At 40.9% G+C, this 144,179-nt stretch overlaps 4 protein-coding genes and 1 pseudogene across 12 annotated transcripts in view; 2 read left to right on the forward strand and 3 right to left on the reverse strand.

Moving 5' to 3' along the window:
* Window positions 1–11,596: 11,596 nt before the first annotated feature.
* Window positions 11,597–54,472, reverse strand: ZNF471 (zinc finger protein 471). Its single transcript, XM_003944028.4, has 7 exons — window positions 52,342–54,472; window positions 48,566–48,778; window positions 31,239–46,821; window positions 25,883–25,970; window positions 20,054–20,180; window positions 18,193–18,288; window positions 11,597–13,906 (listed from the first exon to the last, which is right to left on the reverse strand). The coding sequence occupies exons 4-7, from the start codon at window positions 25,913–25,915 to the stop codon at window positions 12,282–12,284; spliced, it is 1,881 nt and encodes a 626-aa protein (XP_003944077.2). The 5' UTR covers window positions 25,916–25,970; window positions 31,239–46,821; window positions 48,566–48,778; window positions 52,342–54,472; the 3' UTR covers window positions 11,597–12,281.
* Window positions 54,473–54,525: 53 nt separating this feature from the next.
* ZNF667 (zinc finger protein 667) lies at window positions 54,526–93,547 on the forward strand. 6 transcript variants are annotated; one of them, XM_010331920.3, is made up of 7 exons: window positions 54,526–54,637; window positions 58,441–58,553; window positions 59,623–59,809; window positions 70,683–70,774; window positions 72,261–72,387; window positions 74,845–74,937; window positions 90,143–93,547. In XM_010331920.3, the coding sequence occupies exons 4-7, from the start codon at window positions 70,742–70,744 to the stop codon at window positions 91,720–91,722; spliced, it is 1,833 nt and encodes a 610-aa protein (XP_010330222.2). In that variant the 5' UTR covers window positions 54,526–54,637; window positions 58,441–58,553; window positions 59,623–59,809; window positions 70,683–70,741; the 3' UTR covers window positions 91,723–93,547. The 6 variants fall into 6 exon arrangements, with proteins under 6 accessions (XP_010330222.2, XP_010330224.2, XP_074241972.1 ...); XM_074385871.1 differs by lacking the exon at window positions 54,526–54,637 and adding an exon at window positions 54,647–54,833; XM_010331921.3 differs by lacking the exon at window positions 54,526–54,637 and adding an exon at window positions 54,889–55,355.
* LOC120362919 (U2 spliceosomal RNA) lies at window positions 59,780–59,937 on the reverse strand (annotated as a pseudogene).
* A 13,681-nt stretch (window positions 93,548–107,228) lies between the features above and the next one.
* Window positions 107,229–125,907, reverse strand: ZNF583 (zinc finger protein 583). Of its 3 annotated transcripts, none has more exons than XM_074385874.1 (5): window positions 125,570–125,907; window positions 123,316–123,414; window positions 118,716–118,842; window positions 118,361–118,459; window positions 107,229–108,927 (listed from the first exon to the last, which is right to left on the reverse strand). In XM_074385874.1, exons 2-5 carry the CDS (start codon window positions 123,322–123,324, stop codon window positions 107,450–107,452), a joined length of 1,713 nt encoding a protein of 570 aa, XP_074241975.1. In that variant the 5' UTR covers window positions 123,325–123,414; window positions 125,570–125,907; the 3' UTR covers window positions 107,229–107,449. The 3 variants fall into 3 exon arrangements, with proteins under 3 accessions (XP_074241975.1, XP_074241974.1, XP_010330226.1); XM_074385873.1 differs by having other exon boundaries at window positions 125,547–125,907; XM_010331924.3 differs by lacking the exons at window positions 123,316–123,414; window positions 125,570–125,907 and having other exon boundaries at window positions 118,361–118,456; window positions 118,716–118,854.
* Window positions 125,908–137,334: 11,427 nt separating this feature from the next.
* The window catches only part of ZNF582 (zinc finger protein 582), a 14,266-nt gene continuing 7,421 nt past the window's right edge, over window positions 137,335–144,179 (forward strand). Inside the window, exons 1-4 of one of the 2 annotated variants that reach the window (XM_074385875.1) lie at window positions 137,335–137,484; window positions 139,077–139,165; window positions 140,372–140,498; window positions 140,782–140,877. In XM_074385875.1, coding sequence (XP_074241976.1) covers window positions 137,346–137,484; window positions 139,077–139,165; window positions 140,372–140,498; window positions 140,782–140,877 — 451 coding nt within the window. In that variant the 5' untranslated portion in view covers window positions 137,335–137,345. Of the gene's footprint in view, window positions 137,708–139,076; window positions 139,166–140,371; window positions 140,499–140,781; window positions 140,878–144,179 lie in introns of both variants that reach the window. The other variant, XM_003944032.4, reaches the window with a different exon arrangement.

The following is a 144,179-nucleotide window of genomic DNA, read 5'->3' on the forward strand; positions in this document are numbered from 1 at the left end:
CCCCTATTTCCCCCCAACAGACCCCATGTGTGATGCTCCCCTCCCTGTGTCCATGTGTTCTCATTGTTCAGCACCCGCCTATGAGTGAGAACATGCGGTGTTTGATTTTCTGCTCTTGTGTCATTTTGCTGAGAATGATGGTTTCCAGGTTCATCCATGTCCCTACAAAGGACACGAACGCATCATTTTTGATGGCTGCGTAATATTCCATGGTGTATATGTGCCACATTTTCCCTGTCCAGTCTATCGTCGATGGGCATTTGGGCTGGTTCCAGGTCTTTGCTATTGTAAACTGTGCTGCAATGAACATTCGTGTGCATGTGTCCATATAGTAGAACGATTTATAATCCTTTGGATATATACCCAGTAATGGGATTACTGGGTCATATGGAATTTCTATTTCTAGGTCCTTGAGGAATCGCCACACTGTTTTCCACAATGGTTGACAGAGGATGACTCTTGATAGGGGATGTGTGTGGGCTAGGAAGGGAGATGTAGAGAGCTGTGGGATTGGTTTTGGGTGCTCCCTCACCTTCTCTCATTCTCTCTGGCTACACAGGCCTCCCATCCTCCAGAATACTATTTTCTATTTTGTAACCCATGTATTTGCACATCCTGCGTCTGAATAGCCTCACCTCAAATTTTCGTCCGGGCTGGCTCCTTTATGCCATACTTGTAATCGCCTCAGAGAGGGCTACCTAACATCTCAGTCAAAAATACCAGCCCTGGTGACCTCTTCAAGTTGCCTTCCTGTGTGAATCATGATCTGAAGTTAGCTGATGGATTTATTCTTGTACATGTTTAGGACCGGTCTCTCCCCCAGGGGCCTTATCAGAACTGGAGAGCTTCGTCCTAGGAGCCGAGGGCCTGTTGGCTCACAGGCAGTGATGCTGTTAACACCCATCATCACAGATGCACTGACCCCTACATGCCCAGTCACACTGGACCCCTGGTCATACTCTTGAATTGTTTCCATCAGGTCTCCTGGCCTCAGTGATGGAATTAAGATGACTTCTATCTGATGCCAAGAGTGACTGAAGTCACAAGCTACAGAAAAGACAAGGTCAGCATTTCTCTTCAAAGCACTTCAGTCTCATAGAAAAGGCTTAGTTTCAGAGCCAAGTGGACATAGCCATGTAATAGCTGTGGCAGACACTGCTAGTAGTCTCTCCAGTGTCTATTTTCCACTCCTTCCACAGCAAAACACTGATGCTCTTCAGGTGGCCATCTGCCCAGCTTATAATGCTCACCTCCCCAGTCTCCTTGTAAGGAGTTGTGTGTCTGTAACCAGTGACATTTAAATACAGATTTTTTGGAGGTTTGGTGGGTGGGTGGAGACACAGCTGGCATGTAACTCTGGCTTGTTGTCATCTCACACAATCTTCTTCTTGCTTGGGTAAAACACAGAATGTCAACAGGTACAACAGCCACCTTGACATCATGAGGATAAAGGTTAAGTTAAAGATGACTAAAGAAAGTTGTGCTAAAAAGCGACACAAACAAAGAAATGATATTAGAAATGAAGAAGTGAACATAATTACAGAAATTTTTAGATTTTTACAAATACAATGATCGCCTTATCTCAACATATTTAAAACATATGCAGGGGCTTACTGCAGTGAAAACTCTAAGTACCAAAACTGACTTAAGAAGAAATGGAAAAATCATTAAATAAGTTCTGAGGCTTTTCCATGAATACCAAAGCAATAGATAATCCCTATCAGTTTTGTTAAAATTTGCAGTGGCTCACACCTGTCATCCCAGCACTTTGTGAGGCTGAGGCAGATGGATCACAGAGGCCATGAGTCTGAGATTAGCTGGCCAACATGGCAAAAACCTGTTTCTACTAAAAATGCAAAAGTTAGACGGGCGTGGTGGCAGGTGCCTGCAATCCTAGCTACTTGGAGGCTGAGGCACAAGAACTGCTTGAACCCAGAAGGCAGAGCATACAGTGAGCCAAGATGGCACCAATGCACTAAAGCCTGGGCAACAGCATGAGACCCTGTCTCAAACAAATAAGTAAACTTAAAATAAATGTCAACAACTTTTGTGTAAATACTGATGAAATGATTCAAATATTTATTATGAAATTGAATATCTAAGCAATTGTGAAAAAGAACAGAGTACTGGCATTACCCAATTTCAAGACATGACACATTTCATAAAATAATTTTGATAAATTTGACTTCATCAAAATTGAAAACTTATACTGTGCAAAAAGACACTGTTACGAGAAAGAGAATTCAGAGACTGAATATTTGCAAATCACATATCTGAATTGTATTCAGAATATATGAAGAACTCTTAAAACTCAACAAAAAGTACACAAATTTTAAAAAATCGGCCAAATTCTAGACTTTACCACGGCAGATATACATATAGCTTATAATCTGCCATTCAGAAAATACAAATTAAAACCACAAACACAAACCTATGAGATTGGGGAAAAATCCCAACAAACCTGCCAATATTAACTGTTGATGAGGATGCCAAACAAAGAATTCTCATCTGTTGTTGATTGGAACAAAAAATACTACAGGCATCTTGAGAAACAGTTTTTTAAGTTCTTATAATATGGATGTAGACTTATCATATTATCCACCGGTCCTGCTTCTAGATATTTACCAAAGACCAGTGAAAATGGATATCCACTAAAAACTTGTTCTTGAATGCTTTCAATGACTTTATTCATAATCACGCAAACCTGGAAACAACCCAAATGTCTAATATTTGGTAAATGGATAAATCAACTGTGGGTTCTTAATATAATAGAATGCAATTCAGCAATAAAACAGAACAACCCACTGATACACACGGCATGGCTAAATGTTACATTTTATGCTAAGTGAAAAAAACTACACTCAAAAGGCTATATACTGTGTGATTATATACATATATCACATTTTATAATGCCATATAAGACAGAATATAGATCAGTGGTAGCCTGGGGATTGGGGTAGGAGGAGAGTGACTAGGAGGGGCATTTTTGATGTTGTGTATCTTGATTATGGTGGCTACATGACTATGAGTTTGTGAAAGTGAGAATTTTATACCTCACTATAAAATGAGTACATTTTATAGTGCAAACCATAAAAAACTCATCAAGTTTATACTCAACATCTGTATGTAAATATTTCCTCCTTAAAAATAAACGTGGGCCGGGCATGGTAGCTGATGCCTGTAATCCCAACACTGAGAGGCCAAGGTAGGAGGATTGCTTGAGGCCAGGGTTTGAGACCAGCCTGAACAATGTAATAAGACCCCATCTCTACAATTAAAAAACAAAAATTAGCCCAGCATAGTGGCTAATTGGGAGGCTGAGGCAGGAGGATTACTTGAGACCAAGAGTTAAAGGCTTCAGTGAGCCATGACTGTGCCAGTGCACTCCAGCCTGGGTGACAGAGTGATACCCTATCTCTTTAAAAGAAAAATATGTATTCCTCTAATTCATAGCAAGTGTTAAAACAACAACAACAAAAAATGTGTAAGCACTCACTGAGATAATATGAACTGAATTTAAAATCACTTCAATTAAAAGACCTTCTCTGAACAAAAGGGCAGTAGGTAGGGAAGAGGTTTAATTATGAAACAATAAAAAGAAAAACACAAGTAGAGAACATAGCCAGTCCTTATTTTTTCTGGAACTGGTATATATTACTAGGATTATACTTGTATATATAATCTCTTCGACTTTATAATCCATGTTTCTCCTAAGTTTTGCCAACACCTCAGTGAGTTAAGTTTCTTTGCCTGAGTTGAGGAATAATCTGGCCCAAATCATCAATGGCCTATGTGATATTGCAGGTGTCTTCCATTACCAATGGGCATATTTCTAGGAAGTGACACAACCACATCCCTCCCAATCTTCATTATTGAGCATCAACTCTTTTTCATTGCCTGCCGGCATCAACTACCTTGGCTTTTTAATTCCAACTACTCATGCAGTGACATGTGAGATGTTAAACAGACAGATGGCTGGGCGCGGTAGCTCAAGCCTGTAATCCCAGCACTTTGGGAGGCCAAGGCGGGTGGATTACGAGGTCAAGAGATCGAGACCATCCCGGTCAACATGGCGAAACCCTGTCTCTACTAAAAATACAAAAAATTAGCTGAGCCTGGTGGCGCGTGCCTGTAATCCCAGCTACTCAGGAGGCTGAGGCAGGAGAATTGCCTGAACCCAAGAGGCGGAGGTTGCGGTGAGCCAAGATCGCACCATTGCACTGCAGCCTGGGTAACAAGAGTGAAACTCTGCCAAATAAGTAAATCAATCAATCAATCAATCAATCAATCAATCCAGACAGATGTCATTTGATCTGCAATGCACTGAATCCATTGTTAGGTTCTGGAATAGAAGACTTCCTCCGCCTGGCCCTAAAGCCTTTGGACAAGCCAAACCAGAATTTTGGAAGGTGAAACCAAAAATGTTGAACATGAGACTTTATAACTAGACGTGGCCGTTAGTACAAGGAAGTACCCAACCATAGTTTTCCTGGCAATTATTGTAGGGAAACCTTTTCCCACCTCTTTATAAAACCAACAATCACAGTGTTTTGTTTTTTTAACCTGCTCTCTTATTGTCAGGAGAAGATCAAAATGGCCAGATGGCAATAAGCTTCTGATTCATTGTGGTCATTACTATATTCCCTAACAGAAGATTCCTCCATTTGGTGCGAAAACCTCCATACCAATGAAACCCAGAAAGATGAGAAAAAGTATTTAAACACTTTAGTGCGAGCCCTTCAGTATACAGCTACTCCTTTTTTATATTTAAAATCCATTATTGATAAATGGGCCACAAATGGAAAGGCTGTTGAAATGAAAAATTTTCCACTAGATTTAATTTTTAAAATTAAAAAATCAATGGTTTTCCATCCCAATCTCTCATATCTCAATTTTTACAGATAGGAAAATATATCAATTGAACCATAAAAACAAATTTACATAAGTAAAAAAGCAACAAATTGAAAACAACAATATAGTTTGTATGTAAAATGTAATAAAGACAGTTTACCAGCTAAAGGGGAAGCAGGAGACTTATTAGCAGGAGCAGATGTAAAGCAGTCACTTTGTCAGTGATTTCCTCCTCTTCTCAATTTTCCGATTTTTTTTTAGTGTGTATGGGGGTTTGTGGTTATCTTGCACCCAAACTTAAAAGTAAAGTCATGTCACAGAAAAACAACTTAGGGTTAAAATATAAGCTAAACACAAAGTGTCACAAAACGTATTTCTTGCTTGTTGTTCACATGTAAAGCAAAATAGTTGGGCTCCCACATACATGGTGTACAATTCATATGTGTTTGCACAATCACCTCTAACCAAACACCGTTATGACGGATAAACTGGTGAGTGCATCGGGTCAGAAACTCTAATGTTGAAATACCAATCTTTATAATGTACTTTGGGTGTTTTGGGGTGAAAGTGTTGATGTACTAAAATAAAGGGAATTGCTCAGAAAGTGATATAACTGCTCAAGAACTGTTATGGCAAAAAGAAATTGATCAGTTAAGAAAGGTAAATTTGTAAATGGTTTCCACTATTACTTATTTCCTTGGATACAGGCGTTCTGATAATTGGACAAACAGCATCATATACTGATTATTTATATTCTTTGTTCATGTTCAGATTATATACCATCCTGCCTCATGACATGTATCCTTTCTAACTTCAGCACATACTGTTGAAAGGAAATGGAATTTTATAAATATTTGTTTATGAGAATGACTCTCAGAAGAATCAACTCCTTGCCTTGATTTGCTCTGAAATGTGTCATTTGATTTGGGGTACAATGTGTATAATGATAGTGTGAAAAGCATTCATTCAGTCCTTGAACAGAATGGAAGAGATGCAAAGAATATTAAAAGGAAATAATCTAATCCAGAATAAGTGGGATGACAATAATCCAGAATAAGAATAACCCAGAATGCTACACTTCCCCACCTTCTTACCATCCCTGTTTTCAAAGAAAAAGGTCCAGTGGAATCCAACTGCCTCAAAACATGATACATTTTACTGGAAAAAAAAAAAAAAAAAACATTTAGAAGGACTGCCTGAACCTCAGTCAGCCAAGTCAGCTTCAGTGAGTAACAGCCCACACGCTGCATCCAAATGTTGCCTCTGTCCTTAACACCAAGGCTTCTTTCTTCTTTTGTCATGCACTCTTTAAGCAAGAATTGCATAACTAAGAAAGAAGAGGGTATGCCACATTCAGAGTGGGTCCGTGGGTCCCTCTGACTGAGGTGGCTGTGCTCAGAGGTCCAATATTCGCTTGTATGGGCATGCTACAGCATCTATAAAAACAAGGAGTCTTTTCCTCCAGATAAACTTCCAGGTGTGCTTGGATGCAGAAGGAAGAGAACACCTTTCAGTTTAGGCTGTGATACACAAGGCTTTACCATTGAGTCCTTAGGGCTACAAAGCTCCAGTTTAGTTTGAAGGACTTAGAGCAGATTGGGATATTTTATGGAATCTGTGGAAAGCTCAACAGAGTAGTAGACAGTCACCTGGGTACCCTTCAGGAATAACCTTCCTGTAACACCACTGTTGCTTTTCTTCCTAAAATTCCCAAAAGGACTGCAACCAAGATGAGTGCATTCTGAAGGAAGGGAAATAACTAACATTGCTGAAGGAACTCTTGGGGATATAGACTTCTGTCACAGTCATTCTGGAGAATTATGGGGGGATTCTTGTCCAAGGCCAGCTCATAGAGTAGGCTCTGCAGGATCACAAGTTTCATGCAAGGGTCATGCTTTTTCCTTTGCAAAAAGGGTCTTGATTTGAGAGTAGCCTAATTGGAGATTCAGTACCAGAGCACAGAATCTGAGCTAGCTGCTACAGTCCACGTAGCTAGAAAGCTGTATGGACCCAGCATGTCCCGTTATTAGGTGGAAAAGATCCAACTGGGTAGAGGCAACTACACACTCTGAGGATGCCAGTGCCCACCACCACACACTGCTGTCACTCCCTTCACCACTAACCTCCTAAAGGTCCCCATAACCTGGAGGTTTTCTTCTGGTCCAGTGATGTATGGATTGTAACAAGATTCTATTTAGCTTATGTTGTAATTAAGAAGGGTCCTATTTACTTCTTAGTCTTGGGGAGTACAAGGAGTCGTAAGTTATTCTTCATATGCCTCCAATCACTGGACACACAGGAACTTCACTAGGGTGGCAGTGCCCAGTGTGGTCTTGTGATTTGATTCAGCCTAGCACAAGTATGTGTTACCAAGGCAAGTAGAAATAACTACAAATGGTCCCCAAAGATGGTTCGACTTCACAATTAGATTATCAGGGTATTAAATGCATTTCAGTTTACCATGGGCCCATCAGGATATAACCCCAGCATGAATTTCAGAAGCATCTGTAGTTTGTGTTTGTTGTCTGCTAGGCTTTAGTCAGGAAACACCTATGCAACATGGTTTAACAGAGGGACTTTAACACGGCAAAGTAGTAGCTAAGGTGTTGGGAAGGGTGACAGAGAGCAGGGAAGCATCTCAGGTTATTAACAGGAGAAAATAGTTCCCAACCCTAGAGCTTGAGGGTGAAAGGGGAAGGTGATTTGACCATAGCATAGGAACCAGGGCCACCTGAAGAAGCCGGACTGATGTACAGGATCTTTCCTAGCAGTAACAGGGACTATAGGCAGGGGTGTGAAGAGGGAGGTGGAACAGAAAAGGTGTGGTCATCGCCAGCAGCACCATCCAAAGTAAAGAGTAGAAGAGAAATACACTGGCTTCTTCCCAGCCCTCATCCTCCAATCTTCTGCTAGTGCCTCCTGCTGAGTGACCCTTACAGGAAACTGGTGGGCAGTAGACTCTGGAAAGTGTAATCTGCAGAGGTTAAATACCTGTGACTTGGCATTCAGCAGGCAAAGAATGGATCTTACAGCAAACAGGCAAATGACTGGCACATGATCCTGCAGAGCCTAGTGTATAAGGGGACTTGGGCAAGTATCACCCCATAATTCTCCAGAATGACTGGGACAGAAGTCTACATTTTCTAAAGTTCTTTCAGAAATATTAGTGGTTTCCCTAAGAACACACTTATCTTGGTTACAGTTTTTTTGGGGATCCTAGGAGGAAAAGAAACACTGCTGTTACACGAAAGTTATTCCTCAGGAATACCCAGGTGACTGTCCACACATCCAGGTCTCGGGAACGGGGTGAAAGGCAAATTTTAGCATGGGGATAACTGGCCTAAGGTCTCCCTGAGCAGACTTTAGGTGCTTTAAAATAAGTAACAAAGGAAAATTTGAGCAGTTGACTACTGATTTCATTTCCAGAGACTTACTAGTAATCACAGCCAGACATCTCTTCCTGATAAACTATCAGTGGTATGCTGACAAAGGCTTAACATCCAGCTCTGCAAGGGAAAGATGAGTGCATGACTTCCATGAATGTATTATAAATTTTACAAAGATGTATATAGTACATATGTGAATATATTAACACACACACCACATTTCTCAACTAGTTAACAAAATTCCTGAAAATGTATTCAGCTCTTGCAAGCCAGTATAAGCCTGCCCAAGAACACCACTGAATTGAAGACTTTGCTTCTGGTTAGCTGCAGCTTCCACAAGCTCCTCCACTTCCTATAATAAACCACTTTCCTCAAACAGTCCCTTTTTGAAATGTGCCCAGCACCCTATGGATGACAAATAAAGCACCTCCTAGAAGTAAAATGCTGTTCTCATATCACAGGTTCAGGAAAAGCTTTTCAGCTGTTTTTGGTCCAGGTTTTTCCCAGCAGGCTTAAATCCAAACAGAGGCCTTAAAACATCCTCAGACAGGCCAGGCGTGGTGGCTCAGGCCTGTAATCCCAGCACTTTGGGAGGCCGAGGCAGGTGGATCACGAGGTCGAGAGATCGAGACCATCCTGGTCAACATGGTGAAACCCCGTCTCTACTAAAAATAGAAAACATTAGCTGGGCATGGTGGCGCGTGCCTGTAATCCCAGCTACTCAGGAGGCTGAGGTAGGAGAATTGCCTGAACCCAGGAGGTGGAGGTTACGGTGAGCGGAGATCACGCCATTGCACTCCAGCCTGGGTAACAAGAGCGAAACTCTGTCTCAAAAAATAAAAAATAAAAAAACAAAACAAACAAACAAACAAACAAAAAACATCCTCAGGCACTGATAAAGGTATCTAAGCAACTTCTAGCCTAGATGTATGAGCTGGGCTTGAGCAAGAATCACCACCCATAATTCCTCAGCATAACTGTTATATAAATCTACCTTCCTTAGAGCTCTCCCAGAAATTTTGGTTATATCCCTGTCTTCAGGATGTGCATACCTTAGTTACAGTTCTTTTGGAGCTGCTCTGCCAGCTCAGCAGAACGAAACGTGTTTACAATCTGGCCGGAGCACGAACTGGGTCAGGTCTAGGGAGCAGAGCAGCAGAAACTCATACACCATCTTTAAGTCTTGACCAAAAGATAACTCATATTCAACTTCCCCCATGTCTCAAGGAGTATCTAATTTGATTTAAATGAACTATGTACAACCAGCAACAACAAATAAGCTCATGGAATAACATGACAGCAGCTCACCCTACCTCCCATAAGAAAAATAAAACAACAGGGAAGGAGTTCCTGTATTTGTGTGTGCATGGTTTCTATTTGTATTGTAAATAAAAACAAATAACTGATACTATAAACACATTTTTAAGCTTTATAAAATTTATGTACTTAATGATGTCACTGTGTTGGTTATAAAATTATATTTCAATTCATAAACTGCAGGACATCTTTGAGTACATAGAGATCCATCTCATTTTCCTAACTACATACTGATCTACTGAATTGATTTTCTGTAACCCATAACTTTACTAGTTCTAAATATTTTGTTTTTCCAAATTTCTATCAATTCTATAACACATGTGCTTATGCATCCATCGTTCTGCACTTGTGCTTTCTGAGAACATAAATTATTAGGTGTAGAATTGTGGCAAAGGGTACTTATATTCAAAATGCTGACAGGTAACACCACATTGCCCTCTAAAATGGCTTTCCTCTAATTTACCCTCTCAATATATGAAAATATGGTTTCTCACATCTGCAACAGTACTGGATATTATCCAAACTTTACATTCACACAGAATTTCTGCTGGTTTGTGTTGGTGGTGATGAGGACTTTTACAATCTGCATTTATCTGATTATTAGTGAGGTTGAGAACTTCCTCTAACTATTTTAATTTCTTCATCCAAGGATTTTTTGTTGACACGCTACACAAGACTGTGTACCTTATCCTTGCTGCTTTCCAACAGCCCTTTTGCAAGGGCTATATCCTTTTAAATGTATGTTTAGGATATCTCTCAGCCTGTCATATGGCTTTTAACTTCGCATACAGTATCTTATATCATGAAAAAGGTTTAAATCTTCTACATAGTCCCGTCATTCTCTCTTCATGGCTTCTGGACCGTGTCCTGCTTACCAAAGACTTCCGGGACCTAAAGGCACAGAAATACTCTACATCCTCCTCTACCATCTTAACAGTATTTCCTCTCATGTCTGTAATCAGTACAGAATAAACTTCTCTATAAGGAGTGAAATGTGATGCTGACTTTATCTCCAGTTGGATAACTGTCAAAGACATTTAATCTCCCCCAATAATACACCAAAAACACTTTTGCAATATAAAAAACTCATGGGATACGACCTTCTTTGTGATACCTAATATAACACTCAACATGAATTTCAGAATTGTCAGTGTAAAAGTAATCTACAAGATTACAATACTGAAACACCCATCTAGGATCATGTTATGGATCTCCATTTATTCAGAGCCTCTGTTCTCCATCAGCAGAGGCTAACAATTTCCTTTTGTATAAAACTAAGTAAATTCACCTATAATTTCATTTATTCCCCTTGGTTTGATATCACAGTTGACTTAACCTCATCAAAGAAGTGGGAGATTTTAAGAGAGAGAGAGAGAGAGAGAGAGAGAGAGAGAGAGAGAGTGTATGTTTTAATAAACTCCAGAACAACTTTACTAATGGATCCTTGGAACACTAGAATAAATCTGTGAACCCACATGTTGAAATGGGACTATATTAATTTCTCTTTCTTCATTTAAACATTAGTGACTTTTTTAACTTGACTAAATATAGTCTTGCATATATTCTCCCCAGAAATTCTAATTCTTTTGTTCATTTTATCCAGAGCTATATAGCCACTTCTTAAAACATGTTCTATGTATCAGGTCATAATTAGTTTCCTCACCAACAATGGAACACAGCCTTAATCATGAGAGTGTCACTGTGATGTTTTATTATAATACTAAATGTTAAGCACACTACATGTGCTCATCACTGTCTACCTTAGGATACTATTTTAAGTCAGGCTGGTTGCCTGTAATCCCAGCTACTTGGGAATGAGGTGGGAGGATCACTTGAGCACAAGAGTTTGAGACCAGCCTGGGTAACACAGGAAGACCCTATCTAAAAACTTTTTTTTAGTTTTAAAAAAAAGATACTGTTTTGGTTCCAACATTTTTACAATTGCCCTACTGCTTTCAAGAGTACACTGCTTAAAAATAATTTACATCAACTCTGAAGAATACTTACCTAACATTTACCAAGCATTTAGTATTAGTTGATAATTTTGCTAAGAACTTTATTATGCATCAAATATTTTAACTAGAGTTTTAAGAGACTAATTTAATTTGCATTTTTGAAAGATCACTGTGGCTATAATATTAATGCAAAAGGGATAAAAGAGGATACAAAAGTTTTAGAATTCATCGGTGTCCAAACTCTTGAATTCAATGACTTCTTTGTTATCTGTGTTGGTGTATCACTAAAATTACACACAGACTTTTTTTTTCTTAGCTCATTAAATATTGTTAATGTTAGTGTATTATATGTGTGGCACAAGACAATTTTTCTTCTTCCAGTGTGGCCCAGGGAAGACAAAAGGTTGTATGATGATTGAAACAGTCCAGATGAAATGACTGTGTTTCAGACTAGGGAACCAAAAGAGTGGATGAATTCCAAAAATATTTAGCAGGTATGTCGACAGGATCCAGTGATGTTGCAGGTGAGGAACAGCTGGATGCCTGAAAGGAACTCACTGATGAGGAAGGTATGCATTTTGTCTGAAGACGTTTGCACATTCTTAACATTTTAAAGACCTCTGTGTAGTATGAATTCTTCCATGTAAAGTGTTCAATCTGGCTGAGGGTTTTTCTTTATTTCTTACATTTATGTTTTTTAACCAATGGGATTTCTCTGATCAACAGTAAGGAATTGATGATAACTAAAGGCTTGGCCACATGCACTACATTCTTAAGGTTCTTTTCCAGTATGACCTCTTTGGTGATATATTAAGGACAACTTTCTTCTGAATGCCTTCCCACATTCAAAACACTGATAGGGCCTTTGGCCAGTGTGAAGTCTTTGATGTTGAGCACAGGATGAGCTATCACTAAAAGCCTTTCCACATTCAGTACATTTATAGGGTTTCTCTCCTGTATGAATTCTTTGATGTTGAGTAAGATTGGAAGTTTGGCTGAAGGCTTTCCCGCATTCATTACACTCATAAGGTTTCTCTCCTGTATGAGTCTTCTGATGTTGGGCAAGGTGTGATCTCTGTTTGAAAGCATTTCCACATTCAATACATTCATAAGGCTTCTCTCCAGTATGAATTCTCTGATGAGTAGCCAGCTGTGAACTGATTCTAAAAGCTTTTCCACATTCTTTACATTCATAGGGTTTTTCACCAGTATGAATTCTCAAATGACTAACAAGGTGTACATTCTGCCTAAAGGCTTTCCCACATTCCTTGCATTCATAAGGTTTCTCTCCAGAATGTACTCTTTGATGCTGAGTGAGTGATGCATGATGACTAAAGTCTTTCCCACAAGTATCACATTCATAAGGTTTCTCTCCTGTGTGAATTCTCTGATGTACAGTACGGGATGAACCAGAGCTGAAGGTTTTTCCACACACATCACATTTGTAAGGTTTCTCTCCTGTATGAATTCTCCTATGTAGAATAAGTCCTATGTGAACACTGAAGGCTTTCCCACAATCGATGCAATTAAAAGGCTTCTCTCCAGTATGATAACTCCTCCAGTGACGAATAAAAGATGTGTTATACCTAAAAGCCTTCCCGCACTCAATACATTCATAGGGTCTTTTGCCAGTGTGACATCTCTGATGTCGAGCAAAAGATGAGCCATCACTGAAGGCTTTGCCGCATTCTTTACATTCATAAGGTTTCTCTCCAGTATGAATTCTCTGATGCTGAGCAAGGTGTGCAGGCTGTCTGAAAGCTTTTCTACATTCCTTACATTTATATGGTTTTTCTCCAGTATGGATTCTTTGATGTTGAATAAGGTGTTCGCTCTGTTTGAAGGCCTTCCTACATTCTTTGCATTCAAAGAGTTTCTCTCCAGTATGTGTTCTGTGATGTTGAGCAAGGTGTTGCCTCTGCTTGAAGGCTTTCCCACATTCTTCACATTCATATGGTTTTTCACCAGTATGAATTCTATAATGAACAGTAAGGGATGAGCTATGGGTGAAGGTTTTGTCACATTCATTACATTTAAAAAGCTTCTTTCCTGCACAGACTTTCTTGCATTTTATTACCATAGAATTTTTGGAGAAGCATTTTTTATCTGATGTGTGATTATAAATACTCTCTTCCATGTTCTCCAGATGGATACATTTCCCAAATTTAGTATATTTGAATTCTGTTTCCTTAGTGAGGGTTTCTTTATGAGTGATTGTTTCTTGCTGGCTAAACATCTCTGGACTTCCCATCTGCTTCTCAAAAAGGTCTTCCCATTTCCAATTTTCTTCAAAAGTGGAACACTCAAGTCCATAGCTTGTAATTCCCTCCATGCATGCATCATCATAAATGAACTGCTTCAGAGGCAATTCCTGTGTCTCATATATAGATTCCCAATCTGAAAGATGTATATTAAAAAGTGAATGTTCCCTTTATCATGGGCCACAACATCATAAATGAACTGCTTCAGAGGTAATTCCTGTGTCTCATATATAGATTCCCAGTCTGAAAGATGTATATTAAAAAGTGAATGTTCCCTTTATCATGGGCTACAACAAAGGAGACATTGTGAAAAAGGTAATTTAAAAATATTTAATAAATCTCACAAAACCTGTGATGTACAGACATGTCAACTAGAAAGTAACCAGGGAGACTCTAAGAAATACAGAACACGGAAAAGGTGATTAAGAAAACTAAATGGGCCAGGTGTAGTGGTTCATGCCTATAATCCAGCATTTTGGGAGGCCAAGATGAATAGATTGCTTGGGCCCAGGAGTTCAAGACCAGCCTGGGCAGCATGGCAAAAACCCATCTCTGCAAAAAATACAAAAATTAGTCAAGTATGGTGGTGCATGCCTGTAGTCCCAGCTACTCAGGCAGCTGAGGTCAAAGGATCACTTGAGCCCAGGAGGTTGAGAGTGCAGTGAGCCATGATAGCCCTACTATACTACAGCCTGGGCAACAGAGCAAGACCCTGTCTCAAAAAAACAAAATTAAACAAAAAACTCAATGTAGGATGAAATCCTAGAGAAACAGTCTGCAATGGTAATATTTCATGCCTGTATTAACCTAACAGACTATAAATTAAGCTTTCTTCATCTACTCTCTTCCACTTGTAATTGGTTTTCATATATAATTATGTTAATTTTGTTGAAATACCAATATTGTATCACTACTGCTGCTCAAAAGTTTCTAGAGATCTCCAGTAACCACAAACCCTAAGGTCTGTGATTATCTTAGGATTTAGGTGAAATCCTACAGTTATCTTTTCATAATCAGAAAATGGTGTTCCCATGAAACCATCTACATGTTTCAATACACTGAATTCTTCAATTCTCAGATTCCCTGAACTTTAATCTGCATATTAAGAGATTTTTCTGTTCATCTTACTTTCAACAGCCTAGTATAATTATCACTTCTTAGACCATCTTTTTACTTTTTATTTTTTTAAAAAGAGTTTCATTCAGTTGTCCAGGCTAGAATGCACTGGCACGATCATAGTTCACTAACTCCTGGGCTTAAGCAATCTTCCCACCTTCTCTTGAGTAGCTAAGATTACAGGTGTAAGCCACTGTACCCAGTGCCTTAAGCTGCTTCTTAACAGGGTTTTATCATTTCCCCTTTTGAGGAAATGAATTTTATAATAACATATAGGTTGACATCACTACTTTTAGTCTCATTCATATTTACTACCACATAAGTAATAACTTTCTTATTTCCTGACCTAGAATATAAGTTCAGAGAAGGAATAAATGCAGTTTAAAAATTATGGCTACATCAGCCGGGTGCAGTGGCTCACGCCTGCAATCCCAGCACTTTGAGGGGCCAAAGCAAGTGGATCACCTGAGGTCAGGAGTTCAAGACCAGCCTGGCTAATGTGGTGAAACCCTGCCTCTACTGAAAAGACAAAATTAGCTGAGCCTGGTGGCACCTGCTTGTAATTCCAGCTACCTGGGAAGCTAAAGCAGGAGAATTGCTTGAACCCAGCAGGCAGAGGTTGTAGTGAGCCAAGACTGCACCATTGCACTCCAGCCTGGGTGACAAGAATAAAACTCCACAAAAAAATACTATTGCTACATCACTTACCATAGATAGGAGAAATCTGGGCATATATAAAAAGTCATCAGTAAAATGTAAAGAAATTTGTATTGAAGAGGTGATACTGCAAGAAAACCAGAGGGAAAGGTGGCTCATGCCTATAATCCCGGCACTTTGGGAGGTTGAGTAGGATGTGCCTTTGCTCCTCCTTCACTTTCTGCCATGACTGTGAGGCCTCCCTAGCCATGTGGAACTGTAAGTCAGTTAAACCTCTTTCCTTTATAAAGTACCCAGTCTCAGGTATGTTTTTATTAGTAGCGTGAGAACAGACTAATACACTTATAAACAACACTTATAACTAAATAGATTAATATACTTATAGAAAAATTAGCCAGGCATGGCTAATTTATTTCTCACAGATCTATAGACTGGGAAGTCTAAGACCAAGGCCCAGGCAGATGTGGCAGGGGCTGGCTCTCTCAGATGGTGCCTTCTTGCTGTTTCCTCACAAAGTGGAAGGGGCAAGGAAGCTCCTTCAAGGCCTTTTATAAAGATAATAATCCCATTCATGGTCCCTCATGACCTAATCACCTCCCAAGGTCCCCACCTACCATCATCATTCTAGAGAAGACGATTTCAACATGAATTTCAGGGGCACACGACCATTGAGACCAGGGCACCCATGCTTCAATAATTGAGGTAATGTAGCATTAATGAACTAATCACCTATAATTTTTCCTACACAGACAGACTGAAGAGAACAATACTAGACAAAGACACAGAAAGCTGAGTCCATCACCTACTGCTTTCTCACATTTTACTTTTTTGTCACATGAAGATTGTCTTCAACTCCAATTTCCTACAGAGAGCCACGATTGTTCCTAATTTTGTGGCCTTTTTTTTTTTAACAGACACTGAGATATCTTTACATACAATAATACTTATATCTACCCATTGACTCAGTATCCTACCAGACTTATAGCTTGTTCCTTTTCCCCTCTTCCACTTGCTCTCTACAGGGCCAATTATCAGGAAAGTTCCTTTCTATTTCTCTGTTTAAGGAAGATGCCATCTTCATATAACACTGAAGTATAAAGTGCATCTAAGCAGAGTCTATTTCCCTTCTGATGTGTGGGTATAGCCATTCCTTGTTATCCACAATGGATACAGTTCAAGACCCCAGTGGCTGCCAGAAACCTGGCATAACAGTGAACCCTATATTCACTACAAGCAACAGATCTGGAAAGCTAGATGAGATTAAGAGGCTAACAGGCAGGCACAGCATACAGCATGGATGTACTACGTAAAGAAATGACTCATGAGCTGGGCAGGACAGAACAGAAAGGTGCAAGACTTCACCATGAAACTCGGAATGGTGCACAACTTAAAACACATAAATTGTATATTTCTAGAATTTTCCATTTAACATTTTTGGAGAGCGGTGTACTGTGGGTAACAAATTGCAGAAGGCAAAGGTTTGACTAGGGGGACTCCTGTATTTGGAGGACACAAAAAGCTTAGAATCCAAATTATCCAAAATGTAAACCCCAAACACTATTACAGAAGGGAAAGAAGAATTTTATATAGGCATAAAATATTTTATCCAAAATGTCTTTTGAAACTTCCATTTCAGTGAGAGAGTCAGAATATAAACATCAAACAATAAACAAGTTAATTTTAGGCTTTCCTGAGTGTTAGGAAGAAAAGAAACAGTGATTTGGTGAATAGTTAAGTTACTGGGTTGGGATGGGTGAATGTTCATTACATAAGGTGGTTAGGGAAGGCCTCTGTTGAGATGCTTTTTTAGCTCTGACTTGATATTCAGGATAGACAGACTCAAGAGAGAAATATTCTGGGTAGAGGAAACAGGTAATGCAAATGCCTGTGCTAGTAAAAAGCTTGGTGAGTCCAGAAAAGTTGACTCTTGGGCTAGATGAACACTCATTCAAATTGACATTTGTAAAACACAGGTGGAGCAGGCAAAAGAATGATACTGCCTGTGACCCAGATGCAATCAGATTTAGAATTACCACCGGACCCATCTAGTCTCCCAAGGCTCTTGAGAAACTTAGTAGCTTGGTATACCTGCAACTCACTTGAAACATACTCTGGGTAATTCACATAATTTAGCAAACTCTGGACTAAAGTATGATGAAAAAGCTGAAAAGGAATAAAGAATGAGGTTATAAAAGAAGGAGCTGATCAGGGAGAGGTTAACAGGATTTAGATCTTTCCTATCTGATACAGGAGAGGAATGAAAGAGTCGCAGGGTACATTATAATTTGTAATCAGCCCCTAATTCAAGAATTAAGAAAGACTGAAGAAATACAGAAGGTTATATAAGTTTGTATGGCCAAGCAAAAGAGAGGATGGTAAGGAGCTGAATAAAGACTTTTGCAAAATAAAAATCTTAGAGATTTAAGGTTCTCTAATCTCTAGAGAATCTTAGTTATTGGAAAGAAGACAGTCAAGTAGAAGAGAAGATATCTGAGGGGCCCATGTTAAGCATTAAAGTTTCAGTTTTCTTCCCAGGCCTGTAAGGCTTATGAAGAGTTTCTGAGATGCTTAAGTTAGAAGGTATCACCTCTAAAAATGGCTGAGCTATTATGTCAAAAAGATTCCCCTCTCTGATTCTTCCACACTCACCTGAGAATGGGCTTCTTGTCATCTCACTTGTCATCTCCCAAGGCTCTCTCCCTTGCTCCAATAAGGAGATTACGTACGGCTTAGAAACACAAAGACCTGCATATAAAAAGATATGAAAATTGGCCATGTTTTGGGTTATTTCAGAACTAGAAATCAGTACCTTAATTCTGGTGGAATGCTACAGCAGGAATACTAGAGAAGAGATAAAGCACATTTGAAGGACAGACTACACAAAATTCTGGAATAGCCTAATGAGATTGCTAACAGTTAACTCTATGAACTCTTTATTAGGGGCTTGAGGGCAGAAATTTAGCCCGACATTTTCTGAATATTATCACCCAGTAGTAAATGAAGTATTTTAAAAGGTCCTTAGAAAACAGAGTTTGAAGTTCTGAGTTACTTGCCTGCTTTAAAAAAAAAAATCAATACTCTTCAGGAGAATATGACAGAATCCAGAGGCTCTACAGTGTTTTATTTATAGCATCCATAATAAAACTCAAAATTACTTGACATAAGAAAAGGAAAAAGTGAATCATGCCCATTAGAAAAAGCAAGCAATGGGACACTCACACTGCAATAACAAAGACATTGGAATTGGCACATGATTTTAAAACAGCTGTTATTATATAAATAATAATATGAAGGCAAATATACTTGTAATAAATGCACACACAGGAAATCTCAGAATAAAAACTCTAAGAAGAACCAAATAAATATTCTATAATTTAAAAAATATAACATCTGAAACTTAAACATTCACTAGAGTCAAGGAATTTGACTATAAATCAACAGCATTATCCAAACTGAGCTGGGCACGGTGGCTCACACCTGTAATCCCAGTACTCTGGGAGGCTGAGGTGGGTGGATCACCTGAGGTCGGAAGTTTGAGACCAACCTGGGCAACATCGTGAAACCCCATCTCTACGAAAAATACAAAAATTAGCTGGGTATGGTGGTGAGCACCTGTAATCACAGCTACCTGGGAGGCTAAGGCAAGAGAATTGCTTGGACCTGGGAGATGGTGAGCCAAGATTATGTCACTGCACTCCAGCCTGTGTGACAGAATGAGACTCTGTCTCAAAAAAAAAAAAAAAAAAAAAAAAAAAAGGAGGGGGGAGAAATTATCCCATCTGAGAAACAGAGAGCAAAGATTTAAAAAAGTGAAACAATCCTTAGTTACCCAGGGCACAATATCAAACAATCTAGCATGTGTGCAACTCAAGTCCCAAAACAGAAAAGAACAGAAATACTTTGAAGAAATAATGGCTAAAAATTTGGTTTAAGATATAAACTTCGTTTCAAGAAGCTCAATGAACCACAAGCATAATCAAAAGAAAAGGGCTTCTAGAGAACAAAAAGCTAATCTAGTCCATGAGGTAGCCCCAGTGCTTAGAAGAAAGGTCCATATAAATTTCCCTAAGAGTAAATGATCTGAAGCCATTTTCACAGTTTGTGTCTTCCTGGTTTACTTTTCACAAGTTAATACAAAGATACAGATTTTAAAAGTGACATTCTGAACTTGTAGTAATCTAGCTATATTCTTTGTGAATGCTGTTATTATCTAGCGGTGATAATAATTCTTCAGGAGAGAGACACCAAGGAAACCCAGGAGACTGGTGAGATTCATAATGCGTCCTATGTTTCCAACTGCCTTAAGGGTGTATGCATGGAATATCTCATATTCACAAAATTCACTAACTCTAAATCTCCAGTTTTCTTCAATCCCCTCAATACCCTCTGTTTCTCAGATTCCATTCCTAGATTCCATTCTGACCTACGTATAATAAAAGCAAATTTAATAATACATAAAAACATAAAAGTTCCTTAAAGGTAGACTATGAAGGAGGGAAAAGATCCTCACCAAGTGATACCAGGCTCTGATAGTTCTCCAACATCATACTCCTGTATAATCGCTTCTGAGCAGGGTTCATCCATTGCCATTCTTCCTGGGAAAAATCTATTGCTACATCCTTGAATGTCACCAAGTCCTGAAGTAACAAATATATTCTTAACCAACCAATGCTCATGTCCAACGATAACTCCGAGTTGATCCAAAACGTCTCTACTTCATGTGATAAATAACTCATAGAAGATAAAAAACACAAATATGAAGATACACCGGAAAATAGTACTTATTGAAGTATTTAACTGCATTGGGTACAATGGTGCTAATCCATTCTGAACACAGGGAAATATGGGTGCGTAACTACTTGGCAGTGAAAAGGGCTTCGAGGAAGAACACATATCTGTATTGAACCTTTAAGAGCATAAAAAGGGCTGGGCGTGGTAGCTCACACCTGTAATCTTAGCACTTTGGGAAGCCAAGGTGGGCAGATCATAAGGTCAGGAGTTCCAGACCAACCTAGCCAACATGGTAAAACCCCATCTCTACTAAAAATACAAAAAATTAGCTGGGCATGGTGGTGCATGCCTATAATCCCAGCTACTCGGGAGGCTGAGGCAGAAGAATTGCTTGAACCCAGGAGGCAGAAGTTGGGGTGAGCAGAGATCATGCCATTGCACTCCAGCCTGGGCGACAGAGCAAGACTCGTCTCAAAAAAAAAACAGCTTAAGAAGAATATCTAAATCGATATTTTTCAAATGATACTCCGTGCAATCCACATTTTATTGGCAGGGATAGGGGAAAGGTATTAAGCCGATGTGGCTGACTTTTTCCCCCACAAAACAATAAAAACACATTTAGAATGCACTTTTCTTATGTATGTATCAGTGAATACTGTGTTTTCCACCCATGGTTGGTTGTACTCACAGTTGCAGAACAAAATGAAATTGAAGTTATAACTTTTAAATGTTCTTAGATTAAAATTAATGACCAGTTATAACCAGTAGGTTGTAAGAAATTTTAAAAGTTATCGTGGGCATTTTTCACCTTCAGATTTTTTCCATTGAAAATGAGTATCTTCTTAACGTCAGTGCCTAATTTGTAAAGTTATCAAAAATATAACTAAATAGGGCCGGGCGCGGTGGCTCAAGCCTGTAATCCCAGCACTTTGGGAGGCCGAGGCGGGTGGATCACGAGGTTGAGAGATCGAGACCATCCTGGTCAACATGGTGAAACCCCGTCTCTACTAAAAATACAAAAAATTAGCTGGGCATGGTGGCACATGCCTGTAATCCCAGCTACGCAGGAGGCTGAGGCAGGAGAATTGCCTGAACCCAGGAGACGGAGGTTGCAGTGAGCCGAGATCGCGCCATTGCACTCCAGCCTGGGTAACAAGAGCGAAACTCTGCTTCAAAAAAAAAAAAAAAAAATATATAACTAAATAAAGACAAGGTTATGAGCACAATATTCTAATATGCTTTTAAACAGGAATCTCTGTATCCTGTCTTTGTTCTAAAGATTGGCATTTAAAAGCAAATTTTAAACGGATATTCAATGTATGGGACTTTAGAAGATATAAACACCTTTAGAAGAATGTTTGCTATTATTACATATAAAAGAATTACACAATTGTTTAAGCTTCTCTGTGAACTCATGGTTTTCCTAAATTCTAGTTTTCATCTAGTGAGTTGAGAACTAAGAACCACCATTTACATATTCTTATCAAATGAAATGAGATGAATTCCTCAATGCAAGCAAAAGCTGCTCACAATCTTTCCAATATTTAGGATAATTTTGGTGACTATTAAGGAAATAGGAGCTTTGGCTGTTCCCACAGAAAAAATTGATTGCTTTTGATTCTGGTGCTCATGTTTAATAATTTGGTATATATACTACCAGACTTACCAATATCTACAGAATAACTTTATATATATGCATACATGTATATCTAGTAATTTTTTTAACTGATAATGCTATGATGAATGAAGTAAATCCCAATGGATCTGAAGAGCTTGTAATCTTGTAATTCTTTTTTCTTTTTAAGAAAAAAAGCATTTATTACAAGGTATCAGAAAATTTATGAAATTTCCAGGAGTATTAAGACTAAATTAATTAAGACTAAATAAACGACTTAAATAAATAAATGAGGAAAATAGGCAAATATTCAGAAGATTTCTAAATGATTTATGTTTGCCCTTGCCAACAGTATAGTATGGAAAAGTGAGGGAAAAAGAGTAACCTTATTATAGAGAAATCTGACAAACACTCCCTCAAAGTTAATTAACACTGATTAACATTAACAGTAATAAACAGTAATAAACAGAGTGCACTCCTGATTTGATGTGATGAAAAAAGAACTTTACCTCTCTGCAATCTTCCTCCCCAAAATACATTACCCTAGTCTAATCATGAAAAAACATCAGATTTGAGACATTCTACAAAATATCTGAGTATTCCTCAATGCTGACAAGGTTATCAATAAGCAAAGTATAAAAAACTATCACAGCTAAGAGGAGTCTTAAGAAATGTGACTACTGGCCGGGCGCGGTGGCTCAAGCCTGTAATCCCAGCACTTTGGGAGGCCAAGGCGGGTGGATCACGAGGTCAAGAGATCGAGACCATCCTGGTCAACATGGTGAAACCCCATCTCTACTAAAAATACTAAAAATTAGCTGGGCATGGTGGCATGTGCCTGTAATCCCAGCTACTCAGGAGGCTGAGGTAGGAGAATTGCCTGAACCCAGGAGGCGGAGGTTGCGGTGAGGCGAGATCGCGCCATTGCACTCCAGCCTGGGTAACAAGAGCGAAACTCCGTCTCAAAAAAAAAAAAAAATATGACTACTAAATGTGGGGAGAAATGACAGATACAGGTGAGGGGAAGGAAGGCAGCAAACCACACTGCCATGTGTGTACCTATGCAACAATCTTGCATGTTCTTCACATGTACCCCAAAACCTAAAATGCAATAAAAATAAATAAATAAATAAAAAGAAAGAAATATGACTACTAAATGTAATGTAGTTTCCCAGATATGATCCTGGAACAGAAAAAGGACATTAGCTAAAACCTAAGAAAACCTGGCCAGGTGCAGTGGCTCACACTTACAATCCCAGCACTTTGGGAGGCCGAGGCCAGTGGATCACTTGAGACCAGTGAAATCACTTGAGGCCAAAAGCTTCAGACTAGCCTACACAGCATGGCAAGGACAACATGGCAAAACCCAAATGGGCTGTATGCAGTGGTGCATGTCTATAATCCCAGCTACTCAGGCGGCTGAGGCATGAGAATCACTTGAATTGGCGGAGCAGGTTATAGTGAACCATGATCCTGCTACTGCACTCCAGCCTGGGCGACAGAGTAAAACTCTGTCTCAAAAAAAATTAATTAATTAAATTAAATTAAAAAGTTAAGAAAAGGAAAGAAGATCTAAACTAAGCATGAACTTTAGTCACTAATAATGTATCAATATTGGTTCATTAATTTTAACAAATGTACCACACTAATGTAAGATGTTAATAGGGAAAGCTTCGTGTGATATAAAATTTCTCTACACCATCTCTACAATTTTTCCACAAACCTAAAACTATTCTAAAAAATAAAAATTTTAAGTAAACCTTCTCAAGAGGAAGACATCAAAGCTTCAAATTATTTTTTAAAAAAATATAAAGTCTAGCACTAAACCCAAAATGAGGCATTTAAGACAAAAATCAAGATAATTTTCAAAAAATCAGAAAATAGAAACACACAAGAGATCCAGATAATGGAATTATCCAACAAGGATATCAAAATATTATGAAAATATTTTTAAGGAGCTAAAATGGAAGAGTGAATTCAAGAAGAAAACAGAAAATTACATAAAATAATTAAATAGAAGTTCTAGACTATGTATTCAATAACAGAAGTTAAGAATTCCATTATGATCTTAACAGGAGATTAGAGTGTTAAAGAGAGAATTAAAGCATAAGTGGCATATAAATAACTGTGAAAAATAACATTTATATAATTGTAATCTTAGAAAAAGGAAAGTTTCAGAATATTTGAAAAGATAGTGGTTGAAAAATTTCCAAATTGATGAAAGACAGTAAGCTATCCTGAACACTGACTGAAAACAAAAATAATGAGAATGTTCAAAGTCTATCAAAAAAGTATGTATGTGAGCATTTCAAGTGGTGGGGTTAAAAATGCACTGTATGTTTATCAGCTATAGTGTTAGTAGGTTACTAGACAATTTCTAAAACTAAAATAATCAAGAAATAGTGTACAGAACATTATTCAGCAATATGAGGTTAAACATCAAAACCAAAGACAGTAAGTGGTATTGTGGAGATCCCAACTTCCTTCTATAGGGCATACTGTCGGGGGGGTAGGGGAAAAAATCCTGTTGTGTTAACTGGTGCTTGTGACTTCAGATAGAATTTTAATGACAACATCAGGCACATGAACTCTAAAAGGTCTTTATCTTTGGAAAATTATGTTAGATAATTCACAAAATGGTTTTAATGCTGAGAAAGACACAGATGCCCAGAATCCATGTAAATATTGTAAAATATCTGATGAACTCTGACAGTGGAAGAAAGAAAAGCAGTGTTTCAAAATTAATTTAACATAATTTTCAATATGAAACATATAATTAAATTAATTAAGCAATAATTATGGACATCTGACACTCATGCATGTCATGAAAACATATTTTCCACTTAGAAAAAATGTAAAGGGAATTTCACAACGGGAGAATTAAGGGTTCTTTTTGAATACATGGTTCCTTATACATGTGCAGTATGATGGTATTTAAAAATTAAAAGATTAAAAGCAGAAATTCAAGTAAAAAACGGAGTGTAGTACAGCAACAAAACCAAATATTCACAGGAATTTAGTGCATGATATAGGGGGCATTTCAAATTAGAATGAGATGAATAATTCAATTAATGACATTGTGCCAACTTGAAAAATAAATCTCTGCCTTACTTTTTATAAATTATACATTTAATGTAAAAATTTAACATAAAAATCTAATGTAAATTAAGTTTAACATAAAAATTCAACGTAATTTCAGCCCTGTCATGATAGAAAAACCACAAAAATCAAGTCTAAGCTTACCAGAAACTTAACTATGAAGGACAAAACGAATCTTAGAAGAAAAAGAGGACTTAAAGATAGACAAAAATTTCACCAACAGGACACAGAAAACCATTAACGTTGAAGGGAAGAAAGTATTTATGTATATACAAAGGCATAACATGGCTCTAAATGAAATAGAAGTTGAGAATAACTTCTTAAAAGAACTGGGAGGAAAGAGTGAAATTTGTTTTTGAATTTTGTATCATGTGAACATATCACCTATTTAAATTTATAAAATCTGCAAAAATTAAGTACAACAAGATTCTTCAAGTGAACAAATGAGTTTGGAAATTCATACTTAAAATGTAAAGAAAAAATTTTAAAGAATTTATCTTAAAGACATAATTAGAGATTTGGACAAAAAGTTAGCTAGAGGAATAATTCCTGATGTATTCTATGTATAGGAGAGGCACTGGATACACACTTAACCTGGAATCCAACTCACTAGTACTAAGATGTCCATATGTATATTCCATACAACATAAATCAAGTCTTTTCACAAGGGTCAACACTAAATTTAAAATGTACACAAGGTGGGAAGAGGAACCTCAGAAGGGCCTCCATGACTTTGTATACAGTTATTACTCAATAATTAGGTAATTAAAGACAGTGGCCCCTGAGACAAGTGGGAACTAGGCTCTTGGACTTTTAATCAGGGAATTTTCCATTACATATAAGTCCTAAACAGAAAGACTGCCTTTCATGAAGAGAAAGAAAATTTCAACTAACCTGGGATATGACTTTTAATACTTCAACATTCATTTTTGCCTTCTCTTCTGGTCTCTCTCTTGAAGAACAGTGTCTTGGGAGGGCAAGGCTGAAGGAAGGGAAAGCTTAGTGAGAGATGAAAGGTTGCTGCATTTCCAGAATCACTAGCCTAAAACTGTCTTCTTCTTCCCAGCCTTGGTTGGTCCATTTTCACATAACTGGGTATGAGCAACCTATGGCCACTGAAGAGCCATAACTTAAATAACTTTTTTTTCATGCTTGAGGTCCTAAATTTAATCTTTTTCCAAGAGCTGCCTTCCCATTCTTTGATCTCATTATGAATAAAAATAGATGTATTAAGTACTCTGCATGGATTATATTCTCTCACTTTATTTTGAAATAATCCTACAAAAGAGTTATTGCCTCTATTTCACAGGTAAAGGTGAAGTCATTCTCTTCTTGGGTCTCTGCCTCATGCTTTGAAAAGTCTACTGTTCGAAAATCTAACCCCTTTTTGAGCCAGATGGATGGGTTTTCGGGGGAAAAAAAAAAAGAAAAGAAAATATAAAATGTGACTCCCAAATGCCAACAGAGGCCAGGGTTATCCTCCGTCTTCACTCAACCCCCCATCGCCCTCCCGGAAATGTTTCACTTTCCTCACCCTGAAACAATGAATGGAACCTTTAGCACTCACTTCTGCCACTTTCACTCTCACCTCTGTCCCAGCCCCTTTATTTACACTCCTGTCACAAATAATTGAGGGTGTCTCTTGCTTCAGTTAGGAGCTTCAGTAACCCCAGCTTTTGTTTCTTACTGAAGCTCTTAGATTGGCGACAGGAATTCTATTCCACCATTCCTATCCTGGCAACACACAACTCCGAACAGCCACACTCATGAAGAATCCAATCCTATCAATCTTCCAAGTAGTCTCTCCATACACAGCAGTCATACAGGGCCACAATTACAGGTATACAGGGTGACATACAAACACTAACACAGGTTTCCTGGTCACACAGAGGACACAATCACAAGTACCCCAAAACAAGCACACAGAGTCATATTTCCATTGTCTGCGAACATGAATATAAGCACACATGGTGATTCACTAACACCTTCACACATAGCCCTAATCTTATTTCTCTCACACACATAGCTCGCTGTCCCTTATCTCTGTCTCACTCACACATGCAAGGTCCACAGCCTCACAGAGTTTATATTTGTAAAGCCTTGTGAGTAACACCATGGTTCACATAGTTTCTTTCTCACCCATTTTAGTCTCTGACACAACAACATCACTAGTCTTTCCCTCTTTCAAACACACAAACATGATGGTTTCTCATACATACACATTCACTGGTACCTTTCAGAGGCCTCAATTACTCACACACTCCAGTATGTCACACAGATACACAAACACACTCTGGCCTCTCACATTCCAACTACTTTATCAAACCACACATAATACCTAGTGGTCACTCTCACTCCAATCTTTTTCATGCTGTGATACATTCTCCCACAACCTCCCAGGCCAGACACAGAGACACACTCCAGTCTCTCACATACCCACTGGTCTCTCACACACTCACACCAACATATCTCAGTCTCTCACAATCACTGAACTCTGTCTAGTCCCTTGCTTTTACTCAGACACACACATGATCTTTCTCAGACTCCAGGGAGTCCCATTATTGTTAATCTTTTACACAGGCACATCTGTTTCTCTCAGACATTGATATACCCTGGTCTCGCACTCTGGATTCTCACAATCCAGTCCCTGATAACACACTCAGGTGACAAAGAGGAAAAACAAACTTTTCCCCTACTCTACTCTCCCAACACAAAACAGTTATAAGACCAGATGTGTGGGCGTCTTCAAACACACACACCAGGCAAGCAATAAATTCTTCAGTGAATATCAGTTGGGTGACCTCTTGGGTAACTCAATTCTGATACTATCTACCTGGAGATAGCATAAGATCCCAGAGGTTGAGGGCTCAGTCCTAGAAAATTGCTCCCCACTTCCAATGCCAATTGCAAGCCCCAGGTTGTTTTGCCTGTGCTTCTGACTGACTGGCTATAAATCAGGGTTCCTATGACCCCTTCCTTGCATTCAGTTAATTTGCTAGGGCAGCTAACAGAACTTAAGGAAACATGTTTGTAATGATAAAGGATATTACAAAGGAAGTGAAGAAATGCATAGGACAAGGTTATGTAGGGTAGGGCTCATCCTACAGGAACCTCCATTGTTAAGCTAACTGGAAGTGCGCTGAACCCAGTCCTTTTGGGTTTTTATGGACACTTCGTTCCTTAGGCATGACTGGTTAAATCACTGACCACTGATGATCAGTTTAACTTGTGGCTCCCTTTCCTCTCCCTGGAGATTGAGGATGGGGCTGATAATCCCAACCCTCTAATCTTGCGTAAGTCTTTCTGTTCACCAGCCCTTACCATGATCTACCTACAGGCTGCCAGCCTACCAATCATTAGCATACAAAAAGATACTTAATACTTTGGAGATTCCAAGGATATTAGAAGTTGTATGCCAAAAAACATAAATTTGACTCATACTTTGATCGCCTCCCTCTCTCTCACAAACTCACCGCAACAAACCGGTCTCACTCTTTGGACTCTCACAGTTTAGTCTCTTTCTCTGTCACACACACACCAGCCTCTCAAGGAGCCTCACATAACGACTGGTCTTTCACACACAAGCACATGCTCATCTCTCTCACACTCACTGGTCACACGCTCTGGTCTATTACACACACACACACAAACACACCTGGTCTCACACTCTGGTCTCTCACAGTCTGTCAGGCACACATACAAACCACTGCCTCACACACTGACAGGTCTTTCACCCAAAACACCCATTTCTCACACTCATCGGTCTCCCTTTCACAGGTCAGCACACAACAGTCCCACACTTCGGCCTCGCACAGTCTCCTTCTCTCTCTCTCTCACACACACACACCAGCCTCTCATGGAGCCTCACACACCAACCAACTGGTCTTTCACACACAGCCACATACCCATCTCTCTCACATTCACTGGTCTCTCACACTCTAGCCCGTGTCACTCTCACATGAATACATCCTGGTCTTGTGCTCTGGACACTCAGCGTTACACACTTACACACCCACACACCCCGTATCCTCTCAGAGCCTCACACACTCATCTTTCACACGCAGGCACACTCCCCTCTCACACTCACTGGTCTCTCACACCCTAGCCCGTGTCACTCTCACACAAATACAGCCTGGTCTCGTGCTCTGGACACTCAGCATTACACACTTACACACCCACACACCTCGTATCCTCTCAGAGCCTCACATACTCGTCACATGCAAGCACACTCCCCTCTCACACTCACTGGTCTCTCACTCTAGCCCGTGTCACTCTCACATGAATACATCCTGGTCTCATGCTCTGGACACTCAGCGTTACACACTCACACACCCACACACCCCGTATCCTCTCAGAGTCTCACACACTTGTCTTTCACACGCAGGCACACTCTCCTCTCTCACACTCCCTGGTCTCTCACACTCTAGCCCGTGTCACTCTCACACGAATACATCCCGGTCTCGTGCTCTGGACACTCAGTGTTACACACTCACACACCCAAACACCCCGTATCCTCTCAGAACCTCACACACTCGTCTTTCACACACAGGCACACTCCCCTCTCACACTCCCTGGTCTCTCACACTCTAGCCCGTGTCACTCTCACACGAATACATCCTGGTCTTGTGCTCTGGACACTCAGCGTTACACACACCCCGTATCCTCTCAGAGGCTCACACACTCGTCTTTCACACGCAGGCACACTCCCCTCTCTTACACTCACTGGTCTCTCACACTAGCCCGTGTCACTCTCACACGAATACATCCTGGTCTTGTGCTCTGGACACTCAGCATTACACACTCACACATCCACACACCCTGTATCCTCTCAGAGCCTCACACACTCATCTTTCACACGCAGGCACACTCCCCTCTCACACTCACTGGTCTCTCACACTCTAGCCCGTGTCACTCTCACATGAATACATCCCGGTCTCGTGCTCTGGACACTCAGTGTTACACACTTACACACCCACACACCCTGTATCCTCTGAGCCTCACACACTCGTCTTTCACATGCAGGCACACTCCCCTCTCACACTCATTGGTCTCTCTAGCCCGTGTCACTCTCACACGAATACATCCTGGTCTCATGCTCTGGACACTCAGTGTTACACACTCACACACCCACACACCCCGTATTCTCTGAGCCTCACGCACTCGTCTTTCACACGCAGGCACACTCCCCTCTCACACTCACTGGTCTCTCACACTCTAGCCTGTGTCACTCTCACATGAATACATGCTGGTCTCGTGCTCTGGACACTCAGTATTACACACTTACACACCCACACACCCCGTATCCTCTCAGAGCCTCACACACTCATCTTTCACACGCAGGCATACACCCATCTCTCTCACACTCACTGGTCTCTCTCACTCTAGCCCGTGTCACTCTCACACGAATACATCCTGGTCTCATGCTCTGGACACTCAGCGTTACACACTTACACACCCACACACCCCGTATTCTCTGAGCCTCATATACTCATCTTTCACACGCAGGCACACTCCCCTCTCACACTCACTGGTCTCTCTAGCCTGTGTCACTCTCACACGAATACATCCTCGTCTCATGCTCTGGACACTCAGTGTTACACACACACACCCACACATCCCGTATCCTCTCAGAGCCTCACACACTCATCTTTCACACGCAGGCATACGTCCATCTCTCTCACACTCGCTGGTCTCTCTCACTCTAGCCCATGTCACTCTCACACGAATACATCCCGGTCTCGTGCTCTGGACACTCAGCGTTACACACTCACACACCCACACACCCCGTATCCTCTCAGAGACTCACACACTCGTCTTTCACACGCAGGCACACTCCCCTCTCACACTCCCTGCTCTCTCACACTGACCCGTCTCGCACTGTCACACACGAACGCACCCTGGTCTCACACGCTGGACTCTCGGTCTGACACACACACACACACACACACCGCACCCGCTCACGGGGCCTCACACGCTGACCGGTCTTTCACACACAGGCACACCCCCATCTCTCCCACAGCTCACTCCAGTGGTCCCGCCGCCCCGAGTCGCCCCGAGCGCCCAGCAGCCCCGAGCCGCGGCCTCCGCCCCGCAGACACGAGTACGCGCGCCGCGCGGGCCTCTGGGAAATGTAGTCCTCAAGGGGAGAGGACGCTGCGGGGCCTTCGCGATCCGGGTCTGAGCCGCCCGCCTTGCCTGCCGCTCCAGGCCCTGTCCTCGAGCTCGGACTCCCAAACCACCCAAAACAAACCCCTGGCCTCGTCTGGCACGCAGAAGCTCTCATCCGAAGGACTTCGTGAGTCGACGCCGGAATCCCCATTGCGCAGGCGCCGGCCTTTCTCCAGGGGCCGGACGCGAGGGGCGGAGGCGAGGCGTGGCCTAGCACTGGGGGGCCTGTCCTCGGACGGCTGTGAGAGTGGGAGGGACCCTAGAGACAGAGCGGGCGTTTCTGCGCAGTGCGTGATTATGCGAGCCGGACTTGGCCCAGGGTTTTCCGCGGGTAAGAGCGGGAGTGTGCGCAGCCGCAAAGATTGCGCTCTCCCCTCTCCTCGCCTGGAGACCGACCAGAAGCGTCCCTAGTTACCGGTTCCCACGACCTCGGAGGGAAGCGCTCGGCGGCTGAGTCTTCGGTGTGAGCACGTGTGCGGCTTTGTGACGCTGTCTGTGCCCCTGTGACCGCGATGTCATTCGGAGTGCGGCCTTCTGTGCCTGTCTGTGGGAGTGTGATTATCTTTCTGTGTTAAGCTTTTTGGAATAAGAACAGCGACTCGGAACCCCGCCCGTGTTGTGACTCTGGCAAATTAATACCTCAGCTGCAAAATGAGAATGTCATCGTTGGTGCTCAGAGATGGTGAACAACATGACGTTTTTGGAGCCAGTCTGCTAGGATTAAACCGCGGTTCTTCAACTTAACAGAATGTTAAGTTCCCTGTTTCAGGGAACTATGAAAACTGTAGCACTAGTATTGGAAGGTGGGACAAACAAAAGAAAAGCAATTCAAGGGGATACAGCAGAGAAAAAAAAATCCCTGTCCTCTTATTATAGAATTTACTTTGAAGTGGAGAAAAACAAGCCACGAATGTGTAATTTAGATAGTCTGATGAACCGTAAAAAGGGCTATGGAGAAATATAACACAGAGAAGCTTGTATCGTATACATTTTTTTCTGTCGTCTCTCATAATGTCTTAACATCTCAAAAAACGCCTTTCTGCAGCAGATACCAGGAGCGGCCTCTACTCCAATTCAATTCTGAAGTTACCTGGAGATAGCATTAGATCCTACAGGTTACGCAGCTCAGTCCCACCAGATAGTACCCCACTTCTCATGCCAGTTTCAAACTCCAGATTATTTTACCTGTGTTTCTGACAGATGTGCTATAAATTGGGGCTCCCACAACCCGCTCCCTGGGTTCAATTAATTTGCTAGACCAGATCACAGAACTCGGGGAAATACTTATGTTTACTGGTGTATTGCGAAAGATATTTTAAAGGATATAAATAACCAGAGGAAGACACATCTAGGGCAAGGTCCGAGAGAAGCCCTTAGTGCAGGAGCTACCGTTGCCCGTGGAGTTGGGGTGGACCACCCTCCCAGCATGAGGATGTGTTTTTGTCTACCTTCTTGGAAGCCACTTGAGCTCAGCCCTTTTCAGTTTTTATGGAGGTTTCATTATGTAGATGTGATTGATTAAATCACTGGCCACTGGCAATCAATTTTCAGCCTCTCCCTTTTCCCAGAAGCAGAGAGTGGAGCTGTGAGTTCCAATCCTCTGAGCTTATGGCTGGTTCCTCTGGCAACTAGCCACCACTCCCCCTAAATATTGGGATTATCCTGAGAGTTTCCAAAAATCACCACATTAACATAAACTCATGTGTGGCTGAACTACTGTCTTTCAGTTTTATGGCTCTGCAGCTGTTCTGGAGCTTTTTCAGTAACCAGGAAAAAAATGCCAAATATTTTAACAAAAGATACTTTGCTGTACTCATTTAGGAAATTAAAAGGGCTGTAGGAACTGTGAGCCATGAACTGTACCTTTCTTTCTAACTCCACATTCCGTGATGTCACATTTGTAGATTGAAATCCCCCATAAGGGGAGTATTTACAGTATGGAAATACAGTCTACATTGCTCAAGGATGGGATACACTCTGGGAAATGGGTTCTTAAGCAATTTCCTAAGAACCTTGTTGTGCAAACATCATATAAATGTATTTGCACAAACCTAGATGGTGTAGCCTACTACGCAGGCTATCTTTGGCCTGTAAAACCCTATAGAACCAGGAAGAGCTGATGTTGCAGAGGAAGTCCCACTGCTCTCTGCTCGAGAATTCTCTCTTCCTCCAGAGAGTCTGGTCTTTTTTTAAATTTAGGCCTTCAGCTGCTTAGATGAGGTCCATCCACATTAAAGAGGGCAATGTATATTATGCCAATTCTGCTGATTTGAATGTTACTTTCATTCACAAATGCTCTCTCAGAAACACCCAGAATAATGTTTGACCAAACATCTGGCCCAGCCAAGTTCACACATAAAATGAAGCATCACATATTTTATTACACAATGGGGGTGCAAGTCCATCAGCATGAGTGTACCAAGTGCAGGCACACTGGAAAAGAATTCACTGAGGGGAGATAGCTGAGCTTATCAGGCAAATGAGATGAGGAATGGTATTTCTGGGCAAAGAGGACACCACACTCCAAAGAATAGACTCACAACACCGTGGCCTCATTGGAGTTTACAAAAGCAAGAAAAAAAGGGATGGGAGATTCTCCTGGAAGGATAAGGATCAATGTGAGAGGCCCTTGTGAGCCACATTCAGGGCTGTCAATCGTCTTCCATGGTTGATGGGGAGCCCCTGAAGTCTTCTGAATCAGGTATAGCCTTGATTAAATTTGCATCATCTTGGGGGCAGGATGGAGAATGAAAAGGCAGAAAAATGAGCCAGAGGGCTGGCTCGGGGTCACTGGCTCTACTTACTGGAATCTATCTAGCAAAGACTTTGGCATTTCTCCACATTCGATTCCACTCTACATCATCAAGTGCACAAAACAAAACCAATCTCATGGTCAATGTTTGCATGCAAGAAAATAAAAGATGACACTCTTTCTTTTTTTTTTTGAGACGGAGTTCCACTCTTGTTATGCAGGCTGGAGTGCAATGGCGCGATCTCGTCTCACCGCAACCTCCGTCTCCTGGGTTCAAGCAATTCTCCTGCCTCAGCCTCCCGAGTAGCTGGGACTACAGGCGCATGCCACCATGCTCAGCTAATTTTTCTATTTTTAGTAGAGACAGGGTTTCACCATGTTGACCAGGATGGTCTCAATCTCTTGACCTCGTGATCCACCCGCCTCGGCCTCCCAAAGTGCTGGGATTATAGGCGTGAGCCACCGCGCCCAGCAAGATGACACTTTCTAAAAAAGGTACAAAACTCAGCCACTAAACCTGCAGATTCTCCCTCAAGGAAGGTGATTCTGTTTGGCTTGCTAAGACGATCTTCTGAGGGAGGTATGATTCTTCTTTTGGCTTTTAAAAATTGTACTAAAATATACATAACATAAATGTACTGTTTTAACAATTTTTAAGTGTACGGGGAAATGGGAATTAAGTACACCAGATCATGCCATCCATATACAGACAATTTTTATCCGAATCAGAAGCTCTGTCCCCATTAAACAGTAACTGTCCATTCTCCCCACCCTAGCCCTTGGAAACCACCATTCCACTTTCTAAGGATTTGACTATTCAAAATGCCTCATGTAAGTGAAATCCTGCATTATTTGTCCTTTTGTGGTCTGGCTTCTTTCACTTAGCATCAGGTTTTCATGTTCATGTTGTAGCACGTGTATTACATTTCTTCTTTATGACTAAATAACATTCCATCATGGATATACCCCATTTTATTTATTCATTCATCAATTATGGACATTTGGGTCATTCCTACACTTTGGCTATGGTTTTTAAGGCTAGTATGAGCATTCATGCACAGGCTTTTGTGTGGACATCCCTTTTTACTTCTCTTTAGTAGCCTGGAGTGGAATTGTGGGGCCCTATGGTGGGAAGCTCCAAATTAAGTTCAGTGACTCAGGGACAGAAACAATAAACCTAAGCTCCTCTTATTTCTGCCTGCCATTCTAGGCTGTTGTTTTCTTATGTATGCTAAACTCTGTGTTTAACCTTGTGAGAGTCTGCCTGCCTGTTTGCCAAAGCAGTTGTCTAAAAAAGCAAAAGCAGTAACAAAAGAACAATCCTGACCAATTGGTACAGGTCACATTACTCTGAAGTCCGTATATCAGTAGGCAGGTATGAAAGTGGCTTGTGTATGCAAGTGGGTTGCTGTTATTTTCTTCTGAAGTTTCAGTTTAGGTCTAGCTTCAGTTCGCAGGGCTTTACGAAAGCAACCTTAGTTTTTGATGACTCCAAATTAGGAAAAATGAGGTAAAAAGGAGGAAAATTTGAAAACATTATATTGAAGACTTATAGCCAAGAAAAATTAGAATGGTCCAAATTGTAGAAGATAATACAAATTGAAAAACATTAGTCAAGACTAGAATCTAACAACAGGAGTACTACAGTTTCTGAAACATAATTTTTCTCTATCCATTTTCCCATTTTTACTAACAGCAAATCATAATAGGGCTGGTTTGCTTTATTATACTTGGCCTGATTATTTGTATAAAGTACAACAAGAATTTTTTTTTTTTTTGAGACAGAGTCTCGCTCTGTCACCCAGATGGGAGGGCAGCAGCACAATCCCGGCTCACTACAACCTCTGCCTCCCAGGGTGAAGTGATTCTCCTGCCTCAGCCTCCCAAGTAGCTGGGATTATAGGTGCGTACCACCAGGCCCCAGCTAATTTTTGTATTTTTAGTACAGACAGGTTTTCCCATGCTGGCCAAGCTGGTGTCAAACTCCAGACCTCATGATGCACCTGCCTCGGCTTCCCAAAGTGCTGGGATTACAGGCATGAGTCACCGTGCCTGGCCGAATAATTTTTTTTTTTTTAACATAGGATTTTTAATTGTCTTTGTTGGAACTTTGTTCCATAAAATAAATCAGAGATAAGACTTTTTAAAAAAGTTGAGCCCAGCCATAAATTGGTATCATCAAATATTTATGAGTTGGGTAAATTCCTCTCCTCTTGAGGTTCCAAGGTAAACTTGGGGCCTGTCAGAAGGCGACATTCCTTACTTACCACAGGTCAGGACCCCTGTACAAGAACTGTAGACTAAGGTATGCAGTCAGTTTTTCCAAGGGGCTTTTATTGGCTCCAGAGGTCAAGTTTGATTTCTTAAAAAAAAGCAAACCATTACAGTCAAAGCCTTGGTAAAATAACTAGTTTCACAAATTGTATCTTCTTACAAATGAAAACAGATTCTTATTGCACTTAAGCAAATAACCATATTGTTGTAAGAATACCCACAGTTTCCAAATTCTGCAGAAATCAGGTGGTAGAGAGAACAAAAATGCTCCAAATTTTTTACAGGACTCAATTGTTAAACGCTGTAGATAGTTTAAAATAAAAGTTTTCTTAACTCTGAAAAATAAACGATCAGAAACATTTTAAGCAAAAAGTTAAAAAGATTACTTCGGACTTCAATTAGTTTATTCTATGCCATTAATTCCTGTTCTGCTTGATATTCATGAACATTTCAGCCTTCATGAGTCCTGAAAGATTTTCCTCTATTCTGATGTCACAGTCTCCAAAGTTAATATAAACCTGCATTCAAGGCCAGGCATGGTGGCTCACATCTGTAATGCCAGCACACTGGGAGGTTGAGGTGGGTGGATCACTTGAGGTCAGGCATTCAAGACCAGTCTGGCCAACATGGTGAAACCCTGTCTCTTAACAATTAAAAAATTATTAACAATTTAAAAATTGTTAACGATTAACAATTAAAAAATAATTAGCCAGGTAGGCACCTGTAATCCCAGCTACTCAGAAGGCTGGGGCACGAGAGTCCAGGAAAAAGACATAATTTATCATTTGATTTTGTAAAATGTGACAAATATCAAAGGTTTTAAACACTTGGTATTCCACAATAGGATCACAGGTCATTGTAAAATAAGTCATTCATTTAACCAAAGTGATAACTCAAGTGATAACCTGAGCCAGGAGGTGGAGGCTTTAGCGAGCCAAGTCCCCACTACTGCATACCAGCCTGGGCAACAGAGCAACACCCAGTTTCATAAAAAAAAAAAAAAAGCCCTGAATTCAAGAGCACCTGTTAGAATTTTATAGCTGATTATAAAACCATCTTCTAAAGAGGACCAAAACAAAGACAGCAATTGTCCGTAGATAACAACAAGTTTTAGGAGAGCAACTAAGACACAATTCATAAGGAAATTTCTTACCTCTATGACACACAATTTAACATAACAATTATAATTATTACTGCTAATGTACATGAATTCATATCAAAATTATAGGTGTTTCCCATAATTTTGGAACACATACCAATAACATTTATACAAATACAGCCCGGAGAAAACGAAATACCATTTTATATTTGACAATGCTTCCTGTATAATTTTTATGGCTAATAAGCCAAATATGTCATTTTTGGACTTTAAAAAACCTAATATCTTAAAGGATTAATTAGGTCAGAAAAAGACATAGTTTATCATTTGATTTTGTAAAGTGTGCCAAATATCAAACGTTTTAAAAACTTGATATTCCATATTAGGATCACAGGTCATTGCAAAATAAGTCATTCATTTAACCAAAATGGTAACTCGAGGAATTCAAAACAAGGTGAAACCCTTCATTCTTTGAGAAAGGACACTTAATCTTTCAAACAATAAGCCCTAATAAAAACAGCATAGGCTGGGCGCCGTGCCTTACACTTGTAATCCCTGCACTCTGTGAGGCCAAGACGGGTGGATCACTTCGGGTAAGGAGCTCAAGACCAGCCTGACCAACATAGTGAAACCCGACTCTACTAAAAATACAAAATTAGCTGAGTGTGGTAGAGCATGCCTGTAATCCTAGCTACCTGGGAGGCTGAGGCAGAAGAATCACTTGAACCCAGGAGGCGGAGGTTGCAGTGAGCTGAGATTGTACCATTGCACTCCAGCCTGGACAAGAGCAAAACTTCATTTCAAAAAAAAAAGCATAAAGCCAATTAAATTTGTTCTCCAAAATTTTATAAACAATCTATAAAATTTTAATCTTGATCATAAGATTATAACTTCCACAAGCCTTCATAAGCTTTATATCCTTTATTAAGGAGTCAGTTAATGCTTCAAGAAAATCTTGTTAATCTGACACAGGGGCCCATATGCTGGTCTTGCATCAGTGTGCCTTTGACATTAGTGGTTAATTTACAGAGAAACTGAACTTATTTTCTCTCTCAAAATTGGCCCTTACAATCTCATATGCCCACCTCTCCCGCTATAGTCCCTGGGCTTTAAGTAATTGAACAGGTTTAATTTCTGGGGATGCAGTTTATTTTGATGGGCATCTTCTACTGGGCCAGAAGATGAAGGTTTAATTGCTCTAAGTATTTAAGACTTAGCAGGACTTTGTGTCCTTTTCAGACCCAGGAGTCAAAGTCCTGTAACTTAATGTCACAAGGACTTTTTAAAAGCACATATAGGAAGATACATGGACATATAACCTTAATTAAAAAAAAATTTTTTTTTGGACACAGAGTCTTTCTGTCACCCAGGCTGGAGTGTAGTGGCGTGATCCTGGCTCACCGCAACCTCCACCTTCTGGATTCAAGCAATTCTCCTGCCTCAGCCTCCCGAGTAGCTGGGATTACAGGCGTGTGCTACCACACCCGGCTAATTTTTTGTATTTTTAATAGACACGGGGTTTCAGGGTATTAGCCAGCATGTTCTCAAACTCCTGACCTCATGATCCACCTGCCTCAGCCTCCCAAAGTGCTGGGATTACAGCTGTGAGCTACAGTGCCCAGCCAAAAAAAAAAAAACAAAACATTTTTAATCTCAGTTTTTCTTTCCAAGCAAACCAAACTGAACAATAATGGCATAGGAATTATTTCGATAAAACATAAAATGTTAGGCCAGTTACCAAAAGGCAAAAGAAATGACCTTATGCAGTGCACAGAACATTATGTTGGAAGAAAATGCGTTTCCTTTAGACCTTTAAGAAAAACATTGTTATCATCAGGCCCCAAAAAGAAAAACAAACAAACAAACAAAACAAAGCAAAACAAAACACAGAACCTAAGGAAAATAAACTTATATGAGCTGAAAGTGAGTTGAAGTTTTTTTTGTATATCAAACCCAATCTCCAGACAGACCATTATAATTTTCCTTTAATTATAGACAACTGAATCACATAAAAGTTTATTTTTAAATCAACCTTCTTGTTGTGACTTATGTAGACTATTCATTAAATGCCTGGACTTTCTGGTTTGTCCTGAACATTCCTTCCTCTTAAACAACAAGTCATTTTATTCTGTGGCTAAACTTACAAGATTCTTTCTCATATAAAATTATTTCTCTTTAAATTTTCTTACCAAAAACCCTCTCTATTTCTATGACTTTCTTTACATCTCTCTTATTTCCTGGTTCCTTTTACCCTGTTTTATATGTCACCTTTAAATAATCTTTGAATTAGACAAAAAATTGTTCATCCTTTTTAAAAGAACACACCCGGCCAGGCACAGTGGCTCGGGCCTGTGGTCCCAGCACTTTGGGAGGCCGAGGCGGGTGGATCACGAGGTCAAGAGATCGAGACCATCCTGGTCAACATGGTGAAACCCCGTCTCTACTAAAAATACAAAAAATTAGCTGGGCATGGTGGCGTGGGCCTGTAATCCCAGCTACTCAGGAGGCTGAGGCAGGAGAATTGCCTGAACCCAGGAAGTGGAGGTTGTGGTGAGCTGAGATCATGCCATTGCACTCCAGCCTGGGTAACAAGAGCAAAACTCTGTCTCAAAAAAAAAAAAAAAAGAACACACCATTTTTAAAAAAAAAAGTTTTCCTACAACATGTTTTTATTGAAAAATACCCAAATAATGAAATATCTATTATTTAACTTTAGATTCTAAATCATGTCATTTATCTACAAGTATCCCATTACATATACCTAATTATTTTATTTTAATAATTTACCTAGATTATTTATGAAAACTGTGATAGACATCACTTAAAGTTCTGAAACTGCCATAAGTAAGACAGTGACAAAGATCTGACCTAACTGTCTCCATCCTGCTTCTAACCTCTAAGCTGTCCTTGTTCCTTCCTAGGTGTCGGCCGAACTAACTTTGGGAGGAACTTAGCTTATAGTTTAGCTTTGAAACAAAGACAGTAACAGTCCTTTTCCAAAACAAACCTCCTTACTGCCTGTGCACTAGACTGCCTAGAGCCACAAGATTGTAAGTTATGGTAATGTTACTAAATTAAAGATTTAGCTATTATCATTAAACCAATATCAACGTCTTATTTTTTAAAGATTACATAAGCAAAGAACATTCTGTCTTGGCCTACGTTTATAGTTTTGTAATCCCTATGTCAAATGTTGACACCTTGTAGTATTTGGCAGGGATAAGTATGAAATTCCTTGGTCAATAAATGCAAACAAAAACGTATGCTGGCTATTTTTAAGACATTTCTAATATTACTTTTCCAATAATTTTAAAGCTGGCTTATTTATTAAAGATTTTACTTAAGTCATATAAACTGGAAAAAGCATTTGATTAGTCTTTTATTTTTCTGATAAAGTATTTGATTTATACATTTTTATTTTTCTTTAAGACAATTAATTAGAGCTCTTTTACATATTTTCAGTAGTGAAACATTGTATACACAACACATACATTCATAGCTGTATTAGGCGTGCTGATAGAAGTATATTTTATAGATTGATAAACCTCTTAGACTTTCAGATTTTTTTTAGAAATGAGGTTTCACTATATTGGCTAGGCTGGTCTCGAACTCCTGATCCCAGGTGATCCATCCACCTTGGCCTCCCAAAGTGGTGGGATTACAGGCATGAGCCACCACACTGGGCCCAGATTCCTAATAACCTGTTTTACCACCCTATGCAGTTGTCAGCTAAACAGTCTTAAATTTGTATATTGTAGGAAATAACTCAGGTGAAAATCCTACAGCAAAAATTTACATCATAAGGTACAGAGAGAAAAAGTCTGGCATGTTAGAGGTAGATTAGAGATGGATGCCAAATCAAACATAAAATTGTAGAAATCTATCATAGGATTGCATAAGGAGACCAATTTTATTTAGATAGGGACTACTTATTTCTTAACTGGATCTCTGAGCTCTTGGCAGAGCCCACACTGAATCCTGGGCTTCCAAAAAGGGAGATTTTTTTTTTTTTTTTTTTTTTGAGACAGAGTTTTCGCTCTTGTTACCCAGGCTGGAGTGCAATGGCGCGATCTCGGCTCACCGCAACCTCCGCCTCCTGGGCTCAGGCAATTCTCCTGCCTCAGCCTCCTAAGTAGCTGGGATTACAGGCACGCGCCACCACGCCCAGCTAGTTTTTTTTGTATTTTTAGTAGAGACGGGGTTTCACCATGTTGACCAGGATGGTCTCGATCTCTGGACCTCGTGATCCACCCGCCTCGGCCTCCCAAAGTGCTGGGATTAGAGGCTTGAGCCACCGCGCCCGGCCCAAAAAGGGAGAATTATTATGAGGCTAGACCATGCAATATTTTTACAGTGTATTTAGAAAAATTGTTTTAAATAAAGGTATTTCTAAGTTTCTAAACTATACTCTTCTTTAAAAATTCACGAGTAGCTTCTGTTGCAATAACTATTTTAGTCAATAAATCAGAGAACACAATACAAAAGCAAGCAGTTTAAGAGCTGAGACAAACTTGTCTGTTTACGCTCTTGGGGTTCCATAAGGAAAAACAGGTTTCTCCCCAAAGGGAATCTGACACCTTCTCCATTTTCTTTAAGGAACCGCAGGCTATTATAAACTATCTTAGGTCCCTCATGCAGCAGAGGGTGCAACAAAAAGGAGAGACAGCAGAAGTAAATGAAGAAAAGAGAATTCTGTTACATGTCATGAGTAGGTAAAAAAAAAAAAAGAGAGAGAGAGAGAGAGAGAGAAAAGAGAATTCTATCAACTGAAAAGACAAAATCTTTGGCTAAAAAAAAAAAAGAGAGAGAGAAGGTAAAGTTGGTCGAATCCAATGGGAAACAGACCAAAACAACAACAACAAAACAGTTAAGCAAAACAATCACACAACTTATATTACTGGGCACTCTAATGGTAAGGAGAAATTAAGAGCAGCTGGTTACTTTAGCCAAGACAAACCCAATTCAGTTACCTTGGGATGGGTATCAGGCTAAAGACTGCTCTCCACCATCCTAGACGCAGGGGAAAAAACCTTATCTTCCCTGTTGGAAGCAAGTTCGAACTCTATAAAGGAGTCACCAGCCTTCCATCATTATGGAAGCAGGCTGGCCTTCCTTGTGTGGGAAGCAAGTAAAATTTTTTTTTAAATGAGTTGTACTGCAAAATAAACTTAAAATTGTGACCACATTTTGGAAGATCAGGGATTCTCTGGAAGGGGTGCTTTCAGGCCTCAGCAAATTGTCCTATAGGTTTGAGCCATAAAGATAGCTCAAGCTGGTACCAAGCACTGACAGGAGATTTGTCAAAGGTCAGGGGTACCTCTGCTACTCATAATCCCTCTGTGATTACCAAAATGTGGACCCTGAAAATCTGAGGCAGGTCTCAGTCAATTTAGAAAGTTAATTTTGCCAAAGTTAAGGACGCATGTCCGTCACACAGTCTCAGGAGGTCCTGATGACATGGGCCCAAGGTGGTCAGAGAACAGTTTGGTTTTATACATTCTGAGACAAAGACCATCAATCAGCATATGCAAGATGAACATTGGTTCAGTCTGGAAAGGCAGGACAACTCGAAGCAAAGGTGGGAAGACTGGAAGCAGGGAGGGGACTCCCAGGTCATAGGTAGGTAAGAGACAAATGATTGCATTCTCTTGAGGTTCTGATTAGCCTCTCCAAATGAGGCAATCAGGTAAGCATTTATCTCAGTGAGCAGAGAGGTGACTTTGAATAGAATGAAAGGCAAGGGAGTAGCAGGAGGAAAGGCTAGATATGTTGAAAGTGGTCGATTAACATGGATCCTTTAAGGCATGCCAAGGAATAAGGAAAGTATCCAAAGGCAAGGTAAATTCATAGAAACCACAGAAGTGGCAAAGTGACAAAAGCATGTTTTTAAAGATCATTAGGTGCTTTCTGTATTGGGGGGGGGGGGGTTTAAGGGTTCAGGATAAGTAGCAGGCAGCAGACAAGAAATAGACAGAATAATGTAATGATACCTCCATGGGTAAGGTAGGTGACAACTGCGACTTGTAACCAGGACGGTGGCAGAGGAAATGATAACTGGGCAATATTTAGGCTGTGGATTCAAAGTGATTTGGTGATTGATTGAAGTAGGCAGTGTTTTGAAATATTACCTTATGAACATCTTGGGCCACATGATAAATTTTTGAGGGGGCAGAGGGCTGTCCTGTGCATTATAGGATATGTCTTAATATTATCTATTATAATGTATATAATATACAGTGTGTGTATATATATATCTATATATACACATATATATATATACACATATATATATATAAACATATGGTAGCTAGTAAGTGTATACAATTATGATTTTCCAATTAAAAATAACGTTAATTTTAAAAAGAGTATTTTAGGCAAGACGCATTTTCTCCTGCTGACCTGATGAAAAGTAGTAGAAATGAACTGAGCTTAAGAGTGTAGATAGGGATGAGTTACACATCTAAAGCAAATGAGGGTCTGTTTACATACATGACAAAATGTCTAAGGAGAAGCCGTTGCTCTTCCTCCTTTAAAATGTCAATGAGTCAGCGTTCTGGGATGGCATTTCTGATTGTAGGAGCCTTCTCCTTGTGGTTGCTAGACAACGGCATTAGTTGTGGGCAGGTTCTCTCAGCTCATCCAGAGGCAGAAAGCAGGAGGCTACATGTGGCCAGGGATATCCCTCTGCAGATCTCTACTCTGTCAGAGCAAGACAGATCTTTCTTTTCCTGATGCTTTCCAGAATACCTTCTCTTACACCCTTCTGGGTATTCAGCCACAAGGTCAGCTCTAGGTTCAGTTAAGCAGGAAAACATTAACAATAAGTGGGTGCAAAGACAAAAATAATGTCTGTCACTGAAAACCTACGAGTCCACTTTTCTTTACCTGCTCTACCTGTAGGTTCTGCTTCAATAGGCAAATCCTGGCATGGAAGATGGTAGAACTCACTCTCCTTGTAGAGTATCAGATGTCTATAGGAGATTTCTCTTTTAATTATTTTTGGTCTGTCTTACCGGCTAGTACACGTGATTTTAGCTGGATGTACAGAATTAAGTCAATTGTTTTGTGGGATCTATTTTGTGAAAGGGCTGTATATGCAAAGCAGTCCCCAAACACAGAAGGAGTTGAAAAACCAAAGAATGAGGTAGACAAATCTAGTATGTGTCTGTCACCTCAGCACTTTGGAAAGCTAAGGCGGGAGGATCACTTGAGGTCAAGGGTTTAAGACCAGCCTGGGCAACATCTCATCTCTGCAGAAAATAAAAAAAAGTTAGCGGGGCTTGGTGGTGCACCTTGATGGCATACCTCCTGAGTTGTCCCAGCTACTCAGGAGGCTGCAGCTGGAGGATTGCTTGAGCCCCAGAGGTCAAGGCTGCAGTTAGCTATGATGGTGCTACTGCACTACAGCCAAACCTCTTGTTAGGAAAGAAAAGAAAAGAAGGAAGAGCATTGGCTAAGAGAAGAGCATTGGCTAAATCTAATCCAGATGATAAGTACCTGTAGTTTGTATAGTTGTTCTGTCACTTAGATTATATTAGACACAGCAGGGTCTATCTCAGCAATCACCTTCTTTAATTGCCTGTAGTCTACTGTCATGTGCCGGGTGCCATCAGGTTTCCTTTCCCAGTCACACAATATGAGAGTCAAGGGAATTAAGTTAAAAAATGAAAAACGAATGCTTTGGGAGTAGCAATGAGTAGGAAGAACACCACTTCCACCTATATGATCTGAGGTAATAGCAGGGTAGGAGAAAAGAACTGCCCATCTTCAAGAGATGCATTGAGTATTAAATGAGATATACATGTAAAATTCTGAAACAATGGCATCTAAGAAATGACTTAGTGTGTTAGGTATCATTTTTGTTGTCATTGTCATTATCTAACCCTCACAGTATCACTATGAGGCAGGTACTAGGGATAGTCCTATTTAACAGAAGGCAAACTTGACACTCAAATATATTATGCAAGAATGGTCTGGGATTGAAATCAATGGAGGCTGGCTGTGGTGGCTCAGGCCTGTCATCTCAGCACTTTAAGAAGCCGACGCGGGAGGATCACTTGAGTTGAGGAGTTCAAGATCAGCCTGGGCAACATAGTGACACCCCATCCCTGCAAAACATTTAGAGAATTAACTATACATGGTAGTATGCCTGTAGTCCCCACTACTCCAGAGGCTGAGAGATGGAAAATAACTTGAGCCCAGGAAGTTGGAGGCTGCAGTGAACTGTGGTTGCACCACTGAACTCTAGCCTTAGCAACAGAGCAAGATGCTGCCTCAGAAACAAAACAAAGCAAAGAACAACAGGCACCGACTCCAGACCAAAAAAATTTAACCACTCCACTATACTGCCTAAACTTTCCAGTTCACTGTTCAAGGCGGATTAGCGGTAGAGACAAACACAGAAGAAGTCCAAACGATGTTGGGAGACTCTATTTATGAAATGCTTGCCTTCCACAGGAATGTATCTACCATTGAGGCCAGGAGTTCAAGATCAACCTGGCCAACATGGTGAAACCCCATCTCTATTAAAAATACAAAAATTAGCCAGGCATGGGGGCAGCTGCCTGTAATCACAGCTACTCAGGAGGCTGAGGCAGGAGAATCACTTGAACAAAAATCTAGATATGACTGTGATTTTAAGACTTTTGCAAAACACGATGCAAATAAGCCAGCACACAGCACTGAGTAAATGTTTGTCAAAGGGTAGCTAGCAGTGTCTCCTAGTTTCTGTAATTTGCTGAAGCTAATTTATTTTTCAAATGTTCAGTAGATAACTTCAGGATATAAAGAAACCTGGTACACAACTGGGTTATTGATCGTAAGCCTCTGAGCCAAACTACACACCAAGGTTCACACCTGACCTCAGGGTAGGAGAGGCTCCAGGAATAGTGGGATGTGACTGGTAAGTGAAAGGGTGGGAGAGAGAAGCATACATTCATGACAGTGTAAGGATGATTCATTTGCATGTAAGCATCTAGCACTAAAAGGTAATACATGCTGTTTCCTTAACTCTTCAACACCATGCTCTCAAATCCTCTGAAAATATTCCTTCCACAAGAACTTTATTCTCTATAAGCAATATAGAAAGTGAGAAGGGCACAAAAAAGAAAAAAAAAAAAGAACTTCATTCTGTCATCACAATATTCAGGCATCTGAAATCCCATAAATAAACTGTATACCTCCCTGGTGACCTCCTGACTCAATTCTCTCTGCTTAACCCCTTCAAACAATACTCAAAAATACGAGTTCTACTTTGAGCTATGATAAACTTGTACTAGACAAGTCTTCCTATTATAGTATATGACAGATGCAACTGTGTATGGTAGACGCAGCTGACAGAATAACTTCAGCATACTCTGAAAATGACCCAGTATGGCAGACGCACCTGAATGCATGTTCAGAGTTCCAAATATGGCCAACCAGGAGATTCACCTTTATTTATGACGAATATCTGAGTCCCTGTCCTGTCCTGTGGAACGCTGGCCCTATGGGGGATTGAGGCTTTTTGTCCTGGATTAAATGACGGATGCCACGTAGATGCTGTTAGGAGAAGAATGTTAAGTGAAAATGCTATATACAGTGCATGCTTTCTGTAAGCAGCGGCAGTTCTGTTCAGCCTACCACCACTGGATCACTCTGTATGTTAAGTTCCACCTCACATATAGTGCCATCCCTTTCGGAGTTGAAAGGGTTGGAGCATGGCACAATAGCACACTATAAAATTAAACTACATCAGGGGGCAGTTTTCAGGCAGTGAACAAAAAGCCATGCATGACTAAGACTCATGTGAGTGGCATGATCTCAGCTCACTGCAACCTCCACCTCCCAGGTTCAAATGATTCTCCTGCTTTAGCCTCCTGAGTAGCAGGGACTACAGTTGTATGCTACCACGCCTGGCTAATTTTTGTATTTTTAATAGAGATGGGGTTTTACCATGTTGGCCAGGCTGGTCTCAAACTCCTGACCTCAGGTAATCTGCCTGCCTCAGCCTCCCAAAGTGCTGGGGTCACAGGCATGAGCCACCACACCTGGCCCAGACATTTTATTTTCTCATAGTTCTAGAGACCAGAAATCTGAGATCAGAGTGCAATTATGATTAGGTTTCAGTGAAGGCTCTTTTCCTGGCTTGCAGATGGCCACCTTCTGCGACTTCAAATGGTGAAGAGACAGAGAGGGGAAAGATCTCTTTTTAAATTCTTACAAGGCCACACTAGTATCCAATTAGGGTCCTATCCTTATAACCTTATTTAACTTAATTAGTTTGTAAAGACACTATTTCCAAATATGGTAACACTTGGGGTTATGGCTTCAACATATGAATTCCTGGGGAGGACACAATCCAGTCAATAACAGAAATACAGCTAATATAATGCACTATGATAAGAGAATACACTGATAATTTATCAGTTACACTAATGCATAAGATAAGGTAAGATTAGATAAGATAAGATTTAATGTCTTTTGTATCATATGATTTAAATTATAATCCAAGGAGAGTATGAATTTACACTTACAGGCCCAGGGACAGGCCACGTTAGAACTTTCCTTTAGACCTACTAAGATCATGCATCAGAGCCCTGTGACACTGCCTGGGAAAGACATGTCCCACATAGACACACAGATGGTATGGGGACTGGAAAAAGCCAACTGTGTTTAAAAGTAAGCATTGGCTGGATGCACTGGCTCATACCTGTAATCCCAGCACTTTGGGAGGCCAAGGTGGGTGGATCACTTGAGGTCAGGAGTTTGAGACCGGTCTGACCAACATGGCGAAACCCCCTGTCTCTACTAAAAATACAAAATTAGCCAGGTGCGGCGGCGCACACCTGTAATCCCAGCTACTCAGGAGGCTGAGGCAGGAGAATTGCTTGAAAACCCGGGAGGCGGAGGTTGTAGTGAACTGAGATTGTGCCATTGCACTCCAGCCTGAGCGACAAGGGAAAAATTCTGTCTCAACAACAAGAACAACAACAAAAAGCAAGCATCAAATCTATCTATATTCCCTCTAAATTGTAGGTGATGATTTATAATTCAGCTGCTTCCCACACGGGCAACTCAACGTCCAGTATTTCACAACAGGTGCAGTAGAGATGTATTTAACTCATGAAGACTCGGTACTCTCTAGGGTAACACCAAGGATGTTATCTAGTATATGACATTGTAGCCTACAACCAGGTTTTCTAATATTCTCATGTTACTGAATCACATTTTAACTACTCCTAAAGTGCTGGCATTCAGGACAGACAGAAAAATAGTCCATACTTATATTCCACTGTTAGCTTACCTTGGCCTTGGAATTGAAGAATGACTTGGGGAAGAACTGAGTGGGGAGGAGGGAGGTGTAGAAGCGTGGCCATTCTGACTCTATATGTTCTTGCACAGATTTAGTTTCTATCCTTCACAAACTATTCGATATTCCAAATGGCAACAGATGGGAACCAACTGAGATCTCTCCTGAAGTGGATCAGACTAAGGATCTTCATCATTCAACTGAATCCTGAATAGGAAAGAAAAATGTCATCTACTTCACTTTGACTTCTGACCCCACCACTGTATCTTAAAAAAAAAAAAACAGTTCTATTGAGATATAGTCATAAACCATATAATTCACCCATACAAAATGTAAAAATCAGTAACTTTTAGTATATTCATAGACATGTGTAACCAACAGTCAATTTTAGAATACTTTTATCATGTCAAAAAGAAACCCCATAACCTTTAGCTATCCCCCTCCTCACCTCCCATTCCTCTAACACAAAGCAAATAGAAATCTACTTTCTGTATCTATGGGCTTGCTTATTCTAGAGACTGAATATAAACGGAACCACATGATACATAATCTTTTGTGCCTTGCCTCTTATTTTAATGTTTTTATTTTGTATTTTATGCTGTAACATACTGGGGTAGGGGAGCTAGCTGCAGGTGGCTGGGGAGAGCCCCTCCTACAGCTAGCTAATTCTTAAAGGCAGTAAACAACTTGCCAATAAACATGCCATTTATATGCAACCAACCAATCCACAGCTCATATCCCCAATTACCATCTTCATCTAACTCTCATACACTAACCATTATTTCCCCTGCCCTAAACCAACCTGGGGACCAGACAACTAGAGACTACCCCCATAGCCTGGAGCCTGGCAACATTATTCCAACTAGACAGTCCTAAATTGTTTCCCCAGCCTGGCTTTGACTTTCCTAAAGGAAACATGATAAAGGGTCTGGATCTGGGCTTTTTCCCTTTTCTCTAGGCACCCCTGCCTCCTGACCAAATTTTGATGCTTCCCATGTGACCCTGTATGGTGTGGCATGCTCCCTTCTGCTAGAAAATGGGAGTAATAAACTATTTTTGCAAAGGCAGTTGTCCCCATGTCTGTCATCTTACCATATGTGATTTAAAAAAAATCAGGGTATGTTTTAAAATGCCTCTCCTCACATGGAATCTGTCTTAGCAAAAAACAAATAAAAAAACATACACTTAACATTTGATGCTACGTAAAATAGGATTATGTTTTAGCAACGCTATATTAAGAAGACATAAAATGGAGACATTTTTCTCATGTGTATAGATTAAAATGTGTCTCCACTAATTCTCATGCTGAAGGCCTAACCCCCTCTCCCATACCTCAGAATGTGAGTTTACTTGGTTGTTGCAGGTACAAGTTAGTTACATCAAAATGAGGTCATTAGGGTAGACTCTAATCGTTACTAAAAAAAAAAAAGAAACTTCTCAAAAAATTTCATGTGCCCCATAAATATATATACCTACTATGTATACACAAAAATTAAAAATAAGAAAATTATAAAAATTAAAAGGAAAAGTCTTAAAGGTGAAATTTGCACACAGAGACAAGCATAGGGGAAAATGATATGAAGATACCACAAATTTCTGTTGTTTAAGCCACCAAGTCTGTCATACTTTATTACAGCAGTTGTAGCAAACCAACACATCACAGGGAAAAAAGTTATCAAGTTTGAGTCATATTTTACAGCCAGAAAGAGGAAAAAGCTTTATGTAACTAACTTTAGCTTGTTAGAATTTGCAACTACAACCAAAAAAGTTCATTTTCAAGTGTATCATTTTTTGTTAGGTGTGTTTTTAAGAGCATATGAATTTAAAGTGATTATTTCCTGCAGTACTTAGATCACACAGTAGGCAAACGTTACAGGCTACTTAGACCTACACTCAAATTATAATATATCCCCACTGGTGTTCCATCCAAATGGTGTAATTTTTTAAATAGTGAGAGATCAACTAAGTTTAAAATGCTCCAATATAATTGGAAAGAAAAATATATAGAAATGGATCCTAAGGAAATAATTACAGATGAGTGTGAAAATCAGCTGAAAAATGTATCAGGATAGCATTGGTTATAATAGCCAAAATTAAGGCAAAAAAAACTATGTGACAGTAAGAGTGAAATAGGTAATGTTATATTTACATAAAGCAATATTATATGAACCAAAAAAATAAGTAATACACTGATATGGTTTGGATCTGTGTCCTCATCAAATTTCATGTCGAATTGCAGTCGCCAATGTTGGAGGTGGGGCCTGGTTGGGGGGTGACTGGAACAAGGGGTTGGTTTCTCAGGAATGGTTTAGCGCCATCCCCTTGGTACTGTCTTCAGGATAGTTTGTTCTTGTGAGATCTAGTCATTTAAAAGAATGCAGCACCCCCCACACCTTTCTCTTGCTTGTGGTTCTGCCATGTGAGACTCTTCGTTCCCCCTTTGCATTCCCCCCATTGGAAATTTCCTGTGGTCTCCCCAGAAGCAGAAGCCACTACTATGCTTCCTATGCAGCCTGCAAAAGTATGAGCCAATTATACCTCTTTTCTTTATAAATTCCCCAGTCTCAGGTATTTCTTTGTAGCAGTGTGAGAACAGACTAATAAATACACCATATAAAATATATAGAAAATAGGAAGAGTAAAATGATACCATTTACAATAACAAAGATGAAAAAATCTAGTAATATACTCAACAAGACCTTTATGACAACTTTGAAAACCCTACCAATGGACTTAAAAGGCCTGAACGAATTGAAACACACATCCTATTCCTGGATTAAGGTATTCAATATCATGAGTGTAATGGCAAAAACCTAATAAAATGAACAAGTACATGTTAAAAGTGGTAAAATCTGAATAAGGTCTGTAGTCTAGTCATCAGTACTGCACCAATATCAATCTCTTGGCATGTAGAATGTCACCACTGGGAGAAGCTGGGTGAAAGGTACTATTTTTGCAACTTACTGTGAGTTTACAATGATTTCACAATGAAAAGTTAATCAGCTTTAGGGAGAGAACTGGATCGAGGCGGCAGTACTTCTTACTGTTTACTCTTCTGAAAGCTTTTTTTAAAAAAAACCACAATGCAGATATATTCTATTTAAAAGAGCCTATTTTCTTCATCTAATGGCTTCAACCCTCCTAAATACCACTTTGTTCCTAAAACTTTCATTATTTTTTCCCCAAAATTGATTCTATCCTAACAAAATGCATTTTTTTTTTTTTTTGGTTATCTGTAAATAGGAAAAGACTCCAGCATTCCACAGATGTGGTCACAATACTATTTTGAAATAGGACCTCACTACTCCCAGGGAATCTTAATTCCTCATGGCAAATTTCCTGTCCCCATTGACCAGACCTCATCCTTTAAGAACAAAATCATCTTCTAGGATACACTGCAAGCTAGAGCTCAAAGGTATTCAGAGAAGGCTAAAGCTATCTGGGGCATGGTACCTCGTAACAAGGCATCCATCGCTCATCATCTTACGTGCCTCTCAGGGATAGCTCCCTTTTTCCCTACAGACAGTACACTTCTGAGCCACCAGAGTTATTCAGAGAATCGTAGGCACAAAGCTTGCAGTGAATAAATACATGATGGGTAAGTGGAGAAGAACGTTGAGAGAGGGCATTCGGCTACTTTAGCCATCCCTTTTGGTCTTCCATTTGCCGGAAAGGGAGAAAGAAGGACTAAGACCCTAACAGGGTCTCTATGAGGCAGCAAGGTGCTGAAAGAAAGACCTGCAAACTCACAGAAGAAAATGCCAACTTACTTGGGACATGACTTGAAGTTTAAACGCCATTTTTGTCAAGGTGCCATGGCTCATGCCTGTAACACAACACTTTGGGAGGCAAAGGTGGGAGGATTGCTTGAGGCTAGGAGTTTGAGACCAGCCTAGGCAACATGGTGACACTTTGCCGCTACAAAAAATAGTGACACTTAGCCACGTGCAGTCCCCATGCTAATTGGAAGGCTGAGGCAGGAGTAGCACTGCACTGAGCTGATTGCTCATTTTTTCCTCCTGATTCCTCTTTTGGAAGAGAAATTGTCCTGGGAAGGCAAAGTTAGGGAGAAAGAAAGGAAGTATAAGAGCCAAATCTGTCCTGTAGTTCTCAAGATCAGCTCAGAAACCCCTTCTTCCCCTACTTTCCTCCTTTCCCTCATTTTTCAAACACAAACACGTTGTCATAATGGGATTCCAGATACTGTGGAGCTATTATAGAGTCAGGTATTTAATTTGTACCTATAATTCCCATGGGTACCTGGGACAGAGGGGAGGGGGCGGGGAGTCCTGGGGTAAGAGTGAAGGTAGGTCTGACCAAATCCAATGCCAGGACTGGATTCTGGACCTGAACTCTGGGACAAACGTTCTATCTTAGAAAGCTCAAGGGTGTCTTGGGAGACAGTTGCTTCATTCAGAGAATAGGCACAACAGAGCCTAATCAGGATCCAAGACATTTGACCCTCGCACTCTAGTTTCTCTGAACTAGGACATGCAGTCTTGAGGCATAAAGCTTTTCCCTCAGTCCAGGGCTTCCCAGACTCTTGAACCAAAGCACCCCTAAAACAGCAGGAAGAAAGACACACATTCTTGGGAGGTGGTTTAAAGAAAACAAAAAACTGCCAAGTGACAGATTTCTCCTAAGGTTTCTTGGATCTCTTGGCCACACCCCTTACAATTTCCAGTCTAGAAGGAAACTTGCTCCAAGGAACAACTCAGAGGACGGCCTACAGGATTAAAGAAAACCTTAAATGGAAAAATTCACTTTTGACCAGGGACAGCAATCAGTAAGTGCTAGCTGCTAGTCACACAGGTAATTGTAAAAGCCCTAACAGTAATATCTGTTAGCTTTTATTTTCATTATTACCACTACCTAGTCACAAAAATGGGAAACCAAAACTAGTCCCTCACACATTCTCCTTACTACCTAGTCCCCAAAACTTGTTCAGAGTCACCTGGGAGAAATCACAAGCCCTGGGTTCTCCTTACACATATACCCACCTCTATAACCATAAAAACTGGGTCTCAACACACAGGGGGGTACCCACACACACAGTCAAAAACACTGGCTTCCCCCACACACAATCAAGCACAAAAACTGGGCTCGAAAGAGTTAGTCGGGGCTGGGCGCGGTGGCTCACGCCTGTAATCCCAGCACTTTGGGAGGCCGAGGCAGGCGGATCATGAGGTCAGGAGATCGAGACCATCCTGGCCAACATGGTGAAACCCCGTCTCTAAAAATAAAAAAAATAAAAAAATATATAAAAAAAAGAAAGAGTTAGTCGGATAGTATTTTAAGCTTTATGGGTACTGAACCCTGCCATTGTGCAAAAGCAGCCATAGGATATACGTAAATATACACAATTAGACATATTCGAAGCCAGTGGTTCCCCACAGAGATGTACACACCGCAAAAGCTGGGCTCTAGAATCAACAGTAAATATTTCCGGCTCTCTGCGGCCACATAGCACGTGGTCCACCTACTCAGCTCCGCCCTTCGGCGAAAGCGGATGGAGAAGCTAAACAAATGTCCACGAGCACACACGTTCACCGTCAGCGTCCTCCACCCCGCACGAAACCACAAAAACCGGCTGAGCGACACACGTAGAAGGAAACGCAACGGTTCGTCCTGACGCTTTTTCAATTCAGGGTAACACCAAGTGGGTCTCACCCACACAACCGCGCGATCAAAACCCGGCACCCGCACGCCCAGAGGACCCGGACGAGGCCGCACTTCACACCTTCTGTCACAGACTCAAAGTCACGCCACGGTCACCTCACACAACTCTACCGCGGACACCCCGGACCTTCCGCTGCCCGCCCACTCCTCGCCGCTTCTCCCCTCCTGGCCCCTTCTCCCCTCCTCTCCCCTTCTTCCCTCCCACCCGCTTCTCCCCGCCCGGGACAGCCTCACCGCCCCCGTCTCAGTCACAGTCTCACCGCCCGCCCGCCGGCTGCGCAGGCGCAGCGGCTCACCGACCAGCCGCCACAGGCCACGCAGGGGCCTTTGGGAAATGAAGTCCGGGCGCCACGCGAAGGACTGTGGGCCTCTTCGCAGAAGGTGCAGGTGAGTCCCCGCTCTTGACCGAAAGAAACATCCCTACGCTACATTCCCGGGTCAGTTCGTCTCAGACCCGGACAGATCAAAACCGGCGCAGCCCGAGCCCTCTTCACCTCACGTTCTGGGTGGGACCTTCCACGGCCTCCTTGCACCCCGGACGCTTCTAGATGTTGCAGGATGCCTGCGTAGTGCGCACGCGCGGGTGAGGCCGGCTCCAAACCTCGTAAATGTGGGGGCGAAGGGCGGTGGCGGGCGGGGGGCAATAACCCCTCACACGGGAACGGGTAGGTGTGGGAGCGGGGAAGTGGGCAAATTGGGGAGGTAGGGCCTCGGTGTGCACACGTGAGCTCCTGAAAGGTTAAAAGAGGGTCGCGCGTCGGTCGCCGAGGAGTCCGGTGCGCGTGCCAACCTCGGGGGTGTGCGCAGGCGCAGGGCCTCGCGCGCCCGCCCCAAGGCTGTACCGAATGCGCGAGAGCGCCTGTGCGCGTGGCGCTGAGGGGGCGGGGCCTGAGGCCGGGTCTGGTGGAACTGTCCCCAAGAGGCGGGAGAGCGCGCGCCGCGTGGCCTTGTTTGGGGGCGGGGCCACGCGCCCACCTGCGTGGTGCGTGCGTGGAGCGGGGTGCGGCGCGCGGTCCCGGGGTCCCGGAGGGGAGTGCGCAGGCGCGGGGTCCCTGCGCGGCGCTCACGGTGGTCGCCGCTGGGGTCGGAGCCCGAGAAGACCGAGGTGAGGGGGCTGGCGAGAGTGTGGGTGTGTCTCTTTGAGAGCGTGGGTTACTGCGTGGACGTCCCTGCCCGGGCGCGCGTGGGTTTGCGCGTCCGCGATGGCGTGGGCGTCTGCGCGGGCGCCTGCGTGGGTGGTGGTCTCGCGCCTGCGTGGGGTTTGCGCCCTGGCGCCGCTGTGGCTCTCGGGGCTTGTGCGCCCGAGGGTGAGGCGGGCGCCGCATGGGAGGCGAGCCGTGTGTGCCTGTGTGTGAGGGGTCTGTGTCGGGAGTGCGGGTGTGTACCGCAGCGTGACCCACGCGGAGGAAACAATGGAGCCTGTGGGAAGCCAGGCGTGGGTGTGTAACGCTGGGTGTGAAAATTTCTGTTGCTGGAGACAGAGTGTGTGTGTGTGTGTGTGTGTCAGGCTGACCCAGCCGTTTATTGTATCCTGAGGTTACTGTGTGATTTGCCTGGGCGTCTGTCTGCCACTTAGCCCCAGTGGCTTTGCGGTTGTGAGTGTGTGACTGTGTGTTTGTGCCATTCTGGTGTATGTCTTACTGTAACCATGGAAATGAAGGCCCTCCTGGGGAGATTTCTGAGCAGCTGTAAGGTGTGATAGGCTGCTCTGGAAATCTGTGACTGTTTAATTGTGCATGACTTTCCAAATACTTGATAAAATAGCATATTAATAGCACTTTCCTGGGTGTTATTGGGAAGATTAAACAGGATGACATACCTGAAACACCCTGCCCAGAGCTTGTCACATAATAATCACCGAGTTTAGGTGTTGGTTATAGTGCTGGTGGTCATTTTTCTCTGACCCCATACAGAGGCAGAGGTAGTGGTGAATCCTGGAGGAGTTTGCATCTCTGAACTTGGGACTGGGTGGTCTTTGTCCTCATACTAGGGCATCTGACCATCTCCAGTTGAGCAGTGGTGCTCTGCCCGTGCCAAGCACCTGCGTCATCTGTTTTCTGCATGTTTGCATTTGAATGGAGGACAGAGCCGTCCTCTGAAGCTGCGAATGGTTGTGTCCCCTTCCTACAAGGATAGCTTGGAAAATTAAGAGCATAGACTGTCGCCCCACTCTCTGGTGCTGACTTCTGGTTTTACCACTGGCTAGCTGTGTGACTGAGTGGGAGAGCTTACTTAAATCTACCACCCCTCAGATTCACCTGTAAAACAGTAGTAATAACAGAACCAACCTCAGGTTTATGGTGAGCTAAAGTAGAACTTGGCACAAGGAAGTGCCACATAAATGGCCATCGTTTTATTATTAGCATAATAATCCCACACCTGGAGAGTCAAATCCATGTAGAAAAGCAAAAGGATGAATCCGAGAGTAAAGGTTTCAGGTCCAGATGTAAAATATCTTGGACGTCTAGATCAGGGCTTACATTTGGAATTGTGTAGTCAGGGTCCTGGGAGGGCAGCATTAGGTTGGAGGAGGTGGGGTCAGGACAAAAGGATCTTCCTGATGGAGATGTCCTTAGGGAGTACATGGGGTTAAGAACAGAACTTTGAAGTGTCAGGATCTAAGGGATGTTTCCATATAACACAGGGGTCTGGAAATGTTTCTGTCCAGACCAGTGTTTCTCAGCGTTGGCACTATGACATTTGGGGCCAGATAGTTTTGTTGTTGGGTGGTGGGAGGCGGTGCTATTCTGTGTATTATAGGATGTTGTACAGCAACCCTGGGCCCTATTTATCATGCGAATAGCACACCGCACCTTTCTCTGGGTTGTGACAAGCAAAAAAAATAGTCTCCAGGCATTGCCAGGTGTCCCCTGCAGAGGCAAAATCACTCTGGTTGAGGGGACTGTGATGCAGGTGCACCGTGGACAGACCTGAGGCATGATGATAGGGAGAAGAGCAAGGGATCCTGGGAAGGCAGGGAGGGAAGAGATGATAAAGGGATAGTGTTCTGAGATGAGAAGAAAGGTGTCCATGGCCTGCAGCCCAGGTAAGCTCCAAGGTGCATTTATTCATTCAGCCATTGAGTGCCTACCATGGATTGGGCACTGTGCTAGTCTCTCAACAAAACAGGCAAGGTTCTTACTCAGCTGGAGATTGCATTTAGTAGGAGAGGCAAAAATGTCTATAATAGGTGCTGTTAGGTATTTTGAAAAGTAAAACAGGGTAAAAGGATTACAGGGTGTTGGCAGGTGCTCTTTTCAGAGTCAGTATCCAGGTTTCCCATGGGCATCTTGGTCAACTCCAGAGCCAGGAATGGCCACCAGCAGTGACCGTTGGGAATCCCTGGATTAGCGAATCTAAGAGTTTGACTTTGATCTTACCAAAGACTTTTCTCTTCCTTGAGGTCTGGACTTGAACAGAAACAAGTCAGATCTCTAGCCCTGTGGTTGAGACTCTGAGACTCAGGCATTATTCTAAACTGTGGCTTTGTGTTTCTCTCAACCTGGAATGCTTTATTTAAAAAACAAACAAACAAGTGGCTCAATCCCCAGAAATTCTGATTTAATTGGTCTGGCATAGTGTGCTGCCATCAGCTGTCTCTATTTATTAGAAAGCTCCCCAGAGAGTAATGTACCCACAGGGTTGAGAGCTACAGCTCAGTGCCTGCAGCCCAGGCTCCTTTGGGGCCTTTGGGAATGAGATAAATTGATTTGGAGGAGTCAGGGGGAGGATGCGAGTGACCTGTGCTTGGATATTTTGTCAAAAACAGTCTTCACAGTAGGGGTGTTCCTACCCCTATCCTTTAATGAGGAAATCTAATCTGTTGCCAAGCAAAGTGGAGAAATGGCAGTCTAGACGTGTGTGCATAGCCTGTGTTCTTCCTGTAACAGCAGTGCTGAGGTCTTTGAAGATATTGCCTACATATGTCCCTGGCCTCTGGGGCTGGCAGGTTCAGACCAGGGGTGATCTTTGAATGTTTGACAGCTGGTACAGCAAAAGCTAACTGGCCCAAAGGAGACAGTGAGGCTGTGGCAGTGCCTTTAATGGCTGCTTTTCAGTATATGAGGACCCAGCACAGCCCCCCAGGCTCAGAGGGGTGTTAGGGCAGGAGGGGAAAGCCCCTCAGTTATTTGCCTCTAAGGAGGGCACAACCACTCTCCAGTAACTCTTTGAAGCATTTTCCCATCCAGGTTCCAGCCATCCTTACCTCAGGAAGACATAGCTTTGTGCCTTTCAAAGCCCTTTCCCATCTATCATCAGGGACTCAGAAGATGAGCCAAGTTTATAGCCCTGCCTTGATGTGGTATGTGCCATCCAGCCTTCTTTTATTTCATTTGTTGTTTTGAAGATGTAATTATATGTTCATAACGCGAAATGCCAAAGCATAGAGAGAAGAAAGCAGGTTTTGGATTTCCCACGCATGCAACCTGGTTCCTTTCTTTAGGGACAGTCACTGCTACGAACTTTTTGTTTATCCTTCCAGAGGGTTTTCAAACTCATGTGTTTGTATACTGTATTTTGCTTTTTTCTAAATGGTTTTTCTGTATTTTCCCCCTCATGCCATTTTATCTTGGAGGTTTTCAGCCTTGGTGCAATTGATGTTTTGAGCTAGATCATTCTCTGCTCTGGAGGGCTGTCCTGTGGATTGCAGGATGGTGAGCAGCATCCCTGGCCTCCACTCACTAGATGCCACGGACACCCCACCTCCCAGATGTGACAACCAAAAGTAGCCCCAGACGTTGCAATTTTCCCCTCTGGGGCAAAATTACTCCCAATTAGGAACCATTAATATGGTGCTACTTTGTTCCTTTTAATATGTGGCATCTGATTATATGCATGTAATAATCACTTAGCCATTTTCCTATTGATGGGCTGTTAGGTTGTTTCCAGTCTCCTGATAGTGGTAGTAATAGTAAAATAATAATATTCTTAGCATTGGCCCTGCTTCCTGGCACTACTTTAAATGTGTTATATATTTTGACCCATTTAATCTTCACCACAGCCCTGTACAATCATTACTGTGTATTGTCTCATCTTACAGATAAGGAAGCTCAGGCCTGGAGAGGAAACCTAGAGTATCTAAGTCCACACAGACAGTGGATGGCAGAGTTAAATATTAAACCAAGACAGCTTGCTGCAGGCCCACCCCCTTACCCAAGGGAATGTACTGCCTCTTTCTATAAATTCTGCCGCAGTGAATACCCCTGTATGTCTCTCATTTTGCACATATGCAAAGATGTCCAAAGACATGTACAGGAAATAAGGTTGCTGGATTAAAGAGTATACAACAGGGATAAAGAATGTGTATCTTTGGTCTTAAAGACATTGCCAAATTGCCCTCCATTAAGGTTATACCAATTTCTCTCCTCCAGCACTGGATAAGAATTCTAACCTCAGCTGTTTTAGTGGGTCTCAGTCTTCATTGGTTTCCTGGATGCTTGGTATATGGTGGATCCTTGAACAATGTGAAAACTGCAGCATGAAAGCTTTACAACTTCCTGGAACAATCCATTTTACTTAAGTAATTGGAAGGGGAAAGCCAAGTGATCTGCTTATCTGGTAAGTCGTTTAAAACATGATTTTTACATTAACACAAACCCAGATTTATTATGAAGTAATATGCAAAAATGAACATGTTTCAAAGCAAGAAATCACACTTGATCTTAGCCAAAAGGCCGAGAAGCGATCAAAGCAAGAAATCAAAAGAGTTTTCTGTTAACGGGCAGCTGCTATGGGATATATCTCAAACCACAGAAATAGGCATTAGTCCGCCTCTCCTCTTCAGGGATATCTGCCCAAAGTGTGCGAATTCCAAGGCAAAGAGTAGTGCTTTGCTCTCAAAGGCCCTGCAGCAGTGGTGTGCTGGAGCTGGCTCACCCAGGCCATTGCTCAATAGCTTACGACTTGCTGTGGTGGGAGTATGTATTAGTCCATTCTCACACTGCTATAAAGAAACACCTGAGACTGGGAATTTATAAAGAAAAGAGGTTTAATTGGCTCACGGTTCTGCAAGCTGTACAGGATGCATAGCAACTTCCAGGGAGGCCTCAGGAAACTTTTACTCTTGGCAGAAGGCAAAGTGGGAGGAGGTGCCTTACATGGCCAGAGCAGGAGAAAGAGGAAGGAGGGTGGGGCTACACACTTTTAAACAACCAGATCTCATGAGAACTCTGTCATGAGAACAGCACTAAAGCGATGGTGCTCAACCATTCATGAAGGATCCACCCCCATGATCCAGTGACCTCCCACCAGATCCCACCTCCCACATTGGGGATGATCATTGAAAATGAGATGTGGATGGGGACACAGATCCAAACCGTATCAGGGTATTTACTCCATGGAAGTTAGTAAACACTATAAGTCACCCCTGCCACAAGCTGCTTGTTAAACATTCCCAGCACACCACTGTCCTAAGGTCCAACAAAGCCCAGAATTCAGGTGTCCAGGATTTAGGGAAGACCCCTTGGTCCCCATCTCTGTACGAAGGAAGCCTCATTCAGAAAAGTCAGAATCAAAGGCCAGTCTGCTCAGTTTGTCACCAGCCCTCACTCCTCAGCATTTTTTTTTTTTTTTTTTGAGACAGAGTTTCGCTCTTGTTACCCAGTCTGGAGTGCAATGGCGCGATCTCGGCTCACCGCAACCTCCGCCTCCTGGGTTCAGGCAATTCTCCTGCCTCAGCCTCCTGAGTAGCTGGGATTACAGGCACGCGCCACCATGCCCAGCTAGTTTTTTGTATTTTTAGTAGAGACGGGGTTTCACTATGTTGACCAGGATGGTCTCAATCTCTCGACCTTGTGATCCACCCGCCTCGGCCTCCCAAAGTGCTGGGATTACAGGCTGAGCCACCGCGCCCGGCCCACTCCTCAGTCTTAACATGATGTGCTCAAATTTTCCCTAACTCCTACGGCCACTCTACTATGATGGAAATGTACATATGGGGATGTTTTCAGGAAGGATTTCGCCACACTGACACCTCCCATACCCTGCCAGGGTGGACAGTGGACTCCTGCGCTGTATGAGGAGTGCAGAGTGTGCAGCTTGTGGATAGGGCTGCAAATCCAGGCGCCATCAGTTAAAGCTGTGTGATAACAGGCAGGTTATCGACCTTCTTTCATCCCCGCGATGCAAAATAGGAACGCTGGATGGTTGGTTTGCCATTAAAAGCTAAAGGCGATGGTGTAATGCATATAAAGGATCCAGCACAGCTTTCATTCTCATCATTCTTAACTGAGGAGGTGATGTTGCTGCCCAGGCACTGAACACATTCAACAGACACACCTGAGCACATGGGCAAAGGACGATCAATGTGTCCTTTTCCCAAACTCACAGCCCACAGAACTGACCCCACCTGGCACTGGTAGCCTCAACAGCAATGATGATAAATAGAGTTTGCCTCAATGGAGCAGTGACTCACAGGACCTCATCTCATCCTCCAGCAGCCCTCTGTCCTCCTTTTGTGAAGGTAAAGGAGGGAGGTGAGACCGCGCAAGGTTCAGTAACTTACCCAAGGTCACACAGCTGCACACCTGAGAACATTGGTCAGCTCATTGTCCGGTGGAGGACGAGAGGTGAAGCCCAAAGGCGAATGTGCTCATAATAGAACGTATTTCTGCTGTGAGGAAGTCATTCCTGATACATGTGAAAGACACCCTTACCCCGGCTTCGTGGGTGAGGGAAGGCTCCCTGAAAAAGTATTGGTAAAGAAAGTCAATATGTATTACAGAGCCATTCAGTCATTCAGTTAGCAAACACTTACCTTCTTTCTGTGTGCTTGATGCTGGTCTAAGGCACTCGGAATACAGAGACTTCTGTCCTCAGGGTGGCTTACAGTTAGCCCTAGACATAATAAGTAAGCAAATTCTGTAGGATATGACATCGTGATGAGAGCTGCTGAAGAAAGAAATATCTAAACCAGCTGTGAAGGGTAGGTGGGGTGGGGGCAGCTTGCATTACTAAATAGAATGGTTAGTGAGGTTTGCTGAGAAGGTGAGGTTTGAGCAGACCGAAGGAAGTGAGTTGGGGCTGTGGTAGTCCGTTCAGGAACTAGCAGGGAGGCCCTGGCATGGGGGTGGGGGTGTAGGACCCGAATTTGACTCTGCATGCTTACAACTCCCTCCAGAAATTGGTTTTATATTGTTCCCAATTGAGAGGTGGGGAAACAGTGGCACAGGGAGGTTCAGTGGCTTGCCCAGGGTAACACAGCTGATGGGAACACTTGTCACTCTCGGGTGTTTGACCCCAGAATCATGTGTTTACCAGGAAAAGGAATGGGAAACTGTAAGGAGCCGCCTCACCCTTCCCTTTGACCCTGGCAGAAACAAGGTAGGCTCCTGAGTTTCCTCAGCATGAGGGAGGTCTGGATGTGCGTGCACGTGTGTGCACGAGGTTCCTGGAGGGTTCCCAAGGAAGGTATGGAAGCCCCACCCCACCTCTCACATTCCTTGTATTTCTACACATTTCTTCCTCTATTCTTTGGAATATCCTTCATAATCAGCCAGTAAATGTAAGTTTACTTTTTTTTGAGGTCCTGAGTTCTGTGAGCATTTTTTTGTTTTGTTTTTTTTTTTTTGCTTGAGTTCCGTGAGCTGCTTTAGCAAATTATTAATAATTGAACTCAAAAAGGGAGTTACCAGAACCCCAACTTAAAGCCAGTCAGTCAGAAGTTCTGCAAGAGGAAGCACCTGCAAGAGGGAGGCAGGCAGGGCTTAAAGGAGTGGCCTCACAGGCCGGCTTCAGCGATCACCAGCTGACCTCTTCATCTCACCCTAGCCCTATAATTCCCCCAAATTACAGATGTTTCCAGCACCAGGTCACTGACAGAGCAAAAGAAACCCATATATTGGGCATGAGGACTGGAAGGACATGATGGAAGGGTCAGTCTGTTCATTTTCTCTTGCTGCTGTGACAAATTGCCACGAACTTAATGGCTTCAAAGTATACTCATTTATTCTCTTACAGTTCTGAAAGGCAAAGCTCTGAAGCTGCCTTCAGCAGGTGTTTCTTCATCTGCAAGGCCAGCAGCATGGCTTCCATCTTGCAATTTCTTTTTCTTTCTGACTCTGATCCTTCTGCCACCCTTTTATAAAGAGGACCCTTATATTTATGTTGAACGCACTTGGGCAATCCAAGATTGTGCTATTGAGAAATACCTATTTAGCCTTTGACCTGTTTCCTGGCATACAACTCTTGAAATCTTAGAATTTTCAGTGATGTCTGTGAACTCAAAATAACAGAGACAAGCCTCAGTCAATTTAGAAAGTTTATTTTGCCAAGGCTAAGGACAGACCCATGACACAGCCTCAGGAAGTCCTGACATGTGCCCAGGGTAGTTGGGGCACAGCTAGGTTTTATGTGTTTTTGGGAAACATGAGACATCAGCCAATATATGTGATGTGTACATTGGTTTGGTCTGGAAAGGTGGGGCAACTTGAAGCGACGGAGGGGGCTTCCAGGTCGTAGGTAGATAAGAGACAAACAGTTGCATTCCTTTGAGTCTGATTAGCCTTTCACTGAATACGCAGTTTACATGTGAGAGGAGGGTAGAGGAGTAGTCACTTATGCCTTAGTCTGGCTTAGTGAAATAGGGCAGAGGAAGCAATCAGATACGCATTTATCTCATTAATTCTGTGTGTCCTTTGTCCAAAAAGAATTTCATTGTGGGCAAATTATGAGGGAGGTATGTGTTTAGTAATGGGAGGCATGTTTGCCTGAAGCAGTTCCCAGCTTGACTTCCCTTTGGCTTAGTGATTTTGGGGTCTGGAAATTTTGTTGTTGTTTTTGAGATGGAGTCTTGCTCTGTCACCTAGGCTGGAGTGCGGTGGTGTGATCTTGGCTCACTGCAATCTCTGCCTCCCAGGTTCAAGTGATTCTCCTACCTCAGCCTCCTGAGTAGCTAGGATTATAGGCATGTGCTAATTTTTATATTTTTAGTGGAGATGGTGTTTCTCCATTTTGACCAGGCTGATCTTGAACTACTGACCTGAAGTGATCTTCCCGCTTCAGCCTCCCAAAGTGCTGGGATTACAGGTATGAGCCACCACACCCTTTTCTTTTACATGTCTTTTGTATGCTAATGAGATGGCTGGTGGCTGGCAGCCCCTGGGTAGCTTCCGGATGGGGTTAATAACCAGAAAGACCAAGGCAGAACTAGACAGTTGGGACTTCCAACTGTAACCTCCAACCTCTAGGGAGGGAAGAAAGACTAAAGGTTAAGTCGATCACCAAGGGCGAGTAGTTTAATCAGTCTTACCTGTGTAATGAAGCCACCATAAAACGCAGAAGGACAGAGTTTGAAGAGCTTCTGGATAGCTGAACAGATGGAGGTTCTTGGAGGGTTCCCAAGAAAGGCATGGAAGCCCCACACCATCTCTCATATTCTTTGTATTTCTACACATTTCTTCCTCTATTCTTTGGAATATCCTTCATAATCAGCCAGTAAATTTAAGTTTACTTTTTTTTGAGTTCCTGAGTTCTGTGAGCTTTTTTTTTTTTTTTTTTTTTTTTTGCCTGAGTTCCATGGGCTGCTTTAGCAAATTATTGATAATTGAACCCAAAAAGGGAGTTACAAGAACCCCAAGTTAAAGCCAGTCAGTCAGAAGTTCCTGAATTCTGGTATCTGAAGGCAACAGTCTTCGGGGCTGAGCCTTCAAGCTCTGGGATCTGATTCTGTCCCCAGGAACATAGTGTCAGAATTGAGTTGGAGGACACCCAACTGGTGTCCACTGCATAAATGATTGCTTGCTTGGTGTGTGAGGAAAACTCACACATGTGGTCATGGAAGTGTTCTGTATTGATTGTTGTGGTATGAGAGCAGAAGAAAAACGGTTTGTGTTTTTTCCACTTTCAGGATAATCTTCCCACGCTGCCTCCGAGATCCTTAACTCAGATCTGCAAAGTCATCAGATCTGCAAAGTTCCTTTTGCTGTGTAAGGTGCCATATTCATGGGTTCCGAAAATTAGGATGTTCATATCTTTGAGGGGCTGTAACCCTGGTCTACCACAGTCACGAATGCCCCAGCACCCTTATTCCCCCTGACCCTATTCCCAGGCAGATGAAGTCAGGTATCCCCTTAGACTGATGTGGTGGGCATAGCACACCCTGCTAATTAGAGGCCCCTCCTGGACCATGGCCCCTGGACCTTCTTGCCCAGTGAGTGTTGCTGAAAAAGCAGGTCTCAATCCAGACCATAAAAGAGGGTTCTTGGATATTGCACAGGAAGGAAATTCAAGGTGAGTCACAGAGCACAGTGAAAGAAGCAAGTTTGTTGCAAACTACTCTGTTACAGAGTAGGGTGTTCTCAGAAAGCAGGAGAAGGAATTGGAAACTGTAAGGAGCTATAATTAAACCGGGAATGTGCAGATGTGCTTACTAAAGGTAGGGCTATTTGTGCTATTAACGACCATTCGTGTTTCACCCTAAGCCTGGTCATTGATGTTATCTCTGAGGAAAGTGGTCTGCAGTCTCAGGACATCTGGACATTCTGCAGGCTTGGTGGGAGATGGTCTGTGTGTCCATAAATTTTCTGTAATTATAGTAGTTGGTTAGCTTGGAATGTGGCTATTTTCAGACTATAAGCATTAACCTTAAGCAGGGGACTTGTGAATGCCCACCTATTCACTTGAAGATAGAGTCACTCTGGTCATGTTTTATTAAACCAGAGGCCTGGTAACTAGGGATCCCTCTAAACAAGAGCACTAGAGTTGGGTGTGGCTCAGGGCACCATCCTGAGGGGCTGGGAAGCCATACTTCCAGGTGCCTCCCATTGGGGCCAGGAGGTTGGTCATGTGCCCACCTTAACTCCATCTGGAGCAGAATGACTGTTCATTAGAACCTCTCTGTAAGGCTAACACAGCTGAGGGGTGCGGTAGAGGAGTGGTTACCTCTTATGGCTTATGTTTCTGATTCCACAAGGCCACCTCCCAGCATTCTTGAGGGCCTCCCAGGACCCAGCTGGTAGTCATGCTCACAGCTAATGACTAATTTATTACACATTATCACACTAATTTATCACAGCTAATTTATTACAGCCAAAGAATGCAGAGCAGTATCATCAAAGGGAAGGGTGCATAGAGCAGTATCATCAAAGGGAAGGGTGCACGGAGCAGAGCCTGGGGAAGTCAGGGCCAGGCTCCCAGGAGTCCTCTCCCAGTGCAGTCCTGAGTGGCATACTAATTCCCTTAGTAATGAATTAGAACAACACATACAAGGTGCTGTCTACACAGCATGGCCGTTAGAGACTCAGTGTCCACATTTGGTATTGTGAGCTGCTCACATCAGCATCTTTTGCTTGGCAGATACCAAAATTGCAGACTCCCAGAAGGAAAGCAGGGGTTCAACGTAAGGCATAAATTGTGGGCTCCCTGCACACACATACAGGAAAGTTGAAGGTATTCTCTTTTTTTTGAGACGGAGTTTTGCTCGTTACCCAGGCTGGTGTAATGGCGCGATCTCGGCTCACCACAACCTCCGCCTCCTGGGTTCAGGCAATTCTTCTGCCTCATCCTCCAGAGTAGCTGGGATTACAGGCACGTGCCACCATGCGCAGCTAATTTTTTGTATTTTTAGTAGAGACGGGGTTTCACCATGTTGACCAGGATGGTCTCGATCTCTTGACCTCGTGATCCACCCGCCTCGGCCTCCCAAAGTGCTGGGATTACAGGCTTGAGCCACCGCGCCCGGCCCAAAGGTATTCTTAATAGTTAAGAAGAGTTTTACATCCCTGTAGGGAACTCTGTCCCACGCAGGTCCTTAGACACCAGCCTGGGGCTGACCCTGCACACAGGACTCTTGGGAGAGCAGCCTCAAGCCTGCCCCGCTGGTCTTCTTTGCTCAGCTTGTTACCTCTAACATGGGCAGATGGAAGGGTGGCAAACTGTATGGTTAAGAGCCAGGCATTCGGGGCAAATATGCAGGTTTGAACCCTGGCTCTGCCACTGGTCTACTTTATGACCTTGGGCAAGCAATTCCTTCCTCTGTGTGCTTCTGTGTCTTCATCTGGAAAATGGCATTAGAACCAGACTTGCCACCAGATGTGAGAATTAAAATGATAATCTTCAGTGTTGCTTAGCACATGTAGCACTCAACATTTATTCATCTTGTTAATAATTCATTTTAGTATTTCTATTCTTACTACTACTTTATCTTACAAAGAGAGAAGCATAATAACCCAAGCATTCTTCTGCCTTGCTTCTCTTAAATAGGACAAGGCCATCTTAGGATTCACATTTCATATCAAAACATATCCGTTATCTAACTCTGAACTCAAGCATGATGGCCTTGGGTTTATTTATCTTCTTCTACCTCCACCCCCAGGGGGACAAAAGGAACATCAGAAGAGGGAATGTCTATTATTTCCATTTTTCCAGGCTGTATCCTGCTGTACTTCTTTTTATTAAAAAGTCACAGAAAGCTTTTGGGGACAGTTCTGCTGTTGGCACCAGGATATGATGATGGCATTCTTGGGAGGCATGCACTGGAACATTTAGGGATAAACTGTCATCATGTCTGCAACTTTCAGACAATTGCTTTTTTAAAAAAAGTATGTGAGGCCGGGCGTGGTGGCTCAAGCCTGTAATCCCAGCACTTTGGGAGGCCGAGGTGGGGGGATCACAAGGTCGAGAGATCGAGACCAACCTGGTCAACATGGTGAAACCCCGTCTCTACTAAAAATACAAAAAATTAGCTGGGCATGGTGGTACGTGCCTGTAATCCCAGCTACTCAGGAGGCTGAGGCAGGAGAATTGCCTGAACCCAGGAGGCGGAGGTTGCGGTGAGCCGAGACCGCGCCATTGCACTCCAGCCTGGGTAACAAGAGCAAAAACTCCGTCTCAAAAAAAAAAAAAAAAAAAAGTATGTGAAAAATGTTAACATTTGGTGAAGAGTAATGAGGCATTCATTTTGTCATTTTCTCAAGATGTCAAGCTTTCCACATTAAGGGGAATGAAAAGTATGTCCCCATTTCTGTCCTCCAAAGACAAGTGTGGAGGACCAGGGCATGGCTGCAGCAGAACTGTCTCTCTGGGATGGGATTTCAGCATACTGAGGATTTGGTTGAGTTAGGCAACGAGTGTTTATTGAGCACCTGCTCTGTGCTAGGTAGGTTCTCAGCCCTGGGAGTAGAGCAGGGAGCAAAACAAAGTCTCTGCTTTCCAGCTCAGGTCATTGTGTGTGTGTAGGGAGAGGGGAGGTACTAACCACATAAACAAGCTGTTTTCAGAAAGTGGTCCATGCTATGAGGAAAATGGAACAATACAATAATACACTACCCCGCAGAAAGATAATGTGAGGCACATCATTTTAGATTTTCCAGCAGCTACATTGAAAAGGGTAAAAAGCAACAAATTTATCAGTAATGTTTTTGTTTGTTTGTTTTGCTTTGTTTTTGAGAGAGGATCTCACTCTGCTACCCAGGCTGGACTGCAGTGGCACGATCTTGGCCCACTGCAACCTCTGCCTCCCAGGCTCAAGCAATCCATCTCAGCCTCCCAAGTAGCTAAGACTACAGGCACACACCACCATACTCAGCTAATCGTTTAATATTTTCAGAGGTGGAGTCTCACTACATTGCCCAGATTGCTCTCAAACTCTTAGGCTCAGGTGATCCTCCTGCCTCAGCCTCAGAGCAGTGGGATTGCAGACATGAGCCACTGTGCCTGGCCCATTGCAGTTAATTTTAATAATATATTATATTTAACTGACTATATCCAAAATATTAATATTTTAACATGTAGCTATTTTTTCATACTAATAGTTTATATTTTTTCATACTAAGTCTTTGAAATCCCATACAAGTTTTATACACATGTCCGTCTAGACCCTTAATTTTCAATGAAGATACCGGATCTGTACTTCATTTCATAAAACCTTTGGAAAAGTAGAGTCACATACCCAAGTTGTTCCTGACATACTTTAAAGTCTTATAGTAACCAAATTGAGTATCAGTTTTTCATTTTAAATTCACAGTAAATTACTTTTAATAATTTATCAGTAATTTTAAATTTTATTTTATTATTATTTTAATAGTGAATTGATTAGAATGAAAATGAGCTCCAGGCTGGGCACAGTTGCTCATGTCTGTAATCACAGCACTTTGGAAAGCCTAGGCAGGCTGATTGGTTGAACCCAGGAGTTTGAGACCAGCCTGGGCAACATGCCAAACTCTTTCTGAAAAATACCAAAATTTGCTAGATTAGGTGGCAGGTACCTGTGGTCCCCGCTATTCGGAAGGCTGAGGTGGAAGGATTGCTTGAGCCCAGGAGGCTGAGGCTGCAGTGAGCTGAGGTCACACTACTGTGCTCCTGCCTGGGCAGCAGAGCAAGACCCTGTCTCAAAAAAGAAAAAGGAAGAAAAGAAAATGAGTTCCTCAGTTGCACTAGTGTTATTTCCTGTGCTCAGTTTTCACGTGTGGCTGGTGGCATTCACATTAGACAGCATAGGTATAGCCTGATACCGGGCAGAGATTCTTTTACATGGGTAGATCGAGGGGCCCCTTCGAGGAGGTGATCTGACCATATCTTCCCTCCTCCTCTCCACCCACCCTAGTCATGCCATCAACATTTCCCCCAGATTGCTGCAAAGCTACCTACTGAGTCCTCTCCTCATTCCTGTTCTCTCTCCTGACACACAGTTTATCCACTATATGGACACACCCAATTTTTTTGTTAACTGTGAAGTCTGATGGTGTCACTCCCCTACTCGGCTCCCCTACCTCCGCCAGTGATGTCACGCTTTGGATCAGATCCCGGCTGCTCAGCACCCCTTTCATGATCTGGCCCCTCCTGCCTTAGCCCACCCTCCCCACTGCACTCACTCTGCTTCAGTACACGGACCTTGTTCTCCTCACACTAAGCCTGCACCCAGCCAGGACCCTGGCACCTGCTGTGCCTCTACCTGGAATGCTCTTCCCATAGCACCCATATGGCTCACGCTCTCACATTTGGACCTCAGCTCCATGCGGCCTCCTCAGAGGCACCTTCCCTGACCATCCCACTACTCTCTAACCCCTGCCCTGGCCTGTTTATTCTTCATAGCAATGACCAGGACTATCATTGTGCTTTATATGGACTTGCTTCCCCTACTGGAATGTAAGGTGCTTGGGAGCTGGCACTCTTCCACTCTAACTCACTGTTCTCTCCCCAGTACCTGGGACAGCTGGACACCTAGTGGGTGCTCAGTGAATACTTGTCAAATGGATGGCCAGAGGTCTGTACAGTCCTCATTTACCTCCTGATCAAGAACCCGCTGTGATCTTAGGCATAAAAAGTGTTGTCCGTACCCTTCCTGACCGTGAGAGGGTGAGGAGGGCAGGAATGCTCCAGGTGTTCTGACAGCGGTGTGTGCGTGCGTGCATGTGTCCGTCCAGGTTAGGGGCCTGTGGACTCTGACACTGCCCAAAAGGCCCAGTTGGCCTCATGACCTCTCTTCTCCCCACAGCCCTGCCTTACCAGCTCTCTGACCCTCTCTGAGTGTGGACCCTCAAGCGGGAAGAAAGGATGCCTGCTGCACGGGGAAAATCCAAATCCAAGGTAAGTGGCAGTTTCTCTTTCTTCAGGAACATCCCATCGTGTCTTGTGAGATGCTGACCATTCGCTTTCCTTTTATGGAGACTCGTTGACTTTTGGAGATCCATCCAGTGCCTAGTCCTTGGTTTTCTCCCATTGCCATGGGGAGAAGAGCCTGAGAAGGGTCCAGCAGCCAGGAAACTGCCCAGCGGGCATCTCTTGATTCCCCACTGTGCACTTGGCCACTCGCCTGTTGGTTCAGCATTTCCAGGGGCTTTGCCAGTGCCAGGAGAAATGCCCTCCCCAGGAGAAATGTCCTCCCTGCAGGAAGATGAGAGCCACTGTGATTTCTCAGCATGGAAATGAATGCCCAGGTGGGGCCTGCAGTAGCAGAGAGGATTTGACATATGCATGGAGTTAGTCTTGTTGTGTGCTTTAGTTTCGTTTTTTAAAACTCATATTTACATGGAGGAAATCTCTCTAGCTAAGGTCCCAAGACTGAGAGGCACCATATAGCCCTGTTATTCCACTGAGTGCATTGGCGCAGTGAGGTGGTATGGGCAGCCTCCTGTGGTCAGCATGCTCCACCACTGTCAATCATTGGGTGTTTTTTACAACAGCGTCTCAAATGCAGTTTCCCTTAACAAGTGTGTTTGCTTTCAGTTATGTGTATTAGTTCCCCCTTGCTGCTGTAACAGATTAGCTGCAAACTTGGCAGTTCAAAACAGCACATATTTACTATCATGCAGTTTTGTGGGTTGGCGCCCAAGCACATGATTTAGCTGAGTCATCTGCTTTGGAGGGCACAGGGCTGAAATCAAGGTGTCGGCCGGCTGTATTCTCATTTGGGGCTCAGGTCCTCTTCCAAGCTTGCTAGCTAGTGAGTAGATTCACTTCCTTCTCACATTTTCCACCTGACCCTTATTTTTCATCTTCAAGACAGCAAGAACTAATAACCAACTGGCCAGGTCAAGTCCAAGATAATCTGCCTATTTTAAAGTCTTCTTATGTTAAGGTCAAGTGATCAGTGACCTTGATTCTACCCTAAAGAACCTTTTGTCATGTGTAACATATTCATATGCTCCTTGGAGAGCATGTGGTTAGGAGATTAAATCAGGAACCACACGGTCCGGATTGCACCCTACCTTCTCCATTTACTAGCTGTGAGACCTGCAGAAAGTTTTCTCACCTCTCTGGGCCTCAGTTTCCTCATCTGTAACATACTGTGATTTCGCTGATAGTGCCTGTAGAAAAATACCTTGCCTTTGTAAATGCCTGGTAGATCCAGGTTGCCACATATTTTTAATGCAAGATAATTTTAGTAACAGCTGTGTCTTATATTGTATTGTATTTAATTTCTTGATATGCTCCTTTTGGCCTCAGAACCCTGAATCCTTCCTGAATGATTCTTGCACCTCACGTCTCCCATGTTTAAGATACGTGTTTCGTTTCCCCCAGTCGCATGGAAGCATGAGCCCATGGTGAATGGATGTTTGATTTTTCATTTCAGGCACCTATAACATTTGGGGACTTAGCCATCTACTTCTCCCAGGAGGAGTGGGAATGGCTGAGCCCCATTCAGAAGGATTTGTATGAAGATGTCATGTTGGAGAACTACCGGAACCTGGTTTCACTTGGTAAGGCTCTTCTTCCCACACAGTCCAGAACCAGCCTGTTGAGGGAGTCGCATCACTCTGGGTCTAGTCAGGAAAATGGAAGGCACTATAGTTTCTTTCTTTCTTTCTTTCTTTTTTTTTTGTTTGAGATGGAGTCTTGCTCTGTTGCCCAGGCTGGAGTGCAATGGCATGATCTTAGCTCACTGCAACCTCTGCCTCCTGGGTTCAAGCGATTCTTCTGCCTCAGCCTTCTGAGTAGCTGGGACTATGGGCACATGCCACAACGCCCAGCTAATTTTTGTGTTTTTAGTAGGGACGGGTTTTCACCATATTGGCCAGACTGGTCTTGAACTCCTGACCTCATGATTCACCTACCTCAGCCTCCCAAAGTGCTGGGATTACAGGTGTGAGCCACTGTGCCTGGCCTGCATTTTTTTTTAAAGATGTTTTTTGAGATATAATTCATATACAGTTTACCCATAAAAAGTGCACAATTGCATGGTTTTTATAATAGTGTATTCAGAGTTGTGCATCCATCACCACAATTAATTATCTTTTCATTATTCCCACTCAAAAACCTAGCACCCGTAAGTAATCACTTTTCATCTCCCCCAACCACTCATCCCCCCAGATTAGATAACTACTAATTCACTTTCTATCTCTATGGATTTGCCTGTTCTGGACCTTTCATACATATGAAATCATAAATAATAAATGTGTGGCTTCTTTCATTTATAATGTTTTTGAGGTTTATCACATTGTAGCATGTGCCAATACTTCATTCCTTTTCATTGACAAATATCTATTGTATGGATAGACCACATTGTGTTTATCCATTCATTAGTTAATTGATGGGCAGTTGGGTTGTTTTCACTCGCTGGTTTCATTCTCTGGTTATTTTGATATGCTCCTATGAACATATACAAGTTTTTTTTGTGGATGCGTGTTTATTTTTCTCGGGTATATACCTAGAGGTGGAATTGCTGGGTCATATGGAAACTCTGTAGGTAACTTTTGAGTTCTTTTGATAAAATTTAAGAAATTAATTTTAGAAGTGTTGTTAAAAGGTGAATAGTGGATATTGATGTAACACACAGATAGTAACTGTAGGAAGCTGCCACCATCCCTGGGGTTGGAGGGACAAAGAGAAGAATTTAGGGTTTTTAGGACTTCAAGGAAGGTCCCCTCAGATCTGGAACTCAGACTTCTAAAGGAGGGGAAGTGTGCTGCCTAGTATGTTTATACTTCTGAGGGGCCAGATGAAACTGGTTCTGAGAGTACAGAACTAAAAAAACTCCAGACATTGAAACCAAAAAGCCCCTGCTGGTGGATGTGGACTGGAAGCAGCTGGTGAAGCAGAAGTGAAGATAGCAAAGCCCTAGCCCTGGGACCACAAAAGAGCTGATAGAAGGGCGGGAGTCTGGAGCAGAAAGACAGTAACTCCCTAACCAGCCTCAGGAGTTTCCGATTCAATTCTCAGGAAAACAGTTTGCTTTGTAGAGTTAAAATTTAACAACTCTACTGACTATAACTGAGATTTCTGCATCTCAGTGTGTGATTTAAACAACCAAACTCTATACCGCATACTCTAACACCAGGTGTTTAGGAGTTTTCCCACACACACCAAACAGTTCTCCAGCAGAATCCAGCTGGGTGTCCTCCAATTCAGTTCAATTCTGACACTGTCTACCTGGAGATAGTGTCAGATCTCACAGGGTAAGGGCCCAGTCCCACGAGACTGTCCCCTACTTGAGATGCCAGTTGCATGTCCAGGCCTCTGGAACTTCTGACTGACCACCTCTAAATTAGGGGATTCCCATGACCCTCTCCTCAGGTTCAGTCATTTACTAGAACTCAGAGAGTCACTTTACTTGTGCTTACCAGTTTAGTATAAAATACATTACAAAGGATACAGTTGAATAGCCAGATGCGAGAGTGCAGAGGGCTAGGTATGCGCGGAGGGGCAAGAGCATGCACTCTCTACTGTACCACCCTCCACGTGATCAGCAACCCTGAGGCTCTCCAAACCCAGTACACTGGGGGTTTTTAAGGAGGCTTCAGGTAGACATGGTTGATTAAATCATTGGCCATTAGTGATAGGCTCAAACTCCAGCCCCTGTCCTCTCCTCAGAGGTCAGGCAGTGGGCTGAACGTTCCAACCCTCTAATCACATGATTGGCAACCAGCCTCTCTGAAGGCTGTCCAGAAGCCCCCAGCCACAGTCTTAAGAGATGAAAGACACATATGCGGTAGATTCCAAGGGTTTAAGGAGCTGTGTTATCCCAGGAAACAGGGATGACAACCAAATACCTATTTCTTATTACAAATCACAGTATACATTCCCCATTCTGCAGCTGCCCTTCACATCCTGTATGCTCTTTCATGCTGCTAAACCACATTCCTGTTGATGCAGGACGTGGCTCTGACTTCTCTGGTGCCCACATTTATAGCCAGTTCCCACGTTTGTCCCACATACAGGTCTTTCCTTTCGGAGACCAAATGTGATCACGTTATTGGAGAAAGGGAAAGCGCCCTGGATGGTAGAGCCAGCAAGAAGACGCCGGGGTCCTGGTAAGTGACGAGAACCAAGGCGTATGTCTCAGTCCACTGGGGCTGCTGTCACAGAATGCCATACACTAGATGACTTGGAAACAACAGAGATCTACTTCTCACATTGCTGGAGACTGAGAAGTCCAAGATTGATGCATGAGCTGAGTCAGCGTCTGGTGAGGGCCGCTTCCTGATTCATAGATGGCACCTTCTTGCTGCGTATGTACGTGGAGGAAGGAGTAAGGGAACTCTCTGAGAGAGAGATTGTAGGTGATTATAGATGATATTAATCTCATTCATGAAGGCTTCACCTTCATGATTTAAATACCTCCCAAAGGCCCCACCTCCTAATACCATTACCTTAGAGGGTACGATTTCAGCATAGGAATTTGAGGAGACACAAATGGTCAATCCATTGCAGTATAGAAGCAGGCGTTCTGCGTAAGAGTGATTGTGAGGGGGCAGTCTCCTTTAAGAGATTATTTGTGTGCCTCTCCCACTGAAAGGCCCCAGGCTTATGCAGAGAATTCAAGTTTCTTTAGTATGAGTCCTAGAGGAAGAAAAAGCAACAGATTGTAAGTCCTTACTAGGTGTCAGGCACTCTTCTAAATACAGGGTCTTCCTCCCAGCAACCCAATAAGGTGAGTCTTCTTGTTAACCCCTCTTTATAGATAAGCATACTGAGGCCCAAAGAGATTTGGTGACTTGCCCAAGGTCACCCAGCTAGGAAGGAGCAGCAGAGGAGGGTTTGAGGCCTAGCCACTGCCTCTTTCCAGAAGCTCAGCTCTTCACACCCTTATGCCCACCTGTCCCCCTGCATCTCTGCTTTCATATTTCCCTTCAGAGAAGGTTTATGCTGGCCTCTCTGATAACACTAATAACATTCATATTTGCATGATTTTTGTCATTCTTTAAAAAAATTTTTTTACCTCTTTTCTCCAAATATTCTTTTCAGCTCCTTTTCAAGGATTAATTTACAAATAGATTCCTCTTTGGTTGGCCAAGTTATATATTTTGTGTGTTTGTTTCTTTAAGTAGCATTCATTGAGTTTCTTCTTGGATGGGAAGCTTCATCTGGGAGCTAGGGATGAACATTTAGGTGTAGGCTGGGAGAAAACGGCACCACCTCGAGCATCTGGCTTTGGTGACCCAGGGTCTGAGGGTGTGTAGTAAGAAGCCAGCCAGATGGCAGCAGAGTGCAAAAAGAAGGACCCGTCTTAGTTTCAACATGAAAAAATATCCTTTATTAAAATACTGTTTTTAAGTTCAGAAGAAATTTAGTCATATAACAAAGTTTAGAAAAAAGAAAAGACAAAAACAGTTACGTATAGTTATCCCTGGTAAGTCTAATTTATGAAATTGGATTTCATGGTTATTATAAAGTTTATATGTTTCTGCTTTTTTCACATTTTGTTGTAGTAGTAATGTTCTGTGTTACCAGTCTCTCATGTCTTCTTTTCCATTTAGATTCTAATTTATTATTATTAACTCAGCATATTTGCGTAAGTGCTTTTACCTGTTTTCTGTAGTACTGAGTCACAGTGTGGGAGCTCTAGAAACTTCTGAATTACTTTGCAGAAGAATTGTCAAATCACCAGCCCCCAGTAAAAAAACTAGGCACTAGGTCTTTATCTAGTAGACAACGTTTCTCAGAATTGCGAGGTTTCACAATTGTGAAATTTCACAAATTGTGGGCGTGTTGTTTCAATTTGTTGCTGGAGGAATGAAGTGTGGCCTGTGTGACCACACAAAGACACAGCTCCTGAAAGCTGTGACCAGTTTCCTCCTGACTTTGCCCCATTTCCCTTTGCACGCTTTACTTTGATTCCTTTTTCTGTAATAAATCATAGCAATGACTACAACTTAAAAAGGAGAATTATCAAATCAATACTGTCAATAGCAATGGGGTTTGATTTTCATACTCACTAGTATTGGATATTGCCATTAAAATGTTTCTCTTAATTTAGTAAAATAAATTAATGCAGTCATCATTTATTGAGAACATACTTTGTGCAGGTTCTATGCAAAAGCCTGTAAGTCACCATCTCATTTAACCCTCACAACACTTGTAGAAACCTGTCATTCCCAAGTGACAGATGAGGGTTGAGTCTTAGAAATGTTAAATAACTTGTCCAGAATCTCCTGTCCAGGAGATACAGTAGCAAGGTTTGAAGCCTTGGCAGTTTGCCTTTTTAAATTTTTACAGGTATATAGAAGGTATATATAAATGTTACCATTTAGGGTACATAGGATGTTTCAATACAGGCATATAATGTGTAAGAATCACATCAGTGTATATAAGGTATCTATCACCTCATGCTTTTGTTATTCTGTTGCAGGCATTCCTATTGTACTCCCTCAGTTATTTAAAAATGCACAATAAAGCATTACTGACTGTATTCACCCTGTTGTGCTATCAAATTGTAGATTGTATTTATCGCATCTAACTATATTTTTGTACCCATTAACCATCCCCTTTTTTCTGCCTCCCCTTCCCAGCCTCTGGTAACCATCCTTCTACTCTCATATCCGTGAATGAAATTGTTTTAATTTTTGGCTCTCACACATGAGAATCTGTGAAGGTTGTCTTTCTGTGTCTGGCTTATATCACTTAATGTCTTCGAGTTCCATCCATGTTGTTGCAGATTACAGGACCTCATCCTTTTTTATGGCTAAATACTACTCCATGACTATGTTGATGGTCATGTGGCTATTGTGAATAGTGCTGTAATAAACATGGAAATGCAGAGATGTTTTTGATATACCAATTTATTTTGGGGGAGGAATATACCAAGCAGCAGAAGGATTGCTGAATCATACACTAGTTCTATTTTTAGTTTTTTGAGGAACCTCCCCATACTGTTCTCAATAGTGGCTGCACTAATTTACATTCCCACAGAGTATGAGGGTTCCTCTTTCTCCATATCCTCACCAGCATTTGTTGTTGCCTGCTTTGGGATAAAAGTAATTTTAACTGGGGTGAGATGATACCATGTAATTTTGATTTCCATTTTTCTGATGATCATTGATGTTGAGCACTTTTTCATATGCCTGTTTGCCATTTGTATGTGTTCTTTTGAGAAATGTCTAGTCAGATCTTTTGCCAATTTTTAATTGGATTATTGTATTTTTTTTCCTATATAGTTGTTTGAGCTTCTTACGTATTCTGTGGTTATCAATCCCTTGTCAGATGGGTAGTTTGCAAATATTTTCTCCCATTCTATAGACTGTGTCTTCACTTTATTGATTGTTTTCTTTCCCAAGCTTCTTAACTTGATATGATTCTGTTAGTCCATTTTTAGTTTCATTGCCTGTGTTTGTGGGGTATTACTCAATAAATCTTTGCCCCCAGTGTCCTGGAGACTTTTGCCAGTGTTTTGTTTCAGTAGTTTCATTGTTTTAGGTCTTAGATTTGTTTTTGTTCCATTTTGATTTGATTTTTGCATGTGGCAAGAGATAGGGATCTAGTGTCTTCTGCATGTGGATATCCAGTTTTCTCAGCACTATTTATTGAAGAGACTGTCCCTTCCCCAATGTATATTTGTAGTATTTTTGTTGAAAATGAGTTCACTGTATGGATTTATTTCTGGGTTCTTTATTCTGTTCCAATGGTCTGTGTGTATGTTTTCATCCCAGTACCATGCTGTTTTTGGTCACTTTCGCTCTGTATTATAATTTGAACTTAGGTAATATGATTCCTACAGTTTTACTCTTTTTGCTCAGGATCGTTTTGGCTATTCTGGGTCTTTTGTGGTTCCATAAAAATTTTAGGATTATTTTTCTATTTCCGTGAGGAATGTCTCTGGTGTTTTGATAGGGATTGCATTTAATCTGTAGATGAATTTGGGTAGTATGGACGTTTTACCAATAATTATTCTTCAAATCCATGTGCATGGACTATCTTTTCCATATTTTTGTGTCCTCATCAATATCTTGCATCAGGGTTTTGTAGTTTTCATTGTAGAGTTCTTTCACTGCTTTTGTTAAGTTTATTCCTAGGTATTTTATTTGTAGGTATTGTAAATAGGATTACTTGATTTCTTTTTCAGATACATAGAAATATATATCTGAAAATATATACAGAAATACATATATGAAAATATAAAAATAGAAATACAGAAATGTGCTGGATTTTTATGTTGATTTCGTATCCTGCAACTTTACTAAAATTATCAGTTCTAATAGTTTGTAGGTAGAGTTTTTATGATTTTCTAACTAAAAGATCATATCATCTGCAAAGAAGGATAATTTGATGTCTTCCTTTCCAACTTGGATGCCGTTTATTGGATGCTGTTTATTTCTTTCTCTTCTCTGCTACAGCTAGGATTTCCACTGCTATGTTGAATGCTGAATAACAGTTGTGAAAGTGAGCATTCTTTTCATGTTCCTGATCTTAGGGGAAAGGCTTTCAGGTTTTTTTCCATTGAGTATACTAGCCATGGGTTTGTTATATATGTCTTTTATTATGTTGAAGAATGTTCCTCTGTACCCAGTTTTTTAAAGATCATGTCATGAAGGGATGTTAAATTGTATCAAATGCTTTTCAGCGTCAACTAAAGTGATCATATTTTTTTGTCCTTCATTTTGTTTATATGTATTATTGATTTGCATATGTTGAAGCATCCATGCATTCCTGGGATGAATCCCTCTTGTTCATGATGAATGATCTCTTTAATGTGTTGTTGAATTCCGTTTGCTAGTATTTTGTGGAAGATTCTTGTATTAATATTCATGAAAGATATTGGCCTGTAGTACTCTTTTTGATTTTGATATCAGGGTAATACTGGCCTTGTAAAATGAGTTCATAAGTTTTTTGGGATAGTTTGAGTAGGATAGGTATTAGTTTTTCTTTCAATATTGGGTAAAACTTGGCTGGGCACAGTGGCTCACACCTGTAATCCCAGCACTTTGAGAGGCTGAGGTGGGTAGGTCACCTGAGGTCGGGAGTTTGAGACCAGCCTAACCAACATGTAGAAACCCTGTCTCTACTAAAAATACATAATTAGCTGGGCATGGTGGTGCATGCCTTTAATCCCAGCTCCTCGGGAGGCTGAGGCAGGAGAACTGCTTGAACTGAGGAGGCAGAGATTGTGGTGAGCTGAGATCCTGCCATTGCACTCCAGCCTGGGCAACAAGAGCAAAACTCCATCTCAAAAAAAACTTTTTTTTGGTAAAACTCAACAGTGAAGCTATCAGGTCCTGAACTTTTCTTTGCTGAGAGATTTTATTACAGGTTCAGTCTCATTGTTTGTTATTGCTCTGTTCAGGTTTTGGATGTCTTCATGATTCAATCTTGGTAGGTTGTATGCATCTAGGAATTTATATATTTCTTCTAGTTTTCTAATGTATTGGCCTAGATTGCTCATAGTAGTCTCTAATGATCCTTTGAGTTTCTGTACTATCAGTTGTAATCACTCCTTTTGCATCTCTGGTTTTATTTATTTGGGTCTCATCTCCTTTTTTTAATCTGCTTGAAAGTTTGTCAATTCTGTGTACCTTTTTGAAAAAATTTCATTTTGTTGATCTTTTGTGGTTTTTTAATTTAAATTTCATTTCTCTTTGCTCTGATCCTTATTTTTTTGTGCTAATTTGGGGTTTGGTTGGCTTTTCCTTTTCTAGTTTTTTAAGATGCATCATTAGGTTATTTAAAGTTTTTCTACTTTTTTGGTATAGGTGTTTATTGTTACAAAATCTCTTAATCCTGCTTTTGCTATGTCCGATAGGTTACAGCATGTTTTCATATGTTGTGTTTTCAATATCATTTGTTTTAAGGAATTTTAATATTTTAATTAAGAAATTTTGGCCGGGCGCGGTGGCTCACGCCTGTAATCCCAGCACTTTGGGAGGCCGAGGCGGGTGGATCACGAGGTCAAGAGATCGAGACCATCCTGGTCAACATGGTGAAACCCCGTCTCTACTAAAAAAAAACAATACAAAAAATTAGCTGGGCATGGTAGTGCGTGCCTGTAATCCCAGCTACTCAGGAGGCTGAGGCAGGAGAATTGCCTGAACCCAGGAGGTGGAGGTTGCAGTGAGCCTGGGTAACAAGAGCGAAACTCTTGTCTCAAAAAAAAAAAAAAAAAGAAATTTTTTCAGGCTGGGCATGGTGGCTCACACCTGTAATCCTAGCACTTTGGGAGACCGAGGAAGGCGATCACCTGAGGTCAGGAGTTTGAGACTACCCCAGCCACCATGGGGAAACCCTGTCTCTACTAAAAATATAAAAAAATTAGCCGTACTTGGTGGTAGATGCCTGTAATTCCAGCTACTTGGGAGTCTGAGGCAGGAGAATCCCTTGGACATGGGAGGCAGAGGTTGCAGTGAGCCAAGATTGCGCCATTGCACTCCAGCCTAGGCAACAAGAGCGCAGCTCCGTCTCAAAAAAAAAAAATTTTTGTTGACTCACTGGTCCTTGAGTATTACATTAATTTCAGTGTGTGTGTATACTTTACAAAGTTCTTCTCATTGTTGATTTCTAATTTTGTTCCATTGTGGTCAGAGAAGATACTTCGTATGATTTCAATTTGAGAGATTTTTTTTTTTTCTTGAGACAGAGTCTTGTTCTGTCACCCAGGCTGGAATACAGTGGTGTAGTCACTACTCACTGCACCCTCAACTTTCTAGGCTCAAGCAATACTCCCACCTTGGCCTACTGAGTGGCTGGGACTACAGGCATGCACCACCATGCCTGGTTAAGTTTTGTATTTTTTTAATGATGAAATTTCACCATGGTGCCCAGGCTGGTCTTGAACTGTTGAGCTCAAGCAATCCACCCACCTCAGCCTCCCAAAGTGCTGGGATTACAGTTGTGAACCACTGCAACCAGCTTTTTTTGAGTTTTTAAGACTTGTCTTGTGTCCTAATATGTCATGGTCTATACTTGAGAATTATCCATGTGCTGAGGAGAATGGGTAACCTGTAGTCATTGGATGAAAATTCTGTAAATATCTATTAGGTCCATTAGGTTCGATGTTTCTTTGTTGATTATCTGTCTGGATGATTTGTGCAGTGCTGAAAATGAAGTAGTGAAGTCTCCAACAATTATTGTATTGGGGTCTGTCTCTCTCCCTTTAGCTCTGAAAATACTTGATTTATATATCTGGTTGTTCCATTGTTGGGTGTGTGTATATTTACAGTTGTTATATCCTTTTGCTGAATTGTTCCTTTTAGCATTATATGACTTTCTTTGTATCTTTCTATACTTTTTGTCTTAAGCTCTATCTTATCTAAGTATAGCTGCTCCTGCTCTTTCCTGGTTTTCATTTGCAAGGGATTTTTCTTGCCTCCCTTTATTTTTAGTCTATGTGTGTTTCTTATAGGGAAAGCGTGTTTCTTGTTGGGAATAGATCTTTGGATCCTTTCTAAAATTCATGCAACCACTATGTGGCTTTTGATTGGAGCTTAGTCTATGTTCATTTAATGTTTATGAGTAAGGACCTACTACTGACATTTTGTTATTTGTTTTAGTTGTTCTGTGGCCTTTTCTTTTTCCTTCTTGTCTTCCTTTTTGTGAAAGTGATTTCTTCTGATGACAGTTTAACTCTACAAAAACAACCCAACAAACAAGCAAAGAGAAAATTAAAAACTTTATACTTTAACTTCACCTCCCCTGCTTTTTAACTTTTTGTTGTTTATAATACTGTGTGTGTCATAAGTTGTTGTAGTTGCCATTTTTTTATCAGTCCATCTTTTAGTCTTCTTAAGATATGAGTAGTTTACACATCACAATTACAGTATTACAATATTTTGTATTTATCTATACACTTACTATTGAGTTTTGTATGTTCAGATGATTTCTTACTGCTCATTAACATTTTCTTTCAGATTGATGAACTCCCTACAGTATTGCTTGTAGGATAGGTCTGGTGTTGATAAAGTCTCTCAGCTTTTGTTTATCTAGGAAAGTTTTTATTTCTCCTTGATGTTTGAAGGGCATTTTCACTGGATATAATATTCAAGGATAAAGGTTTTTGTTTTCTTCAGCACTTTAAATATATCATAATTCTCTCTCCTGGCCTATAAGGTTTCCACTGAGCAATCTGCTACCAGATGTATTAGAGTTCCTCTATATGTTATTTGTTTATTTTCTCTTACTGCTTTTAGGATCATGTCTTTATCTCTGACATTTGGGAGTTTATTAAATTATCTGAGATGGCCTCTTCTGGATTAAAGTTGCTTGGTGTTCTATAACCTATTTGTACTTGAATTTTGAAATCCTTCTCTGCGTTTGGAAAGTTCTCTGTTACTATCTCTGAATACACTTTCTACTCCAGTCTCTCTACTTTCTGTTTAAGGCCACTAACTCCTAGATACAACCTTTTGGGACTATTTACTAGATCTTGTAGGCGTGCTTCCTTATTATTTGTTCCTTTGACTCCTTTAACTGACTATTTTCAAATAGCCTGTCATCAAGCTCACTAATTATTTCTTCTGCTTGATCAATTCTGCCGTTGAGAGACTCTGATGTATTCTTCAGTTTGTCAGTTGAATTTTTCAGCTCCAGAATTTCTGCTTCTTTTTAACTATTTCAATCTCTTTTAAAAATTTATCTGATAGGATTCTGAATTCCTGCTCTGTGTTATCTTGGATTTTGTTGAGCTTCCTCAAAATGGCGTGTGTGTGTGTGTGTGTGTGTGTGTGTGTGTGTGTGTGTGTGTGTTTGAAACAGAGTTTCTCTCTGTCCCCTAGGCTGGAGTACAGTGGCTTGATCTCAGCTCACTGCAACCTCCACCTCCTGGGTTCAAGCGATTCTCATACCTCAGCCTCATGAGCAGCTGGGATTGTAGGTGTGTCCCACTATACCCAGTTAATTTTTTTGATTTTTAGCAGAGACGGGGTTTCACCATGTTGATCAGGCTGGTCTCAAATTCCTGACCTTAGATGATCCACCAAGCTCAGCCTCCCAAAGTGCTGGGATTACAGGCATGAGCGACCGCGCCTGGCCAAGATAGCTATTTTGAATTCTCTGTCTGAATGATCACATTATTTTTGTCACTACAGAATTGATCACGGATGCCTTATTTAGTTCATTTGATAAGGTCATCTTTTCCTGGATGGTCTTGATGCTTATGGGTGTTTGTCAGTATCTGGTCATTGATGAGTTAGGTATTCTTATCTTTGTAGTCGGGGTTTGTCCTGGTCCTTCCAGAGAAGACTTTCCATGTATTCAAAGGTGCTAGGGTGTGTCTTTGTTTGCTGCAGCCATATTTGCTTCAGGGTCACCCCATGACCAGTAACTCTGTGACTTTTGTAGACTCACAGATGTACTGCCTTGGTGGTAAGATCCAAGAGAATTCCCTAGATTACCAGGAAGTCTTACTCTTTTCCCTTACTTTCCCTGAATGAATTAAGTCTCTCTGTCTCTGTGCTGAGCTGCCTAGAGTTAGGGAAGGGGTGACACAAACACTCCCATGGCCACCACCACTGGGACTGTGCTGGGTCTGACCCAAAGCCAGCATAGTACTCATTGTTGCCCAAGGCCTGTGGCTGCTGCTGTCTGGCTACCACGGATGTTTATTCAAGGCCCAAGAGGTCTTTTTTTTTTTTTCTTTTTTTTGAGACGGAGTTTCGCTCTCGTTACCCAGGCTGGAGTGCAATGGCGTGATCTCGGCTCAGTGCAACCTCTGCCTCTTGGGTTCAGGCAATTCTCCTGCCTCAGCCTCCTGAGTAGCTAGGATTACAGGCACACGCCGCCATGCCCAGCTAATTTTTTGTATTTTTAGTAGAGACAGAGTTTCACCATGTTGACCAGGATGGTCTCGATCTCTTGACCTCGTGATCCACCCACCTCGGCCTCCCAAAGTGCTGGGATTACAGGCTTGAGCCACCATGCCCGGCCCCAAGAGGTCTTAATTTATCAGGTGGTAAATTCTTCCAGGCCTGTCTTTCCCTTCCAGGCAGCAAGTTGCTTTCTGGCCCAGGGTAGGTCTAGAAATCTTGTCCAGCAGCAATGGCCTAGAATGAGGCCTTCAGGACACTGCTTGTTACTTTATTTTACTGTAGTTGAGCTAATATCCCAGTTGCAAGACAATGTCCGTTTTAGTTTTCCCTCTCCTCCTGGAGCTGCCAGCTGTGCCGCCTGGAGTTGGGAGAGAGTTCCCAGTTGATGTGTCACTGGTGTGTCACATGTCACTGGGTAGCATGTGCCCCAAGTCCACTGGTTCTGAGCGAAGCACAGCACTAGGACTTGTCCAGAAATGGCAGTCCTTGTGGCCGAGACTGCCTTTCACATTTACTTAGGACACCAGAGTGTTTTAGTCTGTGGTGGAGGTACTTGCTGGAACTCAAGTTTCCACCACTGTGGTGAACAATTCCTCTCAGGCTAGAGCTGATCTACATGCTTCCTCTGAGGGTGCTGGCCAAATTCTGCCCCGTGTTGCTTTCTGCTGTGACAAGGCAGCACTGAGTTCCAATGCAGTCTCACAATCAGTCCATTCTTCTCCTCCAAACACATAGATTCTCTCTTGTTGCCATGCTGCACTGCCAGGCATTGGGGGAGGGATGGTGCAGGAAAATTATGACTACCTTTTCTACCCTCGTCAGTAACTCTTTCTTTGACAGTGCCTCTTTCTTTGAATATGATGTTAAAACCAGATACTTTGATGGCTCACCTAATTTTTGGCTCCTGTGAAGGTGCTTTCTTGTGTGGATAGTTGTTCAATTTGGTGTCACTGCAGAGGGGACAATTGCTGGAGGTCTCTATTTAGCCATCTGGCTCCTCTGCTTTCTCCTTTTTTGTTGTTGTTTTGTTTATTTGTTTTTTGAGATGGAGTCTCACTCTGTTTCCCAGGCTGGAGTTCATTGGCCTGATCTTGGCTCACTGCAATCTCTTCCTCCCAGATTTAAGCAATTCTTATGCCTCAGCCTCCTGGGTAGCTGGAATTACAGGCGTGTGTCACCACGCCTGGCTAATTTTTGTATTTTTAGTAGAGACAGGGTTTTACCATGTTGGCCAAACTCATCTCGAAATCCAGACCTCATGATCTGCCCACCTCAGCTTCCCAAAGTGCTGGGATTACAGGCATTAGCCAGCATGTTTGTTTGTTTCTTTAAGGAGACAGGGTCTTCTGTTACCCAGGCTGGAGTGTGTGGTGCGGTCATGGCTCACTGCAGCCTTAGACTCCTGGGCTCAAGTAGTTTTCTTGCCTCAGCCTCCCATATACCAGTTTGTTTCTTGAGCCCTTGTGGATAGACTGTACATCCACATTGGTTTACCCATACTGGCTAGGCCATAAATTTTTCTTGTAGATTTATTAACAGTTGTTTTCTGTTTTTGCTTATTCTTGTGAATTATTTTTCATGATCTTTCCCCTTTTATCTAGCAGTGACTTTGATTTTTATTTTCTGCTTGTATAGTAAGCTTTCATATAGAAAATGCATTAACCATTTGATGTTAAATTTTACTTCGACTATTTCCCCATTCTTTCCATTTGTTCCATTTACGTCTTATTTTTCTGTCTATGTGAAAGTTTTTTCATTTTTGTGTGATCGGAAGTATTGGTATTCACACCGTAATTTTTCTTTTTATTTTCATAGTTAGAAATGCATCTAGTTTCTAGAATTTGGGGTATCTTTCATATTATCTTATTTTGTTTTTAATGGTTGTGTACTTTCATATTGAACTAATACATCTGGGATTAATTTTGGCATATGGTGTGGTTTAAGTACTTCCACATTGAAGATGGGGAGATGGGCTGAGGGGATATGTTAGTATTCCACACAGGAAGGAACAAAGGAAGGTACAAAGATAAAGGAAGGGTAGCTAAGAGTTTATGGAAAATGTGAGTGGGAGAAGCAGCTTAATTGATGTGACTTAATGGAATGTGGGTGGGAAGGAGTATAGGATGAACCCACTGTCGGATGAATTTTCTTGTTTTGCTGATGTTGCTAGCTGCACTGTAAACATTTCCATTATCTTCCTGTGTTAATTCCTTACTTTGTCTGGTTATTTTGTGGAACTTATACTAATAATTTTAAGGGCAGCCACTACCAGTTATTAAGCAACTGCAGATCCACAAAGCTTTCTCTAGAACCCTTGGAGCAAGATGTGTTTCACAATTCAGAATTGTACAGATTTTAGGAAGGTAAACAGGTCACATCCTATATGTGACATAACATACTTCTATACTATATGCGACATAACATAACTCTAGCAGGGGCTGGAGCAGCACCCCAAAATCAAACACATTGAGGTGGCTATAAAGACAAATGACTAGACTTCCTAAGAGCAGTAAATGGAGGCTATGAATAGCCTCATTACATTTCATATGGGATTTCACTCCAAATGTCCAAACATTCAAAAAGGAAAGAAGGCTTTGGTTCTCAGCTTTTTGAATACTGGAATGGCAGATTAAGTCATAGCATGTGCCAGAAAGTTTGCTTATTATTTCCAATTCTCATGAAAACCTTGTGAGATAGGTGATTATATCTGTATTTTAAAGGTAATATGCTTATGGTAATAAAGTTAATGAGTGTGTCACAAGGTTATGTAGTTAAATGAACATCACCTCTGTTAATTCAGTAATGTCTGCCTTTAAAGCACAGCTAGAAATGGAAATATAATGTGAGCCACGTGTGTACTGAAAACATTTTTGGTATCCACATTAAAACTAAAATTTAGGCCGGGCATGGTGGCTCACGCCTGTAATCCAAGCACTTTGGAGGCCAAGGTGGGTGGACCACCTGAGGTCAGGAGTTCAAGACCAGCCTGACCAACAGGGTGAAACCCCATCTTTAAAAACAAAACAAAACAAAAAAAAAACACAAAAATTTAAAAACAGTGATATGGTTTGGATCTGTGTTCTGTGTTGAAATCTCATGTTGAAATTTAATCCCCAGTGTTGGTGGTGAGGTCTGGTGGGAGGTGATTGGATCATGGGGGTGGATTTCTCATGAATGGTTTAGCACCATTCCCTTGGTGATGTCTTAGCAATAGGGAGTGAGTTCTTACAAAACCTGGTTGTTGTAATATGTGGCACCTCATCCACACTCTCTTTCTCCTTGTTTCACCATGTGATGTGCCTTCTCCTACTTTGTCTTTCACCACGAGTAAAAGCTCACTGAGGCCTCCCCAGCAGCCAAGAAGGTGCCAGCACCATGCTTGTACAGCCTGCAGAACTATGAGCCAATTAAACCTATTTTGTTTATAAATTACCCATTCAGGTATTTATTTATAGCAATACAAGAACTTCCTAACACAAACAGGTAAAATTAATTTTAGTAATATATTTATTTAACCTAATATATCCAACACATTATATCATATAACCAATATTTTTACAATGAGATTATTTACACTTCTTTTTGTAGCAAATCTTCACAATCTGGCATATATTTTATACTCATAGTATACCTTAAACCAGCCACATTTCAATTGTTCAGTAGCTACAAGTGACTAATGGCTACTATATTGGACAGCATAATTCTAAAGCCTCTGTTTATCATGCCACATTCACTCAGGCTGTATAGTCAGTTTGACACACAAGTAGTTATTTTATATCATCTTGGACTTTTTTTTTTTTTGAGACGGAGTTTCGCTCTTGTTGCCCAGGCTGGAGAGCAATGGCGCAATCTCGGCTCACCACAACCTCCGCCTCCTGGGTTCAGGCAATTCTCCTGCCTCAGCCTCCTGAGTAGCTGGGATTACAGGCACGCGCCACCATGCCCAGCTAATTTTTTGTATTTTTAGTAGAGACGGGGTTTCACCATGTTGACCAGGATGGTCTCGATTTCTTGACCTCATGATCCACCCGCCTCGGCCTCCCAAAGTGCTGGGATTACAGGCTTGAGCCACTGCGCCCGGCCTCATCTTGGACTTTTTTTTTTTTTTTTTGAGACGGAGTTTCGCTCTTGTTACCCAGGCTGGAGTGCAATGGCGCGATCTCGGCTCACCGCAACCTCCGCCTCCTGGGTTCAGGCAATTCTCCTGCCTCAGCCTCCTGAGTAGCTGGGATTACAGGCACGCACCACCATGCCCAGCTAATTTTTTTTTTTGTATTTTTAGTAGAGACGGGGTTTCACCATGTTGACCAGGTTGGTCTCGATCTCTCGACCTTGTGATCCACCCGCCTCGGCCTCCCAAAGTGCTGGGATTACAGGCTTGAGCCACCGCGCCCGGCGCTCATCTTGGACTTTTATACCCTATGCTACCTTGGTCTGTTTTACTAAATAATAGATTTCTTCTTTTTAGCTTAATCTCCTACCTATTTTTTTGAGTTTTTTTCCTCCTTCTTGCTAGTTTACAGTCTTCTCCTTTGTAGATATCTAAATATAGTTATATGCTTCATAATGGTGTTTCATTCCAGTCAACAACAGACTACATATATGGCCATGGTTCTGTAAGATCATAAAACTGTATTTTTACTGTAACTTTTCTACATTTACGTATACTTAGATACACAGATACTTAACACTGTTAAAATTGCCTACAGGATTCAATTCAGGAACATCATGTGCAGGTTTATAGCCTGAGAACAATAGGCTATATAATATAGCATAAGTGCTTAGTGGCAGTACTATCTAAGTTTATGTAAATGTACTCTAAGATGTTTGCACAATGAGGAAATTGCCTGACAATGCATTTCTTAAAACATATCCCATTGTTAAGCAACACATGACTGTACTCAATTCTAATTGTTACCAGTTCTTTTTAAATTTGGTTTTAAGAATACATTTTTTAAAATCTACAACTTTATTGAGGTAAGCATCATAAAAGTAACTATATTTGGAATATAATTAAATTATTTTGGCTAAATGTACAGAGTGTGTAACTATCAACATAATCCAGTTGTAGAACATTTTTATCACTGCTGTTAGATTCCTAATGTCCATTTACAGTTAATCCCCATTCCTACATTGAGTGCTAGGCAACCACTTACCTTTTGTCTCTGTAGATTTGTCTTTTCTAGACATCTTCTCTAATAAATATACGTTTATCAAATGACCAGCCTGTGGAGTTCATTGTGCAGTATATGGCATAAAAGTTATTCTACAAATAAAATCTTGACTTACTCATTTTCAAATTATAGACTGTTCTGAATTCTGGTTATTAAATATCTCTACAGCCTTTAGTATGGTCATCAAAACCTTGATAAAACATTAAAAAGTTATTGTTTTGGTAATCATAACTTGTTATGATTAATAATGATAACTGCATTTATATTGTAGGATCTTCATTTTTTTTTCAGCACAGGAAAGCAGAAACATTTAATTTCCTGTTGTCTTTCAGACTCGGGGTCTAAGGGTGACACCAAGAAGTTACCTCCAAATCAATGCTACAAATCTGGGCAAAGCATCTGCCAGAAACCAGTTTCTGCACAACAAAAAGCTGCTACACGAAAGAGTGGCTGCAATCAAAATTTAGTCCTAATAAAACCTAAGAAAGGGCATTCAGGGAAGAAACCTTTAAAATGTAATGACTGTGGTAAAACCTTTAGTCGAAGCTTCTCTCTTAAACTTCATCAGAACATTCATACTGGAGAGAAGCCTTTTGAATGCAGTAATTGTAGAAAAGCTTTTAGACAAATCTCATCCCTCATACTTCATCAGAGAATTCACAATGGAAAGAAAAGCCATGAATGCGATAAATGTGGGGAAAGCTTCAATCAAAGAACAACTTTTATTCTACATAGGAGAATTCATGATGGAAAGGAAACTCTTGACTGTGGGAAGGCCTTGAGTCAATGTCAGTCTTTCAGTACACATCAGAAAACTCACATAGTTGGGAATGTCTGCCAGTGCAGAAAGTGTGGGAAAGCCTTCAGTCATATGTCATCCCTTTTACTTCATAAGAGAATTCATAATGGAAAGAAAACACGTAAATATAATAAATGTGGGAGAGGCTTCAAAAAGAAACCGGTCTTTGTTATACATAAAAGAATTTATGATGGAGAGAAAACCCCTGAAAGTGTGAAGGCCTTAAGTCAGAGTCTACAGCAAAGAAGTCACCATTTAGAGAATCCTTATAAATGCAGAAAATGTGGGAAATTCTTTAATAGGATTTCACCCCTTATGCTTCACCAGAGAATTCACACTTCAGAGAAACCGTACAAATGTAATAAATGTGACAAGCTCTTCAGGCGGCTTTCAACCCTTATTCTGCATCTCAGAATTCATAATGGAGAAAAACTATACAAATGCAATAAATGTGAGAAGGTCTGCAATCGGCATTCATCCTTTGTTCAACATCAGAAAGTTCATACAAGGAAAAAGAAACTATTTGAGTGTAAGGAATGTGGAAAGATGTTTTCTGGAACTGCAAACCTTAAAATACATCAGAACATTCATTCTGAAGAGAAACCTTTCAAATGCCATAAATGTAGTAAAGTTTTTGGCCGCCAGTCATTTCTTATTGAACATCAAAGAATTCATACTGGAGAAAAACCCTACCAGTGCGAGGAATGTGGAAAAGCCTTCAGTCACCGAATATCTCTCACTCGACATAAGAGAATTCACACTGAAGACAGACCCTATGAATGTGATCAGTGTGGGAAGGCCTTCAGCCAGAGTGCACACCTTGCCCAACATGAAAGAATTCACACTGGAGAGAAGCCATATACATGCAAAACATGTGGTAAAGCCTTTAGTCAGCGCACATCTCTTATTCTACATGAAAGAAGTCATACTGGAGAGAAACCCTATGAATGTAATGAATGTGGGAAGGCATTTAGTAGTGGGTCAGACCTTATTCGACACCAGAGAAGTCATTCTTCAGAGAAGCCGTATGAATGTAGTAAATGTGGGAAGGCATATAGTCGGAGTTCATCCCTGATTCGACATCAGAATACACATTCTGAAGAAAAAGCCTAAAGGTGTTTTAAATCTATCAAAGATATGGCAAATACATCTTTGTCTATAATGTAAATTTTATGTATATGGGACCTTTTGATGATGTGTCCCACTTTGAAAGCCAAAGAGCAAAAGTCATTGATGATTTTGACCTCAGGATTTGAAATTAAACTCAGAAGTTTGGTCAGTCATTGTGAATGAAGATCATTTTTCTTTTGATAAGAATTACTGGCCGGGTGTGGTGGCTCACACCTGTAACCCAGCACTTTGCAAAGCTGAGGTGGGAGGATCATAAGGTCAGGAGTTCGAGACCAGTCTGGCCAACTTTTGAAACCCCATCTCTACTAAAAAATACAAAAATTAGCTGGGTGCAGTGGTGTGCACCTATAATTCCAGCTACTAGACAGGCTGGGGTAGGAGAATTGCTTGAATCCAGGAGGTGGAGGTTGCAGGCTGAGATTGCACCACTGCACTCCAGCCTAGGAAACAGAGCAAGACTCTGTGTCATAAATATCAAATGATTACTGATATTTTACTTCCAACATAGTTTTAAAGATAATTCATTGGTCACATACAACAAAGTAGAATTGTGAAGTCCATTATGGGGCTTTGAACCTAATTTATGGTCACAGAAAAAAGAATTTGAGTCTGTTTCTCAGATCTAGAACTATCAAATATAAGGAACTTCTTGACAAAACAGGGTGCCACTTTCAGCTGACACACTTATGGGTGAGGTAAAAGTGACTCTTTAGGTAGAAAAAGGTATCACTCATAATGGTGTATAGCAGTAGAAACCTTACTGTACCATCTCCATGGTCATGAGGATATATGATCTTCATGGTTTGAACATCTAATATGGCTGAGGCAAGCCAACAGTAAAAGAACCAAGATACAGTGAAGATTTTAGGCGTGGTGGCTCCCGCCTATAATCCCAGCACTTTGGGAAGCCAAGGTGGGCAGATCACTTGAGGTCAGCAGTTCAAGACCAGCTTGACCAACGTGGAGAAACCCCATCTCTACTAAAAATACAAAATTAGCTGTGAGTGATGGCACATGCCTATAATCCCAGCTACTTGGGAGACCGAGGCAGGAGAATCGCTTTAACCTGGGATGTGGAGGTTGCAGTGAGCTGAGATTGTGCCATTGCACTCTAGCCTGGACAAAAAGAGCAAAACTTTGTCTCGAAAAACAAACAAAAAGATATAATGAAGAATGAGGATTTCAGAGCCAGGAGAAATTAGTGTTGTTTTATGTGGAAATAAATCATCTATATTTATATGAATAAACATTGGTATTTTCATGTAACAATATCGGTATGCAATAAGTGATTGGTGTCGTATGAGTTATGGAGTGAATGTTTGTGTCCTCCCCCCACCAAAATATATTATGTTAAAGTCCTAACCATCAATGTGATAGTACTTGGAAATGAGGCATTTGGGAGGCAGTTAGGATTACATGAGATCATAAGGGTAAAGCCCTCATGATAGTGCCTTTATAAGAGGAGACGTCAGAAAGCCTGCTTCCTCTCTGCTCCATGTGAGGATGCAGCATGAAGTCAGCTGTCTACAAAACAAGAAGAGAGCCCTAACAAGAATTTAACCATGCTGGCACCCTGTTCTCAGACTTCAGGCTTTACAACTGTGAGAAGTAAATTGTTGCTTAAGCCAGCCAGTCTATGACGTTTTGTTATGGCAGCCCAAGGTAATACATGGAGGGGAAACTCTAGATTTATATACGGGGTTCTTTTCCTGTCAGCAGTTCAACATGTGTAGTAGCTTTCAGTCTCTCTTTCCTGTTTGTGCAAAATATATAAGAAATAAAATCGGAGATCTTTTTTGTAATTGGATCATATACAGTTGGGCTCTTCTGTGTAAGTTTTCTTTCTGCAAAAGCTATTTTTGAGAATATATGAAGTTTGTTAAGGTTACTTTGTGGAATATACATGGGTGAGGTCATTCTAACTTTGACCACAACTAAGGAACCAATCCAAATTGTGATGGGTGAGCATGCATACAGGATAGTACAACTAACTTCCCATTTAAACTTCTTTCGTGTTTGTAAAGCAAGGATAAAAATCCACCCCTTGGAGCAACTGGGTGAGCAGAGAGGACAGAAGTAACTCATGGAGAAGCATGTCTTTTTCCTCCCTTTTCTACACATACCCTCTAGCTTGTTAATCCCTCTGCCAGTCTGCCATACATGTCATTCCCAAATGAACTGTGACACACCTGAAGACTGGGGAGGAGCGAGAGGATACCTTGCCCTCAGTCACGTAGTTTCCTTAGGCGTAATTACCTCATTGCCTATTGCATTTCTTGCTCCTCTTTGGACTTGAGAGCATTAGAATGGCAATACATGATAAAGTTAAACAACTTGGGAATTACTTGTGAGAATTGCATATCCTCACTGCTTTATTTCTGGCCTAGTCAAAAATCCTCATTTCATATAGTTTCGTCTATTCTGTCCTATTCTTCAGCTCTTAAAGGCATTTGTGAAAGTGCCATAAAGGTAAAGTAACTTTGGGTTCCTGTGTCCTCCCAACTACTTGGAACTTGGTTATATTCTAATAGGATAAACAATTTATTTAAATTATTTTATATTAACATGAATTTTAAAAATATATCCAAACTAAGAAGGAAATCAACTTTGTGGTTTTTTAAAGTCCTGAAAACTTAACTGGCAAGAAAAATATTTTATTCCTAGAGTGTTGTAGGAGAGCCCATTATTACAGTATTTTGCTTTTAATAGATAACTATAGATTTTGAAGTTTCATTAGCAAACATTTTACCTGCACATTTGTTGTGCGTGTAGATACCCTGGACCAATAACTACTAAATCCTGGGGATATGCAAACTAATAAGATACCGTTCTTGCCAACAGACACTTAGAGTTTACCAGGCAATTCAGGTAACAAAATATGGAAATCTTTATGAGGTGTGTGGGTAGTACAGAGAAGAGGATGATAAACTTCATTGTGATGGAGGTATGGGGACAGGAATTGTTTTTGTAGTTAGTGTTAAAGGAAGAACATGAATTTATTAGGCACACAAAAGTTGGAAAGCTACTGAAGGCCAGGAGAAAATTACAGATTTTAGAATAATGGCAAACAGTAATGAATATTATGTACAAACTGCTGGAAAAAATTTTTTGAAGCAAGCCAGAGAGGGGGGAATAATTACACATAGATGAACAAAGTTAAGAAAATTACAGCAACTTAAAAGTATTGCAGACCCAAGGACAATGTAATGACATCTTTTAAGAGCTGAAAGAGAAAACATTTGTTCACAAAATGTTCATGAAACTCTTTCAAATTGATAGAGAAATACTCTCAGAGAAGACCTACTCTACAAGAAAAGTTCTTCAAACAAGGAATCTGAACCACAACAGACACTTGGAGATACACAAAGAAATGAAGACATGTGGAAACTGAATACATGAAGGTAATAACTTTAAAAATGCAGAAAGTAACTGGCTGTCTTAGAGTAAAAATGAACCATGTGTTTATGGCATATAAAAGTAAAATATGACAGAAGCATAATGGATGTCAGGGAAAAAATGGGAATATTTAAGTTTTTTTTTTTTTTTTTGAGATGGAGTTTCGCTCTTGTTACCCAGTGCAATAGTGCGATCTCGGCTCACCGCAACCTCCACCTCCTGGGTTCAGGCAATTCTCCTGCCTCAGCCTCCTGAGTAGCTGGGATTACAGGCACGCGCCACCATGCCCAACTAATTTTTTTTTTGTAATTTTAGTCGAGACGGGGTTTCACCATGTTGACCAGGATGGTCTCGATCTCTTGACCTTGTGATCCACCCGCCTCGGCCTCCCAGAGTGCTGGGATTACAGGCTTGAGCCACCGCGCCCAGCCGGAATATATAAGATCTTAACGTGTTAATTTGTGTATTATTTGAATGTATATTCCAATTAAAGATGTAATCACTGAAAATGTTTAATGAGATGTAAACAATAAGTTAATATAAAATAGAATCATTGAAAATGTTCATTTAGACTATAGAACGCAAAAATAGAACAAAAACCAAGGAACAGCTAGAACAATTAGGATATAGTTAACAAGGTGGATAGATATGAATCTGTATATTTAAAAATATCAAATGTCAATGATCTAAGTATACCAGTTAAAAGAGCTTCTATGAATGGTAAAGCAGTATCCAACTATATGCTGTCTACCAGAAACACACTGTAAATATAAAGCCATAGTTAAATTAAAAGTTAAATGGTGGGGAAAAGATACAACATGTAAACATAAACAAAAAAGCAGAAATGACTATATTATTATCAGATGAAGTAGACTTCAGAACAAGTACAATCAGGGATAACAGTGAGATATCATAATGATAAAAGGATCCATTTGCTGGGAAAATTTATTTTTTATTTTGAGACAAGAGTCTTGCTCTTGGCCCCCAGGCTGGAGTGCAATGGTGTGACCTTGACTTATTGCAACCTCTGTCTCCTGCTTCTAGTGATTCTCCTGTCTCAGCCTCCTGAGTAGCTGGGACTACAGGCACTATTAGCCATCATGCCTGGCTAATTTTTGTATTTTTAGTCGAGACAGGGTTTTACCACATTGGTCAGGATGGTGTCAAACTCCTGACCTCATGTGATCCACCCATCCCGGCCTTCCAAAGTGCTGGGATTACAGGCGTGAGCCACCACACCTGGCCAGGAAAATGTAATTGTAAATGACTACACATTGAATTGCAAAGGAAAAATGATAGAACAGAAAAGAGAAAAAGACAAATTGGTGATTGTCATTGGAGACTTCATTCCTCCTCTTGGTAATTAATAGAACAAGTAGATAAAAAATCTGTGAGCATATAGAAGACCTCAACAACATAATCAACCAACTTGACCTAGTTGACATTTATTAATATAAAACACTCCAAACAACCCAGACAGGGTACAAATTCTTTTGAAGTGTTCATGAACATTCACCAAGACAGAGTATAAATATTGATAAATTAAAATTTTTCTAAACTATATTCCTTGACTATAACAGAATTAAAGTCGCAGTAAACAAAGATATCTGAAAAGATTTGGAAGGCTTAAATTAAAAGTTCTATTTTTCTAATAGATATAAAACTAAATATTTCTTCAGTAAACCTTGTTAGCTTCCCTCAAGTATTTTTAAATTGTCAAATTATTTGCATGAAGTTCGTAACATTCTTTTATTCATTTAATAACTATATTATTTGTAGTGATGCCACATCTGCCATTCCAGAGGCTGATAACTTGTATAATGTCTTTTGTTCTTTTTTTTTTTTTTTTTTTGAGACAGAGTTTCGCTCTTGTTACCCAGGCTGGAGTGCAATGGCGTGACCTCAGCTCACCGCAACCTCCGCCTCCTGGGTTCAGGCAATTCTCCTGCCTCAGCCTCCTGAGTAGCTGGGATTACAGGCACGTGCCACCATGCCCAGCTAATTTTTTATATTTTTAGTAGAGACGGGGTTTCACCATGTTGACCAGGATGGTCTCGATCTCTTGACCTCGTGATCCACCCATCTCGGCCTCCCAAAGTGCTGGCATTACAGGCTTGAGCCACCGCGCCTGGCCCTTTGTCTTTTGTTCTTTAACAGTCTGCAATTTTTTTGTTTCATTGACTTTCTCAAAAAAATCACCTTTTGTTTTTCAGGTTTCTATCTCATTGCCTTCTATTCTGATTTTCATTATTTCCATTCTTGTGTTAACTTTGGGTTTCATTGTTCTTCTTTCTCTAATTTGTTAGGTGAAAAATAGAGTCATTAATTTGAGTCATTTCTTTTTTAACATCGGCATTTAGTGCCACTGTATTTCTTTGTAAGTACTATGGCACATCTCATGCATTTTGATATGCTTTGTTCTAAGTTTCATTCAACTAAAAATACTTATTTTTCTGTCTTATTTCTTCTTAGAAATATGGGTTACTGAAAAGTGTCCTCTTTTGATCTAAATATTTGAGTGTTTTCTAGTTATTTTTCTGTTACTGATTTAAATCCATTCTGGTTAGAAAACTTACTGTGTATGACTTGAATCCTTTTCAATTTACTGATGTGTTTTAAGGTCTGGAATTATTGTCTGTCTGGGTGAATGTTCTGGGTTCATTTGAAAAGAATGTGTGTTTTAATCTTCTTAGGGTGAATAGTTTTACAAATATCAATTACGTCAAGTTGGTGGTAACATTCTTTAAGTCTTCAGTATCCTCACTATTTTTTCTATTTACATGTTCTATTGAGAGGTATGCTGAAATCTCCAATTACAGTTCTCAGTTTGTTTATTTCTCCTTGTAGTTCTTTCAATTATTTCCCCAGTTTTCAAGTAGTTTCTTCACATCCATATTATGATTTGTAGTGGAGGAACAACACACTATAGATTTCTAGATGCTTTTCCCCCCCTTTTCTGCGAGCTGTCTCCACTCAAACTCTCTATCCTTGGAACTCAAGCCACCTTGATCTTCCTGACTCCCACCCAGCTCCATCGCTACTTCATGGAGATCTGTACCACAGCCTGGAAACTCTGTGCAATTATGTGGGGGAATCATAGGACTCACCTCATTTGTTTCTAATTTCTCAGCAATCATTATTTTATTGCCTGATGTCCAGTTTTTTAGTATTTCAGATAGAAGATTAAACTGTTACTCCATCTTTGACTCCACTTTGCCAGAAGAGTAGATCTCAGATAAGCATTTAGAGAGAGCAGTAATCACCAGGAATCTATGATTTTTAGTTTTTAAAATAATATTGCAGTTAACATTCTTGTATATATGCTTTTGTAAATAAGTTATTGGGTAAATACATAGGCATATTTAACAGATATTACCAACTTGTCTTTCCTAATCCATCTACTATCTAGAATGAAGTAGAAGGATTCTTAGAGGAATTTTATATATGTTTATTCAGTGCTGCCTGCATCTCCCCACTTTCCCAGACAACTATCAGGATCTGTCCGTGAAGTTTTTTCAGATTTTCTTCCAACTTTTTCTCCATTATTCTGCTTTTCCCAGAGGGCAGAGAATACCAAAGATGCTGCCACATTGTATTAGCATGAGCCTGTTGCTTCTGTATCATATTTTCTTCAAGTATTTGATACGAGGTGGTGCAACTTTCTCTTTCCATAGTGCTGGCACATAATTCTTTTCATTTTGTTCAGTTTTCATGAAGGAGTGTTCTGTAATTTTGAGCCTACTGTTACTGATACGATCTGTGAATGGCTGGAGTTTAAAATTTTTGAATGAAGTGAGCTTTTCCTGATCTACTTATTTATCAAAGGACAGTGCTTTACGCTAGCAGATAATTGGTTTAGTCCAGTGAATCTCAAACCTCAATGTGTACAGATCACCTGGAGATCTTGTAAAACTGCAGATTCTGAATGATTAAGTCTGAGTTAGGGCCCAAGATTCTGGAATTTTAACAAACTCTCAGGTGATGCTGATACCATTATTCCATGTCCCAGACATTGAGTAGCAAGGATTAGTCTTTAACTTGCATTCTTGCACGTCACTGGCAGTATCTTTTTTTCCTCTATTACATGATAAACCATTTTTTAAAACCCATGCATTTCCCCCTTAAACCCTCCTGTCACTCATACAACCCTCTGCAACTGTAATAATTGTTCAGAGATGCTTCCAAAGCCAGACTGTTAAAAGTGATGTTATGACTGCAATCAAGGTGCTGTTTATTTTGCCTTCCAGATACGCTACTGCTTTAGGAAAATTCTGTGCTCCTCAATGCAGTAGTAGTTTCTTTTGCCAGGATTTTCACCACAATTAGCAGTACCTCTTTGTGGAGTTTGAAGCTCAGAATTACATTGTTTCTTCACTTTACTAAAGATTAAGCTTCTACATGCATTTCTTACTCCTGTTGCTTTAACTTGGTTTCAGAGAGACAAACAGAAACTACTTCATTTCATCTTGTTAAATTTAGAAGTTAGTAAATATTTTTAAAGGCCTCTCATACGTATATCCAACCTTGTTTCCTTGTGGGAATACACCAGTCTACTACTCTGCTGTAGAGAATAGGATAAGAGAGTAGGAAAATGAAGTTTCTTACCTGAAGGCCACAGTCTTTATAGATTAGATCTGCCTTCCTTTATCTCACTTTTCTTTGGGTTGTATCTCTGACACTTTCTGTGAGGGACACCTTCTGTGGAGTATCTTAAAAGGAACTCCCCTGAGTCCCCTGACATGCTGGGTTCAGGTGAGGCTAAACCAATTATTGGCACCATAGCCCCAGCCTTTTGTTGCTGGGGTTACTTTATTATACAGCCTTCTCTGGATTACCGGCAAGATAGCTTAATTACAAGCCACTTTATGCTATGTCCATTTGACCCGTAGAAATGTAACTTACCTATGCTACAGAGTCTGAGGTAGCACCCTTTAATTGAACACATTAATATTTCTAAAGAAAAAGATACGAGTACACTAAGTGGGATCAGTGTCTATAAATACTCTCTTGTCAGTTCAGGTCAGATTTTGTCATTATGAGAACTGATTCTTAACCTCCTTCAACCAGCCCCCATTCTGTGTATGTTTTTTTCTGTGTGTGAATTGGTCAGTTCAGTGATTCAGGCTCTCTAGAACAGACATTGCACTTGACCCAGCTGGCCAGAGTACCCCACATACTATGGGCCCAATGACTGGTCCAGAGTGGGCACATAGCCAAAATTGAAGCAAATAATATTTTTCTCCCAGGGGTTGACATGGCAGAAAGACAGAGATACTGCTCTCCTTTTGAGATTAAATATTCCATGGACATTTTAAGTCTTAGTATCTTCAGATGTCATTTCTTTCCCACCGAGAAACAACATGGAGAGAAGGAAAATACTGAAAGCAGAGCTGGGTTACAAACCTCTGATAAATCTGAGCACTTAAATCTAGCCTAACACTATGCCATACATGTTGAATGCTTTTGAGTTACATGAGTCAATAAATACCGGTTTCCTAAACTAATTTTGTTTGGTTCGTGCCAGTCCTGACTATAGTTGCTGTTTCTGTATTTCTTTTTATACAGTCTTTTTGTCTTTCATGAAAGAAAAGGGTGTAACTTATTCCATGTGTTATATTTTATCACATTTTTTGCATTTTAACTTGAAATGTAGCTAACTCGTATTTTCTTATTCTGTCAACTTTAGGCAGCTCTCTTGAATCTCCTCTGCACCTTGTGATTATTGCACCTTATCCTTGCTCTAATCTTTCATTTTCCCATCTGTCTTCCACCATCCAATCAATGAGATATATTCTGCCTTTCAAATTACTGTTTATGTTACAGATAATACTTCAGTGATTTCTATATTCTAAATGGAGAAAGTAAAGTAGCGTTGCATTACTACCAACAGGTGTTATTCTCTGAAGAGCCAGAGCCAAGTAATAAGTAAATATTACATTCCTCCTCTATACATCCAATGTTATGATCTTACTACCCACTTAAAGGGAACTATCCTCATATTAGTCAAATGGATTTTCCTTTTTCATAGTTTTCTAAAATCATACATTTCATGGGGAGTTGCTTAACATTTAGACCATGACATCTATCTAGTATGGTTTTCCTTTGTCTTTTCCAGAATTAGTAATTACATTTCTTTCCTTCTCCAATTAACAAAATGTTATCTCCACCACATTGTTAAGATCCTCCAACTTCAGCCGGGCGCGGTGGCTCAAGCCTGTAATCCTAGCACTTTGGGAGGCCGAGGTGGGTGGATCACGAGGTCGAGAGATCGAGACCATCCTGGTCAACATGGTGAAACCCCGTCTCTACTAAAAATACAAAAAATTAGCTGGGCATGGTGGCACGTGCCTGTAATCCCAGCTACTCAGGAGGCTGAGGCAGGAGAATTGCCTGAACCCAGGAGGCGGAGGTTGCGGTGAGCCGAGATCGCGCCATTGCACTCCAGCCTGGGTAACAAGAGCGAAACTCCGTCTCAAAAAAAAAAAAAAAAGATCCTCCAACTTCATATGAATTCTGTGTTTAATGGAACCCATTCCATTCTTCATAAAGTTTCTTCACTGACTCCCTGAATTCTTAGTCTAACAGTAATTTGGTTGGATTGTTTTCCCTGCTTATTGCAAAGCGGGTATCCTAGTCATCCTCCACTCCAGTCTCTTGGGTTACAACCACTGTTTATTGAAGCCTATCCTGCTGTCTTTCTTCTTTTTCTTTTACATTTTGTTAGAGTGAATCCTTTAATACTCTGCATAATGGATATATGGAAATAAATTCCATGTCTGAAAACATCAATATTTGGCCTCCTGCTTTAAATATTGTTGGCCACATATAGACTTCTAGGTCCAAAGTAATTTTATCTTAAAAGTTGGAAAGTGTTATTCTGTATTCTTTCCAATATTTCTGATAGGAGGAAAGGCTAAAACCATCTTGATTCTTGTTATTTTTTAGGTGACCTAATCATTTTTGAAAGCTTTTACAATGTTCTTGTCTTTAATATTCTGAAATTTCATAAGCATATTTCTGGATTTTCCTGTTGTGGTTTGCCTAGTCCATCCTATTCAGCGTTCAGTGAGCAATGCCAAGCTGAACTTGCATGCCTTGTTTCAGTTTAGAAAGATTCTCAATCATTCAGTTGATGCGTTCTTATATTTTCTGTTAAATTTTTCCCAAAATATAGGTACTGGACTTTGTAAATTTCCATGTCCTTTTTTGTTTCTCATTTTTTAAAAATTTATGCATCTAGAGTTGTTCTTTCTGACCTTTATTAAATTTATTGCAGCAGCAATTTTTTTTTGTATTTCTTAGGAGTTCTTACCTAATTGTTTTCTTTATTTTGCAGTTTCAAATCTCAGGCTAAAATCAGTATTTCATTTTCTTCTGTTATTACATGAGTTTTCCCAGTCAGGATTCAATTCTCTCTCTTAGTCCTTATTATGCTGATAGTTTTCTTCATGTGACTAGGTTATCAGTTTCCATTTAAGAATGAGATGGTTTTATTACCATAGGTAAATGCCAGGGGAGTCCTTTGTATATTTTCACTGTAGGTCTGTTTCCCTAAATGGAAAGGGTTACCAGGTACCTGTATGCCTGGGAAGGGCTGGCAAGTCAAGGAGAGATTCTCCAAATTCCAAAAAAAAGTTTTAATTTAGACTGCCAGCTTTTCATTCTAGGTGCTGTAGTTCTTTGTAAACTGATTTTTTTTTCAACATTAAAAAATTATTACATTGATGTTTAAAACTTCAAACAGTACAAATAACACTAAATCTTCCTTTCACCAGAACAACCAATACCAGTCCCTTCCCAGAATAAGCATTTATCAGTTGGGTGTCTGTTGAGAACTTTCACTAAGCATTTGAATAATTCTACCAATGCATTAGCTATAAAATGCATACTTTAAAATATATAATAGTATATGCCAAAATTTTTGCATTTTCAACCAATAACTCCTTTAAAATGCATACTTTAAAATATATAATAGTATATGCCAAAATTTTTGCATTTTCAACCAATAACTCCTTTAGTCAAATTTGTATCAATGTTATCAACCCATTCTTTTAAACTTCTGCATAGAACTTCTAGTTATTACTTTAATGACAGAAATGTAGGTTGTTTTCAGTGTTTCATATACTAACTAAACCCTACAATGAAGCTATAGTGAGCATCTTAAAAACTTCACTGCCTCTAAAGTAGCTGTGATGAGAAATCCTCTCTCTATACCACTACCAATATTTGCTGTTATATTGTCTAAATTTTAATCTCTCCACCTGTGATCCCAGCATTTTGGGATGCTGAGGGAAGAGGATCACTTGAGCCCAGGAATTTGAGACCAGCCTCAGCAACAAAGTGAAACCTCATCTCTCCAAAATAAATAAATAATAAATGAGCAAATCTGCATCACTTAATACTAATGAGGTTAACAGAGACATATTTATTTCATCCATAATTTGCCCATACTCATCTTTGCCCATTTATATGCTTCCTTAGTTGTCCTTTACTTATTGACTTGTATGTATTTTTGAATCTGTCCCTTATGTTACAAACATGTTTCTTCCTTCCTGTTGCTTATCTTTTACCTTTCTTTAAAAGCACACCAATTTTTGTGGTTGTTGAGACGGAATTTTGCTCGTTGCCCAGGCTGGAGTGCAACAGCACAATCTCAGCTCACTGCATCCTCTGCCTCCCAGGTTCAAGCCATTCTCCTGCCTCAGCCTCCCAAGTGGCTGGGATTACAGGCATGCAACACCACACCTAGCTAATTTTGCATTTCTAGTAGAGACAGGGTTTCACCTTGTTGGTAAGGCTGGTCTCAAACTCCTGACCTCAGATGATCTACCTGCCTTCGCCTTCCAAAGTGCTGGGATTACAGGTGTGAGGCACCATGCCTGGCCAAAAGCACAGTTAATTTTTGACACAGTCAATTTCATCAATATTTTCCTTTATGGTATCTGAATATTTTAGAAAGACATTTCTGACACCAAAGTCATTAACATATCCTGCTATATTTTCTTCTAATACTTTTCCTTTAGTAATTTAATTTTGATTTTTATTCATTTAGAACTTATATTTGTGAATGGTATGAAATAAGGATCCCATTCAATTTACTTACACAAGAGGGGAGAGTGAGGAGGCTTTTGGCAAGGGCTACTAACATAACTTTCACATAGAAAGGTTTTAACAGTCTTTTCATCATGTCTTCTTAGAAGCCACAGCTTGCACATAAGCCAACTCCAAGCCTTAACTTCTCTAGGGATCCTTGAGCACACTAGATCCCATTTTAAAAACCATTCAGTCATTCACATATAACATGCAGCAGCTTCTGCTACATTTCACGAATGAACACTCTTCTGTTTTGTCTTTTACAAAATTATTTCATCCACTCAAAAGCCTCACTTTAAAAAATACATATATCTTTTAAATCATTGTATATATATAATGGGATCTAAAGGGAAAGACAACATTGTGTTCCAAGTTTTGAACTTCAAAATAAAATTCTACTTTTCTCAATTAAAATTACGAAGTTGCCAAACTGCCTACCCGAAAGTTTGTACAAACTCATGCTCTTTTAAATTAGTGCATAGTATCTCCTTTCCTATGCTTTCAATGCAAACTTTTATTAATCTGATATTGAAAAAATAGCATTTCATTGGCCTAAACTGTATTTCTTCTGATCGTAGGGAGATTTAGTACTTACCACATATTTATTGGTCACCTATTTGATACCTCTTCATGTCCTTTGACTATGAGCTGGGGAAAAAGTGTCATTTCCTAAGGGATTTTTATGAGCAATTTTATGTTAAGGATATGAATTCCATAGTTTATATGTGCTGCATAATTTTCTCCCATTTGTAGCTTTAAAAATATTTTATCTGGCCAGGCTCAGTGGCTCATGCCTGTAATCCCAGCACTTTGGGAGGCCGAGGCGGGTGGATCACGAGGTCAAGAGATCGAGACCATGCCAGCCAACATGGTAAAACCCGGTCTCTACTAAAAGTACAAAAAATTAGCCAGGCATGGTGGTGCATGCCTGTAGTCCCAGCTACTCGGGAGGCTGAGGCAGGAGAATCGCTTGAAACTGGAAAATGGAAGTTGCGGTGAGCCGGGATTGTGCCACTGCACTTCAGCCTGGTGATAGAGCAAGACTGTTTCAATAAAATAAATAAAATTAAAATTTATCTTTGTTTATACTATGTAAAGTTATTATGCAGTCTAACCTGTGACTTGCTAGCAGGAGGTGGGGAGGCTTCTGAGTCATGTTTAGGAAGGCCGTTCTCATTCCATGACTAGAGTGTGTCATAGAGTTCTTTAATCACTCTTTGTTCCACATTTAGATGAACCACTTGAAAGTAACTTTCACATATGGAAAGAATTGTATAGAGCAGGATAAATTTTTCCAATACTGTTAAACCACTGATGTGATATGTCACTTTTGTTACATATTTTCTTCATAGGTGTAACAGCATGAATATATATGTTCATGCATACATGTTAAAATGTTACAAAATTTATTAGAATTCTGTTAGGTAGAATCTGTAATTTATGGGCTCCTGACATCTGTATGATAATCAGTTTTACCATATAAAGGATATTTATTCATCTTCCTTTTCATCTTACATTAAATTTTCATCATTCTATTTCTATCTATAGTCATATGTGAATTGGTTACTAAATTAATTATAAGACTTCTGCAAAAGACTTCTTCCAAAAGACTTCTGCAGTCAGGAATTAATATTAAAAGATCTCAGATGAAAGGATCTGGGAGTGGTTTTAATGTTGGAGAAATGGAAAACACATGGCCTGCTGAAGGTATTCATATGTATTTTAAACTTGATGCATACACAATCAAACATGTTTGTGGGCCAGTTTATGAGTATTGACCCATAGTTTTGGTTTCTTCATTAGTTTTGAAATTTTAGTAATTTAACAACCTTTATTATTTTAAATGACATAGGTTTGATATAATTCATTCACCCAGATTTACAAAAGGTGTTCAAACTTAAACTTTATTTTATATTCTTCATTGGTTACTGATCAAGTTTTCCTTTTAATTTTGATTTTGCCTTTGTTAACATGTAGATGATGAATACATCTCAGTAAACTGTCTTATTAAAAATGACATTTTAGGCTAGGCACGGTAGCTAATGCCTGTAATCCCAGCACTTTGGGAGGCTGAGGTGGGCAGATTACCTGATGTCAGGAGTTAGAAACCAGCCTGGCCAACATGGCAAAACCCTGTCTCTACTTAAAATACAAAAAAAAGCTGGGCGCGGTGGCGCACGCCTGTAATCCCAGCTACTCAGGAGGCTGAGTTGGGAGAAGTGCTTGAATCCAGGAGGCAGAGGTTGCAGTGACCTGAGACTGCAACACTGCACTCTAGCCTGGGCAACAGAGCAAAACTCTGTCTAAAAAAAAAAAAAAAAAAAAAAAAAAAAAAAAAAAAACAAACAACAAAAAAAAACTTTTTAAATAAGACATTAGTTTCTTAGAACTGTTAAATATCTAGTGAATGCTGTGATAGAAGCCGCCATCTTACCCATCTTATATCATGGACTCTAATGTCAGTCCTACTGTATTAGATACCCTCCTTCCTCACCTATCTTTAGAAAAATTACTAGCATTCCTAATTAAAAAAAGTCTTCACAATCTCTCAGTCCTGAGCTGCTGCATCTCTTTTTATTTCTGAGATAATCATGGCTGAGATGATTGGGTCTTCTATGTATGGCATGGTTATCTTTCTACTTTACAGTAATATTTGAGTAATTACTTTATGCTAGGCACGCTGCTGAGCAATTTACATGCATTATTTCATTCTTCTATTAACTTTTGAGGTAGAAACATTATTATTCCCACAATATAAATAAGACTGAAGCTTACAAAGCACAAAATGTTGCCTCCAAATTAGAGGGCTAGAAAATGGAAGTGCAAAGATTGACGCCCAGATCTTTTTGATCCTAGATTATGTGTCTTAATCCTGGATAAGTATTCAGAGAATGAGATGGATAGTGACACAAGATAGGACGTTGGAAGGTAGCCTGGAAAAGGTATTAGAGGCTAGGTTTTTAGGCTATTTTGAGGAACATGTGCTTTAACTTAAAATCTATGAAATGTCACTGAGGAATTTTAATGAGGGAGAAATGAAATTAAACATATATATTTTGAAATACAAATTTGGCTGCATTGTGGACAGCTGACAGAGAATGGTGAATACAAGGAGACCAACTAAAAAGCTACTTGAATATCCCATGTCAAATATATTAATGTGCCTTGGACAAGGATGATGAAATGGAAATGAATTAAAGAGGTTAGATTCCAGACAAATTCAGGAGATGAAACCTACAGGTCTTGGCAACTGATTAGATGTGGAGGGAGAGGGGGAGGAAAGAGTCAAGAATGACTCCATAGTATGAATTCTCTCATGATGAGCAAGATGTGCACGCTGCCTGAAAGATTTCCTGCAATCTTTACATTCATAGGGTCTCTCTCCGGTATGAATTCTCTGATGTAGAGTAAGAGATCCACTGTAGCTAAAGGCTTTCCCACAAACATTACATTCATAAGGTTTCTCTCCAGTATGAATCCTCTGATGTTGAGCAAGGCCTGCATTCTGGCTAAATGTTTTCCTACATTCCTTACACATATAGGGTTTTTCTCCAGTATGACTTCTTTGATGTTGTGCAAGTGATGAACTATTGCTAAAGGCCTTCCCACATTCAATACATTCATAGGGTTTCTCTCCAGTATGAACCCTCTGATGTTGATCAAGGTATGCAATTTGGCTGAAGGCTTTCCTACATACTTTACATTCATAAGGTTTTTCTCCGGTATGAACTCTCTGATGTTGAGCAAGGTGTGCATACTGGCTGAAGGCTTTCCTACATTCCTTACATTCATAGGGTCTCTCTCCAGTATGAATTCTCTGATGTACAATTAGATATCCACGATGGCTAAAAGCTTTCCCACATACATTACACACATAAGGTTTCTCTCCTGTATGAATTCTCTGATGCTGAGCAAGAAATGAACCATTACTAAAGGCCTTTCCACATTCAATACATTCGAAAGGTCTCTCTCCAGTATGAACTCTCTGATGTTGAGTCAGGTGTGCAATCTGGCTGAAGGCTTTTTTACATTCTTTACACTGGTAAGGTTTCTCTCCAGTATGAACTCTCTGATGTTGGGCAAGGTGTGCATTCTGGCTGAAGGCTTTCCTACATTCTTTACATTCATAGGGTTTCTCCCCAGTATGTATTCTTTTATGTTGAGCCAAGTTTGCACTCTGGCTGAACGTTTTCCCACATTCAACACATGCATAGGGTTTCTCTCCAGTATGAATTCTCTGGTGAAGAGTAAGGGATGAGCTCTGGTTGAAGACTTTCTCACAGTCATTACATTTCAAAAGTTTCTTTTCCATATAGACTTTCCTTTGTTTCATTTCAACAGATTTTTTTCGGTAAACTTTCTTTTGTGCTTCATGCTTATGTTCTTTTTCTTTGGTGGGAAAACTCTGTTGTATATCAAAGACTGTATCCTGATGCAGTGTTTGCCAAGATTTGTCATATTCTTTACTTTGAACTTTTGGAAGGATTTCTTTATGAGTGATGATTAATTGACTAAGATGTACCTCTTGACTTCCCAACTGGTTCTTAAACCAGTCCTCACTTTGACAGTCTTCTCTCAAACTAGGGTAGTCAAAGGCATAACTAAGATGTCTTGTTTTCACTGTTACAGCTTTGGATGACTCTTCATATGCCTCTTGCTTTGATGAAAATTCACTGTTTTTAAATACATACTCCCAATCTAAAAGATATCAAGAAAGAAATGTCTTTTGTATTTATTCACTAGAAGAAATTTCTAAAACAAAAATGTGAATAAAATACATAAGTTCAAGGATTTAAAAGCCTATAATGCATTCTAAAATAATGACATTATAAATAAGAACTTAAGAGAGTTGATTAAGGAAATAATCATTGACAACCAGTAAGGTAAATATAAGAACAAAACAATTAAGTTGGTCATCTAAAATCACAATCATCTTTTTAAATCTAAGTTAATAACAGATTTCAAATGCCTTTCCTCTTTTGTCATAGGTTGTCTTACATTCAAGCTAAGTTATCTTTAGTAAGCCAGTTTTATGTTAATATGACTAAAAACCTCCATTGAAATCCCAGGCCTAAAAACAACACTAGGCAGAATTAATATCCTTATTAGGATACACATAAAACTTTATGATTCTTCATATTGTTCATAAAACTCTGTGGGTAAACATCCACAGTTAGAAAAAAAGTCTTCCTGAAAATGGTTTTCTATGTAATAAATTCATTCTAACCGTATGTAAATTTTCAATTGATTCCTGAAGCTAAGATGCCTTTTAGTTTTGTATCAAACTTCTTGGTCTTACTAACCTAGTACAGAACTTAATCTGCCTTCCCCTGTCCAACTCCAAATCAGATCACTTCATTTTTCTGCTTCAGATTTTCCTCTAGTTTCTTACATTTATAATAAAACCAAAATTCCTACCATGGTTTATGACCTGGTGTTCTCTGAACTTATCTTCTACTACTCTCTTGCTTGCTTACTCCATTTTAGTCATATGGGAATTCACTTTATTTCCACTTTAAGAACACCAGACCTGCTGTTTCTCTGCCTGAAAAGCACTTTCCACAGATATCTGCTTAATCTGTTCTCTCATTGCACTTCTTCATTTGAGGTTCTGTTCGCATATTACCTACTTAGTATGGCCTCTCCTGAACAACCAATATAAAGTTTTACACACTCTTATGTTTCTCTTTCCTCCTGCTTTGCACTTCATAGCACTTAACTTATTTAATATCATATTATATGTTAACTTACTCTCTATTATCACTACAATGTAAGCTTTCACATGCAGGAACTTTTTTTCTCACCCTTGAATACCCATTGCCTAAAATAGCCTGGACAGATAGAAGGTGCTTAGTATCTTTAGAATAAATACTGAATCAGTAATATATAAAATACCACACTAATTCATCCTCTTACTAGAATGACATGCTTGCATGAATGGGGTAAATGTCTGAAATCACATGGAATATTACCACTAAACTTGACTATTATAGTGGATAGTGAGATTTGGAAGGAAAAGAATCTGAAGGCAACATACATAAATTGAGGCTGCTAACTCTGCTGTGCTGCCTCAATGCCCTTCTAAATTACACTTTCCTCTCTAAACAGCTGCAAATCACACTCATGAATGCCCTATAGAAAGTCAAGATGAAGATTCAATTCTGAAGACTTACCGGTAAAAAAGAAATATGAAATGACTGCCAAAGAGCACTGATCTAATTAAGCCCATAATTAAGTTGATAAACTATAATAAAGTAAAAACATATGTATAGTCATTGATAAATACTAATTCCCATTAGACTGAGAAGTGAAGGACAGATATTATAATCATTACTGGCATCACTCTTAGAGTGTATCAGAATTACAGAACTTGGCTATAATACAGCTTGCTATACCCCATGCACAGAGTTTTCGATTGAGTTAGTGGAGGTTGAGGGCTGAGAATCTTTTTTTCGAATAAGTTCCCAGGTGATGCTGCTGGTCTCAAGACCACATTTTGAGCACCATGCCCCTACAGCACCCACTAGAAGCATAATATTAAAAGGTACAACAAGTCAGCAGATAAATTAATATAGAATTATGAAAAATATTCAAATATCCCAGAAGATGGAAAAAGATGAGCAAATATTTTTTAATGACAAAGAGAAAACAATAGTGAACCCAACTCTAATTATAGAAATAATTAAATGTTAATGAACTGCTTATTCAGTTAAAAGGCAGTTTACAGGAATTGACAAAATGAAAGACACAATTATATGCTGTTTAATGCTAGCACTTTGGGAAGCCAAGGCAGGTGGATTGCCTGAGGTCAGGAGTTTAAGACAAATCTGGCCAACATGGCGAAACCCTGTCTCTACTAAAAATACAAAAAAAATTAGCCAGGTATGGTGGCGTGTGCCTGTAATCCCAGCTACTTGGAAGACTGAGGCAGGGGAATTGCTTGAATGGGGTGGGGGGAGGGGAGGTTGCAGTGAGCCAACATTGGCGCCACTGAACTCCAGCCTGGTGACAAAGCAAGACTCCATCCAAAGAAAACAAGAAAAAAAAAGAAAAGAAAACCCACATAACATACAAGAATACATTACAAATAAATAGTAAATAAAGATGTAACATGCAAACAGTAGGCATAAGACTAGACTGACTATATTCATATCAGATAAAATAGACTTTAAAAGTGAGTATTACCAAAGATAAAGAGACATATGGTAATAATAGGACCAATTCATCAGAAAGAAATAATCCTTAATGTATGTACACCTACATAAAGCCTCATAATACATAAAACATAAATTGAAAATTGAAAATGTAAGAAATATGTAATCCTGTAGTCATAATAGGTGACTAACACATGCTTTGCTCAGAAACTGACAAAAATAGGAAAAAATTATAACAAGGAGGATCTCAACAGGGTTAACGACTTTCATCTAATTTATATTTATACAAGGCTACACCCAACATCTGTACGACATGTGTTTGAGTGCACATGGTGTATTCAGTAAATAAGAGAGACCATATTCTGGGGCATAAACCAAGTCTCTATAAATTCAGAAGTACTGAAACTGAAGAGAATATGCTGTCTAACCTCAATAGAGGTTAGACGTTATTGATTTTTAAATCAATAATATCTAGTAAACTCCAAACATGAGAGAACTAAACAATACATTTCTATATAAATCATGGGTCAAAGAGTGTAACAAGAGAAATTAAAAAATATCTTGATTGATAATGAGAATACAACAAATCAACAGCTAAAATGGCACTTAAAGGAAAATCTACAGTTTTCAAATGCTTTTATTAGAAAACAATTAAAAGTCTAAAAATCCATCATCTAAGATGTCACCTCAAGAAACTAGGAAAAGACCAAAGTAAACTTAAGGAAAGTAGACAAAAGCAAAAAGTTAAGAAAGAAAATTAACAAATAGAAAAGAAACAACAGAGAAAATAAAACCCAAAGTAGGTTCTTTTAAAACATCAGTTAACAAGGAAAAAAGAACAGAAATCAGCAACACCAGAGGAGTTATCATTACACATCCTACAGCCATTTATTAAAAATGTTAATAAATTGGACAACTCAGATGAAACACAGAAATCTCTTGAAAGATACACCTACCAAAGCTGATTCAACAAAAATCAGATAACCTGAATAACTCTATATCTATTAAAGCTGTTATGTAAAAAATACTTCAGAGGCCGGGCGCGGTGGCTCAAGCCTGTAATCCCAGCACTTTGGGAGGTCGAGGCGGGTGGATCACGAGGTCGAGAGATAGAGACCATCCTGGTCAACATGGTGAAACCCCGTCTCTACTAAAAATACAAACCCCCCCCCCCAAAAAAAAAAAATTAGCTGGGCATGGTGGCGCGTGCCTGTAATCCCAGCTACTCAGGAGGCTGAGGCAGGAGAATTGCCTGAACCCAGGAGGCGGAGGTTGCGGTGAGCCGAGATCGCGCCATTGCACTCCAGCCTGGGTAACAAGAGCGAAAACTCCGTCTCAAAAAAAAAAACAAAAAAAAAAACAACTTCAGGCCCCTATGTCTTCATTGGTGAATTCTATCAAATATTTAAGGAATAAGTAATACCATTTTATCCAAACGGTGTCAGAAAATAGAAAAAGATAAAACACTTTCCAACTTATTTTCACAAGGCCAGCATTATCTTGATACTAAAGCCAGATAAAGAAATTATAAGAAAGTAAACCTGCAGACCAATGTACCACATGTACAAAAGGCAAAATCTTTAATTGTGCAAATAAAATCCAGGAAAATATGAATAGCATCATCTTGACCAAGTAGAGTTTATCCCCAAAATGCAAGATTGGGTTCACATTTGAAAATAAATCAGTGTATTTGTTTACATTGTGTTAAAAATAAAAAAAAGTCAGTGTCACTCACCATATTAAAAGATTAAAGAAAAAAAATCACATGATCATTTCCACAGATGTCGAAATAGTATCTGACCCATTTATTATAAAAATTCTCAGCAAACCAGGAAGAGAAAGGAATATTTTCAGACTGATCAAGGACACCTAAGAAAAACTTACAGCTTACACTGACTTAACAGTAAAAGATACAGTATATTCCCCCGTAAGATTGGAACAGCACTAGTACATCTCCTATTACCACTTCAATTACACATTATACAGGAGGTCCTGGTCATTGCAATACATCAAGAAGAAAAAGGTATAAATATCAGAAGGAAAAAATCCAACCGTATTTGTAGATGGCATGATTGTCCATCCAGAAAATCCTCATGGACCTACAAAATAACTGTGAGGGCAACTATTAAATGAATCTAGCAAGGTCGTAAGATGTAAAGCTAATATAAAAATCCATTTACGTTTTTGCATACTAGTGGCAAACTATTAGAAAACTGGATTTTTTAAAATGCTATTTATTATAGTACTCAAAGAACTATTAAAGACTTAGGAAAAAAAATTTAAAAGACAGAGTACCACTACACTGGATACTGCAAAATATCCTTAAGATAAATTTTATTGGCCAGGCATAGTGGCTCACACCTGTAATCCCAGCACTTTGGGAGGCCGAGGCGGGAGACTTACAAGGTCAGGAGTTCGAGACCAGTCTGGCCAACATGGTGAAAACTTGTCTCTACTAAAAATACAAAAAATCAGTTGGGCGTAGTGACAGATGCCTGTAATCCCAGCTACTCGAGAGGCTGAGCCATGAGAATCACTTAAACCTGGGAGGCGGAGGTTGCAGTGAGTTGAGATGGCACCACTGCACTTCAGCCCAGGTGACAGAGTGAGACTCTGTCTCAAAAAAAAAAAATAAAATAAAACATAAATTTTATTATTTTTCCATTTTCTTTTTCAGACAGAATCTTGCTATGTTTTTCAGGCTAGTCTCAAAGTCCTGGGTTCAAACAATCTTTCCTACTCAGCCACCCAAGTAGCTGACGTTACAGATGCACACCATCACACTCAACCTCGAGACATTTTTAAAGACTAAGAAATGGCTTAATAAACCATATTTATATTAGAAGACTCAATGTTAAGAGATCAGTTCTGTTTCAACTGATGTATGGAATCAATATAATCCCAACAAAAATCTTAAAGTTTTTCGAGTAGAAATTCTCAACTTCATTCTAAAATTTATATAAAATGCAAATGATCTAAAATAGTCAAGGCAATTTTGCAAATTGCATTATCTGATATCAAAAATTACTAGAAAGCTATAATAATCAAGGCAGTATGGAACTGGTGAGAGAACAGACATACAGATCAATTAAACAAAAGAGATTCCAGGCCTAGATGCACACATACGTGGTCAAGTGATGATCAGGAAAATTAGCAAGGTGATACAATTAGAAAGAGATGTCTTTCCTGAAAAAGTGTCTTGGGGCAACTGTATATCCATATGGAAAAAGCAAATGAACCTCAACCTTCACCTCACACAAGACACATAAAGTAGCTCAAACTCATTCACAGTGCTAAACGTAAAAGCTAAAACTTTAAAACTCCTAGAAAAATATCTTTGCTACTGACCTGGCAGTAGCAAGAATTTCTTAGATATAGCATAAAAAGCATCAACCAAGACAAATTAATAAATTGGATTTTACAAAATTTGCAAACCTTATCTCTGAGTTGGCAGTAGAAAAACAAAAAAGCAAGCCGTAATTGGCATACATATATGCCAATACATATAAATGACAACTTAAGACTACATACAGAACTCTTACAACTCATAAGAGAAACAATCCAATAAAACATGCAAAATATTTGAACAGATTTCATGAAACTTATATGCATGGCCAGGAAGCATACAAAAAGATGCTCAAGATTATCAGTCATCCCAGAAATGGATATTAAAACCATAATACAACCATTAGAATGACTAAAATTAAAAGTACTACTGACATTACCAAGATCTGGTGAGAATGTGGATTAACTGGAAGTCTCATATACTACTAGAAGGAGTGATATAATCCCTTCAGAAAACTCACAGTTTCTAACAGAGTTAAACATATACCTATCATATGACTCAGTTCTTCCATCTTAGGTGTTTACCCCCCACCCAGAAACATATATATGTTCACACAAAGTCCTGTACATGACAGCTGCACAGCAACTTTATTTATAATAGCCCAAAACTGGAAACAACCCAAATGTCCATCAACAGGTAAATGGACAAATGAAATGTTGCATTCATACATGCAACAATATGGATAAATTTCAAGATCATTATGCTGAGTGAAATAAGCCAGACATAACAAAATACATACTGTATGATTCCATTTACTTTAGATGCAAATTAAAATGACAAAGATTAGATTCATGTTTGTTTGGAACGGGGAGTGGAGAGTAAGATAGATGGAAAGAGACACAGGCAATCTTCTAGGGTGATAGAAATACTGAATGTGTCTGGATTGTGGTGACAGTTTCATGGGTGTATTCAAGTGTCATTAAACTGTACAATTTATATGTATCCAGTTTAGTATATGTAAATAATTCCTTAATAGTTTGATCAAATATAATAAAACCAGAAAACTCTCTTTTATACAACTGTGAGTGAAAGAAAAGTATTTTTAAAGTAACTATCCAGTATGAACAGCAGTCACAAAAACACTACGTATCAGAATCTACAGGAGATAGACAAAGATAAACTTAGAGGAAAATTCATGGTCCTTAGTAATCTCATTACTAAATAAAAGAATGAAATTAATAGATTAAGCTCTCATTTCAGCACTATGGAGATTAAAATAAATAAGAAAATTAAAAGGAAAGATGAGAAGAAAAAGTTTTATGAATTAGTAAGTAAAAAACAAAATTGGAAAACAATGATAATACTAATACATAAATCCATAAGCTATGTCTTTAAAAATAAACTGATTTATGAGTAGAGCAACCTAATAAATATATTCCTTTAAAAAAATAGTTATACAAAATAAGAAATTAAATATATTCTTTTTTTTTTTTTTTTTTTGAGATGGAGTTTCGCTCTTGTTACCCAGGCTGGAGTGCAATGGCGCGATCTCAGCTCATCGCAACCTCTGCCTCCTGGGTTCAGGCAATTCTCCTGCCTCAGCCTCCTGAGTAGCTGGGATTACAGGCATGCGCCACCATGCCCAGCTAATTTTTTGTATTTTTAGTAGAGACGGGGTTTCACCATGTTGACCAGGATGGTCTCGATCTCTTGACCTCGTGATCCACCCGCCTCGGCCTCCCAAAGTGCTGGGATTACAGGCTTGAGCCACCGCACCCAGCTATATTCTTTTTACAAAAGAATAGCTATACAAAATAAATTAAAATCGGAAACCATTATAGATAAAAAAACAAGAAAAATAATTATAGATTATTTTGCTCAAATAAATGAAATCTGATAACATAAATGAAAAGGACAAATATCTAGAAAAATTAAAATGCATAAAATTTAACCAAAGACAGGCTGGGTGCAGTGGTTCATGCTACATGTAATGCCAGCACTTTGGAAGGCCCAGGCGGGCAGATCATGAGTTCACAAGTCCAATACCATTCTGGCCAACATCATGAAACCTCATCTCTACTTAAATGACAGAAAAATTAGCTGGGCATGGTGGTGCATATCTATAATCCCAGCTACTTCGGAGGCTGAGGCAGGAGAATTGCTTGAACCTGGGAGGTGGATGTTGCAGTGCACCACTGCACTCCAGCCTGGGAAACAGGGCGAGATGCCATCTTAAATATATATATTTATTTATTTATATTTATATATATTTATAAACGAAGACCAACTATAGAGATGCCATTTACCATGGAGATAATGAGAAAAAATTTCACTTTCCCACAAAGGCCTCAGCATCAGGCTTCATCTCTCAAACCCTTAAGACCAGTGAACTCGTTCATTCACACTGACATCTCTAAATCAGACTATTTTTCTGAGCCCCTATCTGCTAAACCAGTTGCATGTTGCATTTCTTTGCTTGGAACTCTCCTTATCGCCTAAATATAACTCTCTTATGTCCACAGTCAAATTCATCATCTTTCCTCCTTTCAACCTATTCTGATAGTTTCTTTTTTTTTTTTGAGATGGAGTTTCATTCGTTACCCAGGCTGGAGTGCAATGGCGCCATCTCGGCTCACTGCAACTTCCGCCTCCTGGGTTCAGGCAATTCTCCTGCCTCAGCCTCCTGAGTAGCTGGGATTACAGGCACGTGCCACCATGCCCAGCTAATTTTTTGTATTTTTAGTAGAGACGGAGGTTCACCATGTTGACCAGGATGGTCTCGATCTCTTGACCTCATGATCCACCTGCCTCGGCCTCCCAAAGTGCTGGGATTACAGGTGTGAGCCACTGTGCCCGGCCTCTTCTGATTGTTTCTATTAAGTGTTATTATCTTCTAGCTATCCAGACTTGAAAATGAAATTGGCTTTCTTTTTTCTTTGCTGGTGTATAAGCCTCTGAATAATTCCAAGAATTTAGCAGAATGCTGTTCTCAAAACATAAAGTCAATGAGTCTTGGCAAAATAAATAAATAAATAAATGCATAAATCCTTCATTCTAAAAGGAATAAGTAATTGAGAAAGAAAAAAAAAACCCGAAACCCTGGCTTTTTTTTTTTTTTTTTTTTTTTTTTTTTGAGACAGGGTCTTGCTCTGTTGCCCAGGCTGCAGTGCAGTGGCACAATCTCAGATCACTGTAACCTCCACCTCAGGTGATCCTCCCCACTCAGCCTCTCACATAGATGAGATTACAGGCACATGCCACCAGGCCTGGATAATTTTTTTTTTCTTTTTGTATTTTTAGTTTTGCCATGTTGCCCAGGCTGGTCTTGAACTCTTCAGCTCAAGTGATCCACCCACCTTGGCTTCCCAAAGAGCTGGGACTATAGGTACCTGGATTTTTGAAAAATGAAATGAAGCAACTTGTATAAAACGAAAAGGCAAGGACAAGGAGAGGCTGTGACATTTGGATCCAAGAATAGGAAAATGGGTTATCAGAGAAGACAGTAACTTGTGAGAGAATATAGACAGAACAAATTGAGGAGGTCATGCTAAAGATGCCTTAATATTTCTTCCTAGGTCTTGAGTCTCTAAGAAAAGCTACCCAGGAAACGTCAATTATGATCTGAAACCTTGCCGAATGGCTGAGCTTTTCCTGGCAATGGCTTCTATCTCCCTATTTCTCTCTTACTCACCAGGGCATACACCTCTTGTTGCCTCCTTCTTCACCATCCAGGGCTCTTTTCCTTGCTCCAATAATGAGATCACATCTGGCTTAGAAACAGAAACTCCTGCTTACAAGAAATAAAATGGGAATTAGGCACATCTATGAATAAGATCAAGTTTCTGCTTCATCAAGAAGGTGGGAGCATAATGGAAGGGAGCCGAGGAATAAGAATGGGGAAGGTAAAGCTGCCAGTTCTACAAATTCAACCTATTTTGGGAAGCACATGAAAGGGAAATTTAGTGAAGCACATCAGATGTTTCTCAAACATTACACTGGAGCTCAGTCCCATGTACAGATTCTGAATTATGGGGAGACTTTCTTACCTAATGATACCAAGGTCCTATAGTTCTCCAACATCACTTTCCTATACAAATTCCTCTGAGCAGGGTTTAGCCATTCCCATTCCTCTTGAGAGAAATTTACAGCCACATCCCCAAATGTCACCAAATCCTGAAATGACATAAACACATCCTTACTCAACTAGTGTTCATATCCTCCCATGAGCCTAGGTTAAAGAGTTACATTGTCGGCTGGGTGTATGGCTCAGGCCTGTAATCCCAGCACTTTGGGAGGCCAAGGCAAGCAGATCACAAGGTCAGGAGCTCGGTACCATCTTGGCTAACATGGTGAAACCCTGTCTCTACTAAAAATACAAAAACTTAGCTGGGCGTAGTGGCATGGGGCTATAGTCTCAGCTACTTGGAAGTAAGCAGAGGTCATGCCACTGCACTCCAGCCTGGGTAACAGAGTGATACTCTGTCTCAAAAAAAAAAAAAAAAAAAAGAGGCTTAAGTTGTCTATACTTTTAGAAATATTGCACATAGCAAAACTTTCTGACAGTATCTTAGCTTTTGAGCAACACATGTAATTGCTCGATGACTTCTTTGTGGTTTTGATATTCTATCATGGAAAGTATACAATTTGAGAAATAATCTTACTGGTGGAGAAAGGATTTATAACACACAAAACTGGACAATAACAGAACACTGTAAATCAAGTATAAAATATGTTATACTAAATGCCAGAGTACTTATCAATATTGGAAAACCAGATGCACTGGGGCAGTAAGGAACTTCAAGGAAACAGGCAGAGTTAAGCTTTATAAGGTGTACATGGTTGAACCTGGCATTTTCCCAAACTTTGTACAATGTAATGGTCAATTTTCCAGAGAATCAATAGGGCTGTATAAAAATATATATAATTATGTTTGATGCTTATAACATTGACTTTCTAAAATTAAATAAATGTGTAATAGAAAAAGTAAACAAACTTTTATACTGACTTGCAAAAATATGGCTTAAATGTATACCATAACAGAGAGCAATCAAGAAGCTGAGTGACAGATCACCTGATGTGAGAAAATATGCCACTGAATCTGTGCTTGGTGGCAAAGACAACATTTCCCAATCAGCTGTCAAAGTGATGCATCTCATCTCACTGATGACATCAGGTATCTCACATATTTTTTACATTTCATATTACACATTTCACAATGACAACCTAGGTCTTGTGTGTGTTGTATTTTAAATATTTGTTTTAACAAACTCCTCCCCTCTGGATGGTTTAAATGAATGGAAGGCATACGGTTTAGATGACTAGCAGCTTGATGTCACAAAAGGTATCTGAATCAGGCCAGGTGTGGTGGTGCATGCCTATAGTCCCAGGTATTAGGCAGAGGCTTAGGCAGGAGGACTGCCTTGGATGCTTGAGTCTGGCCTGGGCAATATAGCAAAGAACCTATTTCTAAAAATAAACAAACAAAAAGGTATGTGAATCAAAACAAGAAAAGAGTCACAGATAAAATGAAGTTGATCTCAAAGACTGTGACTTCTAATGTCTTGAGAAGAAGAGTAACATTATAATAAATGTTTGAATCTGTATAATCAGTACTCTATAAGAAGGAATCAAAGAAGTATAATAAAAGTTATTTCAATTTGGGACAAATTTCCGTTGGAAATAAAATTTTTCCTGAGACTGTGTGGAAGGGGCAGCAAATGATTGCCTAACAGCTCTTAATAACCCACTCAGTTGTAAAGATAGCTGGTCACTTATAATCATGCTAGGTAAGAGACAAAATAATAGTAATTTAAGCACTATTAACTTTCTTAACTAGTGAACATCTCCAAGTCTGATAATAAAATGCATCAAAAAATACCTACAGTACTCACTAGAGAAACATACACAACTGTGTCTGATGAGCAAGAGAGTTTTTTAAATGTTACAATAGAGCTCTCAAATAATACTACTGCATGTTGAATTAAGGATCTTTAAGATAACATGGAACAAGACCTAGTTTGCTCCCTAGAAATTAAAAATGGGTCTTCTTCCTAACAGGATAATCAACTCAAGACTTATCAGGGCTTGCTGTATGGTTAGGCATATGTGTCTTAGTTTTGACATGTTATAGAGCAAAGCCTGCTCTTAAGTTGGGTTGACATACAGATGGCATTCAGTGGTACACACCTGAACAGCTGTACTGATTTCTTAAATACTGAAATATTGCCACATTCATTGGTAAACAGCTACTGGACTGAGTGATGCTAGTGACCACACCAGATTTCCCCACAAGGAATTCAGCAACTGAAGCTTAAATGCCCAGCATGGCAGCAAACTCCAGGATCCCAGCTAGGATAAGTTCTGCTGTGTGCCTTTGCCTTGTTGGTTGTCAAACATGATATAAAGAAAGCAAAAGTATGGCTCCAGGAAACATCAATTATATGTATCAGCTGTTTAAAAAGCTTCCATCTCTGACACACACCTTTTTTTTTTTTTTTCGAGGCAGAGTGTCGCTCTTGTTACCCAGGCTGGAGTGCAATGGCGCGATCTCGGCTCACCGCAACCTCCGCCTCCTGGGTTCAAGCAATTCTCCTGCCTCAGCCTCCTGAGTAGCTGGGACTACAGGCACGCACCACCATGCCCAGCTAATTTTTTGTATTTTTAGTAGAGATGGGGTTTCACCACGTTGACCAGGATGGTCTCGATCTCTCGACCTCGTGATCCACCCGCCTCGGCCTCCCAAAGTGCTGGGATTACAGGCTAGAGCCACCGCGCCCGGCCTCTGACACACTTCTTAATACAAGGAAATCTGAGGAAGTGACTTGTGGATTCAAAGAAGGAAAGGAATGTGAATCAGGTCTAAAAATTTAAACCTGTGCAGGATAGAACTGGGCACTGCTTATCATCAATTCTACTGAAACTCAAACACTTCAATGCAAACTCTTTAAAATTTTATGCAGGAAAGTGTTCCACACACATCATTTATTCTATAGACATTAGTGAAGTAGCTTTTGCTTCACAAAGTCCGTAAAAGACATTTTTTAGCTGCACACATGAACCAATGGATTCTGTGTTTTACCTATCTGACATTTTCCTCTCAGCCAATGAGACCATGAATACCTCGCAAATGTTTTTTATATTTATTTTGATTTAATTTAAAAAATTGCCATCATTAAAGAAACTTATAATATCCAGCATTTCTTCCTTCTTTTTTTTTTTCATTTCCCCCTACTTTTTTTTTTTTTTTAATTTTAGGGGAGACAGGATCTTGCTGTCACTGAGGCTGGAGTGCAGTGTTACAATCATGGCTGACTGCAGTCTCAACTTCCAGGCTTGAATGATCCTCCCAACCTTGGCCTCTCAAGTAGCTGGCACCAAAGGTACTCGCCACCATGCCCAGGTAATTTTTTTAATATTTGATACACATGATGTCTCACTATGTTGCCCAGGCAGATCTCAAACTCCTGGGCTCAAGCAGTCCTCCTGCCTTGCCCTCCCCAATTGCTAGGATGCTGGGATTACAGGTGTGAGCCACCTCATCCAGCCAATTTTTTTCCCTATTTAAGTTAAAGAATTGGAAGTCTTTCATTCCCATGCCTACTCACTCCTGTGTCACCCTGCCTCCTAAAAGCAATTATAATTTACAGTTAGCATAATCTGTTCAAATGGTTCCTTATGTCTATCATTATATATTCACTTACCTATAAATCACTTCTATTGGCTGAGTAATATTCCATGGTATAATTATGCCCTATCATATTTACCAACTCCCATGCTTATTTTCAGCTGAGTAAATCTTCATTTTTTTACTATAATGTTGCATAGGTCTTGAATTATTTTCTTAAAATTGATTCACAGAAGTTGTTCTTTCCATTGAGACTAGGATTTCACAAAAGTACTTAATCTCAAAAAATGTTTTAATTGCACTACTTTGACCCAGCAACAATAGAGTCAAATTGTTTTTGAAAAAACAATTCAGGGTGGAAGTAAAGTGTTGGCTTACACTTGAAGACATACTAATAAGAGTTCTTCAGGTAGAAGTAAAATGGAAGCATGAAAACATAGGAACGAATTAAGAGTTCTAAAGCAGTAACTATAAATAGAGCAATAATAATATTGTGGAGTTAAATCACCATAGGCATCTTATTCTGTTGAGGAAGTGATAAGGGTACTAATCATAGGAGGAAGATTACAGAAGAAAGAAAAATTACTACTTATGAGTAATGGATGAATATTATCAAGCCTCCTGTCTTGCCTTTTTTTCAAACCTAAGTCTGTGGAAAAGCTTTATTTATGCTAGTGGTTACATCTGAACATGTACCTCAATCTCAGTGAATCAACTTACTACAATGAAGGTGTTCATAGGCCAGTGAGTGTATTTTGCCTCTTGAGAGCGTCTAACAGAACACTAAACCCAGAGGAGGTGCTGAACTATTTCCTGAATGAAGATAAACATGCTGGCTGTGGAAAAAAAGATAACTAGTCTTTTAGGGACTTATTTTTACTGGAAAGCAAGATATGAGAAATCAGTCACTGGATGAATGGAACCTTGTTAGGCTGGAGAATTCTGGAAGAAAAACAAAATGTTCTTATAACCTAAAAAAATAAGATGACATTTTAGGGAAGAGAGAACAAATGCTTCCTTACCTTGGACATGGCTTTAAGGACTCAAGAATTTGACAGTTCTTCTGTCCTTCTCCTTTAGGTTCCTCTCTGGGAGAGGGACAGTAACCTGAGAATGGAGAGCTAGAGAAGGAAAAGAAACCATAAAATGCCAGGCCTGCCCTGCAGCTCCCAGCATCAACAGCCCAGAAACCTTTCCTTCTCATTTTCCTTCTTTCTCCAACCTCAGGAAAAACTAGAGGTATCACCAAGTAAGTCGTTTATATCTAAATTTACAATTCTTTTACCCACATGCTTGGGATCTTAAGAATACAATATACATGTTCTGTGCATAAGTTACCTCCTCATATATAATTTAAAACAAAAACAGCAATTACAGAATGGCATTACCAAGCAAGGATTTCCCCCTCTTTCACACATGAAGGCTCTTCTTGGGAGTAATTATCCAAGGCATCATGGTAATACGTAATTAAGCCAAACTGGAAACCAGGTCTAATTTTTAAGTCCACCTGATCATGATGTTGAAAGGAAATATGTGCCCACCCTTTCTGCAAGGATGAAAGACAACGCTACAAAGTGAAATGTCTCAGAGAAAGCATCTCTATACACAGAGTGAGTACCAGAGGGGCTATACGGTGTGGTGGACACTCCATCAAAGAGTCAGGACACCCTACTTCAGGTCCTAGCTTATGAAAACCCGCACCTGAAAACTACTAGTCTCTTGAGTTTTCTGAGCAATTTCCTCAGAGAGAAATAAGGAGAGAGGGAAGGAGAGGCAGGCTGTGCATGAACAGTCATCCAAATCCCCTATCAGGAATTCTTGTCCACCACACCTCACTGCCTTGAAGAATAAAGCAGCATAACTTAGTGGTAAGAACCACCAGACTTAAGGCTCGGAACACCTGGTCCCAAACAGCCAAACCGCTACATGCTACCTTTGGCAAGTTTGCTCACCATTCCAAACCTGATTCCCTATCACTGAAATGGTAACTATTCCCTATCAGTTGTTGGGAGGATTCTGAAATGATTTACATAAAGCATTTAGCCCAGTGCTTGGCACATCTTTGTTAAATAAATTTTCACCTTTCTGTCATTTATTTTTATAAATAGCACATCGTAGCTCTCCCATTCCTCTTTCCTCTTAAATTCCTCACACGCCCCCAGAGACTGAGAGGGATGGAACGACTACTGTGCCAGAGGAGCCGCAGCCGGCATGGTCGGCTTTACAGGCCTGAGGCTGGGTTCCTGTCTCTCCCTTTCCAGCTCTCTTCCCCTCTCCTTTCTCCATCTTTTCCCTTCCTCTCAATCTCTCTGTCTCTCCACCACAACAGCAGTCTCCCAAATCCCAAAGCACACCAGCATCTCCAAGCACCCACACAGCTTCCTGTGCACACAAATCACAGGCAACAAACCACACAGTCTCTCATTCTGGCACCTCTCCTGGCAACCTATGGACATGGCCCCACATTGGAGCCTGCCCTGGTCTCACAATGGGTCATAAAGACCACTCTGAGTCACACTGTCACACTGATTGTCTGGATGACACACAGTGCTGTCCCATAATCCCCCTCCATCTCACATAATCACACACTGTCATGCACAATCCAAACACTGTCACAAGTCCAACAACACAAACTGTTCATATAAAAGTTTCACATACAGTGACAGTCTCACACACCGTCACACAAATTATCAAACACTGTTGCAGTTTCACATAGTCCCACACCAATGGCCACACACTGTACCACACACGGTGACATGGTCTCACATACTGTCACAGTCTCACATGATACTACACACATGGCCAAAATCTGCTCACAAAGTCACACACACTGTCACACAGTCTTACATGATCCCCCCACACAGGTCAAACACACAGTAACATGGTCTTACACACTGTTCACACATGGTCTACACATAGTGACAGTCTAACACTGTCACACATTCTCAGTCTCACACATGGTGATGTGGTCTTAAACACACACAGTGTCACACAGTCCCACACACTGTTAAAGGCTCCTGCATAGACAGGCAACAGTCACACACAGTCACATCCTCACACCGAGTCTCACATTGTCACACACAGGACATTTGTTCCATAGGGTGTCACACTGACACACGATCTCATACACATTCTCACACTGTCACACACGGTCTCACATTGTCACACACGGTACTGTCACACACTGTCACACATGGTCCCACACATGGTAGCATGGCCGCTGCCGGCGTCCGCTCCATCCCGCGCTCCTCACCGCCTCCTCCCTCCAGTGGGCACCTCCTTCGGCGCGGTCCTTGGGGGCCGGGGCTGGGCCAAGGCCCGGGCCAGGACTCGATCCTGGCTGCCGGCCGCGCTCACAAAGGCGCCTGAGCGCTCGGGTAGGCCGCAGTGGCCGCTGGGAAATGGAGTCCGGGGCCGGTGCGGCGCAGAGGATGCTGGGATGGTGGTTGAGGGTTCCGGGCGGCCGCAGGCCCGGCCGCTCAGTCCGGGTAGTTTCTGCTGCGCCCCCACCTCTAGTAATTCCACCCCCGCTGGCCTTCAGAACCCCACCCGGACGAGCTAAGCCCTCTCAGGCCGTGGGCTCATCCACCAGTTCCGCCCGAGGCCTGGGCGGGCCCGCTCTGACTGCGCAGGCGCAGCCTGCTCGGGTCCCCAAAGGCTGCGAAGCCGGGGTGCTGGCACCGTGACGCGCACGCGCAGTGACCGAGCCCGCGCTGGAGCGCTCGGGTAAGTCTGCGAGCCCAGCACTGAGAAAAGGGAGCTGAGGACCAGTGTGGGGCCTGAGCCAGCTGGCGAGGGTACCGGTACGTCGTACGGGTGATCAAGCGCTCCCGCGGCGCGGCCGTCCTCTTTCCTTTCCCTTTCTGTTTCTTCTCTCTCCGCCTCGCCCTGTGTTTCATTTGCCATTTATTGAGCACCTACCCTGTGGGTCACTGTCCTCGGCCCTGGGCACACAGCAGTACGCAAGCAGACAAAATCCCCACCTCATGGAGCAGCATTCTGATGCGGGGATAATTCGATAGGAAAAAATTAGTAATTAAGGGGGCCGGGCGCGGTGGCTCAAGCCTGTAATCCCAGCACTTTGGGAGGCCGAGGCGGGTGGATCACGAGGTCAAGAGATCGAGACCATCCTGGTCAACATGGTGAAACCCCGTCTCTACTGAAAACACAAAAAATTAGCTGGGCATGGTGGCGCGTGCCTGTAATTCCAGCTACTCGGGAGGCTGAGGCAGGAGAATTGCCTGAACCCAGGAGGCGGAGGTTGCGGTGAGCCGAGATCGCGCCATTGCACTCCAGCCTGGGTAACAAGAGCGAAACTCCGTCTCAAAAAAAAAAAAAAAAAAAAAGAGGGAGGGACTGATGCATGTTGGGAAGTAATGCATATTATCAAGAAAAGCGAAGCAGAGTATTAAGATCATTCTTTCAGTTCTTCATTCTTTGGGTTATGCCCTCTGAATCAGTGGAAAAAACACAAAGTGCATTTTTTTAAATTCTCTCAACGACAACTAATCATAACAGAAGACTTCTGTGACCAAACATGGAGGAGTTTCCCACACATACAAAGCGAGCAGTGGGTTCTGCAGCGGACTTCAGCTGGGTGCCCTCCAGTTCAGTTCCCACGCTGTCTACTTGGAGATGGGTCGGACACCATTCGCTGAGGCTTCAGTCCCCAGGCCTGCCTCCTGCTTCCCACTGTCACAAGGCCAGCCTCTGGAACTTCTGACGCCACCAGCTTCAAGTTGGGACTTTCACCACCCCCTCTTACGGTTCAGTATTTTGCTAGAATGGCTCACAGAGCTCAGGGAAATACTTATGTTTACTGCTTTATTTTAAAGGATATTACAAAGGATATAGATGAAGACATGCATAGGGCAACGTACGGAAGAAAGGGTGTTGCACCTTCCAGCAATCTCCACGTGTTCTGTGGTGTGGCAGGTCTCCAAACCCTGTCTTTTGGGAGTTTCACAGCAGCTTCATTGCACATGCATGGTTGATTAAACCAGTAACCCTCAATCCCCTCCCCTCCCTGGAGGTTGGGGGTGGGTTCAAAGTCCCAACCTTCTAGTCAAGCACTGATCTTTTCCATCACCAGTCCCCATCCTGAAACTGCACAGGAGTTACCAACTGTCAGTCAACTTGTTAGCACACACAGAGTTTTTACTCTTATTTTGCAGTTTCTAAGGATTTTAGGAGTTCTATGCTAGGAAATAGGATGAAGATCAAATATATATTTCACAATATCGTACTCATTCCTTCTCTTCGACCTGTCTTTGGAAATATTTTATAAACTCCTATGTCTAGCTCTATCTCCCAATTCTGAACCACCCCTTCTAAAATCCTGTTATACCCTTCAATTCCTTCATTTAATTGTCTGAGCAAAGTTGCCATGACAAAGAACATCATACAAGCTGGGAATTTTATCTTTAGGAAATAAAAAAAAAATGCAACTATGATATTAGCAACAAATATTAATTGGAACATTGTTTATAATAAAATGTTGAACATAATATGGCTATGGTCTCAGGTAGCAAGTAGCTAGGGCCTGTTATCAAAGGCAGTAAAGAAGACAGTCTCATATTTACCAAGACAATCATAGGTAAAGAAAGGCAGATTTATTAGAGAAAGTATGAAAATACGTTGCAAGGTTGCAACTGGCAGCACAGCAGAGAAGGAGCTGTCTGCAAAGAGGCAAGAGTTGGAAGGAAGTTTTATAGGGTCAGGCTGGAGGAAGCTACGAAGAATGAGGTCATTGTGACCTCAGGTTGTTTGATTAGCCATACTCTCAGAACAATTGTTCATTGTTCTTCCCCACCCGGAGCCCTTTCCTCATGGTTGTTTACTTATCAGGACTCCACATCTACAAGAATGGTCAAATAAATAGCAGTAAGTTCTAAACCAAAAGGTATCAGAGACAGGTGTCAATCAGTTTAAAAAGTTTATTTTCCCGTGGTTAAGGAAGCACTCATGACAGAGCCTCAGGAAGTTCTGATGACGTGTCCGAGGTGGTTGGAGTACAGCTTGCTTTTATACATTTTACGGAGACATGAGAAATCAACATGTGTAAGATGTACATTGGTTCAGTCAGGTAAGGTGGAAGAATCTGAGGTGGGGGCTTCCAGGTCAAAAGTAGATATGGGACAAAGGGTTTCATTCTTTTGACTTGATTAGCTTTCCACTGAATACACAATTTAGTCTGGCTCCGTGAATCTGCATTTTTACATAAAAAATAGGTCTGAGGGCCGGGCGCGGTGGCTCAAGCCTGTAATCCCAGCACTTTGGGAGGCCGAGGCGGGTGGATCACGAGGTCGAGAGATCGAGACCATCCTGGTCAACAAGGTGAAACCCTGTCTCTACTAAAAATACAAAAAGTTAGCTGGGCATGGTGGTGCGTGCCTGTAATCCCAGCTACTTAGGAGGCTGAGGCAGGAGAATTGCCTGAGCCCAGGAGGCGGAGGTTGCGGTGAGCCGAGATCGCGCCATTGCACTCCAGCCTGGGTAACAAGAGCGAAACTCCGTCTCAAAAAAAAAAAAAAAAAAAAAAAAAAAAAAAAAAAATAGGTCTGAGGAAGCAATCAGATTTCTGTCCTTTGTCCAAAAGGAATTTCCTTGTGAGCAAATTGTGAGGGAAGTATGTAGCTTTTTATCTTTATAGCTATCTAATTTAGGAATCAAATGGGTGGCAGGTTTGTCAGATATAGTTCCCAGCCTGACTTTCCCCTTGGCTTAGTGATTTTGGGGTCGTGAGATTTATTTTCCTTTCACATCTAGCTGATTGAAAACTATACAACTTTTTTTTTTTTTTTTTTTTTTTTGAGACGGAGTTTCACTCTTGTTACCCAGGCTGGCGTGCAATGGCGCGGTCTCAGCTCACTGCAACCTCCCTCTCCTGGGTTCAGGCAATTCTCCTGCCTCAGCCTCCTGAGTAGCTGGGATTACAGGCACGGGCCACCATGCCCAGCTAATTTTTTGTATTTTTAGTAGAGACGGGGTTTCACCATGTTGACCAGGATGGTCTCGATCTCTTGACCTCGTGATCCACCTGCCTTGGCCTCCCAAAGTGCCGGGATTACAGGCGTGAGCCACTGCGCCCGGCCTCTATACAACTTTTAAAAAGAATAATCTCATGGCAATGAAGCAACATGTGAAAATACTTCTTGAGTTAAGGTTTCTTAAAGGAGGAACAAAGCTGTTAAAACTGCATTATGACTGCAACATTGGAAAACTGTTCCTATGAATAAAAAGCAAAAGGAACACAATCTACAAAAAATTGTAGTTGGATTGTGTTTGAATGTTGAAATTATGGTATCTTCCCCTCACTTTTTCAAACCAGACAGACAAGCCTTGTTTAAGATAAGGCATCAGTAAACTTCAGGTTTTTACAGTTTTTTCGACATTTCACAAATGTGTGAATGAAAAGAGTATGCATCTTTGTGAAACCACATTTGCAAAAACTCTTTATCAATGAGAAAATCTGACAGTAAACTTAGCTGACCCCATCTATCTTGCCTTTCTCTTAATTACTCTTGGGCTATAGGGCTGAGCTAACTTTGGAAGACTTTTAGGCTGTAGTTTAAATAACAGGCCTTGGCCAAAACTCAATTGTTTTTGTAAAGCTAATGGGAGGCCATCAGGCTGGGAGGAGGAGAGGAGGCTGCATCCTGTTATGGTGGCACAGACATGAACAACTGTCAGCCATTATTCCAAAGTTTATAAGATAGGCAACTTCCCCAATTACTACTGCAAATACCATCACTACTGTAGAACCTCAGACTGACCTTTGGAGATACCTTTTCAGGTTTTTTCATGTCTGACACCCATGGCTCCACCTGGACTAACCAACCCAGCTCCTGTGGCACCACCAAGAAGCAATTCAGCCTGCGTGAGGGCAGCTTTGACCCCCTATGATTTCATCTCCACCCCAACCAATCTGCAGCAAGCACCTGTTTTCAGGCCGCTCCCACCCCTTTCCCCAAACTGACTTTGAAAAACCTCTAATCTAAGAGTTTTGGATGAGATGATTCGAGTACGAACTCTATTTCCCATGTGGCATGGCCACCCTCGTGTCTATTAGACACTTTTTCTACTCAATGTCATGGTCCTTCTTTTTGCAGTAGGCAGGAAGAACCCCTTGGGCGGTGTTTACATTTAGCCCAGAAAGCTGGATGGTAACATTTTTTTGTTTTGGGCCATTATCACTTAAGCATCTCCTTTTGGCAGAACCTTCTACAAAGCTTGGTGAGAGTCACTAAGTAAACTTTGATTTGCATAAAAACAACATTTATTCTTTGTCTCAGGTGAGCAGCAACTATTTGGGCTGGTGGCACAGAGGTTATAGAACTTACCAAGACAGTTGTGGGTAAAGAAAGGCAGATTTATTAAAGACAGTATGAAAATATGTTGTTAGGGAGCAGCAGGCAGAATGAGTGGAAGAGGAGCTGACTACAAGGAAACAAAGGCTTGCTGGAGATTTTATAGGGTGGTTCTTGGGCTGATTGATAATGCCATGGTAGCAGGGAGCGAACTTACATTCTTCTGTCACCCAAGGTGTTTAATGATAAATGGATGCATGCATTTGATGATAAGCAGGAAGTTTGTGAGTTATGTACTTTATTTGCCCAGGAGGACTATATGTCCTGAGCCATAAAGAAAAGCAGACCTGGCTGGGCGCGGTGGCTCAAGCCTGTAATCCCAGCACTTTGGGAGGCCGAGGTGGGCAGATCACGAGGTCAAGAGATCGAGACCATTCTGGCCAACATGGTGAAACCCCGTCTCTACTAAAAATAGAAAAATTAGCTGGGCGTGGTGGCCAGCGCCTGTAGTCCCAGCTACTCGGGAGGCTGAGGCGGAAGAATTGCTTGAACCCAGGAGGCGGAGGTTGCAGTGAGCTGAGATTGTGCCACTGCACTCCAGCCTGGTGCCTGGCGACAGAGTGAGACTCCGTCTCAAAAAAAAAAAAAAAAAAAGAAAAATAAATTTAGAAAAAAGAAAGAAAAGCAGACCTATAGCTTATCTGCTTCCTTTTTTTTGAGACGGAGTTTCGCTCTTGTTACCCAGGCTGGAGTGCAATGGCACGATCTCGGCTCACCGCAACCTCCGCCTCCTGGGTTCAGGCGATTCTCCTGCCTCAGCCTCCTGAGTAGCTGGGATTACAGGCACGCGCCACCATGCCCAGCTAATTTTTTGTATCTTTAGTAGAGACGAGGTTTCACCATGTTGACCAGGACGGTCTCGATCTCTTGACCTTGTGATCCACCCGCCTCGGCCTCCCAAAGTGCTGGGATTACAGGCTTGAGCCACCGCTCCCGGCCCTAATTTTGTTTGTATGTCCTAGACAATGAAGAAATGTATAGTTTATTTGCTTTAACTCTTTGCTGTCCCCTGGTCCACCAGCCTGACTCCTTTTCCCTAAGTAGGAATCCACATTCTTCCTAGATGGGTAATCAGCAGAAATTTGTCTCCCTAGCACACCCAAATTTAACACAATTATCTAAGAGCAAAATCTTGAGGAATAAAGATTAAAAAAAAAAAAAAACAAAAAAACAAAAAACCCACTACCAGACACGTGGCTCAGGCTGGTAATCCCAGCGATACAGGAGTTAAAAAGAAATTATTTAGGCAGATAGTGAGGGTAAGGAAATCCCTTAGTAAGGTTTTTATTTTAATGAAAAGCAGCCCCCAAGTTATTTCTATTCTAACAAAGACCAGCCTGTAAAATTAAGCTGCAGACATAGATAAGCAAGTTATAAGCTGGCATGGGTGAGTGCCGACAGCTATGCCAATAGGAAAAGGCTACCTGCGGGTTAGGCATGTCCAGCATGGCAGCTCCATCCTCCCTTTTCTTTGTCAATCATGTGTACAGTAAGGAACAGACAACATGGCGCCAGCCAGGTAGCAACGCCATCTGCATAATAAAAGATTAGTGAGTAGTTTTGCCTGTTCCAGAATTTCACCTAAAATGGATTCACAGAATAAATTCCCTTTGGTGTGTCCCTCAGTCCTACTACTAAGCCTGTCAAGTGAATTTTTCAACTCTAGAAATTCCATTACATTCTTTTTCATATATTTCTTTTCATTATGATAATGTTTTGTTTAAGTCACTGACAGGTATTTGTTTTAGTCTTTGTTAATCTTACTATTTGTCACTTCTGTGTTTCTATTAACTGATTTTTTTTTCCTCCTGGCTTTGGTCACATTTTCCTGCTTTTTTGCATACCTGGCAATTTTTTACTGAATACTGGATATTGTTCTATTGCTACACTGAATGTCTGAATTTTATTTTCTCAGGCAATTAACTCTGAATTCATAATATATTTTTTAATCATCCAGACCAAAAATTTGAAGAATCTGTAATAGTTTTGAGACTTGATTAAGCTTTGTTAGAACAGTAGCCTTTATTCCAGGACCTGTTTAGGTCTGCCATTATGGTGTAACCTTTCTGGAGTCTGTACTGTTAAAGTCCCTCCACTTGGGCTGTTTGGCATCCAGTGTGGTTTTTCTTTCACTGGCCTTGTAGAGCTTATATGTGTGTAGCTCAGCTTTCAGCCAAAAACTCAAGGAGAGCCCTATGCATATTTCTGGAGCTCTTTCTCTAAGAAACCCCCTCTTCCACACTGTGTTCTACAAATTCCAGTCACTTCTGTCTGAAAACTCTGTTGTTTGTCTCAACTCAGCAAACCGCTGTGCTCTGGTTGGGTTCTTCCTCCCTGTACTGTCACTGGAAATATTCCTTCAGGGAGAAAGCCAATGTAGTCATAGGAGCTCATTTATTTCCATTCTTTTAGAGATCAAAATTGTTGCCCAGTGTCTGCAAAGACTGAGACCTGTTTCCTACATATTATCTAGTTATTGATTTGTTGAGATAGAGTGACCAGGCACAGTGGGGGGTGTGTATGCCTCTAGTCTTAGCACTTTGGGAGGCTGAGGCAGGAGGATCATTTGAGGCCAGTTCAAGACCATTCTGGGCAACATAGCAAGTGTCTGTTTGTCTGTCTACCTCTCTCTCTCTCTCTCTCTCTCTCTCTCTCTTTTATATCTATCTATCTATCTATCTATCTATCTAGTACTAGGATTACAGGTGTGAGCCACTGTGCCCAGCCAAGTAACTTATTTTCTACTTGCTAAATGACATATATTTGTGATTATGCTGCTTTTGTAATATATATTTTATTAATGGAATTTTCTTTTCTCGTATTTCAGAGAAAGAAATCATTCTGGCTAAGTCTCCATCAACTGATTTCTGTTCATCTCATTCTACTGAAACTTAAGATTCCTATTTCCATCTCTAAAGGTCTTTTCTAGGTTGTCATTCCCCTCTAACTCTGGATCCTGTGACATCATTAATTACCCTGTTCTTTCTGAGAGCAAGGGAGTAATTCCTTAGGGAATGCAGGATTTCCCAAGCAAAGCCTTCTCCTAACTTGCTCCTTTTACCACAGCACCAGTCAAACTGTCACTTCACTTTCTATAATCCAGGGCAGCTTCTCATATTTCAATATATTAACTGATAAATGACTTAGAAATGTAAACTCCTGCAAGAGAAAATAAGAGACTTGATTTAAGGGTTCAGACTCTGCCCCTTAGTCATTAGGAAAGAGGAACCACTGTGTAGCCAGAAATGTAAGTGAGATAGTCTTCTGGAGAAAGGGAAAGATAAAGTTTCAGGTAGGGGTCAACAGAGCTGCCTATTACTAGGCCTCAAATCTCGAATACTTCTCTGTGGAGTCATTAACACCTCAGGAGCTGCTTGGAATTTCACCACTAAGAAACAAAATTATTTCTGTTAAATAATAACAGGAGTTATATTTGCAATTATTTCTGTTAAATATAACAGGAGTTATATTTGCAATCACTATGAAGAGATATCTTAATCCCACTAGCCAAATCCCTATAGTTTTCTAATACCACATCCTGAGTCATATCCTTTCATGCTGGCTTCAACCAACCCTACTCCTTCTTAGAGAAATAAAGGCCACATTCTTGAATGTCAGCAGGCCAAGAAACAAACGCACAGTTATCCGCATGCTCTTCTCGGAGGATTTGTGGAGTTTGTTAAGACAAAGGAGATAATGTATATGATCACGCTTTCATCCTGGGCTCAGGGTGCTGAGTTAAACAATACTAGATTGGTTAAATTATGGAACAGCAATACAATGAACTACTACATGGCTAAAAATGTTATTACAAATATGTTCATTGTTAATTTCAGGTAGAAAAAGCAGTTTACCTGTCTGTGGCAAATACTCCTTTTGAAAACTATAAGTATAGCCGGGCGCGGTGGCTCAAGCCTGTAATCCCAGCACTTTGGGAGGCCGAGGCGGGTGGATCACGAGGTCAAGAGATCGAGACCATCCTGGTCAACATAGTGAAACCCCGTCTCTACTAAAAATACAAAAAATTAGCTGGGCATGGTGGCGCGTGCCTGTAATCCCAGCTACTCAGGAGGGTGAGGCAGGAGAATTGCCTGAACCCAGGAGGCGGAGGTTGCGGTGAGCCGAGATCGCGCCATTGCACTCCAGCCTGGGTAACAAGAGCGAAACTCCGTCTCAAAAAAAAAAAAAACAAAAAAAACCTATAAGTATAGTTAGAAGGATAAACAGAAGGGCAGAGATAAATGGATGGAATTAGTCTGGAAAATTACACCTCAAATTTCAACTGTAATTATCTCCAGATTGTGGGATTATAGTTTTACTTATTCTTGTTTTGTTAGGATCACTTTTTAATTTTCTTACACTCACCATATTTCTTTAGAATATATATATATATATATATATATATATATATATATATATATTTTTTTTTTTTTTTGAGACGGAGTTTTGCTCTTGTTACCCAGGCTGTAGTGCAATGGCGCGATCTCGGCTCACCGCAACCTCCGCCTTCTGGGTTCAGGCAGTTCTTCTGCCTCAGCCTTCCTGAGTAGCTGGGACTACAGGCGTGCGCCACCATGCCCAGCTAATTTTTTGTTTTTTTTAGTAGAGACGGGGTTTCACAATGTTGACCGGGATGCTCTCGATCTCTTGACCTCGTGATCCACCCACCTCGGCCTCCCAAAGTGATGGGATTACAGGCTTGAGCCACCGCGCCCGGCCAGAATATATGTTTTAAAAAAATCATTTGTTAAATGGAAACTTCTCTTCAGGTTTCCCAAGGAAGAGAAATTTTCTTTTACATTCAAAATGTACATTTTCGCATTGAAAACAGAAGTGGCCATTTCAGCATCTTCTAAATTTCTCTTTTTTCTTTTATTTATTTATTTATTTATTTATTTTTTCACTCTTCAGCATATACAATACAGTGGATCTTCTAAATTTCTCTTTGGCAGATTAATGAATCTGAGAAAGGAGAACTGGTAGGGAACAAAGTTAGCCTGAGAGATGGTTGGCTTTGTATCTGTTTGGTCCTTTGCCTTTTTTTCCTCCATAAACAAATACTTGAACATGTACATATAGACACACACATACAGTCAGATGTTAAAGGGAAACTAGAGCCACTCATCCCTTCCCGAGATCAGAGAACATAGGAAAGATGATGATTTTTCCATCTACTCTCTGCTCTTGAACTCACAACACTGTCCTGGACCACAAATAAGATCAAGTAGAATAAATTTACAACTGTCTCCTTGAACTGTCCATTCACAAGTGTGAAATTCAACCATCCTTGCTGAAGTTGTCTCTTAATATTAGTAATCAGCAATAACCAACCTCTGAGCTTTGCTTTTATTATTATATCATTTGACCCTCCAGGCAAAGCTGCAAGCCCAGCATTACATTCTTCCTTTTATGGACAAAGAAAATTAAGAAACTAATAAATGGCTGAGCTGGTATTTGAATCCACATCTGTCTAATTCTAACTGTGCTTTACACTACGTCACTGTGCCTGCAAGGAAAATGCAGCCTCTGCCCTCTCCTGAAGAATGTGTAAAGAGGCAATATGCTGTATTTTGGAAAAAGCATCTTTGCAGAAGGAAAGCATTAGCTTCAGTCATATTATCATCCTTATCCAGCAGCGTAGCATTATTTTACATATATAAGCTCAGTTACTCCTCCGCAACAACTCAGTGAATTAGGTGCTATAATCATCCCCACTTTCAAATGTGTAAACCAAGGCACATCTAAGACGAGTTCAGACATTCTGGCTCCAGTGTTAGAGATGGTTAAGGGTTCACACTTAACCACTTATTACACCATAGAGGTAACCAGGTCTAAGGAAAACAGGATCAAATCAAGAGACAGTAACTGAACTCGGGGCCTCACTCAAGGACAAACTGTACCACCTCGGACAAGGAGGGTTTCCCCATTCTGAGACGCAGCATAACAGGTCAGACCGGCATGTGGCACTTCGGACTCCCGATCATATTGGACCGCGCTAACTCGGGATGTGTCAAGTCTAGGGCTTCTCACACTTGATGACTATAAAAGCTGCCTATAAACAAGAGAGAATTAACCACTATATGTGGTGGTCTGGTATTTAGCCAAGAGATACTGCCCCATAACAGGAAAACTTCTTTACATCTTTATAAGGTTTATTTTGCATTCTCCTTCATAACCCACATTTAATTCACCATAGATGTAATGTTTAAAATTAGCTACCAGATAAACTTTTACATTTCCAAACTTAAAGGTTCCTTCCAAACCTTCTGGTAAAACTGCTGCTCCACGGAAATGGGAACTTAATGGATGAGAGAATCTTCCACAGCTGCATACAGTTGTGTATCCACTGCTAACCCGTCCCAGTCACACGCTCAACGACCCACGTGGAGTCAGAACCAACCACCACACACCGTCACAACAATCAGGCACACACAGTGACGGTCTCTTGCCAACTCGATCACCCATCCACAATCTCGCTAGAGAATCACACGCAGATAGCATAACCAGCACACGGTCCCTCGTGAAAGATCCAGGGACTCGAACACGCACATCGCTCCTCCGCTCGAACGTAAGCAAGGCGACCGGCTCACCCCCACACATCGCGAGATCCGGCCTCGAGGCCGGGCTACTACCTATGTCTAGAGACTACGTTTCCCAGAAGACACTGCGGTACCGGCCCTATCATGGCGCAGCATCGGTGTGCTTTGTGCGTCTGCGCTGTCTTCCGGATGCGTGCTGCGAATCCGCCGGTACCGAGGTGGAAGCGCGCCCTGGGCTGCCGGGGGCGCGGCTTGGTGACACTTGGAACCGAGAAGGCGGCAGGTGAGGGGCTCCGGAGCTTTCCAGGCGCTCCGTGGTCCAAGTAGGAACGGGTGCCGCGGCCGGCTGGGTCTCAGGCCTGAGGAGAACCGAGCCTTCTCGCCCCATCGTCGCTCTGTGGCTTTGCCGGCGTGAGACTACATTTCCCGCCGGCCTTCGCGGCACGCGGCAGCTGGCGCCCCCTTTCTGCGTCCAGCCTCATAGCCCAGGTGCATGGACCACTTAGGTGGGTGCACAGGGGTCCCCGACCCCCTGAAATTGCGGATATTTTGCATTCACTGTTATGCGTGTTTTTGTTTTTGTTTTTTTAATCTGAGAGGAAATCTTGTTTCATGACGTTTTCAGAGAGTTGCAACACCCCAGAGGATTTAGAACGGCTAGTTTAGAAGAATTTACATTTGGGAACATTTTATATGATCTTGTTCAAATTCTGTGTCCAGCAATGGGGACATATTTGAGTGAAACACAGACTATCCTGTGTAAATAGGATATCGTGCAGTTAATACAAATAATGCTTCTAAAAGTGGTCATAATAAGGAAAGGCTGCCTATTACATCATATTAATCAACGTTCATAATTATTTCACTTACACATTACTTAGAACTAAATGTTTGTAATGCAATAGGCACTTTACATATTCCTTTATAAAAAACAATGAGCTCAAGAACTGGTTAAATGACAACACTGCCAACACTTGGATGTGTTTTCTTCCAATTTTTTGGTTTTGTTTTGTTTTAGCCTGTGTCAGTGAGTGAGTTTGACTTCTTTTTGCTGAATGTTCTCAAAGGATCCACTAGTTAGTATCTTTGCTTGTCAGTTAATGTTGACCAACTTCATTTTTGATAGCCACTTGGCATTCCATTATATGGTTATCCCAAAAATGGTTCCGTCACTTGCCTACTTGTGGACTTGCCTACTTATGTACTAATTTTCAGTTCTATTATTTGGCAAATATTATTGAGCATTCAGCTTTGTGCACTGCTGTGTCTCTATGGAAGAGCACATTTATGTGCTGATAGTGGAGCACTGGGCCTGCCCCCTGTAAATTTGGTCTCTTATTGTTTCTTGTAACTGTCTCATTTGTTGATTCAAGGCTTGCTCCATGAAGTGGCGTCTGCACAGCCTCAGTTTGAGCTGTGGAGCTTTTTGTAAATTTGGCCTTTGGGAAAAGAGCCAGGTAGACTTCGGAATGTGTTATATTTGCTGCGGGAGAGAGTTAAATGGCCTAGTCCTGGAAAGGCTGTGTAAAGTATGCAGGCCTTCTATGCTCCCTGGCTTGAGGAAAGCCTTCCTTGTCCTTGAGGTAACACGTGGGTCTCAGTCACTACAACAGCCTTCAGCATCCCTGTCTCAGACTTGCATCTGCAACAAAACAGAACTACTATGTTTGGGGGAAATGAGAAGGAAAGGACCACTGGTTCCCCTTCTTGCAGCAGCTAAAGCAGGTTTCCTGGGGTTGGGTGAGGATCCCATTGTCTCACCTCTCTCTCATTTTCTTGGTGGGCAGAGGGCAAGCAGGTGGGAACTTGTAACTTTGGCATTCTAGTAGCTGTGAGGCAGGCCTACCCTCTCATGTTTGCTCTTTCTTCCCCCAGCTCTGCCATCGCAGGACTCTGCCTTTCCCCAAGAGAGGAACCAGGAGGAGGACCTATCAGCCCTTGAAATTCTAAAAGTCATGTCCCTTGTGAGTTTTAAAATCCCATAAATACTTGCCTCTTATCTTGAAACTTCCCACCTGGGTTCCATCCAGGAATCTGGTTCTCAGACGTACCCATTTTAGGGAATAAAAGGACCGGACAGTGAGTCCCCTCTCCCTTTGTCCTCTCCTCTCATAAATGCCCACAGATTTATTCTCTGTAGCATTCTGTATCTCCAGATGGTTTTCTTCTACTAGGAGGAGAAACCCATTTCCCTGTATGAAATGAGAGCATCTTTTGTAAGAACTGAAGAGATGGAAATGAACAGTTAGGAGCAATCACATATAGAAAAGCAGGGGAGGTGGTATTGGTTGGTTTCAATTTAAGTACGTGGTCCAGTGCCCTGCTTTGGGAATGATTAATGATTGGATATGTAATTGATGTTTGACTGGGAATCCATCAGAGATTCTATGCCAGAGTTAGTCTAGTTTGATTTCGAACAGAACATATGAAGCTGATTAGTTTCTTTAGCTAAAGAGCAAGAAAAGTACAGAGCTGAGAATGGTGGGTGATGCAGCAAGTGAGATGATCAGCTAGAAGGGTGAGTGGTCAGGGCTTGGAAAAGCCTTAGAGATCTGATCCAACCTCTGGACCAAAAATAAGAGGATGCTTGAGTCATTAGTTTCCCTTGATAGAAAATTGTACTCAATAAAAGTGATCTCCATGGTTTTTCCCCATGAAGAAAAATCGTTGTGTTATGTTCTGACATGATGAATTTTCATCTCCAAGAAATTCTTGACTTATATGAAAATCCTGTATCTAAGATAGAAAACGTTTCTATAATTAAAAAAAAAAATAAAATATTTGGGGAAAGTCCATGAGAAATATATTTTGTTATTGTTATTCCAAAAGATAGAAATGATAGGTCTCACCTTGAGAATTTATTGTATGCCAAGTACAGAGTGCGCTGTGTGCATTATTACACTGTTTCTTACTATAAGGAAAACTCCATTTAACTCCATTTTCATCCCAGACCTGTGCACAGAGCTTTGATTTGCAGTTACAGGGAGTGTTTGAGAACATTTGAACATTCTGTTTTACTCATACCCATTTCTAATGTAACCTTTCACGTTCAGTCCCACCCTTCTTGTTCAACCAAACAACCCCCGCCCCTGCAAAGACCTGCCCCGCCTCCTTTCATCCCACTGGGATCCATTGAAATACATATATATCATACATGCCTGTCATTCCAGGGGTCAGAATTGTTCAGGGATGTGGCCATAGTCTTCTCCCAAGAAGAATGGCAGTGGCTGGCACCTGCTCAGAGGGATTTGTACAGAGACGTGATGTTGGAGACCTACAGCAACCTGGTCTCACTGGGTAAGGTGATCTAGTCTGTTCGTTTGGAGGTTATCGTTGGATATGTTTATTCCTTCCTGATCAGTTTTTGGGGCTTTTCAGTTTTATGACTGGTTGGTCATTTTTCAGGGGTTAAAGGGCAGCACTATTGGCTGAAGCTACATCTTCCCCTAACCTCAGGTAACTGTCCCATCTTCTTCTGGCACTTCTGCAACTGCGTCTCCTGCTTGATGACCAGGTCCTGGATAGGAATTCTGGGGCCCCCTACACCATAACCAGGTGTCGTGTTTCTTCTTATCTCCAGGTCTGGCCATTTCCAAACCTGATGTGATATCCTTCCTAGAGCAAGGCAGAGAGCCCTGGATGGTGGAAAGGGTGGTGGCTGGAGGCCTGTGCCCAGGTGAGTGAGGTGTCAGTGAGAAGGGAGCAGCCAATTCCGGCATCAGGTCAGCTTGAAGTGGCTCTTCGTCTTAGAAAATCCTCCCTGCAGGTTGCTGCGTTCAGAGCTTATGTCTTAAGTGTTGTCTTCCTCCGCTTGTAAGTAGCGTTCGACCAAGGTGGCTGCTCCTTCCTCATGAAACATGTAAAAATGCAACCTGCAATACAGCGCTGCACTGAGTACAAATATGGTGTTTCCTAAGGCAAGTATTTTCTCTTTGGAAAGATGTATCTTTTGACCATTTTTCTTTATTTTTTAATTTTAATTAAAATTTTTTTAGCTTTTAAGTTCAGGAGTAGAAGTGCAGGCTTGTTAAATAGGTAAACTTGTGTCATGGGGGTTTATTGTACAAATTATTTCATCACCCAGATTTTTTTTTTTTTTTTTTTTTTTTTTGAGACAGAGTTTCGCTCTTGTTACCCAGGCTGGAGTGCAATGGCGCGATCTCCGCTCACCGCAACCTCCGCCTCCTGGGTTCTGGCAATTCTCCTGCCTCAGCCTCCTGAGTAGCTGGGATTACAGGCACGCGCCACCATGCCCAGCTGATTTTTTGTATTTTTAGTAGAGACGGGGTTTCACCATGTTGACCAGGATGGTCTCGATCTCTCGACCTCGTGATCCACCCGCCTCGGCCTCCCAAAGTGCTGGGATTACAGGCTTGAGCCACTGCGCCCGGCCCATCACCCAGATATTAAGCCTAGTACCCATAAGTTATTTTTCCTGATTCTCTCCCTCTTCCTACTCTCCATTCTCCAGAAGGCATGTGGTGTTCTACTCTATGTGTCCATGTGTCCATTAGCTCCCACTTAGAAGTGAGAACATGCAGTGTTTAGTTTTCTATTCCCATGTTAGTTTGCTAAGCCATGATCTTATAATCCACCTTGAGAGGATATAAATATTGTGCTCCTCACAAACCTGCTAGTTTCAGAATTCACTGATAGTCTTCTCTTGGATCAGATATGATTAATAATTACAAAATAGTGATTTTTAAAAAAACTTTTATTATTCTTTGTTAGTTCACATACCCCTGTAAAGAAGAGCTTTCTCCCTTTTACCATTTGCTTCTTCATTTATATCATATGGATTAAAAGTAGGTGGCATACTTTTACTCATCTTATAAAGCTTCTTTTAGTCTGTAACAGATTATTATCCATTATCATTATTTATCACAACGTTCATATTTTTCCAAATTTGGCTGGTGACACCCTTTCAAACCGGCTCCTGGGTTCTTTGGACATAATCCCTCCCCCTTTTTTATAAGCACGTTTTAAAGTTTTTTAGTTTCAACAATTCAGGAAAAGGTAGCTAGTTAACGTAAATACAGAACAAGTCCACACAGTTGACATCCATGTACATAAATGCAAGAACGCCAAACCTTACATGAACCAAAACGTACCAACTCTTACAATATTGACTATTTAGCGATGACTGGTAGGTCATAATTCTTCACATAAGCAAGGGTACACATTCAAATGTTTTTTAAAACAAAAACTAAGAACAAAACAAGAATTTTATGTTTCTAAAAGGAGAAGCACAGAAGTCAATGTATATAAAAGTCGGAAGAACATAAGGACCTGATAGAAAAGAGATTTGAGTGGGCAAAAAGTTAGTACATCGTGTTAGTAGTTTTACATATTAAAATCTTTCTGCAGCCAGGTGTAGTAACTCATGCCTGTAATGCCAGCTACTCACAAGGCTGAGCCGAAAGCATCACCTGAGCTCACCTGAGCCAAAGAGGTTGAGGTTGTAGTATACCATGATTGTGCCTCTGCACTCCAGCCTGGGCAACAGAATGAGACCCTATCTTTCAAAAAAAGAAAACTATTTTGGAGGCAAACTTTCTATAGAACTTTTATATATAGGTTTTTTTTTAAAGTCATCAGTGTCATACTTAAACTAAAATGCAGATTTTGCTTTTGTCTCGAAATTGATTGTAATAGTTTTGAGTCCAATCAAAGCACCTCAGAAACATCCAGTTACTGTTGGTTACAATAAATGTGACATGCTGACAGAATTTAAGAGGGTACTGTTTTTCACTGCTGAGAGCAGAAAAAATTTGTTAATTTTCTTTAATGGTGGGGTCACTATAGTGGGTAGAGCTGCAAAACAACATATCTGAAACCCAGACAAATTTTACGAATACCGGTTCTGTTTAGTAAATGACCAATGTTTTTCTAAAAATACTTAACATAAAAAAAAAAAACTTAACATAGAATTCTCTCCTGCTCTTTCACCCTCAATAAATGCTATAAAGTGCATTCACAAAGAGCCATATTAAAATAAAGCTACTGCACAAAATATACCACTCGTAGTTACTGAAATGAGTAGTATCACACTGGAGTTTAATTGTACACAGTTTATATGCCAGTATAGCAACATCCTTAGCCAGAAGTCTCAACAGAATTATGAACATGTTTAAGGGTTATATACATATATCTATTAAAAGTATGAAAAGATGCATTTGAACTTAATGGCAACATTTAAAAGTAGTATCCTTTTAGCACATTAACTGGAATAAAATTCTCATCAAAAAGTATTTTTAGGCTGCGCATGGTGGCTCATGCCTGTAATCCCAGCACTTTGGGAGGCCAAGGCAGGTAGATTGCTTGAGCACAGTAGTTTCAGAACAGCTTGGGCAATATGGTGAAACCCTATCTCTACAAAAAAATATAAAAATTAGCTAAGCATGGTAGTGCCCACCTGTGAGGAGTCTGAGGCGGGAGGATTGTTTGAGCTTAGGAAGTCGAGGCTGCAGTAAGCCAAGAACGTGCCACTGCACTCCAGCATGAGCAACAAAGTGAGAATCTGTCAGGAAAAAAAAAAAAAAAGTACCTTGTTCATTTACAAAACTGTAAAAAATTACCTGCAGAATTAGACAGCAGAAGGCGCCTTTTCTGTTATATACTGTCCTTGATGTTACTATAATGTTGCGGTTCAAATGCTTAATGTGAAAACAAGCAGAGAAAAATTCAGAAGTGGTAAATGTTCCCCGCTTTAAGCAAATGAAATCTAGGTATGATAAACAGGCAGGTTCATAATAAATCTCTGAAAAGGCAGTTGAATTCTAGCTGTCTTCATGTACCACAAAGTCAGGGAAGATATGAGGATGTACTCAATATGACTGGAGTGACCAAAAATCAACATTTTACTGCTGTCCCAAACTGTAATAGTTTGTCTCTAACTATCACCATTTGAGTTTTTTGTATTTATTTAAATGTCCGAATTATGCTAAATGTCAAGCACCTGTTAGAAGTGGAAAATAA

This window comes from Saimiri boliviensis, chromosome 14 (assembly GCF_048565385.1).
Source record: "Saimiri boliviensis isolate mSaiBol1 chromosome 14, mSaiBol1.pri, whole genome shotgun sequence".
NCBI lineage: Eukaryota > Metazoa > Chordata > Mammalia > Primates > Cebidae > Saimiri > Saimiri boliviensis.

Excerpts from the sequence above, each read along its gene's own strand:
- ZNF583 (XM_074385874.1), bottom strand. Across the intron at positions 118,460-118,715 it reads TAGGACCTTGGTATCATTAG|CAGGAGTTTCTGTTTCTAAG; the intron begins GTAAGAAAGTCT and ends ATTTCTTGTAAG. Across the intron at positions 108,928-118,360 it reads AACAAGAGGTGTATGCCCTG|ATTGGGAGTATGTATTTAAA; the intron begins GTGAGTAAGAGA and ends GATATCTTTTAG.
- ZNF471 (XM_003944028.4), bottom strand. The coding sequence starts at position 25,915 with ATGAATGTTGAAGTATTAAAAGTCATATCCCAG. Across the intron at positions 20,181-25,882 it reads TATTAAAAGTCATATCCCAG|GACTTGGTGACATTCAAGGA; the intron begins GTTAGTTGAAAT and ends TTGTTACTTCAG. Across the intron at positions 13,907-18,192 it reads GACAAGAAGCCCATTCTCAG|ATTGGGAATCTATATATGAG; the intron begins GTGAGTGTGGAA and ends TACATCTTTCAG.
- ZNF667 (XM_010331920.3), top strand. The coding sequence starts at position 70,742 with ATGCCTGCTGCACGGGGAAAATCCAAATCCAAG. Across the intron at positions 72,388-74,844 it reads CCGGAACCTGGTTTCACTTG|GTCTTTCCTTTCGGAGACCA; the intron begins GTAAGGCTCTTC and ends TCCCACATACAG. Across the intron at positions 74,938-90,142 it reads AAGAAGACGCCGGGGTCCTG|ACTCGGGGTCTAAGGGTGAC; the intron begins GTAAGTGACGAG and ends GTTGTCTTTCAG.